Source organism: Camponotus floridanus, unplaced genomic scaffold, assembly GCF_003227725.1.
Source record: "Camponotus floridanus strain SB8 unplaced genomic scaffold, Cflo_v7.5 scaffold168, whole genome shotgun sequence".
Taxonomy (NCBI): domain Eukaryota; kingdom Metazoa; phylum Arthropoda; class Insecta; order Hymenoptera; family Formicidae; genus Camponotus; species Camponotus floridanus.
Genome location: NW_020229290.1, coordinates 215,758 through 359,936, shown reverse-complemented (window position 1 = coordinate 359,936; position 144,179 = coordinate 215,758). Strand labels below are relative to the sequence as shown.

The 144,179-nt window shown below is 36.5% G+C and overlaps 3 protein-coding genes and 1 long non-coding RNA gene across 4 annotated transcripts; 2 read left to right on the top strand and 2 right to left on the bottom strand.

Annotated features, from left to right (window-relative positions):
* Positions 1–16,984: 16,984 nt before the first annotated feature.
* On the top strand, positions 16,985–17,632 carry LOC112637452. Its single transcript, XM_025407217.1, has one exon. It carries the CDS (start codon positions 16,985–16,987, stop codon positions 17,630–17,632), a length of 648 nt encoding a protein of 215 aa, XP_025263002.1.
* Positions 17,633–46,627: 28,995 nt separating this feature from the next.
* LOC112637451 (histone-lysine N-methyltransferase SETMAR-like) lies at positions 46,628–56,093 on the top strand. The gene is made up of 3 exons (XM_025407216.1): positions 46,628–46,790; positions 50,257–51,078; positions 55,906–56,093. Exons 1-3 carry the CDS (start codon positions 46,628–46,630, stop codon positions 56,091–56,093), a joined length of 1,173 nt encoding a protein of 390 aa, XP_025263001.1.
* A 14,741-nt stretch (positions 56,094–70,834) lies between these two features.
* LOC112637445 lies at positions 70,835–72,150 on the bottom strand. Its single transcript, XR_003122551.1, has 3 exons — positions 71,878–72,150; positions 71,382–71,464; positions 70,835–70,988 (listed from the first exon to the last, which is right to left on the bottom strand). It is a non-coding gene; the product is annotated as an uncharacterized LOC112637445 (long non-coding RNA).
* A 41,088-nt stretch (positions 72,151–113,238) lies between these two features.
* LOC112637450 lies at positions 113,239–114,129 on the bottom strand. The gene has a single exon (XM_025407215.1). It carries the CDS (start codon positions 114,127–114,129, stop codon positions 113,239–113,241), a length of 891 nt encoding a protein of 296 aa, XP_025263000.1.
* Positions 114,130–144,179: the final 30,050 nt, after the last annotated feature.

The following is a 144,179-nucleotide window of genomic DNA, read 5'->3' as shown; positions in this document are numbered from 1 at the left end:
AGCTTTCTGAAAATTATGCTCGTTGGAATTTTACATTTGAATTCGGATGAAACGAATTTCTCTAGGAGATGTTGGAATATGTAATGATTGAATATGATGGATGGAATTTTTCGTAGAATAATTAGCACAATACTTTTTTTTACAGTGACTAATTTTGCGCTCTTCTACCAATTGTTATATTTTTGACCATTTTATTGAAATACCATTGAACTAATATGTAATGTACTTTCTATGATTAGATTAATAGTCAGTCGAAGGACAAATTTTTTTTTTAAAGGTTCGTTTAACGACGCGCGGCAATGAAATGTTTCGTGGCCTTTCACTTTGAAATCATTTCTTATCGAAATGATTTATTCATTAATGTATGCGGCTCTTGACAGTTGGTATGCTTTCGCTCGTTCGTATAAATTCGTTGTCTATTCGTTAATGTTGTTATTTTTGGTACTGGTAAGATTTCAAGGTTTATGTTTCACGTGTGCATTGTTCTTTTCTGAATATTGTCAGCAAATTTACAAATAATAAACATTTTTTTCACTTCAATCCATATCATCATAGATAAATATTCTCTACTGTTTATATTTTTACTCATAATTTTTGAACATACTTAGTTGAACAACAGTTAAATACCAGCAAAGGGCCATAATTCATTGAACATGTTTCGTATCAATGCTAAAACTAATTTATCCCTCATTTAAATTAATTTCCGTAGTCACCTGTGCAAAAAGTTCTTGTTTTATTGAGCCTTATTAATATCTTATGACAGTGCATTTACTATCAAACTCATTTTAATCTCTTATGTAATTTATTTAGTTTTTTATAAAATTGATTAATTATGTATTAATCTTTTAATATTGTTATCATTGGATAAGGATGGATTATATTATCAATAGGTAAAACCATGATTTACAATACTAATCAATAATATAAGCAGGAGCTGACACTTTGTCACGTGTGATTTCCGCGCGATTTGTGTCGATAGCGGGAACGGAAATCGGGATTCGGATAAGTTTTTTCAAAGAGCAGAGCGTGTGTAGGCTAATAAAGAAATGTGTTATCTGGTTGTAATCAATACCAGTGTAGTGTTGACGCGTTGAGGATGTGAGCGCTATTGTGAACGTGGTCATGATGTGCATATTCGGCGCGAGGGATTGCATAGTTAGATGTTCGAGCCAATATGCAGATTAATGCACGTCCGTTGCGCGCTGAGATATAACGATATTGGATTGCACTAAAGATCGTAAAATAGTTTTTCAGATTGTGTAACTTTGAATTAATTGCGCTTTCTGTATGTCATTGATATATTAAATCCTATTTCACAGGGCGTGTTTTGATTACGCCGCGTCAATGACGTTGACTGCAGTAATCAGTGTTTTTACTGTATTGCGTGTCTGAAGACGCTCTAGTCGGCTTTTTGCACTGGTTTACGGGAAACGCAGATTATATAGCTCCGCAGAAATGGTTCATATAGTGTTTTTACGAGAAACTCGCCCTGATATCCTGGCGAAATTATTCGCATCGTGTTGGAAGAAATTGATTCTCGGTAAGCAAAGGAGAGTTTTCCACGAGAAGCAGTGCTGACGTGAAATACTCGTCGCGGTAGCTCCTTTCCTCGGTGATATGCAATAGCTCTGCGGTCGATTATAGACGGTGTCGAGAATTTCGACGGAATCAATGACTCTGGATTCCTTGTCCAGGTCTGAAAGATACACAGCTGCTTCTTATTTGGAGCAATTATCTAATCAGCAGCTTGAATCTAACTTAATCATTATATTTTCCAATTTACGGAATACAGAACAATATTGGAGAATATCTAGAAGTAATTTGCACTGGTATGATATGTAATTATGGACCTGCTACTTGGTTTCTTACTCTCAGTGAGTGGTTATGGACAGATTTGATAGAATATCTTCGAGAGATGAATGAACCAACTGCCAATCAAAAATCTGCAAACGAACTTATTGCTTTCGATCTTGTATCAACTTCGAGATTCGTGAATAATAAATTTAAAGCTATGCTTGATTTTATTTGTTGACCTGATAATCCAATCGGAGAAGTCACTCATTATTTTTGGCGTCGTGAATATTAAGGTAGAGGTATGCAACATTTTCATTTATTAATTTAGATAAAAGATGCCCCAATAATTGGCACATCATCTAATAAGGATATTGCATCTTTTATCTTAAAATATGCCACTTGTAGAATGCCAAATAAAGAGTTATCACCTGAATTATATCGACGTGTAAATACACATCAACGACATAAACATAATAATTACTGCTTGCGTAGCAAAAAAACTAAAATAAGTTTTTCGAAAGTATGCAGATTTGGTTTTTCACGACCCATAACAGACACTTTGAAACTTAGAGATGTTGCTGTTTCAATAGCGGATAGAAGAAAGTTGAAAACAAAAAGCAGACTATACGATTTGCCACGATCTAAAAAGGAAATTAATATTAATGATTATAATCCAGCTATTCTTACTGCTTGGGAAGGAAACATGGATATTCAATTTGTAGGTGAAGAATCTACATTATTGACTTGGTATGCTACGAAATATGTTTCTAAAGCAGAGAAGAGCAATAATGCCGAAAATACATTTGAAAAGATAAATTCAACAAAATCATTAAGAAATTATCTTTGGAATATTGGAATGCGTATGAACAATTATAGGGAATGTGGAGCTCTTGAAGCTGCTGATTCTTTGTTAGGAATACCATTATATGGTACTGACAAGGAAACGACTATAAGATGGTTAGATGTAAATATGATTAGGAGTAGAAAACTTAAATCTTGCAAAGAGATTGAGATATTAGATTCTGAATCTGTGGATATTTTTTATCCTTCTTTAATTGATACATATTATCCAAGCAGACCTAAAGAATTAGAATCTACTAATTTATATGATTATGCAAAATGGTATGATATTGTGAAAACTAAACCAATCTCGACAGACATTAGAGTATTACGTGCTTGATGAATCTTTATATTTAAAAAAACGTAAACGTGGATATCTTATCAATCATTACAAATGCAAAGTGCACACTCAGCCAGAGCGTTACTATTTCTCATTATTGTTATTATTTCCTTAAAGAGATATTACTGAATTAAAAAATGAATGTGATAGTTATGCAGAAGCATTTTCTTTAATACAATTTAAATTGAAAGATGCTCTTCAGTATCACGAAAGAATAACTGACATTCAGCAAGGTATGGATAATATTCAAGAATTAATTGGGAAAAAAATATCAGAAATTACAAAAAATGAAGATAAAAACGACTGCCTTGATAATGGTGCATTAGAATGTGTTCCTATCGAAGTTGAAGGAGCTATGAAAGACTTTAAAGATATTGGCAATAAAGTTGATGAGGTTAACGTCGATGAAATGGTGACGCAATTAAATACTGATCAAAAACGAATCTTTGATAGAATTACTGCTGGCATATCTGATGAAAATAATGAAATTCTTAGACTTTATGTAAGCGGTGAGGATGGTACTGGAAAGAGTTTTTTGATAAAAACTATTAGATTCTGGATCAAAAAGTATATAGGAAAAGATACAGCAGTAACTGCACCAACTGGTATAGCAGCTTTTAATATTGATGGACTTACTATTCACAGATTATTTCAGTTACCAATAGAACATGGTCATACTGTACCAAATATAAACAACTTTCTGATATAGTGCTTAAAATTATACGAGACGAACTTAAGAATGTTGTTTTAATAATTATCGATGAAGTTTCAATGATTTCAAATATCACTTTAATGTATATACATCTTCGATTAACAGAAATATTTAATCGATTGTGATAATGGATAGTTCGGCAAAATACACATACTTCTTTCTGGAGATTTATTACAACTTCCACCTATGCATGAGGATTCACCTCTTATTGAATTATCTAAACTAAAAATTGAAAAGTATATTGGTGCAATGGGATCTGTAAATTTATGGACTTTATTTAGTTATGATGAATTACAAATTAACGTGCGACAACAAGATGAGAATTCTTATCGAGATATATTAACGAGAATTCGTGTTGGAACAGTAACAGATACAGATGTAACTATTTTAGAAAATAGGAAAATAAATTTTAAAGAAACTAATTGTGATGAACGATTACAAGAATTATGTGATTATTTGCAAAACTTACCAATAAATACAGTTTGTTTAATGCCAACTTGTGCATTATATGATGTTTTGAATACTGCAATGTTAAATCGTATTTCTTCGAATGAAATAGAACTTGAAATAGAACTGTTGCTCAAGATCTAGCAGAATGTGCATCATATTTAAAGAAAAAAGTTATGAAGATATTAAGTAAAGATGATGATGATACGAACAGCTGGATTAGCAAGAATTATAACTATAAAATTAGGTGCACGTATAATGGTTAGAAGAAATATCGATGTTAGTTTAGGTCTTGTAAATGGTACAATTGGTACAATTACATCAATTATGCGTAGTGCAATAGACAATGAAGTAGAAAAAATAAAAATAGTGTCATCAGAATAGAACATATTATAGAACGCATAAGCGTTAAGTTTGAAGTAATGGATATAGTGTTTGTTATAAGAAAACAATTTCCTATATGTTTAAGTTATGGTATGACTATTCATAAAAGTCAAGGCCTGAGTTTAAAACATGCTGTTGTAGAGGCCAGAAATTATGTATTTAATTGTGGACAAATATATTACAAAGGTAAAAAAAATACGCCAAGTACATAAAAAATATTCCACCTTGTATGCAACAAAACGTTTAATAAAAAAATACCCTTATAATAAATAATAATTTTCATATAATTATAATAAATAATAAATTTAATTTATAATAAATAATAATTTTTATAAAAATTTTCCCTCAAAAAATATATATTATTTTCCTAAAAAAAATCAAAATTAAATATGAAATCAATGATTAATTAGCCAAGTATATTGAAGCAATTGATAGGGATTTCTAATTTGAAATATTTGTCACAAATTCAATCTTGCATTTATATATTAGATTCTCGACAAAATAAAAATGAAATTCAAAATAAGTTCCAAGTAAATTTAGAACTAAAAAAATTAAAACCAAAACAACTTACAAAAACTTGGCGTGCTCGGGTCACATTATAATACATATAATTTTACAAAGTTTGCGAATTATATACCTGTAATTAATTTCAATTATAGAAATATGTGAATTATAATACGATCCGGAGCATGCCAAGTTTTTGTAAGTTGTTTTGGTCTTAATTTTTTTAGTTCCAAATTTACTTGGAACTTATTTTGAAATTTATTTTTTTGTCGAGAATCTAATATAGAAATGCAAGATTGAATTTGTGACAAATATTTCAAATTAAAAATCCTTATCAATTGCTTCAATGTACTTGGCTAATTAATCATTGATTTCATATTTAGTTTTGATTTTTTTTAGGAAAATTATACATATATATTTTTTGAGGGAAAATTTTTATAAATCATTTATTATAAGGGTATTTTTTTATTAAACGTTTTGTTGCATACAAGGTGGAATATTTTTTATGTACATGGCATATTTTTTTTTAACTTTGTAAGGTTTTTTTGGAAGGATTTCACATCTTTTTGTAAAATTTATTTATATTTTCTGCAAAAAATATATATGCATTTTTAGCACTTCTGGGCCAACTACACTTTTGTACTACTAAATCATTTATTAATTGCCATCCGGTATGTTACTAAATATTATACGTCAAAATTATTGATTTAATTAAGTTTTTATCATTACATATTTACTATTATAGATTTCATTATTATTGCATTATTATTTATTATAAAGTAAAATTTTGTTTTACGTATGAAGAATCAAAGAAAATTTTAGAAATTCAAATTTAATTAAAATAAAACATGCTTCAATTCTGTGATTGTATTAGATTTCTATCTTAAACAAAATGAAATTTAAAGTGAAATTTAGCCATTACTAGGTTTAAAGAGAAAAAAAAGAAGTTAAAAATTCGGAAACTTAAACAGATACATATATATATATATATATATATATATATATATAAAATATGTAATGAGTAAATAATAAAATATAATCATCATAAAAGTTTAATACAAGTTTGTTGCGTATCGTAATATATATTATTTTATAAGGCAGCATCAACATATATAGTACATCCTCCCACTTCAAATATATTTCCAATTTTACAAATATGATGTTACTCTTTTCCTACTTCCATGCAACATCTAAACCTTATTCTTCCAAGTAATCTATTCATACAAGTTATGATTACGCAGAAAACGATTACTTATGTACTGTGACCGTGAAATTTCTTATTTTTTTTCTGAACGGGGAAGTTATTAAGAGGACCGATGGTGTTGATCCATGGCACACCTTCGGCATGATCACCCTCCGTCGACTCGGCGGTCCCATCAAAAAAAAAAGAACAAGAATTTCTGGGCGACAGGCGCGAATATCCGCGCCGCGCGAAACGCTAATTAATTGCAAAGAAAATCGAAGGGCCGATCGTGACGGCCCGAAATCTCGGTAGCTCACGCAAACGGTGTCGGTAGAGGCGTGGAGTTCGCGGAGAGCGGGGGAGAGAAGGTCGAGAACGGTTGTAACACTGAGAGAAAACTAATAGTAATCATAAAAATTCGTAACATATATTTCGTCGAGAAAAGAAAATCGAATAAAATAAAAAATGTATTTAATCATATGGTTGCCATTTTGACATAATTTCACGCGCACAATTCGGTGAAATTTACAGCGTCTTATATTACGGCGGCGAGTCCCGTGAGCGAGACAAGGACAGCGCTATCGATGCACACGGCCGCGTTCAAGAGCGAGCGAGACAGAGCATGGATCACGCGGTCGATGCGTGTCTATTGTGAAAAGCCGGGAAAGACAAATAGATTATTAGCCGACGGGTTAATGAAGGTGCGACAATTAATCGCACCCGCGATACTATTCTCGCCCGCCCGAGATCTACCCGACAGCAATCGATACTTCACAAGCCCCGCGCGATGGAATGCGGCAGGGTGTACGGCGCAATACAACGACGTCACGTTAATACGACGAGTTTCGATCGAAACATAAAAATTTTCCGACAAACTACGACAGCCGAAACGCACAGATTATGCTAATAACGATGAAATAAGCTCACAACGACGATAGATCTCACGAAAACGCGGACAATTTACAATATACGACAACGCGAAATATGACACGGTGACTGGAGGCGTTTCCCGGGGAAGCAGCGGTCCTGCAACAAAAGCTCGGACAAATCGCTCGGCCCCTCTATTATTCGCGTGTTTCCCAAAATCGCGAAAAAACGGAGACGTTAATGGCGTATGGGCCACGTGCGACAAACGCAAATAATCGATATTATCTGATACGTAAAATCGAGGGCCCGACACAATTCACCCGAACGGCAGCGAAATTGTTGGCCTTACAGAAAGGTCGTTCGTCTCACCAGAATGGTCCTCGAAGATCGTCAACAGAAAAAGCTCTCGGTATTCTCAACGGGATCTGCATCCTTTTACGTCGCTAGTCCGCCGAACAGTGAGGTGCGTGAGGTCCGCGGGAGACACGTCGGCGATCGTTTCCCCTGATTTTCCTCGTCGAATCTAATTGGCGCAGGGCCGTGTCGCGCCCTTCACGGGCCGATTCTTATCATGGCCGTAATTCTGCTGTATGGGTCCCGGAAATTCTCGGCCGCAAAGAGAAATACTCTCGGCAGCAAACGCCCCTTGCCCCGCCTGACTTCCTCGGGGTTCGGGAAATCCTACGGTGATCTTCATAGGGTGACTCCCGTTATACTCTCGGCCCCGAGTGTAGGGCCGGTTCCGGTTGGGATCCCCGCTCCGAATTGAGGTCTCCCACGGGGATGTTGCCATGTGGAGTGCGCATCCTCTCTAAGTTTCTTTGAGCCTCCTCTTCCGAGCTGCGGTAATTAAAAGAAATAAATCGGGGGGGGCCGGCATGTGTTCGCAGCAGCGAACAAATTTGAATTAAGATGAATTAACAAAATTGATTCACCTGATGTGCTCCATTCTAGTCGGCGGAATCCCCGTCCTCAATGCATCTCCTCACATCCTGTCCGCTGTCCTCCTCCCGACGACCGGTTGAGACGAAACGATACCAAATCCGCTGAAAAGGTCAACACGAAATGCAAACGCAAAACGAGCGCGCAAAGGCGCGTACACAAAAAGAAAACGCATGAGAGAGAAATCGCAAAAGAGGACCGCTCCTCCGTCATAGCGGAAGGACGCAGGTCCCGAATAAGGCTCTCTCGGTCGGGCACTTTGCTCCTGTAACGAACAGGCGTCACGTCACAACTCCCCCTTCTCCGGGGAAGACCGAGGAGGTCTTGGCTGTGACGAACGTCGACAGCCATCAACTTCGCCTAAGTACTCTACCTTATACTCTGGGTCAGCCTTCCAGACGACAAGCGTATGCGGCATCCAGGGTTGCTCCTCTCTCGGGTCGGCCTTGGCCAGTCACTGCTCATGATACAACGACGAATAACGGAACGCAATTACGAGTACACTAAATGATAGTCGGCGCACGCTCGCAAATAACTCGCAGAGGAAAGGGGTGAGAGGGTCGGGTACACTAACTCCGAAGTAAATTACAAAAATAATTTATTTAAAAAAAAAAACCGACGCCTCTCGATCCAAGGTCCTCCGCGGCAGCAAGTGCGGGGTCCTCGACTCGACGGGTCTCCTGGTCGGGGCTCGTGGGCTGATCGGTAGCAGTCCGGGTTTCTCCTCACTCTGCGCGGTTAAATCGGCCGACGTGGTGGCTGCTCTCCGGCCTGTACGGACTCAGATCGCGCCAATCCTCCCCGCAGCGAGGGCAGACCCTCATAGTTACTCCGGACAGCCCGCACCCATAACAGAAGTGGCGGGAGTCCTTGGGATGGGGACATCCCGAGTAACGGTGGCCGACCGCCTGGCAATTCCAGCAGCGGTCGGCTCCGCGGGCGGTCCCGTGGTGCTCCTCTGTTTGGGAGGCCCGCTCCCTGGTTACCGGGATCGCCTCCATCGCAACTTCGCGGGAGGACACCGGGCTCGTCTGCGTCCCCCTATCCCGCCGGTAGCGGCTCCCTAACAATCGCCGGACCTCCTCCAGGTTGGTCCTGATCACTGCCTCCGCATCCATCAGGTCCATCGGTAGCTATCTATGAAGGATCAGGAGGGTGATAGAGCTTTAGATCTTTAACATGAACTTTTCCAACCGGGACTCCGGCCAAACTCTCAAGCTCGCATACTACGGGCGACAATCGCTTTTTAATCCTAAACGGGCCGTGGAATTTCGGTGTCAATTTTGCGGCTACGTTTTGCGCCGCAGACGACAATACGAAATCTCTTACGCGAAAAGTACGGTCGCGTCGTCGAAGGTTATATTGCAACGACTGCTTTTGGTACGCCTGCTCCAAATTCTCCGATACTCACGCTTGCAATAACAGTAAATTCTGCATTCGCTCCGACCATTCCGCGGGATCCCGTGTTTCGACCTCCGCGGTTTCCGTGTTCCGAACGCGCAACGAATTTGACGGCGACAACTCGCGGCCAAGATTTAACAAAACTGGTGACGCGCCTATGGATGAATGGTGTGCGATATTGTATGCGAAGCGGAAATCTTTAAGGTGTTGGTCCCATTCTCGATGATCCCGCTCTAGGAAGGCTACTATCATCGTTTTTAGTACTCGATTTACGCGCTCCACGGAGTTCGCTTGCGGGTGATACGGAGGGATGGTCGTGTGGGTAATTCCATGTTCGTCCGCGAACGCTTTCAAAGTCCGATTAATAAACTCCGTTCCATTGTCCGTCAGCAAAAACCTCAGCGCGCCCAAACGCGAGATGACGTCACTCAACAACATTTCGCAAATCTTTTGACCGTTCGCGGCCTGTATTGCGCTACACTCAATTCACTTAGTAAAAAGATCTTGAACCACGAGAACATACTGATGACCGGACTTACTACGCGGGAACGGACCCATGATATCGGCAGCGACTACCGTCCATGGTCCTTCGATTACGCGCTATCCCATAAGACCGGCGGGGCCAGCCTGTTCTACTTTAGTGCGTTGACAGACATCGCACCGTTTGACGTACCGCGCGACCTCCCGAAACATGTTCGGCCAAAAATACGCGACACCAAGTCGTTGGTACGTTTTCTCTACGCCCAAATGTCCGGCCTGAGGATCGTCGTGTGCCTCGCGCAAGACCTCCCCGCGCAGCTCCGACGGCAACACCAACTTCCATCGGTCGAGATCCTCTACTATCTCCGATACTACCGGTTTGGGCCTCATATAATACAGCTGTCCGTTCACGATCCGCCAATCCGTAAAATGCCTACGACCGTCCGAAACCTCTCCAAAACGCTTACGATACCACGCGTCTGCTGTATTCGCGATAGGATCTATTTGCGCGACCGCTATCGTCGTCACTTCGGTGTCACTCTCATACATACGCGATAGCGCGTCCGGTACATGATGCAGGGCGCCTTTTCGATGCACGATGATATAGTCGTACTCAAGGAGTTCTAACGCTCACCTCGCGAGTCTACCTGTCGGGTTCTTCAGATTATGGAGCCATCGCAAGCTGCTATGGTCTGTAATCACCGTGAATTGGTATCCCTCTAAGTATGGCCTGAACTTTTTAATGGCCCAAACTACGGCTAAACACTCCTGTTCCGTAACCGAGTATTTCTTCTCGGGATTCGACAGCGCACGGCTCGCGAACGCGATGATGTGCTCCGTGTTGTCAATATTTTGCGTCAAAACAGCACCAATTCCGACGGAACTCGCGTTGGTCTGCACGACGAACGGTATGTTAAAATCCGGACACGATAATGTAGGCGCGACAACTAACGAGACCTAATCTGCTCAAAGGCGCGACACTAGTCTTCCCCCTATTCCCAGCGCTTTCCTTTTTTCAAAAGACGCGTCAATGGTTCGGTAGCGAACTGCGGTATAAAGCGTCGGTATCACGATGACATGCCCAGGAAACGACGTAACTGTTTCAAGTTTGTTGGTGGTGGATATTCCATTATCGGCTGCGTTTTCTCCGGATCTACGGTTAAGCCGTCCCTTTACACGACAAACCCCAGATAACGAACCTGCGAGCGACAAAACTCGCACTTCTCCGGGTTTATTGTGAGACCGGCAGCCGAAATCCAGTCCAATACGCGTTTCAACCATACCAAATGTTTTTCGAAGGTTGGCGTTACAACTACGATGTCATCAAGATACGCGAACGCGTGTGGTTCCATTTCTGGTCCGATAAGTTTATCTAATAAGCGCTGGAAAGTCGCGGGCGCCCCCGTTAGTCCGTACGGCATCCGAGTGAAATGATACAACCCTTTTCCCGGAACGCTAAACGCAATGATCTCTCGGCTTTTCTTCGCCAAAGGTATTTGAAAATACGCCTGGCTTAAATCGATCGTCGAGATATAATGCGCGGATCTCAATTTATCTAAGATGCCGTTCATGTTCGGCAGCGGATATGCGTCCTTCTTGGAAAGACTGTTAACCTTTCTAAAATCGAGGCAGAAGCGATATTTACCGTTCGGCTTTTTTACCATCACTATCGGATTTGACCACTCGCTAAACGATGGCTCAATGATACTGGCCTCTAACATTTTGTCTACCTCGTCGCGAATTACTTCTTGGAATTTCGGCGAAACGAGATAATATCTCTGTCTGACGGGCGCGTGATGACCGACGTCGATTTTATGTTTGATGAGAGAAGTGACACCAGGACTAGCGGTGGTTTCTGGTACGTTTTTCGCGATAAATTCTTTAAGTCAGTCTTGCTCAGAGGACGTTAATTCGGGGAGCGCAGCACAGCACGTTTTCGCGAGTATTTCTCGCGACTCAAATGGATAGTTGATTTTAGGCTCGTCCTCGAAACACCACCTTGAGGACGCGAAACTTATGTTAACGCCTAATCGACACAGTAAGTCCAACCCCGCTATGCACGGAACAACCAAAGTTAGCAATAACCCTACGGTGATATCACACGTTCGATTCTCTAACATGAGCGATATTTCCGTCTCTTCGCGTATTTCGGCGATCTGGCAGTTAACGGTACGAATTCGCGACCCGTTATTCTGCCTAGTTGGTATCCTAAACTGTCGTATAATTTCGATTCCTTCCCGACCAAAGATCGTACGGTTCGAGCCGGGATCGACGAGGGCTTGAAGGGGTCGCCCGTGCACGAATACTTTAAAATACAATAACGGCGTTAACCGGGAGCAATCAAGAGCACCGTACTGCCGGTACAATCCGGTATCGGGATCCCTATTGCAATTTCAGAAGTCGCAGAGACCCGTCCTACTGACTCCCTTTTTCGTTTCCCGAGCATGAGGGGCACGTCTTGACGGTGAAATTCACTTTCCCGCAGCGGTAGCAATGCAAGCGCTGCGGTTCTTTACATTTGCGTGCAACGTGTCCCGTTTTCTCGCAATTCCAACATTTGATGTTAACGCGCGAACCTGCAGTCATCGCGACGGTGGCCGTCTCGGTTGCCGGATCGGCTGCAGGGGTTGCGGTCGCCGTGCTTTTACGCGATTCTCCGGATGCCTTCCCCTTCTGCGGTCCGCGCGCATCAACGCCGGCAGCAACTGCAACCGTTGCAGTTCGCTGCTCTTTTTTCGGTAGCCTGTATGCCAGTTCGGGGAAGATGGACTGTTCCGCGGTCGGAGGCGCGCGATGCGTTTTGACGGTCTCATAACTTCTTTCCACGCGCGTCACTCGACGCTTCAAAATCGCGAACTCATGAATGTCCTCACGATCTACCGCGGTCCTATAGCGCGGCAGCATATTGCGATACACGTACACAAGCTGTTCGTCCAGACTCCACGACGGGCTCATGCGATCAAAAAGAGCTAACATGTATGTGAGATACTCCGCGAAAGGCTCATGTTCTCCCTGAGTCCGCCGAGCAGCCTCATCCCGTAATGCGAACTGAAAATCCGGGTTTCTGAACCGGACGCGCCACGCGGCAACGAACTCCCGCCACGAGTGCAACTCCGCTCGTTTATGCCGGAACCAGTACAACGCGGTACCCGATAAGAAAAATGGCAAAGATTTCAATAAATCTTCGTCGCTAACCGGTAGCAACGCGCGTCCCTCCTCGATTCGCATAAGGAACGTTTCCGCGTCACTCCTGCGCGCCCCCGTGAAATTTAAATTCCATCGTTGCATGATGTTATATACGTCCATCACGGACGACGTACCCCGGTTAAACGGGCGGCTATTCTCCGATGGCGCGACCGCGCGGGCCTCCTCCGACAACGACGGATGGCGTAAATCGTGACTGAACGCGAGGAGGCGCGACGCTTGGATAACCTGGCCGTCGCGCGATCCGTTCCCCCGAGATGGAGATTTCCACGTAACCCGGCCCCCATGTCGAACCGCTCGCTGGGGCTATCCGATCTCATAGCCCCGGTCTCGAGAGGAGCCAAAAGTTCCAATTCGCTATACGTAGGCGAGTGCGTGGAGTCTAGGCCGAGAGTCTGGTACCGCTCATGACGCGCAAGACGTGCCCTCATGATAGTTTCGGTACCCTCCAATCGCAAAGCGCATTTCTCTAGTTCGGCCTTCAACTCGGCCGCCAACAGCTCGTCAATCCACTTTAATTCCGACATCGCGAGGGAAATTTCAAAGAGAGGGAGGAAGAAAAAAAAAATTCTGATTTGCGAGCCGACCGATCAAAAGGCTCGATATAAGAGCAAAAAATCGACAGCCAGTACGTACCGTGAGCTCCCCAAAATACTCTGATTAACTATTCGCATGCGAGTAGCAAGTTCGAGGAACGCGCACAAAAGGTTCAGCTAATCTTTAATAAAGATAAGAAAATTTTTCCGCCGCCTTTCGCGATCACGTCCGCTAGAAACCGTACCAGCAACGAAACGCAATCACGGACGCCAAATAACCGGAAGACAGCGCAAAAATCCTATAGCGTAATTCTGGAGCAAACGTAACCCAAGCAGTACGCGAAATTCGCTGAATATCATCAGCCAAAATGCGTCAATTATGCGATCACTTCATCAAAGTACCGAATGCCCGAAATTCCATGATCATGCGCACGCGGGATATACGAAAATACAATATAATTTCAACACAAGTAATACAATATAATTCAATACAAAATATGATTTAAATAAAAATACAAAAATGCCTATAAAGAGAAGTAAGGATTAGCACGACAAGCAATCAAAATATACAAAAGTTTCAAAATTTTCACATCAAAAGATATCAAATTTCAGAAAAGAAAATAATTCAATTTAATGTTGAGTCTACTCAAGTGACCTCCACAAATGTCCCATCGAAGAAACACGGATACAAGAACTAATTTAAATTTATTTATTCAATGTTCTCTGTAGGATAGAGCGAGTGCAAAAATGAAAATAAAGAGAAAATGTAAAAAAAAATGAGCAAAAATTAAGGTGTGATTGATTTTAATTAAATAATTGACGATACTGCCAGAAAGGAAAAGTAAGAGCAACGAACAGAAGTGAGGGTGCATCTAATAAATAATAAAGTTAGCAATATTTCAAAGGTGAAAAAGTCCGAAAAGAACTAAAATCTCTAATTTTGTACAAGCAATTCTTCAACGCAAAGAAGAGAAAAGGAAAATATATATTCCATGTGACAAAACAAGAAAAAAAAATGAATTGAAATCCGCGGCGTAATTCGGAAACGAATAATAAACGGTAATATTACATTCGATACAATTGGCGAGCATAATAAAATTTTGACTATTTCTCAATTACGCAATCTCAAAAGCCGAAAATTACAGCAAAAACAAAAGCGAAAAGAATATTAGAATCCCGTAATCAATGGATATTTAAATAACATAAAGAAGTAACCGTCGTGTAATCCACACGTTCCCGTACATTCACGCGAATAATAGCGAATGGAATATACAAAAAAAAATAACACGAAAGCGGAGACAGACGCGATATAACGAATTATCGACAGCACGAATCATTCAATAACAAGATCGATCATATTCGGTCGTATACATGTTCAATACGTTCGAAATCAACACGATGATATCGCGAAAGAAATGTCTTTCAATCGATGATCGATAATAACATTGATCTAATCCGAATAATATCGAATAATACAAATCTTAATATCATAAGGCACAGTTCAATATTAATACCATTCCACAAATAAATATTACAGAGCAAATAATATTCACAGTTTCATCCAATGATCTCATCAAAATAAATAATCTTCACATAAATTCAATAATAGGCAGACACAAAATAAATTCAAATATGTTCAAATATATTCGCAATTTTCTCAGAAATACCGCTCTCGATCCTCAAATTCCGCTCTCTCAACACGGAAATCTTTTCGAACATCCCGTATTAATTTTTAAGAGGCCCCACGTTGGGCGCCAATTTGTGACCGTGAAATTTCTTATTTTTTTTTCTGAACGGGGAAGTTATTACGGGGAAGAGAACCGATGGTGTTGGTCCACGGCACACCTTCGGCACGATCACCCTCCATCGAATCGGCGGTCGCACCAAAAAAAAAGAACAAGAATTTCTGAACGCCAGGCGCGAATATCTGCGTCGCGCGATATTCGCAAAGAAAATCGAAGAGCCGATCGTGACAGCCCGAAATCTCGGTAGCTCACGCAAACGAACATCTTTCAGTTTTCATCCGATTGACTTGAAATTTTAACTGTAGCTTCTTGATATGATTATCTAGTGAAGTACACACGATTTTAGCGATTGGTTTTTTTAAAAAAAAGTTGCAAACAATTAAAGTCATTTTTTTTGGTCAAAAATGCAACTTTTTGTTTAAACGGTCGCCATTTTGCGAAAAATTGATATTAAACTATTATCGTGTGTACTTCACTAGCAAAACGAATGTAGATTATGAAAAATTTGTTTTTATTGTTCCAGATGCTGATGGGGCTGCGTAATGTGTCCGGCCGCGGAACATCTTTTTAAAATACTACATAACTTATCATGTTCTAGAGCCGCCATTTTGTTTTAAATTTCAAATAAAAAAATTTTTTTGTACTCTTGAAGAGTTGCCCTATCGATTGGTATATTATTTGTAAAATCTTTTTCCCAAAATCCATTTTAAAAAAATCCTGAAAAAACCCTTGTTTTTTAGCCTTCACATAGGTATAACCCCTTAAGAGAATATTCGATTGTGATTGGTCAATTTCTTAAGTCTTACGCCTTAAATCTCCTTAAAATTTCATTATAGACGACGCTTAATGTAGTGTCTATAATAAGATTTTAAGGCGAATGTTCAAAATTGAACGAATCTGCCAAAAAAAATGGGCAGAACACTTCGCGATCGCAATTGTAATAACCGCGCGCATAGCGGCGACCAACGCGCGCGCGCAGCGCTTAAAAATCTCCACGAATCCGAGCGCGACACTTTGCTTAAAATTATTAACGCCTTTTCTATCAAACGGTCGCCCGAAGAGAGTGACAAATATCAATAACGATTTTGACTTTGGAAAGGATAAACAAATGAATCAGACCAGAAAATTCGAAGACTAGAATATTCAAGCAACTTCTCGCATTATGTTGCTATATAAACCTCTTCGCACGACCGTCCTCCCTCACTAGAGTTTTGCATTTCGAAGCAAAAGTACTCCTTGAAACGATTCTTCGAAAAAAGCCAGAAGTTCCCGCTGCCTTCTGGAGTCCGTCGCTCGCGGACCGGTCGTATTTCGTCGCTTTGCGAAATATAGTCGCGTTTTCTCCTCGCGTTATCACGATAGAAAGGTAACAGTTGTATATAATTTAGAAATAGTGAATTTTTTATTTTGTATCAAGACTAAGTATGAATAAACTCAAAGGATAAAACTTCTCTCACTTTCGCTCTGTTTCCTACCGCGATCTTGCACATTTTTTGCTCCTTCGAGCCGGATAACTCTTCCGTGCTTGTGCAGTGCGTGATCCGGTCTTCACGTGTGCTTTCTCTGTGCTTCGGAGTTTACCGCCTGAAAGGGAAGCAAGTGACTATGAGTGTCGAGATAGTAAAATTAGCGGACGCTCAAATAAATCTTTTCGGAAAGATCGCTCGCACTGGCGAGAATCTCCGTAAAATTGGGACTGCAAAAACCACTCAAGGGATCGTCGAAGCTTGCCTGCAGGGCCTGGAAAAAAAGTGGAGCAAGTTCGATCAACAGGACGATGAGCTCTTTCCTCACCGAGATGCGCTTCTAGACCATGAGTATTACAAGCAGGATTTACCTTTTCTGGCCGAGGAAGCCTACCTGCAACAAAAGGGCGCTCTCTTGGAACTCCTCCAGGGCTTTAACAAAAGGGAAGCGAAAGCGGCTGCGGGAGTTGATTCTCTGCCATCCCATCCCCCTCGCACTACGCTGCCGCGGATCCAACTGCCGCATTTCTCGGGGAAGTACGAAAACTGGCCAGCCTTCAGGGATCTCTTCAACTCCATAATTGAAAGGGATGTCTCTATAACGCAAATAGAAAAATTACATTATTTGAAAACCTGTTTGAAGGGCGAAGCTGAATTATTGATCCGCGATCTATCTACAACGTCCGAGAATTTCACTAGAGCCTGGGACACGCTAAGCGCGTACTATGAAAATAAGAGACTCCTAGTGCGTGTTTACTTCTACTTTTTTCGCACTCCCAAAGATTAAAAATGAATCGGCAGCGGAATTGTGCAAGGTATTTCACGTAGTAAAGTCGGTAGTCAGCTCCCTCGAAATCATAAATCGGCCGAGCTCTAGCTGCGAAGATTTATTCGTTTATCTCGCGGTCGAGTTGCTCGACACCCGCTCCCGTCGGGAGTGGGAAAACTCCATTAGTGATTCGGTAGAACCTCCTTCGTACAAGGTTCTCGAACAATTTCTCGAGCGACGATTGCACACTCTCGAGTCGATGTCGCCGGTTAATAAAGTTGATCGTACGTCCTCGAAGTCAGAACCAAAGACGACGCGGAGCCATCACGCGCGAAAGCAGGAGCCGAAGTCGGAAGCACCACGCGGACGGTGTTCTCTCTGTCAGAAAGACCATTTTGTAATGTTATGCGACTCCTACAAGAAGAAGACCGCATCGGATCGCAAGCAGCACATTGAGGACAATAACTTGTGCGTCAACTGCCTCGGGCGCCACAAGGTTGAAGATTGCAGCTCGAAAAAAAACTGCACCACGTGCGGAAATCGGCACCACACTTCCTTGCACGACGCGTTCCGGGAACTCGAGATCGCTACAAGCACGAACGTAGCCCTGCGAAAAGCCGAAAATCACTCCTCCGTTCTTCTGGCAACCGCGCGCGTTCGCGTAGCCGACCGCAACGGAAATTGGCATCCCCCTCGTGCCCTACTCGACCAAGGCTCCGAATCGTCTATTATTTCTCATCGTCTTGTGGGAAAGTTAAATCTACCGCGTTCCCCGGTACGGAGTCGGCGGCCAGAAGACAAGCACATCGCGGAGTCGAGTCACGCTCACCATGGCTCCTCGGAGTGAGGGTCCTCCAATTCAGCTAACCGCTCTGGTTCTTCCGCGCCAACTCACTGCCTACTCCGGCGCGAGCACGCTCGGCTCCAGGACTTGGCCGCACCTCCAAGGAGTACTACTCGCCGATCCTGACTACAGCGCTGAGGATCCAGTAGATCTCATCCTTGGCGCCGATGTTTATGGCGAAATCCTCTTGCCTGGCCTGCGGAAGGGCACTCGTCACAAACCTGTAATTCAAAACACAACTTTAGGATGGATACTCGCCGGCGCCGCCAAAAGCGGACCCTCCCCCACAACAATGCGCTCTCACCAATGCCAAGTGGATGACGACCTCTCCGCGATGATGCGACGCCTGTGGGCACAGGAGGAGCTTCCATCCGCTACACCTGCTCTCTCTAAGGGTGAGGTCGAGTGCGAGGAGCACTACGTCCGCACCCACTTCCGGAAGCCCGACGGCTGGTATGTTGTGCGGCTGCCTCTAGCCACATCCTTACCCGATCTCTCCGGAACTCGTCGCATAGCTCTTCGCGCTCTGAATGGAAATTCGCTTTGTTAAGGATCCCTCGTTCTACTCTCTTTATTGAGAATTTATGCAGCAGTACATGGAACTCGACCACATGCTGCCGGTGCAAGCTCCAGCTAACGGCACGACAGTCTGCTATTTACCTCATCATGGAGTCCTGCGGGAATCTAGCGTCACGACCAAACTCTGCGTGGTCTTTAATGGCTCAGCGATCGTGACAACTGGCTCTTCTCTAAATCAACATCTGCACTGCGGACCCAACCTACTGCCGACTCTAGCTAACGTGCTTCTTCGATGGTGTCGCCATCGCTACGTCCTCGCCTCGGACATTGAAAAGATGTACCGGCAGATCGAAGTCCATCATCAAGACAGAGATCTGCAAAGAATACTGTAGTGATCAAGCCCTGAGGAGAACATCCAGGAGTACCAACTGAAAACGGTAACTTACGGACTATCCTGCGCACCATTTCTGGCGATCCGCACGCTGCACCAGCTTGCCCTCGATGAGAAGTCAAGCTACCCTCGGAGCCACTGCCCTTCTCAAGGATATTTATATGGACGACGTCCTCACCGGCGCATCTACGATCGAAGAAGCCAAGGAATTTCTATGACAGCTGATCGGAATCTGCAGGGCGGGCGGTTTTCCGCTTAAAAAATGGTCCGCCAACGATACCGCTCTACTCAGCGACGTACCCGCCGAGGACCGGCTGCGACGTGAACCTCGGTGGTGGCTACCCGGAGAAAGTCAAGTCTCTTTCAAGAGACTTTGGGCTTGCTTTGGCATCCTCTCGAGGATTCCTTTTCCTTTTCCACCGCGTTTACCCAGCCGGACGTCCTCTTAAAACGCACAGTCCTCTCCTTGACAGCTAGGTTGTTTGACCCGCTGGGATGGTTCTCCCCCGTAACAGTACGGGCCAAAATCTGGATCCAAGCCGCCTGGTTGCGAGGCGTCGAGTGGGATGACCCCTTACCCGAGACGCCCATCAATGGAGAGGCTGGCAGTCGGAGCTCCCACATCTAGGAGACATCCGGATTCCTCGCTGGTTAAAGTCTGAGCCGACTGACAGTAATCCGGAAATTCATGGTTTCGCCGACGCTCGGAGAAGGCTTTCGCCACAGTAGTATACCTGCTCACACGGGACAATCAAGTCCAGGTATCTCTTCTCTCAGCCAAAACTAAAGTCGCGCCTCTTAAGCAGGTTACCTTACCTCAGTTGGAGTTGTGCGCCGCTACCCTGCTGACACGGTTCGTCGCGCACATCCGACTTGCTCTGGATGCCTTGACCACTCCGACGCATTTGTGGACCGACTCAACCGTCGTCTTAGGATGGATCCGAGGCCACCCAGCATCCTGGAAGACCTACGTGGCTAACAGGGTCAGCGAGATTCAGACCACGTTACCCGACGTCGCGTGGCACCACACTCCTGGAGGAGACAATCCAGCCGACTACGCTTCCCGAGGCCTGTCTCCCTCGGAACTGAAAGACCACCCACTCTGGTGGAGCGGCCCACTCTGGTTGCAAGGAGGTCCGGAACAATGGCTGCTCGATCCTGTCAGCACCCACGACGCCGACCTACCTGAGCGGCGTTTCGGCGTACACCAAACTACTGCGGCCAATGATTCGGTCGATGAACCGGAGCTTCTAACCCAATACTCCGAGCTACACCACCTATTGAGGATCATTGTCTGGTGCCGCCGTTGGTTACGCCTTAGGAAGACCAAGGGAATTGAGCAGGGAGGCGGTAGCAACCTCCCGGCGACCGTACTGCTACCTTCCGAATTAGATGAAGCGCTGACTAACTGGATTCGGATAGTCCAATCTATCAACTTTAAGAAGGAGTTAAAGTTCGTGCACAAAACCGCTCCATTTCCTAAAAAAAGCATGCTAGCCAAACTAGGCCTCTTTGTCGACAGCAAGGGTATTCTTCGCGTCGGCGGACGGCTGAGCAATGCTGCGATAACACGCGAGGCGAAGCACCCGACATTACTTCCCAGCGCCTCTCATCTAACACAGCTGCTGATCAAGGCCACCCACCTGCGGACACTGCATGGAGAAGTGCAACTTACCCTGGCCGCACTGCGCCAGGAGTACTGGGTGTTACGCGGAAGAGCTTTGGTGAAGAACTTTATTCATCGCTGCTTGCCGTGCGTGCGTTGGCGGGCGGCTACTCCTCAACCACCAATGGGTAACTTGCCCGCCCCGAGAGTCATTCCATCACGGCCGTTTCTTCACACTGGCGTCGACTACGCTGGACCTGTCTGGTTACGCACCTCCAAGGGCCGAGGTCATCGTGCTTATAAGTCATTTCTCGTAATTTTTGTCTGTCTTAACTGCCGCGCAGTCCTTAATGTCGCTTCCGACTATACCTCCGATGCCTTCTTGGCCGCTCTACGTCGGTTCATCAGTCGTCGCGGCCTATGTAAAGTTCTCTACAGTGACCGCGGAACTAACTTTGTAGACGCCGATAATGAGCTCCGAGCGCTTTTTTCCGCCAACAGCAAGGAAGGACATCAAATCCGCATTCACCTAGCAGATGAGAGAATCGAGTGGTGCTTTAATTCGCCAGCCGCTCCTCTTCGACCGCCACTTCGGCGGTCTCTGGGAAGCAGCCGTTAAATCGGTGAAGCATCACCTTCGCCATGTGATCGGAGACGCCAAATTAACTTACGAGGAGATGGCCACACTTCTAGCGCAGATTGAATCCTGCCTAAATTCTCGCCCACTTCAATCCATGTCGGACGACCCAGAAGACCTAGAAGCGCTGATCCTTGGCCATTTCCTCGTAGGCACTGCGCTCAACGCCATCCCGACTTCACTACTTACTGAAGAGCCTAAGTCGCTACTCACCAGGTGGAAGCTGCTTAGTCAAATGCGGGATAGCTTCTGGACCCGATGGTCGCGAGAATATCTCCACTCTCTAATACATCGACCGAAGTGGTTCAAGGCCGACGAGGAAGTCCGCATCGGCCGCCTTTGTCTGCTCCGTTGCGAAGTATCACCTCCCAACAAATGGCCCCTAGCCAGAATCGAAAGCGTACCCTGGGGGAGACGGACTCGAGTCGTCCGAGTTCGCACTTCCACCGTAAACTTTACGCGATCTGTAACCAAATTAGTGCTCCTCCCCGTCAGCTCCTGCGCCAGAGAAGACGGCAAGTCGTAAAAAAAATATTGTTTTTTTGATTAATCAGTTTTCTATCAAAACTAAGCTTAGTAGACCTACTTTTGTCTACCCAGTACTATTGGGAAACATTACCACGCATCACCCACTTACGCGCCACATGGTACCGTGCCTTCGTAGACAAAAATTAGAGGGTCTTCTTGGTCGTATCGGTTCCCATATGAGGCGGGCGGAATGTTCAAAATCGAACGAATCTGCCAAAAAAAATGGGCAGAGCACTTCGCGATGGCAATTGTAATAACCGCGCGCATAGCGGCGACCAACGCGCGCGCGCAGCGCTTAAAAATCTCCACGAATCCGAGCGCGACACTTTGCTTAAAATTATTAATGCCTTTTCTATCAAACGGTCGCCCGAAGAGAGTGACAAATATCAACAACGATTTTGACTTTGGAAAGGATAAACAAATAAACCAGACCAGAAAATTCGAAAACTAGAATATTCGAACAACTTCTCGCATTATGTTGCTATATAAATCTCTTCGCACAACTATCCTCCCTCACTAGAGTTTTGCATCTCGAAGCAAAAGTGCGCTACTCCTTGAAATGATTCTTAGAAAAAAGCCAGAAGTTCCCGCTGCCTTCTGGAGTCCGTCGCTCGCGGACCGGTCGTATTTCGTCGCTTTGCGAAATATAGTCGCGCTTTCTCCTCGCGTTATCACGATAGAAAGGTAACAGTTGTATATAATTTAGAAATAGTGAATTTTTTATTTTGTATCAAGACTAAGTATGAATAAACTCAAAGGATAAAACTTCTCTCACTTTCACTCTGCTTCCTATCGCGATCTTGCACAGCGAAAGTTTTAAGATATTTACCAATCACGGTCTAGTATTAGGAGAATATTCGATTGTGAATGGTCAATTTCTTAAGTCTTACGCCTTAAAATCTCATTGTACAAGACGCTTAGCACGTCATTTACAATGGCAGTAGGATTAACGGATTAAAGCAGTACCTTAAGAAATTGACCAATCACATTCACGCATTAAAAAAATACTCGAATGTGATTGGTCAATTTATTGAGTTACAACTTGAATTCATTAATTCTACTGCCATTGTAGACGATGCTTTAGGGTCGTCCACAGTGGCCGCAGATTAAGGTTATAAAGCGTAAGATTCAAGAAATTGACCAATCACAGTCAAATATTAAGAGAATACTCGACTGTGATTGGTCAATTTCTTGAGTTTTACGCTTTACAACCTTATGCTACGGCCATGCAGACGAACCTTTAATCCCGATTTATCACAGATAATTTAAGCCCTAAGCCTTAAGAAATTGCCCAATCACAGCCGAGCATTGTCTTCATAAGCCTCGTTGCGAAATTATTATCTGTATACTGCAAATTCTATAGTGCACGTTACGTATATTATATATTTTCAGTGTATTGACAGTAAACTGGCAGCAATTTCGGAACACGGCCATACTTGACTGTGATTTGTCAATTTCTTGAGTCTTACGCCTTTCAACCTTATGCTACGACCATTGTAGACGACTCTTGAAGCGTCATCTACACTGAGATTTTAAGGAGACTTAAGGCGTAAGACTTAAGAAGTTGACCAATCACAATCGAATATTCTCTTAATACTTGACAGTAATTGGCCAATTTCTTAAATCTTACGCCTTAATTCTACTTAAAATTTCATTGTAGACGACGCTTAATGTAGCGTCTATAATTAGTTTTTAAGGCGTAAGTCTTAAGAAATTGACACGGTCTAGTATTAAGAGAATATTCGATTGGGATTGGTCAATTTCTTAAGTCTTACGCCTTAAATCTCATTGTAAAAGACGCTTAAAGGCCATTCTACAGTGGCCGTAGCATAAAGATCTAGGGCGAAAGACTCAAGAAAATGACCAATCACAATCAAATATTAAGAGTATACTCGATTGTGATTAATCAATTTCTTGAGATTTACGCCTTAGAACCTTATGCTATGGTCATTGCAGACGAACCTTTAATCCCGATCTACAACAGATAATTTAAGCTCTAAGCCTTAAGAAATTGTCTAATCACAGCCGAGCAATCTCTTCATAAGCCGCGTTCCGAAATTATTACCAGTATACTGCAAATTCTATAGTGTGCGTTACGTATATTATATATTTTCAGTGCTGGCAGTAAACTGGCAGCAATTTCGGAACACGGCCATACTTGACTGTGATTTGTCAATTTCTTGAGTCTTACGCCTTACAACCTTATGCTACGGTCATTGTAGACGACTCTTGAAGCGTCGTCTACATTGAGATTTTAAGGATACTTAAGACGTAAGACTTAAGAAGTTGACCAATCATAATCGAATATTCTGTTAATACGTGACTGTAATTGGTCAATTTCTTAAATATTATGTCTTACGTCTCCTTAAAATTTCATTGTAGACGACGCTTAATGTAGCGTCTATAATAAGATTTTAAGGCGTAAGTCTTAAGAAATTGTCCAATCACAGTATAGTATTAAGGGAATATTCGATTGTATTTGGTGAATTTCTTAAGACAAACGCCTTAATATCTCATTGTAGATGACGCTTAAAGGCAATTCTACAGTGGCTGTAGCATAATGTTGTAAGTCGAAAAACTCAAGAAATTGACCAATCACAGTCAAATATTAAGAGAATACTCGACTGTGATTGGTCAATTTATTGAGCTTTACGCTTTACAACCTTATGCAACGGCCATTGCAGACGAATCTTTAATCCCGATCTACAACAGATAATTTAAGCCCTAAGCCTTAAGAAATTGTCCAATCACAGCCGAGCATTTTCTTCATTAGCCGTGTTCCGAAATTGTTACCAGTACTGCAAATTCTATAGTGCACGTTACGTATATTATATATTTTCAGTGTTGGCAATAAACTGGCAGCAATTTCGAAACAGGGCCATACTTGACTGTAATTGGTCAATTTCTCGAGTCTTCCGCCTTACAACCTTATGCTACGACCATTGTAGACGACTCTTGAAACGTCGTCTACACTGAGATTTTAAGGAGACTTAAGGCGTAGATCTTAAGAAATTGACCAATCACAATCGAATATTCTCTTTATACTTGACTGTAATTGGTCAATTTCTTAAATCTTACGCCTTAAGTATCCTTAAAATTTCATTGTAGACGACGCTTAATGTAGTGTCTATAATAACATTTTAAGGCGTAAGTTTTAAGATATTTACCAATCACTGCCTAGTATTAGGAGAATATTCGATTGTGAATGGTCAATTTCTTAAGACTTACGCCTTAAAATCTCATTGTAGAAGATGCTTAACACGTCATCTACAATGGCAGTAGGATTAACGGATTAAAGCAGTACCTTAAAGAATTGACTGATCACATTCAAGCATTAAAAGAATTCTCGACTATCATTGGTCAGTTTATTGAGTTACAACTTTAATTCATTAATTCTACTGCAATTGTAGACGATGGTTTAGGATCGTCCACAGTGGCCGTAGATTAAGGTTGTAAGGCGTAAGATTCAAGAAAGTGACTAATCATAGTCAAATATCAAGAGAATACTCGACTGTGATTGGTCAATTTCTTGAGTTTTACGCCTTACAACCTTATGCTACGGCCATGCAGACGAACCTTTAATCCCGATTTACAACAGATAATTTAAGCCCTAAGCTATTTTTATTAAAAGGTCCTAAACCTGGTAAATTCGGGGATCAATATACCGGACTTCACGAGGTTTTAGAAATTCTTAACAAAAATAATATAAAAATTAAGATAAAGAAAAATAGTCGAATAGTACAGTCTAATCGCTTACGAATTTCATACATCAAACCATCGAAAAACCAATAACTAAACAATAATTAAATACAATTTCAGATGGATCCCAGAGCCAGAAGACTAACTGCAATAATAAGATTTCTAATAATGCAGTTTCTTCGAAACTTCGGAATAATAGGATACGATTGTGGGTCATCATCAGCGAATCTAACGACCTTATCTTTATTAAATATAGAAGAATGCGACATCTCTCAAAAACAAGTTAATTCTAGTTCAATTTACGTGCAATTACTGCAAATTAATGATTTCACATCAACCCAAGTCATACAATGCAAAGTCGAGATTGACAGATTAATTAGAAAATGCGGAATGTTCTCCCACACTATGGATGTACATAATCGAAAATATTCATACATTGAACCAATAACCCGCCAAACTTGTAGACGTATGCATGACTACGGCAGCTATTAACTTGGAAACACATACATAACCGGCTTAAAATCAAATACAACCACCACACGCCCAGTAACGCTGGCCGGAACTGTGGATAATGACGGTAAATGTTTTGGAGGAGCATATTCCGTCTCTTACGGAACGTGGTCTGATGTCCTTGTAATAGGCTCAATAAAAATTACATTACACGATTATACTGCAGATGTACGAATCAATAGTAATCAATTACAACTCAGATCGGGCATGACTTGTGAATTCAGCTCCGTAGAATGTATAGACATAGAAGGAGGAGATACATACTGGGACCCAGTTCCTATCGGACCTTACAAATTTTCCGACTACGGTATAATATATGAAGGATACTCCGACAAAATAATTGACGAAGAACAACGCCAAACAGTCTATTCCCTCACCGCTCAGGACATAATATTTGCTTTAACCAGCGTAGGGAGACATGAAGTATGTGGATATTCATTAATACGAACAGAGCATTCTAAATTATTAATTTTCGAAACCGTACGCGGCACTGTAGTTTTTAGTAAACAAACTCGCACTTCTAACCTGGATATCTTCGCATATATGAACTCAAAATTTGTCTATGTGGAGAAATACATTCGTACTCAAATCAAGCAACTGTATCATAATATCTTGTTACAACAGTGCAATCTGGAACGAAAAATGATGCAAAACGCTTTAGCTATCGCTACACAATCTCCAGACATTTTTGCATATCACTTAATGAAAAGACCTGGATACATGGCTCTGCTGGCTGGTGAAGTAATTCATATAATAAAATGCGTACCCGTCGAAGTAGCACTCACTCGAACAGAGCAATGCTATAATCAATTACCAGTAACTAGAGAAAATCAAACCTATTATTTAACTCCTCAAACTCATATATTATTACGACAAGGTACTCAGACAACATGTAATTCTTTCGCGCCCGCTATGTATCTCTTAGGAAATGCATGATATAAATTAACATCCAAACCGGTAGACACCTTACCATCTACCATCATGAAACCATTAACAAGGCCCACATGGAAATATATCAGCCCAGGATCACTTGCCACCAGTGGAATATACACAGAAACCGACTTAAATGATCTCAGAGATCATATAATGTTCCCGGCAGAACAACCCGCATTCCTAAATACCGTAGCCCGAGGAATCATGGGAAAAACCATCTCTTTGGGGGAAGGTTCCATCTCCAACTTATTAGATAAAAATACGATCGAGAAAATAGCTTTATCTACATGGACAAAATTTTGGAGCAAATTCTTGATTTTCGAAAATATTAGCGCGGGATTACTCGGCATCTATTTGGCCATAAAAACTATTAAACTAATATTAGATACAATAGCACATGGATATGCCTTGCATACAATATACGGATGGTCGCTATATTTATTAGGGGCCATCTGAGACTCTCTAACCCTATTGTTCCACTTAAAATCGTATCTATTGTTACACTTAAAAACAAGACCACCATCACAAAAAAGCACCCACAGCACCAACCTCTGAGTCCCAACCCAGCAGGACGCTTGAGACGGCTCACTCCGAAAATTATACAATACCAATGCATGTTTACCCCTCTCTCTCTCCAAAGGAGCATATCTCTTATTCACTTGAAATCAAGGAATCAAAATCTTAAACAAATATAAACAATACTCTGAACCACACCCTAACACCTCAAAAAAAAGAAAAAAAAACGGAAATGTTAACAATTTCTCACTAAGTCGTCTTAAATTTCACACGCGCGCGGAACTGCGGATTAATAGCCGTTTTCAGGGAAAGGCAGAAAATAATTCAGAAACTTTATCAAAAAAAAGAATCGTTAGACGGTGTTTATAAATCTCTTGATGTACAGATAGCGACGACTGACGGCTCATTCGACCGCCGTATATACATATATACGGTGGTATTCGTCTACCGGATTTTTCGAATACGACCAATCGGGCGAAGGCACGCTCTGCCACGCTTTAACCCGACGAACGTCTTCAACAAATATATAAAAACAATACACAATATAAACATACTGTTGTTCGGTTACATACACGACCGTTATTCGCGCCTATTTTAAATAAATTGCTAACAGCTCGGTCATCCTGGCGTAAGGCTGTCCCGGTCTATGGTCCACATAAACGGAGTCAAAAATATATAAAAAAATTAAACGTCATATTCGCATACACAGTCAACATATAGCCGTAGCCGAAAACGAATAACTCATAATTTTAGGTAAGGCGCATCTGATCGGGCGCCACTACGCCGCTATAAGGTCGCTGGGTTAACTGAAACCCGTCCACATCCTCGACGACATATCGGTCGTGATCAAGCACCTTTTTCACTATGTATGGGCCCTTGAATTTTGGTATGAGTTTTTTATTTATTCCGGCCGTAGTTTCCACATTCCTAATCTCAACATAATCACCCGGCTTATATTCACGCGCTGCCTGTCGCCGCAAATTATATCGCGTGGCGCTCTGTTGTTGAGATTTCTGTATCCTGATTTCAGCGTTATGTCGAAGTCGATCGAAATCACGCTCCGGATCCATGTCAAGCCGAACAAGATCGCGCAATAAATCGCTCGATTTACCCTTCTGCTCGAGTCCGAACTGCAAACGAGCAGGAGTTTCGTTGGTTGTACGACACACCGTATTATTTAAAGAATATTCAACATCTTCTAGGACTTGGTCCCATTTAGCGGGTGTCTCACTTAGCTTCGCCAACATAGGCGTTATCACGCGATTATGTCTCTCAACCTGCTCGTTAGCTCTCGGAGTTCCGACCGCAAAACGTGGTCAATCGATGCGGAACCTAAAAATTCCTTAAACGTTTCTGACGTGAAGCACGTGCCTCGATCCGAAATCAAGCGCTTTGGTGGTTCGACTATATGAGCGGAAATAATCATTTAAATGCCGAATTACTTCCTCCGTCGTGGTCGATTTGCACGGATAAAGCTTAATAAATTTAGTAAAGGCGTCGATAATGACGAGTAGATGACGATAACCTCTCCCCGTTTTTTCTAACGGCCCCAAATGATCTACGTGGATAGCTGCGAAGGGTAAGCTTTCCTTCGGAATATTGTGTAAATATCCCTCCGCTTTGCCGCTCGTCGGCGAGAATTCAATACAGCGCAAATAGTTAGAAATATAATCTTTGACTTTTTCTCGAACGCGCGGGAACCAGTATACTTTAGTAATGTTGTCAACGACCTTGTCAATACCTACATGCCCCAACTCATCGTGGCAAGTCCGAATTACATTATTTTCCATAGGTCGTGGTACATAAAATAACAGTTTCTTATTTTTATCTTTTCGATATACTAGTCCGTCGCGCAGCTCGTAATATTTTACATCGCCTCGCTCCAACTCGTTGCGAATTTTTATTATTTCGTCGTCGCGGTCCTGACAAATCGCTAACGTGCGCTCGAAACTATCGCTCTCCAGTACAAGTATGCCATGGCAACAGCTAAGCGCATCCACATGGCTCATGCGCTTTCCCGAGCGGTGGACGACCTCGCAATCATAATTCTGCAGGAAGAGAGCCCAACGCGAGATTCGGGGGTTTACGTTTTTTTTATTTAATGTGAGCCGAAAACTGTCACAATCGGTCACGACTCTAAACCTTCGCCCCGCAAGATAAATGTGGAATTGTTTTATAGCGTATACGACCGCGAGGCACTCCAACTCGAAGCTGTGATACTTCGACTCGGCAGGCGTCGTTCTCTGGCTCCAAAATGAGATCGGCCGCCACGTTCCGTCGCTTTGCTTCTGAAGTAGAATCCCGCCGAAGCCGCTAATACTCGCGTCACAGTGCAACTCTGTCTCAGCCTGCGGGGAATATATGGCTAACACCGGGCCATTCGATAAACATCTCTTGAGCGTTTCAACCGCCGCGTTCTCCGGCGCTCCAAATTTAAAAACCGTGTTCTTTCTTATCTGGTCGTACAAAGGTTTGGCTATTATTGAGAATCCAGGGATGAATCGGCGAAAATAGCTTGCCAAGCCAACAAACCGCTGGACTTCCCTTGCGTTACGCGGAACCGGGAAATTCAGTACCGATTCAATATTTTCGTCGCTTGGGCGAATACCATATTGGTTGACACAATAGCCCAAGTATTTTATTTCTGTTTGTGCAAAATAACATTTATCGAGACGAAACTGTAAACGATACCGGCCTGACAATTCAAAAATTTCTCGCAAAATCTCGATATGTTCGCTCATGCCTTCCGTCGCGACTAGAATGTCATCTAGGTACAGTACTACTTTGTTCTCTCGAGTCAGTGGCATAAACATGGAATGGATAAAACGCTGGAATACGCGTGGGGCATTCGTCAACCCGAACGGCATGCGCAAGTATTCAAATTGCCCCAGCGGCGTCACGAATGATGTGTACTTCACCGACGACGCGTGCATCCTGACATGGTGAAATCCATCTTTTAAATCTAAAATCGAGAAATATTTTTTATTTCTTAAACGATCAATATTGTCGTCGATTAATTCCGTTGGAAAATTATCTCGCACCGTAATTTTATTTAACTCGCGATAATCAATGCATAACTGAAGACTTCCGTTTTTTTTCTTTGCGAGCCGTTTTTTCTTACGATCGGGCTTGCATATAGCGATTCACTAGGTCGTATAATTCCCTCGGCCAAGAGCCCATCCAGTATACCACGCAGAGCCTCCTTGTCCGCGAAGGACAGTCTATGCGGGCGCGAACTTATCGGTTGCTCATGTTTTAACTAGGGATGTGCCGGATATCCGGTAACTATCCGGTATCCGGTCTATCCGGCCTGGCCGGATATCGTAACCAAATTTTATATTTAAAATTGGCACCATTACCGATAATTTAGAGACGCAGAGTCCTCTATGAACAAAGCAAATCATTTGCTATCAAGTTATCCCTCTGCAGATTAGTGAAGGGCATTAGTGTTTTTCTATTGTTTCTAATCTAATCTAACCTACGAAAAGAAGAAGAAAATTTAATTTAATTATAAACAAAAAATGGCACAAAAATCCTTAGTATGGAAATTTTTTAAAATATATAGAGATGATGAAAAAAAGGCGGAATGTTTACTTTGTGAATCATCGCAACAAAAAATTGTGAGAGGAAAATCTCCCAAATTATTTTCCACAAAGCCTTTGTGGAATCATTTAAAAAGCAAACATCCATCAACAATTAAAAATATGGATGGAAATGGAAATACAAATGATGTCGAAACTGATGGACCAGCTTTAAACTTGAATTCTCCACCATCGACATCGATCTCACAATCAAAATTTTATCAGCCTACTCTGCAATATTTAATTAAGAAAAAAGAAATGTGGTCTTTGGATGATCCAAAAGCCTTGAACATAACCAAAAAGATCTGTGAGTATTTTTTAATTTTTATATATAAGTAAGTAACATTAACATCAATTAATGCTACATTTTAGGCGAAATGATGGCTCTTGATGCTGAACCATTCGCACTAGTTGAACGAAAAGGATTTCAAAGGTTGATGAATTACTTAGCACCGCAGTATCCATTACCTTGTAGAACATATTTTTCCGAAAAAATTATGCCATATCTCTATAAAAATTTAAAAGCATATATTAAAGAAAAATTAATTACTGCGAAGAACATATCATTCTCAACCGATATTTGGACTAGTCCAGCAAATAACGAATCATTCATAAGCCTGACAGCTCATTTCATTCGAAGTGACGATATGAATAGAGAAATATTTGTACTCAGCGCGAAACACTTTCCTGGCAGTCATACTGGTTCCAATATCGGCCAAATATTAAATGATGTGATGGAAGAATGGCAAATAAGTTCTAGTCAAATTCATCTCATTTTAAAGGATAATGCTTCTAACATGATTATAGGAACTGGTACGCATTTTTATTTTTAAGCAATTTTAATATATAGTATTCGTTTCGTAAAAATGGAGCTATGGAATACGGTTGACTAATTGATTTAAAATTATAGATATTGTGTATTTTATTTTACAGATATGTTAGGAGAGAGTGTAGGATGTTTTATTCACACTTTACAACTTGTAATTCACGATTGCATTTTTAAAAATCGAAATTTTGTTGAAATTTTGGGAAAATGTCGGAAAATTGTTGGACACTTTAGCCATTCTTCACTCGCCTGCTCAAAACTCAAAAACATACAAGAAAGTTTGAAATTGCCAGTTCATAAGTTAATTCAAGATGTTAGCACTCGATGGAACGCTACATTTTATATGTTGTCAAGGCTTCATGAACAACGGCAAGCGGTAACTGCATATGCTGCGGAGAAAGACATTCCAAGCCTTTCGGCTATACAATGGAATATGGTAGAAAACGTTATACGTGTTCTCCAACCATTTGAAGAAATGACTAAAATAGCCAGTTCAGATTTTGAGACAATTGGATATGTTATTCCGGCAATTGTTATTCTACACTCGTATCTTTCAAAACGACAAAGAGATACTGGAGTAGTGATGTTGAAAGAAGATTTCAAAAAAGCTATGGAAGAACGATTTCTAAATCCTATAGGTATTCCTATATTACATTTGTAGTGATATGGTTTGCTCGCGTTTTGTTTTCTTGGTAAATCCTAAACATTTCTTTTCAATTGCCTTAAATAGATTAATGCATTTAGATATAACTGAATTACTTTGTGGAACTAAGGCTTAAGTGCATATAAATCCATTGCAGATTAAATTCGAGTAAATCTTTTAATTACCTTAAGTAAATTGATATTGTTAATTGTAACTAGATTTTTTCGTAGAACTAAGGTTTAAATGTATAGTCTTAAGTTAGTTTGTAAAGAGAAATGAATTTTAATAAATCAATCTAGTTTTGTCTTTTGTCGAAAGAAGAAGTCTTTTCCTTTCTATTATAAAAACTTATTACACATTGTTTATTACTTTAATGAATTCCCATTATTATTTTTTCTTTGAAATAAATAATTGTATTTTCTATTGTTATATGTAGGACTCAATGTCAAGGATCAAAAATGTTTTGTGCTCGCTACCGTATTAGATCCAAGATTCAAAACAAAATTTTGTTCAGACGAAAATAAAGCCAAACAGTGGATTGTTGAAGAATTACTAGAAATGAATAAAGGAGTGACTAATGATACCGAAAATAGTACGCAGAGTCATAACGTCAGCCCTTCTCAAAGACGAGATGTCATAGGTGAAACACACGAAGATATTTGGAAGTGTTTGACGAAATAGTAAATAATTCAAAATCTGATACTGATAATAGTCTTGATGATTTGTCGTGCCCGGCGGGGCACGGGGTGTGGGGTAGCCGGGAGTATAAAATAGAACCGTATTATCCTTTAGCGTTTTTATTGTATTTTTAGTTTACAAATATATATTCGCTTAATATCTTCTATTCTTATCAGTTTCTTTCGAGCCTTCTCTTCGTTGTCCTTTCCTCGAATCGTTCGTAAATAGATTTAGAGCGTTTACAATTTCTTTGGGTGTCTTCGTTGCACAATTTTAACGGTTTAGCACTCGGCACTACTTTAGTGATTGATTTAATACTTGTGACTGTCCGCCGCGGATTTGCGGTGGACGGCTTTTATTCCCTCTGTTTTGAAGGGTTTTTTGGAGGGGATCGCCTGGCAACATGACCATATATGGTCATGGGGTTTTCTGTGGCGTTCATAATCAAAATGCAAGCGAAGGAAGTTCAAAGTCGAATTCCTTCGTTAGCGTCTTTCGCGTTTCCGGTGAGCGACGGTAGTTCGCTGAGTTAGCGGTTCTTGGCGCGGCTCGCGAATGTTCTTTACGATATTCGCGAATGTTTTATATAATTACTAAAATAAGTTATAGTCTCTCGGGCTATAACATCCCTCCCCCGTTAAAAAAGAAAAACGGAGGTTGTGAACGAAGTTTTTCTATCTCTTAAATGTACGTATACTTATCCATATTTTAATTACAATATATTTCCCGTGTACAATGTTTATTATAATCGTTTTTATTTCTAGTTTATTATCATACCCTTTTTATTTTTAAAATCGTGTGCTTTTATTTCTTTTTAATATTGGTTTGGGCATTCCGTATGATTTATCAATTTCATCTACTAATGTAATAGCAGCTGGTTGTTGAGGTTTCTTTTTTCTATGTTGGATAATTATCCATGCTATTAATCCTATAATGGTTAAAATAGTTACTCCGCTGGAGGTTGTTGTATAGATGAATTGTTTTTGTTTAAAAAAGTTACTGTCGTCATTATTTAAGTCATTATTAATTTCTTCTAATTTGTTTTTTAATCCTTTTAATTCTAGTGGATTATTAATTATCTTTTTGAATTCGTATTCGTGGTTCTGTGTGTCGTTAATTTCTGAGGTTGTTATATTAAACTCTGGTAAAAATGTTTCTATACTTGTATTATAAGTAATCGTTTCTGTTTCTATTGTCATGTCTGTAGTCGTTAGTTTACAGTTATCATGTAGTGTGATCCGGCCTGTGTGTTTGATTATTCTTTTATATTCAGGATGATTATTACATTTTATCGTAACATGTTGTTCGACCGGTGTCGAATATAGCCAGGAGTGCGGCTGTTGTAATGTGATCCATATTGCGCTGGTCGCTTTCTTATGACCTATGTTACATTGATTGCGATAGTTTTGTACATAAATTTTCGTTTCACACGGTGTATTTTCGTTTACATGGTATACTGGTTGAATTTTTTCGCATATAAATAAATCATTATTATTCGTACATTTGTTTAAATCTTGTTCCTTTAGAATTATATAGGTACGTGTTTCTTTGTTTACAGCAATCAACTTATTAACTACTTCTGTATATATAAAATTATTTTCGTAGTTAGGTATAGGTAATGGAATTACGTTTAAGACGTTAAATACTGGTTGTTTGATCAATGGAAATTTCAGAATTGTGTATATGTTTGTTTTTTCGCAATACGCGCTTACTTTCATGAATTTTTCGATTGTTTGCCATTCGTCGATTTTTATTTGGAAAGGAAAATATGTTCCTTGCGGTAACTGTAGTACTGCTTCTTCTAAATATAGAATAATTTCATTTATTGGAGTTAACAAAGGACGTATTGTTCCCTTACGTATATATGTAAGATATTCTAGAATATCTTTCGCATCCCTAATTAAATCGTTTATCATTGCTATGATTATGGTAAAATGTTCGTCTATTTCTTCGCGCGTGGTATATTCCCTAATGAAATGGTTCATTAGTTTACCGTTATAATCTAATATATTTTCTAATTTATTTAGATGAATTATTGTTGTGTTCAAAACTTTAATTTGATTTTTTGCTGCGTGTTCCAGCGTTTGTTGGTTATTTCGTAATAGCTGTATCTGTTCATTTATTAATTTTCTATCGTTCGCGTCCATAATTCCGAATAATGTTTTTGTTATCGAACCTATTCCATCGATAAGACCTCTACGTTTATTCGTTCGAGTCTTGTATAATGTATTTATTAACTTTATTATTTTGGCTAAAGTTTTGGAATCGTTATTAATTAATTTTTTAAGATTATCGCAAGTTCGTTGGGTGCTCGTATCGAATTTTATCTCGGTGCACATCTTACTTGTTTGTTCGATATATTGGTTTATCTGCCATGTTCTATCGTTTAGTTCTGTTATATCTAATTTAATTACTAGTTTCCACATCCGGTTTGTTTGATGCAGGTGTCCAATTTTTTCATAATATATTCCTGGCGTATTATCAAATTCCGCCACTTCAAATGGAAGATGTGTTTCCTTTTTCTGAGTGCGGACAGGGTTGGTTCCCAGCGTCAGTGTTCTGTAATTACATATTGTAGGTATTATATTTATATATATATATATATGTATAATTGTATGCACTCTATGGGTGTCATGTTGTTTCTTGCCTGCTAACTTTATCAGTGTGGGATTAGTTTTTAATCTTTTTCGATTTAGCTTTGCTATGCATTATGTCGTTTTGCGAGCTTCAGTCTCTCGCTGGTCGCTGGACTGTTTGTTATAAAAAATGTCGAGCTATCCATCATCGTCTGGTGAATTTATTTGTGGTGACGATGATCTTTGTGAGGCGGATGTTCCGCGAGTGCGGGACGTGTCATGTGGCCCGCCCTTGCCACCTGGCCGATTTGAGCAGGCCTGTGCAAGGGTTTATCTACGTGGACCTTTATCGCTGCGGGTTACCTATGACTTTGAATTGGAGGAGCGTATTATAGAGGAGGTAGTTCCTCTCTCTCTCAGTTTCCTCCACTGGGAGTGGGAGTTTTTAAACATTTTTCGGGCAGAGGAGGCTCGCCTCTTTGAAGAGATGCGGGCCCAACAGGGAGTTGGTCGTGCGGCGCGTCTTCGCCTCTTGTGCCGAGGTGGACCCGGCATTGAAAGGGCCCGTGGCCCGCTGCCTCCTGCCCACCTTCTGGAGGGATTGCCGCCCTTGGGACGCGGCCAGGGTCGAGGACCTGGTCGTAGACATGGTCGCCCGTATGGGTAAGTAGATTTTTATTATTTCTAATGTTCTACGAATAGTTTTAATTTGTTTGTGTGTATCCGTATTGTTTTTCTCCCCTTTTTTATTGTATAGTTTACGTCGGAGTTCTTTTCTAAAATCGTATATGGTCCTGTCCATAGTGACTCTAGCTTTTTCGATCTTCCGCGTCGTAACGTTTCATCGTATACTAACACTTTGTCTCCTACTTTGAATTGTGTATCCTTTGTATTTTTATCATACTGTCTTTTGGCTTTATATTTTTCTTCTTTTATATGTTCTTTTGCGATTTGGTTTGTTGCGCGTAATCTTTCTTTTAATTCTTGCGCGTAATCGTCATAATTATATGTTAGTTTCGGCGGTTTTGTTAATGCGGTCGGCATCTCGGCTTGATGTCCGTACATTAGTTCAAACGGTGTATATCCCGTGGCGGTATGTGGCGTCGTATTATACGTGAACATCGCGAACGGTATCCATTCGTCCCAGTCTGTTTGGTCCTCATTTATGTAATGTCTTAGATATTCGGCTAGTGTTCGATGCGATCGTTCTAACGCGCCGTTGCTTTCCGGGTGATACGCGGTCGTTTGTATTTTATTTATTTTTAGTAATTTGCACGTGTTTTTAAATATCTCGCTCATAAAATTAGTTCCTTGATCTGTTAAGATTTTTTCCGGTATTCCGTGTTCGAGTATTATTTTCGTAACGAATTCTTTACTAATAGTATTCGCTTCTTGGTTTGGAATCGGAATAGCTTTACTAAATTTTGTTAAATTATCCTGGAAAGTCAGTAAATATTTATTTCCATTATTGGTAATTGTTAACGGTCCGACTATATCTAACGCGCATTTTTCAAATGGTTTGTCGGGCGTGTCAGTAATTATTAAAGGAACTTTATTTTTTCTTGATAGTTTATTCTTTTGACAAGATTCACATTTCGCGATATATTGTTCAACGTCTTTAGTTAATCCTTTCCAGTTATGTTGTAATCGGATTCTTTTAATTGTTCGTTCTATTCCTTGATGCCCTCCTATAGGTGCATCATGATATTCTAATAATATCTGTTGCTTCTCTTCCTCTGTATATATTTTCATATTATCAGCGTCTGTTTCTTCCTCTTCTTTTTCTATCTTCAAAATTTCTTTATCTTTTTCTCTTGACGTTTCTGGTATCGCGTTGCGACTTAGTGCGTCAGCGTTCGCGTTCGCTCGTCCGGCTTTATGGATGATTTCATATTCATATTCTTCTAATTTTAATCTCCATCGGATCAGTCTTGATCCGGGGTCGTTTACATTAAATAGCCATATTAGTGGTTTATGATCGGTAACAATTTTGAATTTTGTTCCATATACGTATGGCCTAAAATGTTTAACAGCCCATACAATTGCTAATAATTCTTTTTCTGTAGTATTATAATTTTGCTCCGCCTTTGCCAGTATTCTGCTGGCGTAAGCAATCGGTCGGTCGTTGCCTACCTCTCCTTGTGATAACACTGCTCCGATCACATAGTCGGATGCGTCGGTGGTTACAATAAATTCTTCTGTAAAATCAGGATATTTTAGGACTGGTGCAGTCATTAATTTTTCTTTCAATAATTCAAACGCTGTTTGCTGCTCTGTTGTCCATAAAAATTTTTCTGATTTTTTGGTTAATTTTGTTAACGGTTTTGCAATTTTTGAAAAATCTTCAATGAATTTCCTGTAATATCCAGCTAGTCCTATGAAGGATTGGATATCTTTCACTTTCTTCGGCGTCGGAAATTCTTTTATTGCCGTTAGTTTTGACGGGTCTGGAGATATTCCGTTTTCGGAAATAATATGACCCAGGTATATTACCTCCTTGCGTAAAAATTCGCATTTATCTGGCTGCAATTTTAAATGAGTTTTTCGCAATTTTTGCATTACCTCCTTTAATCGCTTGTTGTGCTCCTTTAGGCTTGATCCGTATATGACGATGTCATCAAGGTAGACTAAGCATCTAAGACCTTGCATTCCCATTAATACTGAATTCATCAGCCTTTGGAAAGTCGCTGGTGCATTCTTTAATCCAAACGGCATTCGATTAAATTCGTAGTGTCCATAGGGAGTTGAAAAGGCAGTTTTATTTTTATCCTTTTCAGCCATTGGAATTTGATGATATCCTGACGCTAGATCTAGTGTGGTGAAATATTTTGCATTTCCCAGTTGATCTAGAATATCAGTAATATTAGGCAATGGAAATGAGTCGCCTATAGTTAATTCATTTAATTTCCGGAAGTCTATGACTACTCGGAGTTTCGGTTTTCCTGATGCATTTGTTTTCTTTGGCACAACTAATAATGGTGCGTTCCACTGACTCGTGCTTGTTCTGATAATTTCATCTTGCAGCATTTCTTGTACTTGCCGATTTACTTCCGCCTTATGTTTCTCAGGTAATCGGTATGGTTTCACGTTCACCGGCGCGGTGTCGGCACGCGTACTTATCTCATGCTCGACCGTCGCGGTGCATGTCAGTGGTTCTCCTTCCAAATGGAATATATCATCGTATTCTTCACAAATTTCTAAAAGTGTTCGTTCTTCTTCTTTATTTAGATGGTGTGTTCGCAATAAGTGTCAAATTCGCTGCTTGCGGGATATATTATTTTTTATTTTTCTTCCCGTTTCTATGAGGCTTATTTCCCTTGTTTCTTCCTCCGTGTCTTCTAGTGTGACTATTGGAGTAGGTATTTCGACTTCTTTATCTGTTGTATTTATCATACTTACAGGACATGCAAAATTTTTGGGTTCCACCAGGCAGCTTCCAATATATACTCCTGGCGCTGTCTCGCTTGCTCGGATTATTCCAACATTATTCTGATTCACGGCTGCCTTGATAATTGTCTCGCTGCGTGGTTTCAGGATTATTTTCTTGCACGGATGTAATTTGAATATACTATCCTTTATTTTTATTTGATTTCGTCTATAATCGCAGATTGCTGTTTGTTTTTTAAGGAAATGTATTCCTAAAATTCCATCATGTTCTATCGCTATGTCGTCCTTTATTATGTAAAAAGCATGTTTAATTTTATGATCGTTGATTTTAATTGTAGCGTACAACTTTCTTAATGTATATATTTTATGTCCGCTTATTCCAGTAAGTGCAGTTTTTTCTTCGTAAATCAATGCGTCATCTTTTAAATTTTTTAATTTGATCAGAGAAATAGTTGATCCGGAATCATACAGCATGTTGATTTTTCCGCCTTTTACTTCGCGAATTGGCAAGGTTAATTGCAATAATTCGTCTTTCTGCGGTGCATGCATATTCTTGACATGCGTTACACGATACTCTAGAGCAGGTCGCGGTTGTTTCTTTCTCGCTTCCTCTTGCTCTTCTTCCTCACTATTGCTTAAAGAGTCAGTGCTCTTTTTCCTCTGTCTATACGGGGTCTTTTGTTCACGCATGCTTCCTGTATGTTTTATTTTATTAACTGGCTTGGAGTTATGGTTATTTGTACCGTTTATTTTAGGATGTCCGTTCAAGTTCCAGCATTCCTCACGGGTATGTCCTGTCTTTTTACAATGTTTGCAAAATTTACTCATAGTATTTATTCGTGTAGACTTTTCCGGTTTTGGTAATGTGAATTTATTACTGCTTCGACAATCGCGTCCGTAGTGTCCAGATTTTCCGCATTTATAACATTGTATGTTAGTATCTCGAGTTGGTCGCGTTTTAACGTCGAATTTATTTTTATAGGAGAAGCCGGATGCTCGTGTTACAGACGGGCCGATAAGCTTCTCCTCCGCGCTCGCGCCGTTTATCGCTTCTTGGAGCGAAGTATACCGTTGCGATCGTACAAGAATTTTTAATTCATCGCGTAGTCCGATTTGAAAATTTATTAGCGCTTGTTTTTTAATGGTTTCTTGTATTGCTTGTTTAAATGAAGGAGGCCGTTCTTCTCCTTCCACCATGGACTCATATAGTTTCATGGCTAACGTATCGACACGTTGGCCGAATGCATGGGCGGTTTCGCTTGACTTTTGTTTTAAAGAATTAAATTCTATCTGTAAGTGCGTTGTACTTTGCTTCGCTTGATAGCAAGTTTCGAGTTGTGTTTTTAATTCTTCAAATGTCTGGATATCTCGCGTTTCGAAATCTTGCATGGCTTTACCTCTTAATTTAGTATACAAAATTGCTTGTATTAATGATTCTTCGTCTGCGGGATTAATATTTTGTACCGCGTACGTACAAGCGTTTAAAAATTCTTGTAATTTATGTCGCGTCGTCCCATCAAACTCGGGAATCATTGTTCGCGCTTCTTTTAATGATACATAGTGCGGGGCTGCGCTACGTCGGTTTCGTATATCGCGTTGAGTGCGTCCGTACGTTACGTCGAGTGGGACAGTGTTTGCATTTACTCGCGCTTCGTTTAAATTTGCTTGTGCGGTTTGTATTTCTCGCATTTGTTCGCGCATGTACTGCATTTCGGTTTGCATTTCGCGGAAACTGTGTACGAGTTCGGCGAGTAGTACGTTACTCGTTCCTTCGGCCGGCTGGCCTGCGTCCTCATAGGCCGCGGCTGCGTTTAGTTCGGCCTGTTGCGCTCGCATGCGTTCGATTTCTCTATCGACGGCTTCGTTTTCCATATTTACTTGCGCACGTGGCTCGAATAAACTAATATCAACTGATAACGGTGAATAATTTCTTCGTGCTGTAACGCGACTTGGTCCGTCTTGTACAGTGTTATCGTTATTACTCGGTTCGTGTTCCTCGGATGAATTAGAACTCGAATAGTGTTTTTCTAAATTTTTTCGCACGCTTCTACGAATATCGCGAGCAGCCTCTTCTGCTACTCGGATCGGAGTTACAATTCCGAATCTATTTGCCAATCGTGCTGGCACGCTCAGAAAACGCGGACTCTTAAATTTTACTTGTTTTGACGGTGCTGACATTTAAATAAAGTTCGACTTACAGTAGTAGCACGGTGATTCGCATGGTCGTAACTTATCAGGTCGCTTATCGTATCGCTCGACTGTTGATGCTGCTGGTGGGTCGTTGTCCCGTTGGTGCGCTATCCGTCGGTGATGCGTTGTCCGTCTGCGTTGCGTTGCCTTGGCCGTGGATCGACGTTGGTCCTTGAGCGCTGGTGTTTCCTTTCTGCTTTCAGCTGCTTGGCCGTGATTTCCTTATCACTGTCGTCCGTGTGCGTTGCTGGTTGAGACTACCTGCTTTAATGTAGCCGGTGCTCTCTCCAGTTTATTAATTTTGTATTTTCTTTTTGTTGCAGGCGTTAAGGATCCAGGATGGTCCTCGATCTCGGCTATCCCATCGCTGCCACCAATAATGTCGTGCCCGGCGGGGCACGGGGTGTGGGGTAGCCGGGAGTATAAAATAGAACCGTATTTATCCTTTAGCGTTTTTATTGTATTTTTAGTTTACAAATATATATTCGCTTAATATCTTCTATTCTTATCAGTTTCTTTCGAGCCTTCTCTTCGTTGTCCTTTCCTCGAATCGTTCGTAAATAGATTTAGAGCGTTTACAATTTCTTTGGGTGTCTTCGTTGCACAATTTTAACGGTTTAGCACTCGGCACTACTTTAGTGATTGATTTATTACTTGTGACTGTCCGCCGCGGATTTGCGGTGGACGGCTTTTATTCCCTCTGTTTTGAAGGGTTTTTTGGAGGGGATCGCCTGGCAACATGACCATATATGGTCATGGGGTTTTCTGTGGCGTTCATAATCAAAATGCAAGCGAAGGAAGTTCAAAGTCGAATTCCTTCGTTAGCGTCTTTCGCGTTTCCGGTGAGCGACGGTAGTTCGCTGAGTTAGCGGTTCTTGGCGCGGCTCGCGAATGTTCTTTACGATATTCGCGAATGTTTTATATAATTACTAAAATAAGTTATAGTCTCTCGGGCTATAACAGATTCATTAATCAAAACACCGCTTGTGAGACAACCAAGTGACAGAAGTAAAAAGAAAACAGCTGTCTACAATGCTGAGCTAGCGAAATACCTCATGATACCACTGTCGCCTAGAAATGAAGACCCTTTAATATGGTGGAAAACACATGCTCTGGAATATCTTAATCTAAAAAGTTTGGTTATAAAATACCTAAGTGCTCCTCCTTCTTCTGTCGATTCAGAAAGACTTTTTAGTGCGGGAAAGTTAGTTTATTCTGATAATCGAAACAGATTGTCACCGCAGAATGCTGAAATGTTATTGTTCATCATGAAAAATTTACTAATATTAAATTACAATTTTTGATAATTCTTATGCAAATAAAATATAAAATATCATAATTAAATTGGATACTTTTCTTGGTTTTTTTATTATTACCTTGTATCCGGCAAATATCCGGCAATCCGGCCGGATATTTAGTCTACCGGATATTCGGCGGGGTATCCGGTATCCGGTATTATATTATTTCCGGATATCCGATATCCGGTATCCGGCAAATTTACTATCCGGTACATCCCTAGTTTTAACGCGATAACCATCTCGAAATCAGGCGCACGGCTCTCTCCCTGCAAACCCGCGAGATAACACGAACGATACGCTTCGCAAATTTTTTCACTGTTCTCTTCGCCAACAGCCGCATTGATACTTAACTCGTCACGCGAACTAAAAGAAACGTCTCCGCTCTCGATCGCCATTATCTCACCGATAACGTCCTCTCCGTCGACTGCAATGATCTCAATGTTTTTCCCCAGCGTGACGCGAATTGACGGGCAGACCAGGAAATCTCTACCCAAAAGGACATTGAACGTCATGGTATCATCCGGGACGGTATAAAACTTTATTTTTACGCGAACATTTTTAATCGTTACATAACCATCAAAAGTACCGATTACACGCAGTCGCGAACCATTAATTCCGCAAAATTGATCAACGTTGTCTTCGAGAGGCGAGCACAACTCATCCAGAACAATATCATTTTTGACAAGACTAATCGGCGATCCCGAGTCAATCAACGCGTCATCAACGCGATCGTAATCCCTGCGCTCATCCGCAGCAGAAATACTCACGCTTACAATGTAAGGCCCAGGAAGCGAGGGCCGCGCTACGTCCGTCACCGCAATCTCCGTCGATCCGGCCGCCGCTCCTGCCGTCGCCGTCCGCGCTCTTTTGGGACATCCCGGGGCCAAATGCTCCGGCGATCCGCAGACATAACGTCTTCCCCGCTGGCGGCCGCCTGCACCTCACCGCAATATGCCCAGCTTCGCCGCATCGATAGCACCGTCTCGTCCCCGACGATGATCCCTCGGCCGTCGTCCGCTCGAGCCTCCGACCCTCCGTCGGCCTCGCTCCCGCAGGCGGCGCCTCCTTCCCGCCAACGACTGTTCTTGCGCCACTTCTCCACCTCGTATCCCCGGTCCTTCCAACTCCCGTCCTTCTGTCCTCTCGTTCGACCGTGACACTCTCAAAGGCCTCCAATAGCTCGGCCTTCGACTGGAATTTCATGAGGCGCGCCTGGTTTCTTAATTGTATACTTGATATGCCCTCGATTAGATAATCGAGGAGCTCGTCCTCTGCTACCGGAACACGGTTAGCAAGAATCACCTTCTCGTGATAATAGTCGCAAAACGGCTCGTCACCTTTCCAGAGGCGAGCCTCAAACTTCCTCCGAAGCGTCAATTTCCCGGGGCGCGAATCGAACATTTGCCCCATCTCCTTCAAAAGATCTTCAATATTCAAAGTCAAATATTCCGTCCGTGAATAAAACCAAGCCAGTGCACGCCCCTTTAACCGAGAACCGATTAAAATTCTTGTGGCGTTCTCGTCGAGGTGATAAGTGTTCCGCAAAAGCTCGAGCTGATTCTTCCATCTCCAAAAGATATTGTCTCCTGCGTCAAATTCTGGCAATAGCTCCCTAACGCCCCTGACACCGCCGCCAGACGCCTCCGTCGATGCAGCCGACGTGCTGCGGGCCAGTTCTCTCTCTCTCGCCCACAACTGTCTCTCTCTCTCCCACAGTTCTCTCTCTCTCCGCAGCAAAAACAATTCCGCACGCTCAAGATCTTCCGATCTACGGTCCTCTCGTCCCATGTCAATCCGCTCCATCTCGTCCTCCACCACACCAGCATCCTCCACGCGGTCTGTATCCCGCGCACTACTCGGTCGCGACGCCTCCCGCCGCTCGCACATCATCGTCCATGCATTTGGATCTTTCTCCATCAACCTCTGCATTAACTCGGCCTTCGATCCTCCGGTCGGCAATCCCTTCGACCGCAAGGCCTCCTTTAGCCCCATCACCGTAAATTCAGCACCTCGCTGAGCATTCATGCTGCTTCCTTCTTCTTTTTTTTCCGAACGATCGGCACACAGATTCTGATCCCACTTCTAATAAACTGTTAACAATTTCTCACTAAGTCGTCTTAAATTTCACACGCGCGCGGAACTGCGGATTAATAGCCGTTTTCAGGGAAAGGCAGAAAATAATTCAGAAACTTTATCAAAAAAAAGAATCGTTAGGCGGTGTTTATTAATCTCTTGATGTACAGATAGCGACGACTGACGGCTCATTCGACCGCCGTATATATATACGGTGGTATTCGTCTACCGGATTTTTCGAATACGACCAATCGGGCGAAGGCACGCTCTGCCACGCTTTAGCCCGACGAACGTGTCTTCAACAAATATATAAAAACAATACACAATATAAACATACTGTTGTTCGGTTACATACATGACTGTTATTCGCGCCTATTTTAAATAAATTGCTAACAGAAAAATCAACCAAACTCTACTATTACAAGCAATTTTAACCATTCTACAGAATAAAGAAAATGGAGATCAAAAGCATCGAAACAAATTTCCTAACACGAGGACGCTAACAATAGGTCATAACAATAGGTCAAGGTGGAGTCACCGTTCCTCTTCTTCATTCAACTGAGAAACGGCGAGAAAGACTTAAAAGAATTAGATGAAGAATTAGAATCCAGGATGGTCAGGAAAGCCACCTATCTACACATCTTGCCCGAAGATTTCAAAGAAAACATGGCCGTCGCAATAAAGGATTGCAAAACTTGGCGACGGGGCATTATAAAAAGAATTAATAGGACGAACTGGATGGTCAAAATCAGCCTAGGGGACTGGGGCCGATCAATCTGGCGGCGTATGTGCGATGTCTACCTCCTGGAGGAGGTAGACAGATTCAAGAAGTTGCCTTGGCAAACTATAATCTGTGGCTTAGCCTACACCGGTCCTGTCCAGAACGTCCGAACCTGGCCAAAGGAAACCAAGGATTTCTGCCGACTACTTCTTGAGGGACGAAAAGGGTGGATTCATATAGTCCGCCCCCTTAGTGAAGGGACAGCGCTAGTTAAGTTAAACGTAGAGGGAATACCCCCGACTACTTCATATTCTCTCCGCGATGCGCTTATTCTATTAGGCCACGCCCAACTTAGCACTACTGTAGCCGCAGATGTAGTTCCTACCGTATAAAAAACAATAGAACTTTAAAGGAATATATTCCATACATTATATTATTAAGCATTATTCTATATTATTAGTTATTATCCTACGTGTGTATACACTCTATAATCATTCTTATGTTAATCGAAAAAAAAATGTATATATATATATACATATGATAAAAATAACGAAAAATAATATAAAATTTTTATATTCACTCAAGTACAATATTCATATTCAAAAAGGGAAAAGAATGATTATATACAAATACATGAACACATGTTATACAAGAATTATAAACATTTTATAGGAGTTTTAGTTATAGAATTATCAATTCACAATATAAATTTTACATAAGACTGATATTCTTTTTTTTAGCACTCTAAGGAGCGCGAAAGTGGAATCGGTTTTTTTTCTCTCATTAATGAATATCGCTTGATCATCAGAAAAGCCAGTTATTACCCCCCCCCCCCTTTTTTTCGCGGGCCTCCCAAAATGCAATTACTTGACGGACAAAGAAGAACGAATCACAATGACTATCGCAACCTAGTTGAACTCCAGTGCGTCACTATAACAAGAGACGACGTTTTCAAGGCATCAGATTTGCAAGGAATGCTTTGTGGCAATACTATCGAACTACAGACAACAGTACATGTTAGTACCACTGCATAGTTTGGTCCATTAAAATTCCAGCCAAACATCAAACAACTTGCACGATCTGTAGCATAATCTTATGAGTCAGCCCCGCATACCTATACTGCCTGGAAGAATATCTACACGTCGATATGACGTACTTACAAGGGGAGGTCGCGGTTGACTCATCACCGATTTTGATCTCCTTTGGTATGGTGAATCTACGTCGAAAAAAAGTTGATCCGTGTTCGAGGTTTTCGTCCAATGCGCCTTGTAAACAAAATTTTTTTTTTCTCGAAGTGTAGAGAAATTGCCAGGTTCGTTATCAGGCCTAACCACACCTAACCTCCCCTTGTTAGTCAAAGAATGGGGACGCCCTGTGACCACCAGATGGATAAAAGAAAAAAAACAAACCCCTACATCAAACCCGACCCGAGCGTCTGGCATTGTCTCGCTACTGATGATCAGGTAGTTAAAGTTATAAGAAAAGAAAAGGGAAATTCTTTTCCTTTTTGCTAATGACAAAAGTATTAATAGTAATAACGAAATGAAGTTCCACTTTCGCATTATAAGAAATCGATAGTTCAACAATCTTAATAATAGAAAAAATGGCGTATTAATAACATCTATATAAATACACATGTATACAATAGTGATAGGCACGCCTCCGAAAGGCCACCCAAATACTAAGTTATAAAAATAAATGGCAAGAAAAGAATCGAGACAATTCCATCTGCAAATGTTGTGTCCTACATCCCCAACATTTGTCTAACGGCGGGGGTGTTACGTCCAGAGGAGCTCACGATTCTTTTCTTTCCCTTATCCGGTGCACATGTGCACGAAAATCGTTAATGATAGTTAAATTGAAGTAGGATTCTCAGTAAATACTCCAGAATAACAATCAGATATTCACGGACTGTATAAAAGTAGCATCTGGCTAAATAAGGCGGCAGTCAGTCAGACGAATTTGATATTTTCTGATCACTAAAAAAAAAACCTCACAAAATTCAAACAAGCTACAGAAAATAAAGAAAACTATTCACAAAACGCGAGTGACCGAACACGCACCCGTTTTATCTCAAGGGGATAGTAAAAGTCATCCCCTTATCTCCAACAGACGCATCTTACAAAGCATAAATTACCACCACCTACGATACTGAGAATCCTAAGTCCCCCGTTTTGGAAGATGCTCTCCTATTCGCAGACAAATGTAACAAAATTCTGATTTGTTGCATTTGTTTTAAAATGTTCATAAGTAGGGACAGGAAGGAGACCACGGAAATCTAACGAGGGTTTCTATTCGTCAACTTCCCTTATTTCTCACGCTGGGAGAGGATAATCCAAAACGATATATAAGCGCGAACTTTGGACAAATTGACACAGACATACATTCATTTTTCTTCGCTTACTAGTTCACCTCTTTACGTATTTGCTCAGTTACATACTTACATAGTTGTTCGGTTACATACTTACTTATCGAGTAAGTGCAAAAATCTTAACCAAGGGGGTCCGGAAGCAACCACCCTCTTCAACAACTATATCCAGAATCAATTCAGCGCTAATATCTCGCCATCCTCAAGAGGGCCTAGCAATAATTTGTATCGATTTGTCCATGCTTTTCAAATAGTAAGTCTTATCTTTTATTTATTAAGTTCCTCTCCCCCCCATCTTCCTTTATTGATAATAATCGCTTCCCTAGTGGAACCTTCGAGATCCGCTGGGGTTCACGCAAAGCGCCTCCGATACCGACGCAATCGTCGTACCCGCCGACTACTGGCTCGGGCTGTCGCCGACCCCTCTTTCACTCTAAATCTAAACGATATAAACACGAATCTTCTCATTACTCGAATTTTTTTGAACAATTTCCAAGGAAGTACGCGAGACTCCTCGTATCCGTCCCCTCAAACTTTTCCCCCTAATTACTCCCCGTACCTGTCTCCGGGAACTCTTTCTCCCAGCTATTCCCCAGTGTACGACACGCAACCTGATTTTCCGCAGTTATCACCTTCTCCTTCTCTACCCCACTCGCCAGTCCCAGATCCTCATCTTTTGTCTCCTCCTCCTCTTCCTCCCCCTGTTTACTCCGACATCGATCTTAGTGATCGGATCGTCTCCGAAATTCTCAGCTCGACTTATCCTCCGTACTCTTACCCCATCCTCCCGGGTCAATTCACCTTGGGCCCTGGTCCTATTCATATTCCAACTCTAAAGGCCTTTCTCCGCATCGCCCCTTCTAACATTCCCATCCCTTGCTTCACTCCCTTCACCAGATATCCCATTGCTATTCCCGTAGAATTCTTCCGGGAAAGATCCTCTATCCTCCAGATTCCGACCAACCTCACCCCGTCTCGCATACACCCACACATACACACACAATCACGCTTAATGCACCAACACACATATACACAATCACACTTAATATTGTACAAGAGCCGTAACCAAAATGTTTATGTAAGTTTTATCTTTTTTATAATGTACAATAAATTTAATTAATTTTATTTCTTTCGAATCTAACTTAATCAATTCCCCCTCATCACCCACGTTCCTGAATCGCACTTGATCCCGTCTCGGGTAAAAAGGATTAAGTTCCTTTACCAAAAAGGGGAGCATCGAGCGGGCATTCGGACCAAAAATAGAATAAAATCGACCCTTGTGGTCGTTGACCTATCTTTGGCTTTCCCGCAAGCTCGCTCGACCCGAGACACTTGCCCTTAAGGCACCTGTTCTCGGAATACAAGTGTTACGCCCATCCTTCCTCGGGCCTGGACGTAACATAATATTTTTCCAATATTTTCTGAAAAGTTTATAACGTTTAGAGTTAATAATTGAATATATAAATTAGGCAGTAAAAACCACACAGTATAGATGTCAAAATTATAACAATGTTTGAAATGATAGCGGTACAATATTAAATAATAATTCTCAAAAAACATAACTGAATCAGAAATTAAATGGTAGAGACGGTAATATAAAAGAGATTCACGAAAATTAAATTACAAATAATTGTCATAAGAAGAGTTAAATACAAGAGATTAATTTCGCAAGATTAAATTCGCAAACGTTTCGATCTAATCCAAATCCTTTTCAATGCGACAACAATATTAATATCGAAAGTGCAAGTAAATTAAAATGATAATATAGAAAAAAATAATAGTAAATAATAATGGTCGCTCGCAACGGATAGCAAACAGATTCAAACTGTGATACAAGGTGAAACGCTCAAATAAATATTCATGATCAATATCAATAATATTGGGTTGGGGAAAAAGTTTCTTCGTATTTTCCGGCAGATGGAATTAGAATCGCATAATCTTGATAATATTAATCGGATCTGTCAATACTTTGTGTGCGTTTGAAAGGTGACATATCATAAAGAAAAAGTAGCAAAAAAGTAGTGATATTTATCTATTCAGTTAAAAGTTATTGCATCTTGAAAATGAGTGAAGAAAAAGAAGAAATTCGATACATTTTTAAATTTTATTTTAAAAAAGGGAAGAATGCAACTCAGGCAGCTAAAAAACTTTGTGATGTTTATGGACATGATGCTGTATCAATACGTGTTGCACAAAGCTGGTTCAAGCGTTTTCAATCTGGAAATTTTAACGTCAAAGATACACCTCGCTCTGGTCGACCGATCACTGAAAAAGTCGATGAAATTATGGAAATAATTGAACAAGACCGGCATATTAGCAGTCACGAAATCGGTAAGCAACTGAACATCGACCACAAAACAGTTTTAAACCATTTGCAGAAAGCTGGATACAAAAAAAAGCTCGATGTTTGGATGCCACATGATTTAACAGTCAAAAATTTAATGGATCGATTTTCTATCTGCGAATCATTGTTAAAACGAAACGACATCGAACCATTTTTGAAACGGCTCATAACAGGCGATGAAAAATGGATCACGTATGACAATAATGTACGAAAAAGATCGTGGACAAAGCGAAATGAAGTTCCGCAAACTGTGGCAAAGCCAAAATTGACGCCAAGAAAAGTGATGCTGAGTGTGTGGTGGGATTACAAAGGAATCGTTCACTACGAGCTGCTGCCGTCCGGTCAAACAATTGATTCTAACCTTTACTATCAACAATTGGAAAGATTACGCCAGGCAATTGAGAAAACGCGACCAGAATTGATCAATAGGAAAGGCGTCGTCTTTCATCACGACAACGCGAGACCTCATGTATCTATAGCGACTCGTCAAAAATTAAGAGAACTTGGCTGGGAAGTTTTGATGCACCCACCTTATAGTCCTGACCTTGCACCATCAGACTACCATTTATTTCGATCTCTACAGAACTCTCTTAATGGTACGAAGTTGGCTTCAAGAGAGGCCTGTGAAAATCACTTGTCACAGTTTTTCGCCCAGAAATCACACAAGTTCTACAGTGACGGGATTATGGTTTTACCTCAAAGATGGCAAAAAGTGGTCGAACAAAACGGCACATATTTAATTTCATAAGCTTCATTTCAAATATGAATAAAATTTGTTTCATTTTTGCAATAAAATACGAAGAAACTTTTTCCCCAACCCAATACATACATATGAGATAAATACACGTATATTAGCTATGCATTGAATGTACAGTATCAAGACTTAATAAAATTTGCAAAACCTTTCTGGCGGATCATCCTGATTCGATTGTCACGAGAGCAGACAAGGGTAATGCCACTGTCGTTCTTGATAGAGACGTGTACATAGCTAAAATGAATGAATTGTTGAATGACTCGGACACTTAATATGATTGTGGAAAGAGACCCCGCTAAAAAAATGTGTAATGAACTGAACAACATATTGAAAAGATGGCAACAGTTGGATTACATTTCGGATTTTAAAAAACGATCTTTGTATTGTAGCGATGGCACATTACCTCGAGCTTACGGCCTGCCAAAAATCCACAAATCTAATTTCCCTCTAAGAATCATTGTTTCTTCCATTAATAGCCCACTCCACAAGTTTGCTACCTTTCTACATAACTGCCTTCATGACAACCTACCACATTGCAGCAGCCACATTGCTAATAGCTATGAGTTGGTTGATAAGATTAATAACCTTTATATAGACGACCATCTTAAACTCATTTCACTTGATGTAGTTTCTTTATTTACCAATGTTCCCACGGATCTTATCATTGGAAGCATCGGAAAACGATGGCATTTAATTAAAAACAAAATTAAAATTCCTTTCTCTGAATTTGTTATTGGACTCAGATTGGTTCTTAACTCTACTTTTTTCAGATTCAATGATAAAATCTATAAGCAAATTTTTGGAACACCTATGGGCTCCCCTCCCTCTCCTATTTGTGCGGACCTCGTTCTTCAAGACCTTCAAGAAAAAGCCATTTCACAGCTTCCTTTTCACCTTCCATTTTATTTTAGATACGTTGATGACATTGCCTTAATTACTCCCGCTTCTTTTTTGGATCTTATTAATTCTGTTTTTAATTCTTTTCATGATAGGTTGAAATTCACCATGGAGATTGCCAATGATAGTCGTCTCAATTTTTCAGATGTGACTATCATTATTAATAATAATCATATCGAGTTCGACTGGTATATGAAACCCACTTTTTCTGGAAGGTTTCTCAATTTCTTCTCTGAACACTCGTTGGCTCATAAAAAGGGAGTAATTATTGGACTCACAGACAAAATTTTCAAATTGTCACATCCAAGATATCATGAGAAGAATTTTAGTATAATCTCTGAGATCCTTTCCAGCAATGGTTATCCGGCGAATTTCATTTTTAATACCATCACAAGCAGAGTCAAGCTATTGATTCATAATCAGTCTGTTCCTCCCTCCACATCCTCCCCCCTTCCTTCTCCCTCTTTCACTCAAGCATTTTTCGTTATTCCGTACATCAAGGGAGTTTCAGAACATTTCAGAGACATTGCTTGCAAACTTAACAAATCTTTGGCCCATGTTGTCTTGAATAAATTGAACTGCTTTATTAAAACGCATAAAGATCCTCTTTCATTGGATTGTCACACAAATGTAGTATATAAAATCTCTTGTTCGGATTGCTCAGCATCGTATGTAGGACAGATGAGCAGAAAGATTTCGACTCGTATCCGCGAGCATCGATCCAACATTGATCGACCCACCGAACATCTATCTGTTTTATCTCAACATAGACTTATGGGACATGATTTTGCATGGAATGATGTCGAAATTTTGGATCAAGATGCTTCGTTTCTCAGAAGAACTACTCTGAAATGATCCATATTATACGACAGAGCAATGGTCTCAACGTTCAGAAAGATACGGAGAAATTTGATAAAGTTTATCTTCCTATTATCAAATCTTTACATTTTTAATTTCCATATTAATTTCCATTTTTATTTTCATCATCCGTTCCTGAATCCCTTTTCCCCCCTCCCTTTCCCTCTCCATCGGATTGGCATGCCTGGCTCTCCATTATCACGCGTCTCAGTACATTTCGTCGTCTCGTTGGATATACACGTCTCTTGTGTCTTTTAATAATTCTGTTCTACATTTTTCTCACTGCGATCTTTTCAACATTGCATAACTGCTTGTATGTAACTTTTCTTTAAAAATTTATTTTAGTGTATTAATTATTCTCTATCAATTTTTCTGTCTTTTCTTTACATCTAATTTTTTATTGCTGTTGTGGTGTTTTGCGAGAATGCGTGTTGCTCTGCTTGCTTTATTTTTCAGATTACAATTGTTCTGGCTTTGGCATGAATTTTTAACGCATAATAAGGAATCTTTTCAACGATATACAGAGTGTGGAACGTATGCGGTATCTCTGTCCTCTACGCGCATCCTCTACCATCTTTTTTCTCATCACTCTTTTTTCTACACAGCCATGATCTATGTGTTGCGCATTGGTGAGTAGCATGCAGGCTTGCGGACATTCACACGGCTATTTCTCTGAGAGCGTAATTCTTTTATTTCTTAATTATAAATTTCGGAAGCTAATATGCGTGTATTTATCTCATATGTATGTATTATTGATATTGACCATGAATATTTATTTGAGCGTTTCACCTTGTATCACAGTTTGAATCTGTTTGCTATCCGTTGCGAGCGACCATTATTATTTACTATTATTTTTTTCTATATTATCATTTTAATTTACTTGCACTTTCGATATTAATATTGTTGTCGCATTGAAAAATATCTGGATTAGATCGAAACGTTTGCGAATTTAATCTTGCGAAATTAATCTCTTGTATTTAACTCTTCTTATGACAATTATTTGTAACTTAATTTTTGTGAATCTCTTTTATGTTACCGTTTCTACCATTTAATTTCTGACTCAGTTATGTTTTTTGAGAATTATTATTCAATATTGTACCGCTATCGTTTCAAACATTGTTATAATTTTGACATCTATACTGTGTGGTTTTTTTCTGCCTAATTTATATACTCAATTATTAGATTTTTTCTTGTAACCACCACATTAACTTAATGTTTTAATTTGGTTTAGAGTTAATTAAGAAAATTAAGAAAAAGAATCATGGAAATAAGTAAATTATAATAACTGAATTATAATAACTGAAAAAAGTAAATTATAAGTAAATAATATTACATTAAAAAAATATATATATAGTGTATAATTTAATAAAGAGTAGAATAATGTGTGATTTAAAAATAAGAAAAATAAGAAAACTTATGAGAATATTACAAAAATTTACATATATATTTACTCTTTCGTACATTTAGCCTATACAATACATAAAAATAAATATCATTTATAAAATATACCCCCATAATTTTGGACATTTTAATTAATAAAATGTTTTAGACCTATGTTTATATTTTTTTCTTATTTTTAATACATACATAAAAAATACTAAAGTTTGATCATTAAATTTACGAACTATATTCTCTCACTTGAATTATAAAATGTTTATTAAAAATATTTTTTGTTATACTTACGTATAATTACGTATAGTAACTTAAGAAGTATAGCATGAAATTAAATGTCTCATTAAAAAAGATATGTTCATGTCGATATTATCTGAATCATATTTTTTCATTATTGAACCAATCAAAAATAAACCATATTTTGGATATTAATTTTATAAACTAACATCAATATATAAATTAATTAATATATCATATTAAATTCTCTTCTTAAATATTTTAACAATATTTTAATTATTGTCATTTCTCATTTCTTATTTTTTTTACCTGAATATAAAGACTTTTAGCATCATTTTACTTTTATTTTTAAGTAGCTTTAATTTGTTAATTTAGTATGAATTTCAACCATATTTATTGCGGCAACTATCCTATTTGGATCCAGTAATAATAATCTTTTACACCGAAGTTATTTCCATCGAACATTAACGAGATATCTATCAGAAACTATAATATATTTGGAAATTATATCTTATACATATTTCCTGTATTCGATATCAAAATAATGTTAAATATTAATTGATTTTCTATGGCATTAGTTAAAGATTCCTACAATTACATATCCTTATTAAAAAGAACTTATTTGATAAATACTACTACGAAAATACACCTATTCTGATAATAATAATTTTTAATAGTAATAACAATAATTAATAATAAATAACAATTATTTATTATTAATAATTAATAATCAATTATATTGTAATAATTTTTATATAGTTTATATGTATATATTTCCTAAATTTATACCTCTTACAAATTTTTTTTCATTTTTTTCTATGCATACAACTAATATTTAGTAATGATACCAATGACATTTGTTCCTTTAATTTCATATGATTCTTTTAAACTTTATATATATATATATATATATATATATATATATATTGTGACGTGACGCTTTTGAGCTCCGTCACAACGCCTCCGCCGAGGGAAAAAGCGTGCGCTGGGTCGTCCCTCGCGCCTGAGAGGGAACCAAGATTAATTATAATTCGATCATTTAGATTTATTTTAGCTTGAATGTAAAATCCGTGAATAGAGTGCGGCTACTGTGCGTGCGTGCGATACCGCCATTTATAAATGAAGACACAGCGAGATACCTAGAGGAGAGGGAGCCGTATAGGAAAATACCGAAGATACGAGTACCGCAGGAAAACGAAAGGTGATGTAATGAGATCCCTCGCCGTAGCTATTCTTAATTCTGCAAAACATTAAAACCGAATAATTTCAGATTAAAAGACGGCAGAAAATCCGGACGACGGAACTGAAAACAACCTCCTAGGCGGCCGACTGGGAAATGAAGAGGATTCCGAAAAAGACGAGGATACGGCCTGGCCAGCCGGTTCCGTCTACAAGGATCAGAACTACCGTCAGATACCGTCGCACATGGATCCTGGGCCCCTGCGCAAGGGCAATGCCGTCCTACAGCTGTGACTCTGAAGGGGGCGGAGAATCAACTCCCTGTTTCTTCGAAAATTGATGGAATGCGCGGAAGATCCGAGGGCCTTGCGGACGCAGTTAATATTCTTCACTATTCTTCTTCGGTGAGCCTCGAGCAAGTTCAGTTAGTCGCGAGCCCAGAGGAGACGACCCTCCGAGGAAGCCGTCACTTCGAAAATGTAAGCCGCCACCCAGATAATCGCTCGATTTTCTCCCGGGAACAGCTGGCGTCAATTCCGTGTACCGGTCTTCTCGCACTATCGTCGAAGAAAGCCTGGGTGCTTATCTCTCGTTAATTACCGGACGCCAGCTAACACCGGGGGTCGCGGATTTGTCTCTCTCAATGGGGTTCGTACCGACAGTCACGTGCAGTACAGTAAAATTCCGTACCGTTTCGTATCGTCAAATATTGTATCGTGCCGTTTTAATATCGTTTATGTTACCGTTACGTTCCGTGCCGAAATTTAAGTCCTATCGTGACGTGGCAATTTTGGCCGTTTCGTATCGCGTATCGAAAAACGGGATTTAAGCGGAAAATTTCTTCGCGAGCACGAGTTACCGTAAATGAGAAAAATGGCTCCGCAAGAATATTATTCAACGCGAAATCTCCGCCAAAACATATTACCGTTATCGCTCCTTTGAAGATTCTATTGTTTGAGCCGAGTATAAAAGGTCGCAATAAGACCGTTAAATAGGGTAAACAGTTTCCGCAAAAACACCCTTGAAGCTACCGTTAAGCGAAGCCTTTGTTTTCTGCCAAATATATATTGTGTAATATCATCGCCGATTACCGTAAAGGAGGTTCGATTCGACTTATACCGAAATGGTGCAAAATACGTATGCCGTCAAACCTATACTAAAATTATATTCATTTGTTGTCTATCAGTCGGCATCGACCGTTATTAATTATCTGCAGTAGAAGTTACCGTCAAATATTGTATAAAATCTAATTCGATTTATATCGAAATTTTTGGAGAGACGTGTGCAGTTGAATCTATACGAAAAGTATATTCAGTCATTATTTTCTGCTCGTTATCCGTTACTTTCGAATATCTGTATCATAAATTACCGTTAAATATTATATAAAGTTTCCCTCGATTAATATCGAGATTCGCCTGAGGCTCGTGCCTCTGAATGTGTTCCGAAATTGTACGCGTCTGCTGTACTCCGATCGCGAGTCTTATCTTGTAATTGATTACCGCTAATTACCGCTGTTTATTGTAGGAAACACAGTTCAATTTATATCGAAATCCTGTGGCGAGTCTCACGACTCCGAACGTGTTCTGAAATCTGACTTATTCTTGTATCTCGCGTATTAAAGATTACTTCACTGTTAATTATTATCTGAACTTTCTTATCACGATTTATGAGATACGTATTATAACCATTTTCGTATCGTTTTCACCGTTGCATTTCACCGTAGCCGCACATTATAAATAGATTATTTCCGTTATGATTATTTGTGACCTTCGCGTTATCCGTTATAAGTCTTAAGTCGCTTGTCTTTCACATTTGTATTATCAGCTGTTTATATTCCGAGATTTATCTGTTCTTTCTTATTTCATTTTTTTTTCTTATCTACAAAATTTTATATATTATATTATTCTTGTCTCTGTGACGTCGTTTACTCTGTGTCTTAACTGTTTAATATATTTTAGTAATTTATTTTAGTAATTTATTTAAGTAATTGTAAATAAGATTAACTCAGTGTCGATTATTTCTCTCTCTTCCACACATTATCTAGCGCAGTGCTGGGATTTACTTGCAACTTTCGGCCAGATTTCTTAGCTTACGCCTACTGTTCCCCTCTTATTGCTCGCTCCTTAGCAACCGCGCCACCGAACTCTCGTAACTAAGGAGCGCTCAGGAACGTGCGCGTCACAAATGTTATGTGGCAATCTATCTAAGTTCTCTTTATTGTTTATTAATAATAAAAATAAGTATTCTATTATTAATTACGCATATGTTCTGTAAAATATTTAAAATATTTGTGTTTTGAAATGTAATTACAATAAGAGAATGTAGATAGATAGATTGCCACATTACATTTGTGACGCACACGTTCCTGAGCGCTTCTTAGTTACGAGCGGCGCGAGCGGTAAGAGGGAAACAGTAGGCGTAAGCTAAGAAATTCGGCCGAAAGTTGCAAGTAAATCCCAGCACTGATCTAGCGCTCTCTCTATATATATAATTCACAAAGAACCCTGCCCCTCTGCCACATACCGAGTCCTGGGTTACCGAATATTACCTTTACCGTATCGTTATCGTGGCGCGGAGATACCGTGCCTGGCGCCCAATTTTACTCTCCTTTCCGGGGAGCTACCAGATACCGTACGCTACCGTAATTTGGAGATACCGTTTAAACCTTATACCGTTAAATACCGTATCGGCCAAAGCTTGCACGCTACCTTCTCGGGATCGGTGTTCTCGAGGTGGACAACGACGTCGCAATATATATATATATATATATATATATATATATATATATATTGCGACGTTTATTTCAATTAGATTCAAAATGAATCGCGACACTCCTCGAGATGTTATATGGGAGCGTGCGCGGGGGAGCGAAAACGCCGTCAAAAACAATAACGAAATTATTATACTCGCGTTCTGAGGAACAGGGATGGAGGACGTTCTCGCGCGGCGGAGCGGAGACCGTATCGATATATCGAAAAGCTGGGCGCCAGATGCGATCTTTCACGCATCAGTTTTTGCGAAAAGCCGAAAGACGTTAAAAGAAAACGATAGCCTGCTTCGCCACGGGCCGACTAGCTCGCCTAACGTAGAGGGGAGAGGTTATTAGAGAAAATTAATTGATTATGCGAGCCTTCGCGGAATTAACGGACGACAGACAAAACGACAATCGACAACCAAGCGAGACGAACAGTTAAATAAATTACGCGATTTGAACAAAAAAAAAGATAACAAGTTTATTACTAGAAAAATAAAGTGACACTACGAGTGAATAATTAACAAATCAATAATAAGAATTGGATTGGTTTTGAACAATGACTCAGCAAACAATAATAAGCGATAATTGAACTGAGATTAACAATTCCTTACAAAGATATTAGTTCGCTATTAATTCCCCGAAACGCGAGAACGAATCATACAAATCAAGAAACGACGGTCCACAATAAATTCGAACGAAATACGAAAGCGAAAAAGACAATATAATTAATCCTGGCACGAAAATTGCGACGGTATTCTGAGCAAATATCTGCTCGAATCGACAACGAAAATGAGAGCGCTAATACTATCCGGTTAGTTATCCGAGCCCGTTTTTATGGCCGGAGTTCGCAGGACTGAGCGAGACTTTACGAAATACTAAGGATTTTCGGTACAAAAATATTCGCGGATATTAATCAAACGATAGCATAATTTCGGTAGCCAGATCGACGACTTATTGCAACGGACTTTTCCCCGCAATTTCCTAGTTCGCGAAACAAATCGACAGCTTACTAATTCGACAACATAAGTAACCTCAAATACTGAATACTTTTGCGAAGACGGATCATGTATGCGATAGGCGAACTATATTCTCAAATTTTGATAGTCGACGGCAGACGGAGAATTTTCTCCGCCGATGTCTCGCCTCTTTCTTCCGCGCAAACCGCTCAAATTTACTCTCAATATTCTGGCGATTATCTCGCACCACGATAAATTCGGCAGACGCTACATACCATTTGTTCCGCTTTATTCGACGACGTAATAAGCGTGATAAAGACGACAATATTCGGTTACCCTTCCTTTCGGCGGCGTAATAAGCGCAACAACGACGCAAATATTTTCACGCTCACTCTACCATAAAGTATCAAAAACGCTCACACGCATTCTTACAATTAACGACGACATACACTCAATCCGACATCAAAAATCGCCCTGAGATACGTCCCGGAATATTCCACGCGGCGACGACAGCGGTACGACAACACGGGCGGTATTCGCTTTCGCGATCCTTCGCGCACGCGAATTCGATATTCGCCGGTCGATAGCTTCGTGTAAAGAACACCCGAAACCCGGAGAGAGACGAACGTTGCTTTATCAATTTAACGCCGACGTTACGAAGATCCTTCCTTGGTCGCTTGCCTCCGGTCGCCCGCAATTGCACAAAAATATCACCGTCTCGGCAACGGCTCGAGCGGTCGCGAAACACGAAAAAGATGGCGACGGCGGCAGAACGGCCGGCACGCGGACGAAATCGCGTACGTGGCTTATACGAAAAGATGGGCAACCTCACCGATAACGTTTCCTCCTCCGGGGATGGTCCTCGGCCTCGTCCTCGATTCGGTCTCCCGGCAGCGGCGACAAACACAGAAAATTCGACACAAGATAATAAAGAAACGGGGCGACTTAGTCTCGCGAGCGTCCGCACCAGAATGATCCTGGGATTTCGCGGCCCGGGGTCGATAGCGGCGTCAATGACCGCTTAGTGGGGTGCGCAGCCCCGCGGCCAATCAAGATACGGCACGCGAGAGGTCCTAGCGCCTCGCGAGATCCGCGGCGCTTTTAGCGCTTCGCGCGCAATTAATTCGATTTGAATTATTTAGTGGCTGTCGCGGGCCCCGGTACAAGGGCCCATTGGAGGCTCCGCTGTCGTTTGTCCTCCTCGGCGGGTAGCGTTGATCGGACTTCCGTCCTCCTTCCTGGGCCGCGGGTGAATTCCCCTGGTATCGTCCTTTCAAGCACTATTATCTCCTCCGTTCGCTGTCGTTAAGTGTCTTGCTGCAATCTTCCTTGATGTGCTTCCGGTCCTCCGGATCTTCTCCGGCGAGGTGCCCGTTGTCGTTTTTGACAAACAAACAAAAATTCGATACAATTAATAAAAATCTTAATAAACTATCGGATAGCGCTCGTCTCTCCGGGGATTTTTGGATAACGCTCTCTCGAGATTGATTCTGGCGCGGCCGCTCGGCCCGCGCCCCGTAAAATCTCGGGGCGGATAGACGCTTTAAAAGGACGGCAACGTCACAATATATATATATATATATATATATATATATATATATATATGCACATATAAAGAAATATGAAATATGTTATATGTTAAAATGAACAGATAAGTTGTGTTATTTTTCTCTCTATAACAGTTTCCATATGTTAAATCGACATATCTCTTCTGTTATTTATCATAAAAATGTAAGAATAACATCCTTTTAATTAAATTTAACATTATAAATATGTTAATTTAACATAAACTTTATTTCCGGATCAAATTTAAGTGTTACACTTTTGTGTTAATTTTTAAACATGTTACTTGTGTTATTACTTGTGTTATTTATTTACATACTTGCCTTCTGTTAAATTAACATTAAAATTAGAGTGGATAAATTGGGACATGAGAAATATGTTAAATTTAACACAAAATTTTTTACTGTGTAATTAAATTTTCTTTCAAATTATTATTAAAGAAATAATTTAAAAAATTTACAAACGTTTATAAAATTTATAATAAATAAACAAAAAACAGAAGTACAGAATATAATAATTTACAATATATATGGAAAAGTTAATTTCTTTCACACAAAATTATAAAATACAATATTTACAGTATAAAATATGTAGAATTATTAATAAAAACGAAATATATAAAAGCAATAATGTAAAAGATATAAGAATTTATATTTTAAATTTTAATTGAAAGAAATGATATAAAATTCAAGTACTTATACGGTTGAATCATTAATTCGAATATTATCTAACGTTTCATTAGAAAACAGAACTTCCATTCCATCTATTAATTGTTCAAATTCAGATAATTTATCTACTTCTTCATACATTCTTTCAAATTCCTTTTGATCCGACATATCGCTTCTATTAAGATGATTTTCTTCTTCTAAAGTGTACTTCTTATAAAATTTCAAAAACATAAACATTTAAAAAAATTTTTCTCGCCTACATCTCTTCAGGGAGGTAAAGAAGGATTTTATAGTATTCTTGAAAATGAAAATTTATATCTTGGTAAATGCACCAAGTAAAATATATGGATATTGTCACGTTTCAATTTTTGCGAGAAATTGTAAAAGAAGAAAAAATTACGCACTACCAACCGTAGTGACTCTTAATCGTTCTTTTTTAGTGTATCGTATTGTTAAATATATAAAGAGCCTAATTCTTTATCAATTTATTAATTTAAAAAAATTATTCCTTAAAAAAAGAAAAAAGTTACGAAAAATAATTACGAAAAAAATTAATATAATTTGATGAAAAATAAATAATACGTGATTTAAATAAAAATTATAATAAAGAAATGTACAATATCATAAAAATTCACGCACAACAAATGTAATTATTTGTTATATTCACAGATACTACATATAATTTTATGTTAATTATATAATTCTTCAATAAATAAAGTTTTTTCATAAAATATTGTTCGTGTGACAATGTAAATAATATAATAAAATGATATAATATGTTAAAAGAATATAAATATATGTGAGAGAAACACAGTAAATAAAACGTAAGTAATTCTTGTAAACCAACTGTCAAAAGAAGAAAATTTTATCTTTTATGTAAAGTTTTTTTAGCTTGAAAACTTTCCCAACTTTTCTCTTGCGCATCTCTCGCGAACTTCAAACAAGAATCGTTAACAATTCGATAATGTAAAAAATATAAGAATTTATATTTTAAATTTTATTTAAAAAAATGATATAAAATTCAAGTACTTACACGGTCGAATCATTAATTCGAATATTATCTAACTTTTCATTAGAAAACAGAACTTCCATTCCATCTAATTGTTCAAATTCAGATAATTTATCTACTTCTTCATACATTCTTTCAAATTCCTTTTGATCTGACATATCGTTTCTACTAACAAGGAGAGGTCGCGACCTTGAGGTCATCGAATTAAATAAAATTTTAACTGCGTGTAGTACTCGACCAAAGAAGTTTTTGAGGAAAGTGAGAGGACGCAACGCTCAAAAAAAAAAACCAAGTGAAAAATAGGCCATATCTTGTATACCGGTAAGTTTAGACTGATCGTCAAGTAAGCGGCGTAGCTCGGGCGGTAAAACCCGATACTATTATGCTGCTGGTCACAGGTTCGATCCCGACCTGTGGTAGTTTCTTTTTTTTTCATTTTTTTTTTACGCGAAACGTACAATATTTTTTTAATGAAAAAAATTAAATAAATAATTTAATTTTTTTGTTTTTATTTTATTTTTCTTTTAGGAAAGGCAATTATTTACGATATGTTAATTTATATTAAATTTTATAATTAATTAATAAGTGGCATAATAATTTTATATATTTTTTTTGTTAGTATCGAGTAGAATATATAGAATTGTGACGTTTTATAAAATTTAATATAAATTAACATATCGTAAATAATTGCCTTTCCTAAAATAAAAATAAAATAAAAACAAAAAAATTAAATTATTTATTTAATTTTTTTCATTAAAAAAATATTGTACGTTTCGCGTAAAAAAAAATGAAAAAAAAAGAAACTATCACAGGTCGGGATCGAACCTGTGATCAGCAGCAAAATAGTATCGGGCTTTACCGCTCGAGCTAGCCGCTTACCGCTACGCCGCTTACTTGACGATCAGTCTAAACTTACCGGTATACAAGATACGGCCTATTTTTCACTTGATTTTTTTTTAAACGGCTGAGCGTTGCGTCCTCTCACTTTCCTCAAAAACTTCTTTGGTCCAGTACTACACGCAGTTAAAATTTTATATAATTCGGTGAACCCAAGGTCGCGACCTCTCCTTGTACGATAATTTCTTCTTCTAAAGTGTACTTCTTATAAAATTTCAAAAACATTTAAAAAAATTATACCTTATATTAATGAAAAAAAGAAAAAATTACGAATAATAATTACGAAAAAAATTAATATAATTTGATGAAAAATAAATAATACATGATTTAAATAAAAATTATAATGAAGAAATTTACAATATCATAAAAATTCACACACAACAAATGTAATTATTTGTTATATTCACAGATACTACATATAATTTTACGGTACCCAGACAGCACATGGATATCTTCTGGATATCCTAAGGACGTCCTTTTTTCTTTACGGGATGTGCAGAGGATATCCTGTTATATTCCTCATTTCAGGATGTCCTGAGGAATAGCAAATGAGCGCCTCATGCTATGCCTAAAAATATCCTCAGGACATCCTATTTCAAAGTCCTACGAATGTCCATAAAATATTCATAAGACGTTGTAATTTTTTAAACGTCCATAATACATCCTGAATATGTTATTGAGGTACTTTATAGGATAATTTAAGGATAAATTTAGACTTACACATACATAAAGTCTGTTTAACTAATTTTAATTTTATTTTCGCACATATACGTATATATAAGAACATATTTTCCGTATGCACATATATAATTTGTTAAAACATATAAAAACAATTTTTTTTTAATGAAATAAACATTCTGCAATTTAATGAATAATTAAAATTAAATCTTTTTGATACACTATAAATATAATTTATATAAGATATGTTATATATATTATAACATATTAATATGTATAGAATATATAATGAATGTTAAATATAACAAAATATAATATTTCAAAATAAAATCATTTTAAGTAATTAACAAACATTTGCACTGATAATGAAGCATTATGTAAAACTTATAAATTTGTTCGCATTAGATATTATTTTAATTTGAGAAAGTATTGAAAAACTGAACTTATATCAATTAAATAAAATAAAAATACTTGCATCTTAAAGTAATAGGAAATCTCATTTTACATTAGTTTTTTATATTCTTATAAAATATAAAAGAATAAAAATGAATTTACATTTTGGCAGAAACGCAAAAAGCAGACAAGCAGAACTTGCGTTGGTTAATAAATTTACTACCACCAAGGCTGCACTCCAGGTCCAAAATGCACTCACAGCGCTGTAAGCATCATTTTTTATCTTTATTTCAAAATAAATCGAATATCAAACGAAGACAGAGCGATGCTTTCAGCACTGTGAGCGCATTTCGGATCGCAGTCCAAGTTTACTGCCTAGTAAGGTTACTATTAGCGCGAGTTTAGCTACTGCCTTTTGCTTTTTTGTCAAGATAATCGTCACCATCGATGGACGAAATGTTGGACGTAACCTCGGTTATCAAGCGTGTATTAAGGGCCTGTTCCAAAATTCACTGCCAGCGCTGAAAATCTATAGTTCACGTTACGTATATTATATATTTTCAGCGCTGGCAGTGAATTTTGGAACATAGGCTAAATATCATGTATTAAATATCAAATTTTTTCAAAGCCAGCAATCGTTTCTTCAACGACTCAAATATCTGGACCATAGACGTTATTCTTAGATATTTGGACCAGTTAATTCATTTAAAGTCATCTCTTCTGCTTGGTTTTCATCTTCTTGTATAGAAACTGTATCTGCTCTCTTATCCATGCTAGAATTTTTAAGCAAAATTTTTTAGCAAATTTAAAACTTTAAATAATATATAATATTATTTTATTATTCAATAAAATTTATAAAAAATATGCATACTTTTTTTTCTTCATGCTACGCTCACTTGCATGCCTTAACCAGGATTTAATTGGTTCTGATATCTTCTGTTCGGTAGTCTCAGGAAAATAGATTCGTACAGCACCTATAATATATGTTAAAAGGTAATAGTATTAAAAAAAATATTTAATAAAATATTTAAAAATAGATATTAAAAAATAAAAATACAATATATTCTCTGAACTGAAGAAACTAAGTAAGATTATAAGAATGAGTAAAAAACATGATAAAACATTAATAAATACAGTAATACATAAATATGTAATACATAAATAATAAGTAATACATAAATATATAAATAAATATTTAATAATTTAAAAAAATCCAATTTGATGTAATTAAATAATCTTTAAAAAATAATTGAATTTGCTAACAATATTTTTTATGTGCAGAAAAATATCTCAAGTACTTATTTGAGTAGTTTAAATATTATAAATAATAAATAGAAATTGTATTTACCAAATATAATTTTTCGTAAATATAAATCGAAAAATGAACGTTTTTTCTTTCCGCCAATGTAGCTATATAAACTTCCAACTGAATCACTCAGAAGTCTACGTAAGATGTTAAATGTAAGTGATTTAACATCCGTTCCACCTATTCGTGCCACTTGTGTAATCTAAAAATTAAATAAATAATAAATTAAAAAAAAAAAATTAAAATAATTATAATTATAAATGAAATTAAAAATATAAATAAGTTTAATTTTTTCGATTCAATTATTTTTAAAGATTATTTTTCAAAATACGCATACCAATGCTTTACGATTTATTTTATTCTCAACTAATTGTTGTTCAAATTTTTCTAGCTCTTCTAATGTTTGTAACGGAAAGAATTCCATGTAATCTACTTCAACATCTTTCTTTTTCACTCCATCATCTAATACAAAAGTTTGGATTTGATTTTGTATACTATCTAATTTAGTGTTTATATTTTTCTGTTCCTCATGTACTGTTGATGAAGTCTATATCCAATAATTTTCGTACAACATATCATTGAAAATCTGTTGTTGCTCTAAATAGTAATATATATTATAAAATAATAAAAAATACGTTTTAAAACATAAAATATATATAATACATACAAATGTGATAGAATACATGGAAATTTACATTACAAAATAATACAAATTAATACTTACAAATTGTAGAACTAGTTTCATAAGTTACAGAGCTGAACTCTTTTTCTTTGATATTATTCTGATTAAAATCACGTCCTATATAAGAATAAAAAAACAATGTTAAATATTACAATGAAATTAGTTTATAACTATTTTAATAATACTAAAATATAATAATTTATTGAATATACTAAAAATATAAAAATACTGAAAGCGCGATACTAAAAATAAAATTATTATAAAAATTATTATTGTAAAAATTATTATACATATTTTTATCGATTACCTGTATTTTGATTTATTGAACAAGAAAATGTTTTTACATTTGTTTTGTTTAGGTTAATATTTGAATTGTTATTTTCATACTCGGTCAGTTTTGATACATTTTTATCTATATAAATGATAAGTAAAATTATTATTGCAATGTATATATTATAAATCTTTTTACTATATTAATATACGCTATACATCTTTTTACTAACTTTTCAATGGCATTTTAATTGTTGAATTTTCATACGACTGTTTATCAAGATTTTTTTTGTGTGGAACCTTTGGATACGATGGTATACGAACACGTTTTTCCTCTTCACTCAAACTTTCTTCACTACTTATAACAGTCTTGGCTCTATATTTTCTACTCCTTTTTAAAGTATCATTATCTTCACTTTCAGAATTTAAATCTGATATAAATTCTGCTTTTTTTAATTTGTTTATTCCTTTTTCATATGTACCTTAAAAAAATAAAATTATATATAACAAATAGTAAATATAAAAATAAAAATTTTTATATTTTTAAATATAAAAACTGCTTATTAATTATATATTTTACTTTAACAATTATACTCTAAAGTGTAAGTATTATAAATTTGTAAAAATATTTTTGGAAAAATTGTCTATAAGTTATGCTACAAACATATACTATATTTAATACTATTTTAATATTGAAGAATATTGAATAAGCAACAAAATAAGAATACAATTATCTATATTAACGTATTATTTATGTATATTAATGTAATTATTTATTTTACTTTTTGTATGTACTTACTTGCAGTTGCTAAAATCCTTTTTATTTCATGTTGCGGCCAATCGTCCATCTTTGAAATACATTTTTGCACAGCTTTTCTAAATCTTTCGTTTGATATAAAAGTAGGCCAATATGCATATTTATTATTTTCGGTTATCCAAGAAGAGGGTATCATTTGCAATCCATCGATGAACTCTACTATGGTATACTGTTCCATAGCTCCAAACTAGCAGTAATAGATATTAAATATATTTTAAAAATATATTTAATATACAATATACAGTTTAAACATACAAAATATATATAAGTGTTAAATTAGTATATTAAAATATTAAATATACATTATCTAATTACAATAACTAAAATCTATATATATGTATATATATATATATATATATATATATATTTTTTTTAATTTCAATTTATTAATGTAACAATGGAAGTACTACATATTTATTTTCTAATAATGGTAATTTAACATATTTTGTATCAATATTTTTTATTGGCCACATTTGTAATTGACCTAAACTATGTACACTAAATATTTGTAATAACGATGAGGAACATGGAATGTTGTAAAAATCTTCCTTGTATAAAAATTTTCGACCTATAATTACATCTACATTTAGATCTTTATTATGTGCTATGTTTTCTATTAACACAATAGTTCCATCAGTTAATACGCAACAACTGTCAGTTGTACATCTATACGTAAAGTCATATTTTCTTTTCTTATTATTTTATATTGTGGATTGCAACAGCCATGTATTAATGGACCAGATGTATGAATAGATTTCAAATCTACTGTAAAATGATTAGTTTCTTTTGTTATAAGTTTTTCTGCTACTTTATTTTTTTCATGTTCAATATATCTTCTTACAATTTGTTGTAAAGGTTTATCATATTTTTTTAATAGTTTCTTTAACGTTTGTAAATAATTTTCATATTTAAACGCACTAAAATTATCTAGTGGACCAAATTTTTTTACATCTTTTACAAGATGAATAAGACCATGTACATTGTAAGAAACGTTATGTGTACCATAAATTAATGCAAATGCTGTAACGAAATGTTCTAATAATTCTTGACAATAATTAAATAAATCCTGTAATTTATTGGAACATAATACTCTAATAGCTACATGTAAAGTTACAAAATGATCATATATATCTCTACGAAGAAAATTTTTAAAAACTACAGGTCCTGTATATAAAAGCAGTTCTCGATATTCTGTTGCTTTCCACAATTTCACATAAGTTAGTGATCGAGGCTTTCTTACAAACTCACATGGTACATTATTTTTGAAAATATTTTCTAAATTTAATGATATACTTTGACACTTTCTATTTTCTAAACGAAATCTGTTATCACCAAATAGCCATAAATATAATAAACGTCGCGTAACCCCTAGACAAACTAAATGCATGTAATCTAATGGTATATTATTTATAAGATCAAAATTTGGAATGTCTTCAACAATTGTGGTTCCAATATGAAAATTTTCATCAGTCTTTAATCTAAAATCTAGATCTGTCCTCAATGAAGCATTTATTTCTGGAAAACAAACTTTATTACAACGGAAATCACCTTCAGTTATACATTTAGTGCAACTCGAATAACCAGTATGTCCTTTAATTTGTAATATAAATGATTTGGCTGGAGTATCACATATTATTGAATCTATACTACATTTAATGTGTTTATTATTGATAAAAATTCCATCATTACATAATAATTTTGCTTCTTCTATGAATTCTTTTAAAAACTCTTGTAAATTTGAAGGTTTTTGTCTACCGTAATATGCACCAATAATAAAAACTTGTTTTGATTGTACTACGGAACCCAAAATTGGCCATAATTGTTGTTGCGAAGACTTTGCTAATGGTAGTCCATCAATATTTATACTTATTTTTATATTACTTAAATTTGTTGAAAAAGATGAACAACTATTTTCTATTGCCTTTAATAAACCAAAATGATAATATTCTCCGCTACCACAATTTCTAATATTTGTACTTCTTGGTGTGCGCAAAAGTGTTCTAGGATCAGATGGTATGTCATGATGACATTTAACACATGTATATTGTTTTATTCCTTTTAAAAGACTACGTAATGATGCCTGTGCAATGTTTTCTTTAACTGCCCAACTGGCAAGAAATCCTTTAAAATCACTTTTTTCAGTATCTGTATTATCATCATTATTATTCAAAAATTCTTGCTCTAATAAAGGTAAAAACTCATTGTTTTCATTTTCGCTGCTTGAAGCAGGATTTATTTCCTCAAGATCACTATCGTTTGATAAATTTGCATCCATTGATATATCCAAAACATTCTCAATAATTTCAGATGTAGGTTCATTAGATAATACCCAGACAGCACATGGATGTCCTCTGGAAATCCAAAGGACATCCAGTATGGACAAAATGGATATCCTGTGGACATCCTATTTCAATCCCAGGATATCTTCCGGATGTCTTGAGGAAGGGCAAATGATCGCTCATTTTTAGTCCCTGAATCATCCCAAGGATATTATGTAGGACATCCCAAGGATATTGTATAGGACATTACAAGGACTTTTATAGGACATAAAAATAATGTTTTTAAATTGTTATTTCTCAGAAAAATAATGTTTTATTACGTTCATATTTATAATTAGATTTATATTAAATCACAGAAGCTTTATTTTTATTATAATTATATCACAAAAGTTATAACTAGTTATAAACTTTTAAATAAAAATTATATTTATATAGATATATATGTTAATTTGAACATTCAGAACGTCAAAGTAATTACTAAAATAATACTAAAATAGTAATAATTTTAAAAAATGCTACATGAAAGATAAACTTAATAAAAGAAAGTAATAACATTAAATTATTAATGTAATGAGACTACAAAATAATAACATAAAATACATTGCAATTTATAGTTTGTACGTGAAACATTGCACTCGTTAATTTTCGCAAAACAAAACTATTAAAAATAAAATAATTATAAATAAGTATATACATTTCATGTTCCAGCTCTATATATGTAGCAATTAAATAAAAGCTTTGGAAAAATTAAAAACTAAAAAAATTAAAAATTAAAAAAGTATGTACAGTTGTTTCATTCATTAATAATTAAAAAAAAATCATAAATCTGGCTTAAGAAATTATAGGTACTTCTTATAGTATAAAGAATAAATTTTATTCTTTATTTTCCACTCCAGGGTTAGTTCTAGTTTCTTTGCTGCAAATAAAAATAAATTTATTACATCATATATATATATATATATATATATATATATATATATATATATATGCGTATATATAAAATATATATGTAAATATATATATGTATATATATTCGCGTTTCGAAATATTTTAAAACTTACTCGATTTTCTTTACATGACGTTCGTTTGCATGTCGCAACCATGATTTTATTGGTTCAGCAATATAATGATCTGTTGTTTCTCATCGTATCAAGTCTCATCGAATAAATACTTCATACGATGAGAAATACTTTTTAACCTTTTTTATCTTAATACAAAAGAATATATATATATATATATATATATATATATACATATATCTAATAAAGATTACATTATTTACATAAAAATATATTTATATATAACTTACGTGTATCATCGAAATCAGCTTATGTCCAAAAACCTTCAAACTGATGTTTCGCAAGAATAAAAAACTGGTGTTAACGTATCCACCTAAAACAATGTAGAAAGAATTGCATTAAGTAATTATGATTATTTCTTAACAAACACAAAGTAAGAACAACATATATGACAATAATTTATTATAATTTTCCATTCAAACTATAACATAAAATATGCCTTGTAACAATTACATTGAATAAGAAATGTTATGTTATTCTTTGTGTTTGCTTAATTAGAAGTTTGGATAGTTCTAAAAATATTTATTAATTAAAATTTATTCATTAATAATTGCTAAACGCTGATTTTTAACAACAGCAAGCAATGAATATAACCTAATCTAACCTAATGTTTCTACAATTATTCTGTAAAAAAATATCATGTATTATATGTTTGTATATTGTTCATCTCAAAGAATAATTTGAAAAACAAATAATTAATTAATTTGCTAAAAAAATTACACTTACCTATATTCTTCCACTTATTGTAAAAAGATTTCAAGCTCCTGAAATAACCGGCAATACTGATCACAGTAATCACTATGGCACGCTTATGGAGGATAGATCGGGAAACATTCCACCGATACTATCCCACGTGACGATCTTAGCAGACATGTGATACGCTATTGAGGCCTGTTGCGCTGGCTTGCGCTACTGCACATGTGCAAGCTCACAATCTTTTCTCACGATTTTTGATTTTTGCTCTGCTACATTAGTGATGTACACTGCGCGTCAACGATTCGCAGGGTTGTGCAATGGCCCTAACTTATTGGCTATGTATTAATACATTAGGTTGATAAGTTAGGACTACTGCATGACCCTGCGAATCATTGACGCGCAGTGTACTATATCCAGATGAGACTCGGAGTCGGAGTCTCATCTGTTGTGAGAAAAAAGATTATATATAGTACAATTTTTTAATTACATATATATATTTATTTTATCAATTAATCGCCAAACGTAGGATATCCTCCAGACATCCAAAGGACATCCAATATAATATACAAGGACAGATATCCTACAGATATCCAGTGGTTATCCAATGAACATTTATGAAACATTTATACTTTAAATTATATTAAATATTTTGTATAACTGACAGTATCATGCATGCATATTAAGTTTTCATAAAATATATTTATAATGATATCTTAAAATGTCCTGTAAATGTCCTGAGCCGTCCTGGATATATTCAGGATGATCCTGAGGATGTCTGGTGCTGTCTGGGTAATATTGGTTTATTAGATGATATATTAGAATTTAAAGTTTCATTAATTATATTACCTTCTAATTTTCTTATTTTTCGCTGGGTTGGAGAATTAATTGTATAAAACGTTTTTTTATAGTTAGCATATGGCATCTTAACCTTAAATATTAAATTATATATTATTTCTTCTTTTCTAAAAAACTGTAAATGTTATAATCTTACCTTTTAATTCTTCCTTGAGGATTCACAAAAATTATTATGTTTGAAAATAAACTTATACACTGAACAGGCACAATTAATAAAAAATGTCGATCAAAGCACTGGCACTGCTAAGCACAATCATCAGGCACACAATGATATAAAAAAGCGGGAAATGACGTTCATTTCGTTACTTTCGTTGCTAAGATACTGCGCATGCGCAATATCTTTGTTACTTGCAAATCCAACAGTTGAAACATTTCTTACACGTTTTACTGATTTAAAAAAATATACCATCAATCTTTCAATTAAATAAAAGCAAGTTACAATTAAAAAACAAAATATTCTTTTACATATATGAACAACATATATAATATATATGATAAATATATATATATATGTATATATATATATATATATATATATATATATATATATATATATATACAGGGTGATTCAAAATAACCCCTGTGTCCGCGAAATGACACATTGTTGAGTCAATTCTAAGACGATTTTTCCTTTTGCAAAATTTCGTCCGAAGCTTAGTTTTCGAATTATTAAAGAAAGTAGTTAACGCATGACGGGTCGGATACAAGAGGCAGGCAAGGGTGACGCGAGGCCCGTCAGACGCGGGCGCTTACGCGGGGCGCCTGCTGCGATCAGCTGGTCGCTATACACATACAGACACACATGCAAACACATACATTCTTTCTCTGTCTGCTGTCTGTCTGTCTGTCTGCCTCTCTCTCTCTCTCTTTCATTCGCTCACTCACCTGTATTTTTTTTTTTTTTTTTACGAGAGAGGGGAAAATGCATTTTATGCATACCTACCGGTCAATCCAGTGAGTTATGTGGGACTCGAGTACCAAGTCGAATTACCAACTCGGTATTCCCTACTCACTAAAAACCCCTCCCTTTTCACGAATTTTCTTTGATACACTGTCCCTCTATCCTTCTCGAGATCCGTTTTCGCATAATGTCAAAAAATAGTTATTATTACCTTATTCAATGACTTCTGATGTATTGCTGTAATTGCTTGAAGAAGAAATGAATTTTCCGATAGATCGTACGTTCTCAGATTTAACGTAGATATCACGTTGCACAAGAAATCCACACTAAATTATTAACTGAAAGTTTTTCTTCTTTCATGAACTGCATTCTTTTATAAACTTTAACATAATCACATTTATTTACTCACTCGACGAGACGAGAAATTTAATAATGACTCTATCACTAATCATTATTAATCACTGTCGAATAATAACTGTTGACGATTAAAAATCACTCGATAAAAGAAACACTTCTTCAATCGAACACATGATCGCGTTCGATAGCGCCAGTAGTACCCACACAGCACATGATATCGTACGAATATTCTATACTCATTCTGTGAATGTACGTACTGTACGTAATATACTCAGAACATTTTTATAATATCTTGTGTAGTATATTATTTTTCGTATATTCTCAGGATATTATCAGAACATTTTGTGTAGTATATTATTTTTCGTATATTCTCGTATATTCTCAGAATTTACTTTTAATATCTTTTATAGTATATTATTTTTCGTATATTCTCATAATATACTATTGAATTACGTGCATTTTTACTTTTGAGCGGATATGTATGCCATTTTGGATACGTAATTTCCGCTATTGCCGTCATTTGTCTTTTCCTTCTAGTTGCCACAGGACAATAACCGACACGTGCAGATGTGTTTCGTCTAAAATAAATTTTTCTTTCTCCCGCGCGTTCCGTTGTATATACGGACTATTAAGAACTTACACTCATTTCAACCTCTTAAAGAAGATAATCTGGCAGCCTAATCAGCACTCAGTAAAACTGCTGATTTTTGCTAAAAAGGAAGAAGAAGAAGTCTTTTCCTTCTTCTTCACTGACGACGTACGTGTAACGTGTAACGTGTAATTCTTTGCTACGTCTGTGATACGATTGTGATTATAATCGCAGGTAATACTTCTTATTCTCAAATAAATTAAATATAAAAGGTATTTTATAAAAGCTAAATTTTATTTATTATATTTTTTATTAATACTTAATAATTACGATATTAACCTCAAAAATGCAAATTAACCTCACAATATAGTTCATTTTCTCATAAGTTTATTAAATAAGGTTAAAAATACTTATTATTCTTATCTGTGTTGCAGTATTGCCATGTAAAAAGCCATGTAAAATAATATAAATTTATTTTTGCAAACAATCTACATAGGAAAGACACACATACACAACTGGAATATTGCGTATAGCAAGGTGTGTATAAATAATTTGTAATAAAAAACTAACATTTTGATATTTCTTTTACATTTTGTCTTGTTTTTTTATTTCTTATGTACACAGCTCATCAATATAATTCATTCCGTTTATATCATACTGAAGCAACAGGGAATGCTACGTATCTTATATGATTTTTTATTATCATATACATATATTTATATCTTTCATAATTATATCTTTACGTTCATAGTTATATCTTTACATGTGATTTAAAATATACATAGGATGTCCCAAAAGATATACAGTTAAGTTTAAAGATTTGTTAATGTTTTTGTGAGTCAAAAATGTCAATATAAACTTATCTTTGATTAGCAGAACTATTATATGGAGTTATTACAATACGATGAATCATGGAATTCCTAGCATTAATAAAACTGTTTTGAATGTCAGTAACATTGATAATCAAATATAAGTTTATTGACATTTTTTACTTAAAAACATGATTAACGAGCTCTTAAATTTATGACTTTTGGAACACTTTGTATGTATACAGAATGTTCTGTAGATACAGAACATAAAATTATTTATGACAATTATAAACTTTAAAAATTTAATTTTTTAATTACATTACATGTAAAGTTTATAATCACATCTTTGCATTGATTTAAATAACAAATATATATAAAAATATATATTAATGTTTTCAAATCAGTTAAAAATATAAATGTAAATATTTAAGTTTATATTATGTGTAATTTTAGACCTCAATGTTAATAATATATAATTTTGTATGTATATGGCACATTCTATATTTATATGCTGCTAATTTATCAAAAATATGTATTTTTATGTGAAATTATTATTATATGTTACAGCGTTCGCACAAAAAGAACATTATTATCAACTTCATGATCTAATAGTTTCTGTGAAGTAAGAAAATTGTATACATATATATATATACAGGGTCTACCAAAAGTGTGGAAACCCCTAAATATCTCGGAAAATATACGTTTTACAGAAAAGTGTTTCCAACAAAAGTTGTAGGGTTTAAGAAGATCTATATACTGATTCTATCAGTTTGACCTTGGATGGCGTCGTCAAGGTCAGGTCAAGGTCACATTGACTTTTTTAAATGACACCCCCTACATTTGATTGCATATTCTTATAGCTTAATTCAAGAGCTTTCCAAAACACTATAATAATGTTCATTTTTATTAAGTACTTTGCGAGTTATGAGGGTTGAATGATAGAGTAGCGCCGGTATTAACATTATCCAAGGTGTACTACATGGAGGTTACTCGCTCGGATTTGCATCTGTTGTGTGTGTGATCCAGCTAACTAAGGCAAGATCGGTCGTGGATCCAGTCAGCAAAAGCAAAGACCCAACCAAATTACAATCGAGCATTTAAAGACCTGGAAAGCAATCGACATAGTAAACAGTAAATAAATTTGTGGATGCTCATTTATCATAATAATTGTTCGAAATGTGTGCGTGTGCGTGCGTGCGGTGCGTGTATACAGAGATCAGGTTAGGTTGCACCAAACGATTGCAAATGTGTTTCAATGTGTTAAAGTAAATGCTGAAAGTGGCTGCCATTTACTTCCTGACAATATGCTAATCTTTGGTAGAATGTAGAAATGACTTTACGATTCGTTTCAAAAGGTATCAAAGCCATTTCATCCCTTATTCGCTGTATCAATTCGTGAATGGTTTTAGGTTTTGTTCTGTAAACCTTACTCTTCAGATATCCCCATAGATAATAATCAAGAGGAGTTAGATCTGGTGACCGAGGTGGCCAATCCTCTCCTCCCTCATTTCCGTTCCTTCTTCCTATCCACCATAGCGGAAAAGTCTCATTTAAAATACGACGTGGTCCTGCACCAAAATGAGCAGGAGCTCCATCATGCTGAAACCATATTTCTTGGAAATTATTTGGAAAAGTATTCTGTATGGCTGGAATTATTTGATCAACAAGTAATCTCTCATACCTTTGAGCGTTCAAATATTCTTCAAAAAAAAACGGCCCTATTAAATAGCCATCTATTATTCCGCACCATACATTTATTTTTTGTGGATGTTGTGTGTGAGTTTCCCGCACCCAATTCGGATTCTCATCTGACCAGAAACGAAAATTTTGATTATTAACTTCTCCCGTTAAGGTAAAAGTTGCCTCGTCTGTGAAAACAATTTGATAAGGGAAGATGGGCCGGACATCTATTAGTGCCATCATTCTTTCACAGAAATGTATACGACGCTCCTCATCTCCGTTTTGCAATTCTTGAACGTATTGCAATTTATATGGATGGAACTTGTTCTTCTTTAAAATTCTCCAAACCGACATGGGAGCAATATCGTGAGTTTGAGCGACTCTCTGAACACTAGAATTGGGATCTTCAATAAATGTCTGCAGAACATCAAGTTTTTTTTCTTCGTTGGTTGCAGACAATGGTCTTCCTGACTTAGAGCGATTTCTTACGCTACCAGTTTGTCTAAAACGTTCTATTGTTTTTAACACAGTGGACTTATTAATTCGACGGTTCGGATACGTGTCATTAAATAATCGAACGACATCAGAGAACGATCTTTCGTCATCACCCCATCCACGCATCATGAGGATAGTGATTCTTTCACGTTCCGACAAGTCGCCAGCCATTTTTAAAACGTTTAATTTTAATTAATCGTACGTTGTATTTGGACGATAACAATTAATTTCTGCTTGCTCAAAGCTGAAGTTAGAAGGTGCTCGTTCTTTGATAGCTTTATACATTCTTAGTTGAATTTTAAATGCGAGTTAGACTGCATGTAGTGCGTCACATAGCGGTAAATGAAGGAACTAACGAGACGTTTCATACACGTTTTATGGAGCAATTTTTTGGCAATTTGACTTCAGCGAAATATGAGGATATGTTGAGGAATCGATCTTGCCTTAGTTAGCTGGATCACACACACAACAGATGCAAATCCGAGCGAGTAACCTCCATGTAGTACACCTTGGATAATGTTAATACCGGCGCTACTCTATCATTCAACCCTCATAACTCGCAAAGTACTTAATAAAAATGAACATTATTATAGTGTTTTGGAAAGCTCTTGAATTAAGCTATAAGAATATGCAATCAAATGTAGGGGGTGTCATTTAAAAAAGTCAATGTGACCTTGACCTGACCTTGACGACGCCATCCAAGGTCAAACTGATAGAATCAGTATATAGATCTTCTTAAACCCTACAACTTTTGTTGGAAACACTTTTCTGTAAAACGTATATTTTCCGAGATATTTAGGGGTTTCCACACTTTTGGTAGACCCTGTATATATACATATATAGATGGGATATATGCAATATATGTATATTTAAAACGAGGAAATATAAAAACAAGGTGATATAAACTGCGGACTCAACAAATCACAACAAAAAGTAAGTTTTAATGATATTTTTTAGTGTAAGCAAACTAGCTGTTATTGCAATTATTTGTAAAAACGATTTAAAATTACTATAAGTCTTATTTAAATTCACTTTACGACACTAAATTATTTTATATTTTACAAAAATGTTTACGTATCAAATATATATATAATTATGTATATAATTTAACTGAAAAGTACTAATTATATAATACTAATGTTAGAAGCAAAATAAATTTGAAACTAAAATTTCAAAAATTCAATTTTTATTTTTAATAAGATTTTCAAAAATAATGAGAAATAGTTTTCTGAAAATTTTAAACTGTACATAATTGATTATTTTCTTATTTTTATTGTACTATTTATTATTTTATTTATGTATTATTTTATTATGTGTATGTGTATTTATATTTAAGTATGAAATATATTTATATAAGTATAAAATAAATAATAAAATAAATTTAATGAAATAAATAATAAAACAAATGATAAATAAATAAATAAAACATAAAATACTGTTGCAGTATTTTATGTTTTATTTATTTATTTATCATTTAAACTGTACAGAATTGATTATTTTCTTATTTTTATTGTACTATTTATTATTTTATTTATGTATTATTTTATTATGTGTATGTGTATTTATATTTAAGTATGAAATATATTTATATAAGTATAAAATAAATAATAAAATAAATTTAATGAAATAAATAATAAAACAAATGATAAATAAATAAATAAAACATAAAATACTGTTGCAGTATGAGTTGTTCTTAAGCATTTAAGAAATTTGAATAAAAAGATTTTATATGTGAACAAAATGTCAATATTTTACACCTATAATCCATTTATATATATAGTATATAAATATAAATGGATTATATATATGTACTGTAAACATTCAAAATCTGTTTTTCTGTATACTTATTATTAGTAGTCAAAATTTGCATATTTTTACTAGTAAGTATGAAAAAACGGATATGGGGTGTTTACGGTAACATATATCATTTATATTTATATATAAAATATAAGTTAATCTATAGAATATCTTGAGTATATTATTAGTACATTATAAGTACATATTATGTATATACCAATGTCATACTCAAGACATTCTATAGATATACTTATTATATACTAAAAGATATTTTCAGTATGTACTGAGAAGTAGGAAAAATCGGACATAGTAGCATTCTTAGTACATACTCAGTATATCGCAGTATGTATTTCGAATGTTCCTAGAACATACGCAATATACTTTTGTGATATTCTCAGAACATTCTCGGAATTTACATGTGCTGTGTGGGTACCTTAACCTACCGCAACCTACTATGACAAAAAACTGCTTGCAGTCGCCGAGTAATTATCGTCGCATTGTCGCGTCGTCGCGTCGTGTAGTAACGTGTCCGTGCGTGTTTCTTTTATCGAGTAATTTTTAATCGCCAACAGTTATTATTCGACAGTGATTAATAGTGATTAGTGATAGAGTCATTAGTAAATTTCTCGTCTCGTCGAGTGAGTAAATAAATGTGATTATGTTAAAGTTTATAAAAGAATGCAGTTCATGAAAGAAGAAATACTTTCAGTTAATAATTTAGTGTGGATTTCTTGTGCAACGTGATATCTACGTTAAATCTGAGAACGTACGATCTATCGGAAAATTCATTTCTTCTTCAAGCAATTACAGCAATACATCAGAAGTCATTGAATAAGGTAATAATAACTATTTTTTGACATTATGCGAAAACGGATCTCGAGAAGGATAGAGGGACAGTGTGTCAAAGAAAATTCGTGAAAAGAGAGGAGTTTTTAGTGAGTAGGGAATACCGAGTTGGTAATTCGACTTGGTACTCGAGTCCCACATAACTCACTGGATTGACCGGTGGGTATGCATAAAATGCATTTTCCCCTCTCTCGTAAAAAAAAAAAAAAGAAATACAGGTGAGTGAGCGAAAGAGAGAGAGAGAGAGAGACAGACAGACAGACAGACAGACAGCAGACAGAGAGAGAATGTATGTGTTGGCATGTATGTTTATGTGTATAGCGACCAGCTGATCGCAGCAGGCGTCCCGCGTAAGCGCCCGCGTCTGACGGGCCTCGCGTCACCCTTGCCTGCCTCTTGTATCCGACTCGTCATGCGTTAACTACTTTCTTTAATAATTCGAAAACTAAGCTTCGGACAAAATTTTGCAAAAGGAAAAATCGTCTTAGAATTGACTCAACAATGTGTCATTTCACGGACATAGGGGTTATTTTGAATCACCCTGTATATAATTAATATATATTTGTTATATGTTGCTCATATACGTATAAGAATATTTTTTTTATTATTTTTCTTGCTTTTATTAAATTAAAAGATTGAATCCTTATTAAGGGGCATACATGTTCGAAAGACGTTTAGAGGACATCTAGAAGATATTTTTTTGATGTCCTCTGGATGTTCTCTGGATGTCTTCTGAATGGTCTCTAAATGTCCTCTGAATATCCTTTAAATGTCCTCTGAACGTTTTTCGAAGATCTATGCTGAAATAATATACAGGGTTGGGCAAAAGTCCGGAAACGGTCAAATATCTCGAAAAGGATCAACTATAGCGAAAAATTGTAAATAGCAAAGTTGTAGGGCTTAAAAAAATGTACCTAATGATGACTAAAAATTTTACTTTGAGTGGAGGACGAAGATCATATAAAAGTCAAATTGAATTTTTTAAATGGAACTGCCTACTTTTTATTGCATATTCTTATAGCTTATCTCGACACCTTTCCAAAACACTACAGACAAATGTTTTTTCATTAAGTACTTTTTGAGTTATAAGGCTTCAAAGTTTGCAGTACTTCGATATAAAATGCAAAATATCTCGTAAAATATTTAGTTTTCGGTAGTCTTACCCTAATACTTTTATGCACAGGATAATGAGACAAAACTATTGGTGCAAAGAAAACGCATGATTGTTTATAACAAAAAGTGCATTGCAAATTACACATTTTTTATCATAAATAATCATACGTTTTCTTTGCACCAATAGTTTTGTCTCATTATCCTGTGCATAAAAGTATTAGGGTAAGACTACCGAAAACTAAATATTTTACGAGATATTTTGCATTTTATATCGAAGTACTGCAAACTTTGAAGCCTTATAACTCAAAAAGTACTTAATGAAAAAACATTTGTCTGTAGTGTTTTGGAAAGGTGTCGAGATAAGCTATAAGAATATGCAATAAAAAGTAGGCAGTTCCATTTAAAAAATTCAATTTGACTTTTATTTGATCTTCGTCCTCCACTCAAAGTAAAATTTTTAGTCATCATTAGGTACATTTTTTTAAGCCCTACAACTTTGCTATTTACAATTTTTCGCTATAGTTGATCCTTTTCGAGATATTTGACCGTTTCCGGACTTTTGCCCAACCCTGTATATCCAGTGAGTAACCAGTAAGCATCCAGTGCATTTCTAATGGATGTCCTATGGATATTTATGGGACATAATAAAATTATATTTATATATGCAAATATTCTATAAATATTCTATATTAAAGCAAACTGCAAATAATTTTGCAGATTCTTATTAAATTATATTATGATACAAGTATTTTTAACTAGACTTTACAAAGTATTTAAGGAAAAAATATAGATCTTTATGGCATATATATATATATATATATATATATATATATATATATATATATATATATATATAGAGGGTGACCCATTTTAACTTAGGCAGCCAAATAACTCGAAAAATAAGCACACTACGAAAAAATGGTTAGAATCAAAATTTCGTCATTTCGAGGGGGACGTACAATGACGTTAAAATCAGCCCCCCCACCCCTCCCCCTGGGCGGTGAGGGGGGGCAAGTTTGAAATCTTAAATGGAACCCCCTATTTTTCATTGCATATTCTTGTAGCTTATCTCGAGAGCTTTCCAAAACACTATAATTAAGTACCTTTTTATTAAGTACTTTTTGAGTTATAAGGCTTAAAATAATTTCTTAATTTTACATAAACCATAAAATATCTAATAAACCATTCATTTTTCGATTATCTTACCTTCATACTTTTATGTACAAAATAATGAGAGGAATCAATTGGTGTAAAGAAAACATACAGTTGTTTTTAAGAAAAAATATGGAATTGTTAATTGCAAATTACATATTTTTTCTTAGAAACAACTATGTGTTTTCTTTACACCAATTGATGCCTCTCATTATTTTGTACATAAAAGTATGAAGGTAAGATAATCGAAAAATGAATGGTTTACTAGATATTTTATGGTTTATGTAAAATTAAGAAATTATTTCAAGCCTTATAACTCAAAAAGTACTTAATAAAAAGGTACTTAATTATAGTGTTTTGGAAAGCTCTCGAGATAAGCTACAAGAATATGCAATGAAAAATAGGGGGTTCCATTTAAGATTTCAAACTTGCCCCCCCTCACCGCCCAAGGGGAGAGGGGGCTGATTTTAACGTCATTGTACGTCCCCCTCGAAATGACGAAATTTTGATTCTAACCATTTTTTCGTAGTGTGCTTATTTTTCGAGTTATTTGGCTGCCTAAGTTAAAATGGGTCACCCTGTATATATATATATATATATATATATATATATATATATATATTTTGACGTTTAAAATTAAATTAAATATTTTATATAACTAAAAGTAATCATATATGCACATTAAATCTTTATATAAATATTTGTACAAAAATTTAAAATGTCCTATAAATCTCCCAGGATGTTTTGAATATATTCAGCAAAATTTAAAATGTCCTATAAATCTCCCAGGATGTTCTGGACATATTCAGGATGATCCTGAGGACGTTTTGTGCTGTCTGGGTAATTATATAATTCTTCAATAAATAGTTTTTTCATAAAATATTGTTCGTGTGACAATGCAAATAATATAATAAAATGATATAATATGTTAAAAGAATATAAATATATGTGAGAGAAACACAGTAAATAAAACGTAAACAATTCTTGTAAACCAACTGTCAAAAAAGAAAATTTTATTTTTTATGTAAAGTTTTTTTAGCTTGAAAACTTTCCCAACTTTTCTCTTGCGCGTCTCTTGCGAACTTCTAACAAGAATCATTAACAATTTGATAATGTAAAAGTTATAAGAATTTATATTTTAAATTTTAATTTAAAAAAATGATATATATTATAATTTAAGTACTTACACGGTCGAATCATTAATTCGAATATTATCTAACGTTTCATTAGAAAACACAACTTCCATTTCCATCTAATAATTGTTCAAATTCAGATAATTTATCCACTTCTTCATACATTCTTTTAAATTCCTTTTGATCCGACATATCGCTTCTACTAAGATAATTTCTTCTTCTAAAGTGTATTTCTTATAAAATCTACTTTTTCTGTTTTTTCACATAACAACTTATTAATCGCACAACAATAGCATAGCATAATTATACAATAATAAAAATATTTTTCTAACACACTATTAACCTATTAATATAAACGATTACCCACGATGATAACAAATTTATACTGTGAATATATATTCATAATGAGAGAGAATCGCGAGACAACCAATTAGCATCGCGGAAAAGCGGTAACAATACATGCGAGAATCATTTTAACATGCCTTTTTTAATAGTGGACTAGCACGCAGCGCGCGCTAATGCGTGCGCCTTTTTTCTGCGCATTCAATTTTAATTATTTTTATTTTAAAATATTCATCCCATTCTCTCATTTCCATATTTCTCCCTTAACTAATTTCTTTTCCTCTTCTCATTATTCATCATTTTCATATTTAACCCCGCTCGAAGTATCACTGTCAAATATCGAACTAAACTTTTATAACTTACCGTACCCAAAATCTGTCATCAAATTGGTCAATATTCATTCTTATTCAATTCGACCACTAATCATGTACATGGAAAAGAGACAACAATACGTGCGATATATATCGACTTAAATTTAATTATTAAACAATTACTTATGTCAAAATAAATTTGTTTAATTTTTAAGTTAAAATTTAATAGTTAATATTAATTAACTTTATTTAAAGCAAAAATATAGAAATATTAATATTATTTGTTAATGGAAAGTGCGTGGGATCATTTGGAGACAATTTTTTCTTCAAAAATATCGAGAAAAGTTATAATTTTTTGTATGTTTCTAGTTTTTGCTCCATTTTGATACAATATCTTTGCAACTAACAATAAGCTTTAAATTAAAATTTTATTAAAGTAAACTCTACTTGAAATTAATAAAAGAATGTGATTTTGTTAATAATTTATTTCCATAAGATTTAGATTATGAAAAAACCTTTATTTTTACTCAATTATAACTCGAAAATTATTCGTATCTTGAAGTTTTTACTGAAAAAAATCGATGATATATGTAACTTAGTTTAGTACAATTAATGTATTTCTAATGTATGTTAATAATTAAAATAAAATTCTTTATTTATCATTAAAATTCTTTAATATATATTATATGTGTACTTTTTATAATAATTTGAAAATTTAATAGAATGATACATAAATGTTATTAGGATGATTACATAAATGTTATTCTTTAATTTAAAAAATTAAAATTGAAATTCGTTATTTAATTTTAATTAATTAATTATTTTTATCATTTTTTATTATTATTATAACATAATCATATGTCATATATTAATTTGTTTTGTTTCATTAATCAAGTATTTCTTTATAAACATAATTTTTTATTTTTTTATTCGCATTATTATCTTTTAAATAAACTTTCAACGAATCCCAAGAACGAACTCGTGAAAATGCGATATACAGTTGTCCATGACTGAAAATATCTTTTCGAAGATCAATTGCAATTTTATCGAAAGTCTGTCCTTGTGATTTATTTATGGTCATAGCAAATGCCAATTTTACTGGAAATTGTTTTCTTCTGAATGTAAATGGATATATATTTTCGCAATACAAAGTGATACGATTAAGAAAAACAATTTCTCCAATTTTATTACCTGTTAAAATTTCACAACGCAGTAAATTATTATCTAAATCTAAAATTAATAATCTTGTACCATTACATAAACCTTCATTGATACTAAGATTTCTAATAAGCATGACAATAGTGTATTTTCTTGAATGTAATTTATATGGTGGAAGACATGTTGGATTTAAAGAGTTGAGATATTCTATCGGAATTGCTTCATATATGTCTTGATTATCTCCAGTTGTTTCAAGAGTATCTATACTTGTATAAACTCTTTCTGTCGTTTCATCCAATAAATTTACTACTTTTTCGTTTATTTCTTCAACATCGACATTTCTTGCAGATAATATAACGTAATTAGTCATAATTTGATATTGTTTACGTTTTATAATATCTTCATACATGTCTAACTATGTTCGAATTTGCATTTGCTATACATTTTTTTGGAATACAAATATTTTCTGAATGATCATTTAAAGAACCATTACCTAAATTTAGTAAAAATTGTGCAAATTCTTTTTCCTGTGGTAAAGTTCTCATATTTTGTGTCAATGAAAATATCTTAAATTGCTTCCAAAGAATACTAAATTTTATCGATAAATTTATAATTTCATAACGCGTTGCTTTTTCTTTAACGGGTAATAATTGTCTGAAATCCCCACAACAAGAACAATTTTACCACCAAAATATAAATCATTTTGCATTATATCACGTAATGTTCGATCCATTATTTCTAATACATAGCGTGGTGCCATAGGGGGTTCTATAATGAAAACATCTACAAGTTTTAAATTTTTAGCTTCTTTAGATTGAACTTTAATGTTCGATGTAGAATCGCTGAAAAGAGGTACAGATAACCCAAAAACTTTGTGTATTGTTTTTCCATTTGGAAGTAATGTTGAGTACCGGTAAATGCCATCGTAGTAACTATTTTACCTCTACTTTTAAGTAGATAATACAAGGTTGTATAAATGAACGTTTTACCAGACCCACCTGGACCATCAATATAAAAACATTTCTCACTATTATTATTTGTTGTTGTTATTAAAATAGTATCAACAATTTCTTTTTGTTCTGTATGTAATTGTTCATATCGTCGCATACTTATTGATGTATCTTCTTCAATCTGTTCTTCATTATTTATTTCTTGTTCCTCTATTTCTTGTTCCATTTCAGGAAAATTAGCAATATTTGATCCTTCTTTTTGAAGTAAATTAATAATATGATTATAAACTTTTTTCATTCCTATTATAGATCCAAATCGTCTTATATAATCTTCTGACATATCTTTTTTAAACTCATCCCATAACTTTTTCGGATGAACTGATTGACAATGAATTAAAATTCGTACGAATAAATTTCGAAGTCGTCTTGGCATCATCCAAACTTTTGCTTCATTCATTACACGATACCATTCATCATCATCTTCTATAAGTCCTAATGCTAAACACGCGGCAGTGAAAGTTTGATGTATTTCGTTATTAACTGTTTTTAATTCTTGAAAACTTGTAGTTCCTTTAACATATAGTAAAAGCAGTAGTGCGTTTACCTATGGGCTTTTGGGGCTGGAGCCCTAGGGCGCTAAAGCGCCATAGGTTTAAAAAATGAAAAATTAAAAATGTACGTTTCGATCCTTCTTTCGGATCATCCTCAGCAAATTGTGAATCGGATCAAGTAATGATGTATATTTTTGTATGTAGTTTTTGTAATTTGCTTTGAGGATGATATGAAGAAAGCATCGAAACGTACATTTCTTAGAATAAAGAAATTTAAAGAAAAACGAACAAAGTTTTTTGCGCCTTATTTTCACGCCTGGCTCTTATTCTTTTTCCTGAATCTTTAGTTCGACTCGCGGCTTTTGTTTACTAACGTTTTACTAGCGAAAGAGATTCGAGCGGGAAAACAATGAACGAGTGGAACATTCAATTGTTTCTGTGTCGCAGACTACCACGATAAACCGCAGCTAGCGCAGCTTTTAGGCAAACGTGTTGCGTCTTGATCACGATTACTTTAAATTTTTTATATTCTTCTGTTGCGTTTAACTAATACGAAATGTTTAACAAAAAGTTGAGTGGTAGTGCAAGAAGAAAATTAAATGCTGAAAAGTCTAAAAAGGAACAAGAAGTGCTTGATAAAGTTCCAAAATTGAAGAATTTTTTTGTGCCGACACAAAAACATGTGTCTGAAACCGAAAATTCAAATAATAATGTTGAAAAGTGAGTTACTCTTTAATTTTTATCGTGCAATACTCGTATTTTTAAATTCTTGAGTAATCAGACACTCGCATTTAGTGAATGTATTGTCTGGCCGTTCTTTTGGATTTATTCATTTTTTATAGCGTGAGCGTGGAGGAATTGACAGAACAAAACGAGATTGAAAACGAATCTAAAGTTTTGAATATTGATATCACGACATATGATACATTAAAGATAACTAAAGAAATTAAAATCAATGATAATGAAATTGACATTGAAGATCCGGAAACGTGGAAGGAAGGCCACGCATTCATTACTTATATATTAAAAAATCAGCCAAATCAAGACATAGATGCATTAGATTTTTCAACCTCGCTTATCGTTGGAGCTACTCAAAATAGATATGCAAGAAAAAGTTTGTTTTTTCGAAAATTAAAAAATATGGAAGTTCGAAAACGAGATTGGATGATATATTCTCGAACAAGCGGGAAAATATTTTGTATATATTGTAAGCTTTTTGGTGATAAAGAAAATAGCTTCTGCGCAGGATTTAAAGATTGGAAACATGAAGAAAGAATTGCTCAACACGAGATATCTTCCTCTCATCAAAAATCGGCTGGATTGTTCTTGACAAGATCTAAAATTGAAGGGCGTATAGATACAGCTCTCCAAATACAATTGGTCAAAGAAAAAAATTATTGGTGCATGGTGCTAGAAAGAATTTTATCTGTGATAAGATTTTTAGCTTCACGTAGATTGGCTTTTCGTGGTAGTAATGAGCAATTTTTTAATTCTCGCAATGGAAATTTCCTTGGAACTTTGGAGCTGTTGGCGGAATACGACGATTTTTTAAAGGTTCATATTGCACAGGATGGAAACAAAAAGAAAGGACACGTTTCATATCTATCGAATACAATCTGCGATGAATTTATCGAGATATTAGGAGAACACGTTAGAAAATCTATTGTCCACGAATTAAAAAATGCAAAATACTTTTCTATAATTGTCGACTCAACACCAGATATCGAAAATGTTGACCAATTAACTATTGTTATTCGATATGTTTCTGCCAATAGTTGTCCTGTAGAGCGTTTTTTATTATTTTTACCAAATGTTGGACACAAAGGAGAGCAAATGGGTATCGCAGTTTTGAAAACTTTGGAAGATTTAAATATTGATTTTCAAAACTGCAGAGGTCAATCATACGACAACGCTGCAAATATGTCTGGGTGTTATAATGGATTGCAGGCATGGTTTGCAAAGGAAAACAAATTGGCTTTTTATTTTCCTTGCGCGGCGCATTCTTTAAATCTAGTTGGAAACTGCGGAGCTGATTGTTGTCTAGAAGCCACCAGGTTTTTTTTATTTGTGCAAAATATATATGTATTTTTTTCTGGATCACCAGCTAGATGGGAGATTATGAGAAAACACTTATTGACATCGGACTCTAATCTAGTACCAAAAAGACTAAGTGAGACTCGTTGGTCAGCCAGAGCGGACGCTATAAAAGCTTTGTCTTTAGGATATAGTTGTTTTCGAAATGCTTTAGAAGAGCTTAAAATTGACTGCAGTCAAAAGCAAACAACTAGAATAGAAGCACAATGTTTTATTAACTCATTGAATAACCTTGAAATTGCGATTATCTGTGAAATTTGGAATGATATTTTACAAAAATTTAACGCTACAAATAAAAGTTTGCAAAATATTAATATTGATTTGGAAACTGTGATAAAATTGTATAATTCTTTAAAGGATTATCTCTTAAATCTTAGAACAATGGAATACTTTCTGGATTTTGAAAAAAGAGGCAGAGAAAAATCTGGCTGTGAGGAGTACGATTCTAAACGTAATCGTAAAAGAAAGCGCCACTTTGATAAAGGTGCAGAAGCTGAGACTGTTTTCAATGCCAGAGATGCAATGAAAATCAAAGTTTATTTTCCAATTTTGGACAACCTTATCAATGCCCTAGAAAAAAGAGTGGCAAGCTATAAATATTATTCGGAAACATTTGGATTTCTAAGTAAGCTACAACTTCATTCTGAATTTGGAAATGATCAACTAAGAGTTTGCGCGAAAAATTTAGTAAAAATGTATAATTGCGATCTAGAGGACAAGTTTATTGAAGAAATCATTCAATTTAGATACTTTATCCAGAATGAAGAATTTCCTTTCGATATTCCACTTCCAGTATCCTATTTAAAATTAATACAGGAAAATAAAATTCAAGCCACTTTTCCAAATATCGAAGTGGCAATAAGAATATATCTTTGCCTAGCCTTAACAAACAGTAGCGGTGAACGATCATTTTCGGCGTTGAAGAAAGTAAAAAATGCTTTCAGGTCAACATTAAGTCAAGAAAAGCTAAACAACCTTTCTATTTTAAATATTGAATCGGAGTTTTCAGCTAAAATAAACTTCGATAATATAATACAAATATTTGCAGAAAAAAAAAGTCGAAAAGTACATTTATAACAAATGTTCCATTTTTTAATTATTTATCTGTTCTTAAATGTTTTAAAAGTTTAATAAATATTAAAAATTATTTAATAATATGCTGTTTATTCATTTGGAGAAGGAGGGAGCTAGATCGGGGCGCTCGAAGATCACAAGCCCCTGGGCGCAATTTTTATAAACGCGGCCCTGAGTAAAAGTATACGTAAATGAAACAATTCTATCTGAGACGGGCTGATGGTATACATACGACCAATACAATTAAAGTATCTTTGACTCCCAGCGATTAATAATTCTGCTATTAATTTTAATTTTTTTAAATACATAATGAGATAGAATATCACTGTATAAATATTGTTTTGCTTCTTCATCTCGAGCATTTAATTCAAAATAATTTAATAACATTGTTACTCGTTCTACAGCAGATCTTATCGTATCATTATTAATATTATCATCGATTATTACATTATGTTCATTTGGTAAATGAATTAGTAAACGAAATATTGCGTGACTTTTTTCTTGCAAAGGTTTACTTAAAATACGCCAAGATGCTTCCATGGGTCCAACACACCGAGCTTCAATAAAATCTTGAATTTCATCATGATTTATAGTTTTATCTACATTTTCTCCAATAACTACGGATGCAGAATCATGACCTTTATAAATATATTTATATAAATATTTTACAGATCGTATACTCGAAACTATTTCAACATTAATATGACTATTGAATAAAAGAGCGTTGGATTAAATGGAACAACATATCGATTATCAACAACATATCGTCCAGGTCTTTCGTATAGCAATCTATTATTTCTTCGATGATATTGCGGATAACCATCTTCATCCATAATTGTTCCAGATTGAAATGGTTTTGGAAAATGTTTCGAGCATTTATTATTTATCAAACACCAATCTCCACATGGTCCATGAATCATATGTTTCATTACAATATTGTAGGGTTTATTTTTTTTTAATAAATGTTCACCGGCAATTTTTGCACTAACTTCACATTTATTTGAACGACTACTCTTTAACACAGTACAAATAATACTCGATTCATTCTACCTTCGCGAACGTTCTCTGGCATTCCTTCGCCAAAACGTATGCGCAGTCCTCGACAATACTTTTCTAACTGAACTGCTCCAATTTTCAAAATCAAGTCTTTTCGCTTATCGCAACAGATGGTGCTGAGCTATCATAGGGATAGCGTAAGGCACACATCCCTTAAACTATATATATATATATATATATATATATATATATATATATATATATATATTATACTTTTAGGCGCTTACAGATTCGGCCATTCTGACCCTTTAGTTCGTCCTCGAACTATTACGATTATATACTAAATAAACAATAAAAAAAATATCTTATTCTGTGGAGACCTCACGTATTATCACACATTACATTACATTACATATATATATTTTTCTTATAGTATTTCAATTTATTTATTCAAAAACTAAATTTTATCTTTATTAGTGGAATAATTTTCGTTTATTTTAATCCAAGGTTTAATTTTATCGGATGAAAGAATAGTGTTAAATGGTTTTTGAGTTAGATTATATCCTGGAATGTCTGTCACTACGAATCTATTTTTCTTAAGTACAGCTTTGATTTGATATGGTCCTTTATATTTCGGCAATAATTTTTGATTGGTACCGGTTTTGGGCTGTAAAATTTTGACAAGTACCAGATCTCCTTCTTTATACCGTGTAGGTTTCTTATGCTTTTTATCGTATTTTATTTTATTATATTCTTGAACGGCGCGATTCACGATTTGAGCTGAATCACGTAATTCTGTTCTTTCTTGCTCGATATCTAAATCGATTTGCGACAGATGATCAATTAGTTTTCTTAATTCGTTATCGGAATTTTGACGCTGATCATATCCTAACAATATTTTACTCGGCGTGGTATTAATCGACTTATGCAAAGTATTGTTAATTACAAATTGAACATTGCCTAGTACATTTTTCCAATCTGCAATATTATCGCTTATTTTCGATAAGGTCGACTTTAAGAAACGATTTACTCTTTCAACTTGACCATTAGCCCAAGGTGAAGCGACTGCAGTCATTACATGCTTTATTTTTCTTTCCTTTAAAAATTGAGCAAAATTTCTTGAAGAAAAAGCTGTTCCACGATCACTAATTATTCGTTCAGGAAGTCCAAATAAATCAAAAAGAATATTTAAACATTTTATGACTTCATCAGTTGTAGTAGATTTAGTAGAAAAAAGCCAAGTAAATTTTGTAAAAGCATCCACGATAACTAAAATATATTTATAGCCGTCTGTTGTAATTTCTAATGGTCCAAAATGGTCAATATGTAGCGTGTGAAGGGGTAAAGCTATCTTTTCAAAAATTTCTAATTCGCCTTCGGGTTTTCCCCCAATTAAAGAAAAACTTAAGCATTTTACACAGTTTTCTATATATTGTTTTACGCGTAATTTAAGACATGGGAACCAGTAGTGACTCAAAAGACCGTGTACCGTTTTATCTATGCCAACATGTCCCGTTTCATCGTGATAAATCCGTATTATACTATTAATCATATTCTCAGGAACAACAAATAAGTTTTTATCCGCGTATTTACGAAAGACGAGGCCTTCTATAAGTACAAAGTATTTATGATCTCTGGTTTCCAAGTCTTCTGCTAATTCTTTAATTTTTGGATCAGCTAATTGCTTATACATTAATTCATCTTCTACTGTAATTAAATTTACATTCATAACGCAACGACTAAGACAATCTACGTGAGCCATTTTACCTGATGCTCTGTGTATTAACTGAAATTTATAATTTTGGAGAATTAAACTCCATCGCGCTATTCTTGGATTAATATTAATTTTTTTCATTGCTAATACCAATGAATTACAATCCGTGATAATTTTAAAGTTTATACCTTGTAAATAAACGTGAAAACGTTCGACTGCTTTAACAATAGCTAACGTTTCTAATTCGTAACTATGGTAATTTTTTTCGGCGTTACTAGTCGCGCGGCTAAAATAAGCTATGGGCGCCATACAATTATTTGACTGTTTTTGTAACAATATTGCGCCAAAACCGTGACTACTCGCATCCGTGTGTAATTCTGTTTCGGCTGATGGATTATATATACATAACACTGGTGGTGTAGTCAATTCGGCTTTCAAATGTTCAAATGTTTGTACGCAATGATCATCAAATGTAAATTTAGTATTCTTTTTAACTAAAGCTTGTAGACAACTAATTTTAAAAGCGTAATCTTTAATGAATCTTCGAAAATAATTTGTTAAGCCTAGAAAACTTTGTAATTCTCTTACATTTCGTGGTTGTGGAAAGTCGATGATAGCTTGTATATGGCGTTTACACATTGTAATGCCGTTTGCCGTAATTAGATAACCTAGATATTCAATTTCCTTTTTTAAAAATGTACACTTTGATAAATTCAGTTCTAAGCCATATTTCTTTAAACAGATTAACACTTCTTTTAAGATTTTTAAATTTTCGTCAATAGTAACCGTAGGTATTAATATATCGTCTATATATATCAAGATTTTATTTGCGCGCAATAGCGGATCAAAAACTTGCAAGATTCTCTTTTGAAATTCGGCCGGAGCCTCAGAATAACCGAATGGCATTTTAAGAAATTCATATTGCCCAGAAGGAGTTGCAAAAGCAAAATATTTAGTATGTTCCGGATGAATTGCAATTTGATGGAAACCATCTTTTAAATCTAATTTAGTAAAAATCCGTGTATCTCTTAATTTATTTAAATGATCTTCTATTATAGGAAAAGGATATTTTTGTGTAAATCCTTTGATTAAGCGGTCTCAAATCTACACACATTCTTTTTTTTCCGTTTCTGCGCGTTACCAAAATAACTCGAGCACAATACGGTGAAATACTAGGTCGAATAATATTTCGATCCAATAAATCGTCTGTAATTTTTTGAAGCTCATTTTTCTCTGCAATAGACATTCGCCTCGGAGCATATCTGAACAAAGACTTATCTTTTAAATATACTTGGACGCAATAATTATCATTTACTTTTTCAATCTCTAAATTTTCTACCTCAGCAAATGTATTTAATAAGTCACACCGATTCTGAAAGTTTAAATCTTTATCTAAACTTTCAATTATTGGATCATATATCTCTTTTGTTTCGACTACATTTATAGTTAAAAGATCATGAGCTATTTCTTCACAATCAACAACTTTTTCAAAAGTATATTTATCTTGAAAAAATATAAATCTCAACTTTGCATTATTAATAAATTCACGACCGATAATAATATCATAACGCATTGTTTTATCATCCACAACCAGGAAAGTAATATCGAACCATGAATCATTTAAATTTTCTAAAATAATTTGATCATATATCTTTCCATACACTAATAACGGAGATTCATTAATTCCTTTGTAACTATTTCCTTTTCTAACGTTAAATAAGTCTCTATTATCAAAGAATTTTTCATGTATCGACTTTTTAATTAAATTGACTGGACTACCAGTATCTACCAAGGCAGGGATTTCTACATTTTTATTATGTAATCTACGAATCATAGTACATAGCCTTGTTTCGCTGTTTGCACCGATCTGCAATACGCTGTCCGATAGAGATGTGATTTCCGTGGACGATGTTGACGGCGGCGACGCATCCTTCTCCACATGATTCAAAGACGTGCTGCGATTGGCTTCCTTCTTAGGACAGGTGTTGCTTAGATGACCCGTTTGACCGCACTTAAAACACGTTGCTTTTGCGATTCGGCAGTCCTTGGATAAGTGTCCGGGTTTCTTGCACGTAAAACAAGTCTTCTCGGTTGATGATGTAGTCTCTCCCGTTTTTTTCATTGGGTGTTTAGATTCTCCCTTTCGTACAATTATGCTATCTTCTGTAATTTTGCGCACGTGTTCAATAAAGTCAGGCACGTTGTCAAACCAAGTATTCAGCACCATTCTTCGAAGATTAAAATCTTTCACTCCGTCCGCTAAAAGTTCTATTTTTTCCTTTTCAGAGAGCTTTAGGGACTGCATTAAATTTAATTTTGCTTCCGCGTAATCAATAAATTTTTCTGTGTGTGATTTCCAAAAGCGAGTGCTAATTCGTGCCAAAGTTGCGGTGTAAGATTCTTTCCTTTCAAAATATCGTCTCACCTGGAATTTAAATTCCTCCCAAGTAGATACAGATTCGAGTGGTTGACGATTATACCAATTTAGAGCACGCTCTTTTAGTTGACTTATAGCAGCCAAAAGCAAAACATCACTACCGAAACGATATGTCTGTGCGATATTTGCAATTCTTTCAAGCCATCGAATAACATTTTCATCTTCTTTTCCCGAAAAAGTAGGGATCAGTTTTTCAGCACACTTTACACGCTGCCAAATGTTGGACGAATTTCCATTTGCTTCACGCGTATCACACGTATTTTGATGAGGCACATTAGCAGATGAAGAGGAAGAGGCTTGTTGCAACGCTTGTACAACCGACTCCACAATAAATTGAATATCAGGTAAAGAGCTGATATTTGTCGGATTTTGTGTTCTCACACCTGATGACGAACCCGCTGTATGTAACATACAGGGTGGCTGGAGTATTGACATCTCCGGCTTTTCTCCGTGTGGTTCACTGCCCGATGATATAGTAGATGGATCACTGTTAGGTTCATGAGTGCTTTCTGTAGATGACTGTCCATGCGATTGTTCCGACCATCCTTCTCGTTCATAATAATTTATGAGAGATTCAAAAATATTAGAACGTGTTCCTTTTGTATCGATTTTTAAACGTGCTGCAAGAGCTCTCAAATCGTTTATCGATAATGATTCCAATTTTTCTCGATTCATGTTGAACGTTCACAGATGGCACCAATAAATAAGTTTTCGCGAGTGAAAGTATCGATAATTATAGTAATCCCTTGTTATCTTCAGAACTTGACAAGACGTCAATACCCGAAAAGGATAGTGATATGGAATCAATATCACTCTCGAAATAGAGATGGCTCTCCAAAATTTTCGCCTACCGGTAAGATGGCTGAGTCAGCAATTTCGGAGCAAGATCTAGAATGTTCTATAAGACGCACTTCCGGTTCGAGAACTTTCTCTGATGACACGTGCTTACTTTTCTTTTCGATTTTCTCGATATGACCAATTAATATGTATCGTAAAGGCAATTTGACGCGTTTATTACACGCAAACTATTCACAAAAAAAAACCTTAGTCTGGAGTTACTTCTTAGCACCGTTTAACATAGGTGAATCCCGCTTCTGAGAGAAAAAGAGTCTTAACTGTAGGGTTTATTTTTTTTTAATAAATGTTCACCGGCAATTTTTGCACTAACTTCACATTTATTTGAACGACTACTCTTTAACACAGTACAAATAATACTCGATTCATTCTACCTTCGCGAACGTTCTCTGGTATTCCTTCGCCAAAACGTATGCGCAGTCCTCGACAATACTTTTCTAACTGAACTGCTCCAATTTTCAAAATCAAGTCTTTTCGCTTATCGCAACAGATGGTGCTGAGCTATCATAGGGATAGCGTAAGGCACACATCCCTTAAACTATATATATATATATACAGGGTCTACCAAAAGTGTGGAAACCCCTAAATATCTCGGAAAATATACGTTTTACAGAAAAGTGTTTCCAACAAAAGTTGTAGGGTTTAAGAAGATCTATATACTGATTCTATCAGTTTGGCCTTGGATGGCGTCGTCAAGGTCAGGTCAAGGTCACATTGACTTTTTTAAATGACACCCCCTACATTTGATTGCATATTCTTATAGCTTAATTCAAGAGCTTTCCAAAACACTATAATAATGTTCATTTTTATTAAGTACTTTGCGAGTTATGAGGGTTGAATGATAGAGTAGCGCCGGTATTAACATTATCCAAGGTGTACTACATGGAGGTTACTCGCTCGGATTTGCATCTGTTGTGTGTGTGATCCAGCTAACTAAGGCAAGATCGGTCGTGGATCCAGTCAGCAAAAGCAAAGACCCAACCAAATTACAATCGAGCATTTAAAGACCTGGAAAGCAATCGACATAGTAAACAGTAAATAAATTTGTGGATGCTCATTTATCATAATAATTGTTCGAAATGTGTGCGTGTGCGTGCGTGCGGTGCGTGTATACAGAGATCAGGTTAGGTTGCACCAAACGATTGCAAATGTGTTTCAATGTGTTAAAGTAAATGCTGAAAGTGGCTGCCATTTACTTCCTGACAATATGCTAATCTTTGGTAGAATGTAGAAATGACTTTACGATTCGTTTCAAAAGGTATCAAAGCCATTTCATCCCTTATTCGCTGTATCAATTCGTGAATGGTTTTAGGTTTTGTTCTGTAAACCTTACTCTTCAGATATCCCCATAGATAATAATCAAGAGGAGTTAGATCTGGTGACCGAGGTGGCCAATCCTCTCCTCCCTCATTTCCGTTCCTTCTTCCTATCCACCGTAGCGGAAAAGTCTCATTTAAAATACGACGTGGTCCTGCACCAAAATGAGCAGGAGCTCCATCATGCTGAAACCATATTTCTTGGAAATTATTTGGAAAAGTATTCTGTATGGCTGGAATTATTTGATCAACAAGTAATCTCTCATACCTTTGAGCGTTCAAATATTCTTCAAAAAAAAACGGCCCTATTAAATAGCCATCTATTATTCCGCACCATACATTTATTTTTTGTGGATGTTGTGTGTGAGTTTCCCGCACCCAATTCGGATTCTCATCTGACCAGAAATGAAAATTTTGATTATTAACTTCTCCCGTTAAGGTAAAAGTTGCCTCGTCTGTGAAAACAATTTGATAAGGGAAGATGGGCCGGACATCTATTAGTGCCATCATTCTTTCACAGAAATGTATACGACGCTCCTCATCTCCGTTTTGCAATTCTTGAACGTATTGCAATTTATATGGATGGAACTTGTTCTTCTTTAAAATTCTCCAAACCGACATGGGAGCAATATCGTGAGTTTGAGCGACTCTCTGAACACTAGAATTGGGATCTTCAATAAATGTCTGCAGAACATCAAGTTGTTTTTCTTCGTTGGTTGCAGACAATGGTCTTCCTGACTTAGAGCGATTTCTTACGCTACCAGTTTGTCTAAAACGTTCTATTGTTTTTAACACAGTGGACTTATTAATTCGACGGTTCGGATACGTGTCATTAAATAATCGAACGACATCAGAGAACGATCTTTCGTTATCATCCCATCCACGCATCATGAGGATAGTGATTCTTTCACGTTCCGACAAGTCGCCAGCCATTTTTAAAACGTTTAATTTTAATTAATCGTACGTTGTATTTGGACGATAACAATTAATTTCTGCTTGCTCAAAGCTGAAGTTAGAAGGTGCTCGTTCTTTGATAGCTTTATACATTCTTAGTTGAATTTTAAATGCGAGTTAGACTGCATGTAGTGCGTCACATAGCGGTAAATGAAGGAACTAACGAGACGTTTCATACACGTTTTATGGAGCAATTTTTTGGCAATTTGACTTCAGCGAAATATGAGGATATGTTGAGGAATCGATCTTGCCTTAGTTAGCTGGATCACACACACAACAGATGCAAATCCGAGCGAGTAACCTCCATGTAGTACACCTTGGATAATGTTAATACCGGCGCTACTCTATCATTCAACCCTCATAACTCGCAAAGTACTTAATAAAAATGAACATTATTATAGTGTTTTGGAAAGCTCTTGAATTAAGCTATAAGAATATGCAATCAAATGTAGGGGGTGTCATTTAAAAAAGTCAATGTGACCTTGACCTGACCTTGACGACGCCATCCAAGGTCAAACTGATAGAATCAGTATATAGATCTTCTTAAACCCTACAACTTTTGTTCGAAACACTTTTCTGTAAAACGTATATTTTCCGAGATATTTAGGGGTTTCCACACTTTTGGTAGACCCTGTATATATATATATATATATATATATATATATATCTCAGATTAGTATTTTATTATAGATGACATATAAGTGTGTCTCGCTTAATTTCATGTTAGTTTGTGCTTGTAGCTTATTGGATGGAGGATAGTGAGAAAGGAAAAAATTTCTCCTAGATCTAAGGATCTAGGGATCTATGGATCCCCAGACGTGACAATATATATATATTTATGTAGAAGTATTATGTAGATGTAGAAATGTAATCTATATATATATATATATATATATATATATTGTGACGTTGCCGTCCTGTAGCGTGTCCATCCGCCCCGAGATTTTTACGGGGCGCGGGCCGAGCGGCCGCGCCAGAATCAACCTCGAGAGAGCGTTATCGAAAATCCCCGGAGAGACGAGCGCTATCGTTATTTTGTGAGTCTTATTATTAATTATGTTGATATTTTTTGTTTGTCATAAACGACAACGGGCACCTCGCTGGAGAAGATCCGGAGGACCGGAAGCACATCAAAGAAGATTGCGTCAAGACGCTCGTCGACAGCGAACGGAAGAAATAGTAGCGCTTGGGAACACGATTAGCAAAGGACGATACCGGGGGAATTCGTCCGCGTCCCGGAAAGGGGGACGGAAGTCCGATCAACGCTACCCTTCGAGGAGGACAAACGACAGCGGAGTCTCCAACGGGTCCTTGCAAATGGGCCCGCGACAGCTAACAATTTAAATCAAATTAATTGCGTGCGAAGCGCTAAAGCGCCGCGAATCTCGCGAGGCACTAGGACCTGTTGCGTGCCGTGCCCTGATTGGCCGCGGGGCTGCACACCCCACTAAACGGTCATTGACGCCGCTATCGACCCCGGGCCGCGAGATCCCAGGATCATTCTGGTGCGGGAGCTCGAGCTCAATAGTCGCTCTAATTAATTGGTTGTCGTTTTCGTGTGTGAGATCTTTGTCTGTCGCTAATTTCGAGACCGAGCAGAGGACGAGGCCGAGGACCATCCCCCAACAGGAGGAAACATAGTCGGTGAGGTTGCCCATCTTTCCTTTGTGAGCCACGTACGCGATTTAGTCCGCGGGCCGGTCGTTCTGCCGCCGTCGCCATTTTTCGTGTTTCGCGACCGCTCAGGCTCAGTGCCGAGACGGTGATATTTCGTGAATTTTCGGGCGACCGGAGGCAAGCGACCGAGGAAGGACCATCGTAACGTCGGCATTAGATTGATAAGGCAACGTTCGTCTCTCTCCGGGTTTCGGGTGTTCTGTACGCGTAGCTATCGACCGCGTGCGCGAAGGAACGCGAAAGCGAATACCGCTCGTGTTGTCGTACCGCTGTCGTTGCCGCGTAGAATATTCCGTGACGTATCTCAGGACGATTTTTGATGTCTGATTGCGTGTATGTCGTCGTCAATTGTTAAAGGTGCGTATGAGCGTTTATGATATTTTATTGTATTGTGTGCGTGAGCGTAATTGCCTCTTTATCGCGCTTATTACGCCGCCGAATAGAGCGTAATAAAGGCTCAGAGAATATTTGCGTCTTCGTCACGTTTATTACGCCGTCGAATAGCGCGTAATAAACGATAATTTGTATCTGCCGAATTGGTCGCGGTGCGAGATAATCGCCAAATATTGAGAGTGAAATTTGAGCGGCTTGCGCGGAAGAAAGATGCGAAACGTCGGCGGAGAAAAGTCTCCGTCTGCCGTCGGCTATCGAAATTTGAGAATACCGTTCGCCTGTCGCATACGTGATCCGTCTTCGCAAAAGTATTAAGTATTCTCGATCTATGGTTACTTCTGCTGTCGAATTATTAGGCTGTCGTTTTGCTTTGCGAGCTAGGAAATTGCAAGGAAAAGTCCGTAGCGATAAGTTGTCGATCTGGCTGCCGAAATTACGATATCGTTTGAGTATTATCCGCGAATATTTCCGAAAACCCTTGGTATTCCGTAAAGTCTCGCTCAGTCCTGCGAACTCCGGCCATAAAAACGGGCTCGGATAAACAACCAGATTGTCTTAGCGCTCTCGTTTTAGTTGTCGATTTCGAGCAGATATTTGCTCAGAATACCGTCGTATTATTCGTGCCAGAATTAATTGTCTTGTATATTTCGCTTTCGTATTTCGTTCGAATTTATTGTAAACCGTCGTTTCAACTTGATTTGTATGATTTGTTCTCGTTTCTAGTGGAATTAATAGCGAACCAACGTCTCTGTAAGGAATTATTAATCTCGGTTGAATTATCGCTTCTTATTGATTGCTGATTTATTGTTCAAAATTGATCCATTTCTTATTATTGATTTATTATTGATCACTCGTATTGTTACTTTATTTTTCTAGTAATAAATTTGTTATCTTTCTTTGTTCAAATCGCGTAATTTATTTAAGTGTTCGTCTCGCTTGGTTGTCGATTGTCGTTTCGTCTGTCGTCTGTTGGTTCCATGAAGACTCGCATAATCAATTAACTTTCTCTAACAACCCCTCCCCTCTACCGTTAGGCGAACTAGTCGGCCCGTGGCAAAACAGGCTTTCGTTTCTAGCGTCTTTCGGCTTTTCGCGAAAACTGATGCGTGAAAGACCGCATCTGGCGCCCAACTTATCGATATATCGAGACGGCCTTCGCTCCGCCGCGGCTCGCGCGCGAACGCCCTCCATCCCTGTTCCGCCGAGCGCGAGTATATTCATTTCGTTATTTTTTTGACGGCGTTTTCGCTCCCCCGCGCACGCTCCCATCCAACATCTCGAGGAGTGTCGCGATTCATTTGAATTCAATTAAATAAACGTCGCAATATATATATATATATATATATTGTGACGTTGCCGTCCTTTAGAGCGTCCATCCGCCCCGAGATTTTACGGGGCGCAGGCCGAGCGGCCGCACCAGAATCAACCTCGAGAGAGCGTTATCTAAAAATCCCCGTGAGATCCCCCGGAGAGACGAGCGCTATCGATAGTTTATTAAGATTTTTTATTAATTGTATCGACTTTTGTTTGTTTGTCAAAAACGACAACGGGCACCTCGCCGGAGAAGATCCGGAGGACCGGAAGCACATCAAAGAAGATTGCAGCAAGACATTTAACGACAGCGAACGGAGGAGATAATAGCGCTTGAAAGGACGATACCAGGGGAATTCACCCGCGTCCCAGGAAGGAGGACGGAAGTCCGAGCAACGCTATCCTCCGAGGAGGACAAACGACAGCGGAGCCTCCAACGAGCCCTTGTACCGGGGCCCGTGACAACAATTATATAATTCAAATCGAATTAATTGTGCGCGAAGCGCTAAAAGCGCCGCGGATCTCGCGAGGCGCTAGGACCTCTCGCGTGCCGTATCCTGATTGGCCGCGGGGCTGCGCACCCCACTAAGCGGTCATTGACGCCGCTATCGACCCCGGGCCGCGAGATCCCAGGATCATTCTGGTGCGGACGCTCGCGCGAATAAGTCGCTTGTATATTATCCGTGTCGTTTTCCTTCGTCTGCCGCTGCTGTTGAGATATCCGAGAGGACGAGGCCGAGGACCATCCCCTGGAGGAGAAAGCGTTATCAGTGAGGTTGCCCATCCTTTGTATAAGCCACGTACGCGATTTCGTCCGCGTGCCGGCCGTTCTGCCGCCGTCGCCATCTTTTTCGTGTTTCGCGACCGCTCGAGCCGTTTGCCGAGACGGTGATATTTCGTGAATTTGTCGGGCGACCGGAGGCAAGCGACCGAGGAAGGACCATTGTAACGTCGACGATAAATTGATAAGGCAACGTTCGTCTCTCTCCGGGTTCGGGTATTCTTTACGCGAAGCTATCGACCAGCGAATATCGACCGCGTGCGCGAAGGATCGTGAAAGCGAATACCGCCCGGGTTGTCGTACCGCTGTTGTCGCCGCGTAGAATAACCCGTGGCGTATCTCAGGGCGATTTTTGGATGTCTGATAGCGTGTATGTCGTCGTTAATTGTAAGAGTGCGTGTGAGCGTTTTTGGATATTTCTTTGTCGAGTGAGCGTGAAAGTAATTGCGTCATCGTCGCGCTTATTACGCCGCCGAAAAGAGCGTAACAAAGGGTATCGGAATAGTGTCGTCTTTGTCGCGCTTGTTACGCTGTCAAATGGCGCGTAATAAATAATAGGTAGCGTCTGCCGAATTTGTCGTGGTGCGAGATAATCGCCAGAGAGAAAAATTGAGCGATTCGGGCGGAAGAAAGAGGCGAGATATCGGCGGAGAAAATTCTCCGTCTGCCGTCGGCTATAACAGTTTGAGAATAGCGTTCGCCTATCGCATACATTATCCGCCTTCACAAAATTATTCCGTATTTTCGGTTACTTAGGTTGTCGAATTAGTAAGCTGCCGATTTGTCTCGCGAATTAAGAAATTGCGGGGAAAATTCCGTTGCGATAAGTGGTGGATCTGACTATAGAAATTATGCTCTCGTTTGAATGATATCCGCGAATATTTTTGTACCGAAAATTCTTATTATTCCGTAAAGCCTCGCTCTGTCCTGCGAACTCCGGCCATAAAAACGGGCTCGGATAAATAACCGGAGTATTAGCGCTCTCATTTTCGTTGTCGATTCGAGCAGATACTCGCTCGGAATACCGTCGTAATTTTCGTGCCAGGATTAATTATATTGTCTGTTTCGCTTTCGTATTTCGTTCGAATTTATTGTGGACCGTCGTTTCTTGATTTGTATAATTCGTTCCCATTTTTCGGGGAATTAATAGCGAACTAATATCTTTGTAAGGAATTGTTAATCTCAGTTCAATTATCGCTTATTATTGTTTGCTGAGGCATTGTCCAAAACCGATCCAATTCATATTATTGATTTGTTAATTATTCACTCGTAGTGTTACTTTATTTTTCTAGTAATAAACTTGTTATCCTTTTTTGTTCAAATCGCGTAATTTATTTAAGTGTTCGTCTCGCTTGGTTGTCGATTGTCGTTTTGTCTGTCGTCCGTTAATTCCGCGAAGACTCGCATAATCAATTAACTTTCTCTAATAACCCCTCCCCTCTACCGTTAGGCGGGCTAGTCGGCCCGTGGCGATGCAGGCTATCGTTTTCTTTTAACGTCTTTCGGCTTTTCGCGAAAACTGATGCGTGAAAGACCGCATCTGGCGCCCAGCTTTTCGATATATCGATACGGTCTCCGCTCCGCCGCGGCTCGCGCGAGAACGTCCTCCATCCCTGTTCTTCAGAACGCGAGTATAATAATTTCGTTATTGTTTTTGACGGCGTTTTCGCTCCCCCGCGCACGCTCCCATCCAACATCTCGAGGAGTGTCGCGATTCCTTTTGAATTTTAATTGAAAAAACGTCGCAATATATATAGATTACATTTTCTTTTATTTTCAAGAAGACATAATACATGTAATCACATTTGTATAGTATCAATATATTATTATTATGCTTTTAACTTTTTCAAGAATGATATCTATATGTATTATTTTTTTTTTCAGTGTAGGCGGTGAGGCGTGCAATGAACAGGCAAAAAAAACGGGGGCATAATTGCTCCTATATGCCTCCTCCGCACTCAGGATATGTGCTCATATCTGCGGCACAGGCAGGATACGTGCTCACGCCTCCTCCGCACTCAGGATATGTGCCCAATCCTCCGGTACACGCAGGATATGTATCCAATCCTCCGGCACACGCAGGATTTGTGTCCACGACTCCGGCACACGCAGGATATGTGCCCACGACTCCGGCGGACGCAGGATATGTTTCTATGGCTCCGGCACACGCAGGATATGTTTCTCCGACACACGTTGCATATGTCTCCGCGCCTCCGACACACACAACATACATCTCCGCGCCTCCGACACAATCATCATACGCCTCCGCGCCTCTGACACATACAACATACATTTCTGCGCCTCCGACACACGCAACATATGCCTCCGCGCCTCCGACACACGCAACACGCCTCTTCGCCTCCAACACACGCACCATACGTCTCTGCGCCTCCGACACACACAACATACATACCTATATAAAAAAATGTAACATTTAACGTCTCTGCGCCTCCGATACACACAACATACATACCTATATAAAAAATGTAACATAACGTTTCTGCGCCTCCGACACACACAACATACATACCTATATAAAAAAATGTAACATTTAAAATACAAACACACTGATATGTATGTACACATGTACACATGTACACATTCACACTTATGATTCATACTTCTACATTTATAATAATTATTATTAAGAATAGTATACAAAGTTTGTTTTAGGTATTGCGTGTGAAGGCAATGGGCGATGAGCGATATCCAATGAGAATTTTATTTTTCGTCGAAAGAACTCTCATTAGACATCGCTCATCGTCCATTGCCTTCACACGGTGCAACACGTAAAACAAACACACATACTTATATATAAATGCATATTTATGTATACATTTTATAAAAAAAAAATTAATATGAATAAATACAAAGTTAATTTTATATTGTTTTTATATCTCATTTAATTTTTTTTCACTCCCATTTAGTTTTACATTCTTTTTATTCTCTTCATAAATGTATATTCTTTTATAATATTTTATTCAAATTGCAATTGCACTCTTGTATTTCTGTTCTCTCGATCGTATGCTCATTCTTTTTCATTCCTTTACTACATAGCGCCTTTTAGCTTCATATTTTAAAACTTTCATGTTCATTCGCACTTCTCTCTCTCTGTCTCTCTGCTTATTTGCTCGGTAGTATATTCTTACATTCGCTCATGTAATCTTTACTGTTTTTTGGTTCTCATTTCTCTATATCGAAAAAAGCTTTGTACATGTATGCATTTTTATTTTATAATATTTAATATAAAATATTTAATTTGTCTCTCTTTCTCTCTGTTTTATTATAATGAATACACCTATGTAATACAATTTATATATATTGTTTACATTTGCAGTAAGAATAATATTTATGATAATTGATAACAATTCACAACTATTTAGCAAAAATAAAGTTTAGTAGAATAAATTTACATCACAAATATGTATATTAATAAAATCACTACTACGAATTATCAATATATGATATATAATAATAATGAAATTTACAAGTTTTACTTTAAAAAAATTTTTTTTTGATAAATATAGACTATAGTTCTTATAAATTATAAATATATATTTATCTGCTATAAAAATTATAACTATCATCATTGTATTGTATAAAATAAATAATTGAAGTAAAATTGTATACTATACAGGTTTAATAATTTACATTGATAAAGTCCATCAAATTTTATTTTTTGTAAATTGATTCTATATATATTCAACTTTATTGAACTTTATCTTGATTTGTAAATAGCTGCAAATTATGATCAATTGTCCTACACATTTTTCTTTCTGCAAATGTAAAAAATATATATAAATTGGATGACATAAGTATATTTATTATAACAAAACAGAGAGAAAGAGAGATAAATGTAATATTTTATATTTCGTTAAACTATATAATAAAAATGCGGTAAATCTTCGGAAAACCCACCTATATGAAATAGTGGGTAAGAATATTCAGTTTCTACGTATTTTTACCTGCTGAACATGAATATGAAATTAAAAAATGGCGCTCGGAACAAGAAACATGAAAATAATAGAAAAAACGCAGAAAAACACAAAAAAGCCAGTAAAAATTAGCATTAACTAAATATTGATGTTACACTGTATACTCAGAGTGTGTGAAATGCATGTGTGTGTGTGTGTGTGTGTGTGCGCGCGCGCGCGCGCGCGCGGAGAGCTCAAGATCCACAGTTCGTCACTATTAGAGTATTTTTAAACTTCAATTGTTCTCTTCACGTGTATAGATGTCTTTATGAGTATGTTTGCCATCTGTGCTGTGTGTGTGATAAATGTATTCATTTTCAGGCATCTTGTGGAATATCAACATGTCTTGTGACGTGACGCTTTGTGAGCTCCGTCACCATTGCCCTGTCGAGGGGTAACCGAGCGCGCGGGGTCGTTCCTCGCGCCTGAGAGGGAATTTAAATATAAATTTATTCATATTTTTAAGATTTATTTTAGCTTTAATGTAAGATCCGCGAATAAAGTGCGGCGGCTGTGCGAGCGTGCGTTATCTCCTTTGTACATGAAGATACAGCAAGATACCGGAAGGAGAGGGAGCCGTATAGGAAGATACCGGATATACCGCAGAAGATACCGAAGATACCGCAAGAAAACAAAAGGTCATGTAATAAGATCCCGTACCGTAGCTATGCTTAATTCTGCAGGAGATTAAATCTGCATTATTTCAGATTAAAAGACGGCAGAACACCCGGACGACGGGGCGGAAGACAACGTCCCAGGCGGCCGACTGGGGAATAAAGAAGATTCCGAAAAAGACGAGGATACGGCCTGGCCAGCCGGTCCCGTCTCCAAGAATTAGAGATACCGTCGCCCGTGGGTTCTGGGCCCCTGCATAAGGGCAACGCCGTTCAACAGCTATGACTCGGGAGGGGGCGGAGAATCAACCCCCGTTCATCCGAAATTGACGAAATGCGCGGAAGATCGGCGCGGGATCCGAGGACCTCACGGAAGCACTTGAAATTCGTCACTGTGCGGTGAGTCGCGAGCCGACGAGGACGATCCCACGACTAAAGGGCGAACATTGACTGGACGATCGACGTGGAAGCCGCCACCGAAAACTGTAAGCCGCCGCACGGGCAGTCTTTTGATTTTCTCTCCCGGAAACAGCTGGCGTCAATTCCGTATACCGTCGCAGGGCGACGGCCTTCTCGCACTATCGTCGAAGAAAGCCTGTGTGCTTATCTCGCGTTAGTTACCGGACGCCAGCTGACACCGGGGGACGCGGATTTGTCCCTCTCGGGGTGTCCGTACCGCCAGTCACGTGTCGTACCGTAAAATTCTGTTCCGTCCCGTATCGTCAAATTTTGTATCGTGCCGTTTTAATATCGTTTAGGGTACCGTTGCGATCCGTGCCGAGCTTAAGTCCTAGCGTGACGTGGCAATTTTGGGCAGTTTCGTATCGTGTACCGAAAAGCGGGATTTACGCGAAAAATTTCTTCGCGAGCGTGTGTTACCGTAAATGAACAATTTGCTCTGCAAGAATATTTGTTACCGCGAAATCTCCGCTGAATCATCTTCTTGTTATCGATTATTCGAGAATTCTATTGTTCGACTTAGAGTCTTTGTTGCCGAGTACACAAGGTCGCGATAAAACCGTTAAATAAAATAAACAGTTCCACCTAAACATCCTTACCGCTACCGTTTTCCGAAGCCTTGATTTTTCTGCCAAAAATCTACCGTTAAATATTATTGCCGATTACCGTATCGAAAAATCGATTCGAGATATATCGAAGTTTTGGAGAGACGTATGCCGTGGAAGCGATACTACCAGAATACTCGATTATTGTACTTATCCGTTATATTTGAAGAGTTGTATCGCAAATTACCGTTAAAAAGTAGATTTAGTTTCGTTCGATTAATAGCGAGATTCGCGCGAGGCTCGTGCCTCGACCTGTGTTCCGAAGTCGTACGTGTTGATTGTACGCCGACCGCGAGGCTTATCCTGTAGTAGATTACCGCTAATTACCGTGAATTATTGTAAACAATACCGTTCAATTTTTCATCGAAATCTTGCAGCGGGTCTCACGACTCCGGCCGTGTTCGGAAATTTGATTGAGTATTGGGTCTCGCGTATTAAAGAGTACCCCGCTGTAAATTATCATTTGAGCTTCCGCATCGCGATTTGTGAGATATTATACATCACTTTATTATCGCTTTCATCGTTGTATTATAGTCACACATTTTGAATAGACCGTTTTCGTTATCACTGACCTTCGCGTCAGCCGTTACAAGTCAAGTCCTTTGTCTGTCAAACTCGGATCTTCGATTGTTTATATTCCGAGATTTATCTGTTCGTTCTTAGTTTGTTTTTTTTGATACCGAAAGTTATACATTATATTGATCTTATCTTTGTTATACCGTTTACTATCTGTACCATTATTGTTTAATATATTTAGATAATTATAAGTAAAATAACCGACTGTCGATTATTTCTCTCTCCTCAATACTGTCTAGCGCTCTCTCTCTCGACATCTAATTCACAAAGAACTCTGCCCCTCTGCCAAATACTGAGCCCGGGATTACCGGATCTTGCCGTTACCGTATCGTTATCGTGGCGCGGAAGTACCGCGCCTGGCGCCCAATTACATAAGTTACCGTATTATAAGTTACCGCATTTTCAGTTACCGCACGATACCGTTTCTCAGATACCCTACTGCATTTTCATAATCTAATTTTTATACCGGCCAAGACCTTGCATGCTACCTCCTCGAGATCGGCGTTCTCGAGGCGGGCAACGGCGTCGCAGTCTATCAAAAATTTTGTCCTGAAGTAGCACCTCTTGAAATTCAGCAATGAGATTGAAGAACACATTAATACGCTCAGGGCGGGAATGCACTCGCTTGAATAAATATTCCGCGAGATAAGACACTAAGTGTTGCTCCTTAGTGCCATACTTAGAAATATTTGCTCTTACTTCACGCCATGTGCGCTCAATTCCTTGCGTATGGGCACCTGTGTTCGGGTCTACAAAATTAGTTTGATGATTAACGGAGAGATGTTTGAAATCCTCAGCAGACAAACATTCGTATGCTTTCCATTTATCAGACATTATTGTAGTCCCGGGAAGTATCCATTCTTGAATATGTGGGTGATCGAATAATTGACAACGCTCTTGCTAATTAAATAATAAATTTATTACAACGATCACAATGTACGGTAGAGCAACGTAAATCCGTACAAGAGATAATAGCGAGACTAGTATAAGGCGCGAGCACTCGATGTGACTCCTGTGAAGGCGTGGTAGTCAGTGTGTGTCTCGAAGTCAGAATTCAGCATGCATGATCCGAGGGAAGATTTTTATGGTAGGAGAAATTCTATAAAAAACCATGTGTTTGCCACGTGTTGTTTGGCGATCTATAGGCTCGGTGGAAGGCTACGAAACATGCAAGGGTTGTAAATTCTGCCAAAGTGAAAGTGGATGTCGGATGCATGCAGGGATTAGAAAGCTGACAGCATATGTGAAGATGAAGGAAAATTTAGTATAATATATGAGGGAGAATATATGTACACGTGAGATACAGACGGAGTAGGAGACAATTGTCCCTACAGTACCCCCCTGCTAGTGTTTAACGATAGGAATTCATGCAAATCCTCCTTGTAGCCGGTCCGGGAAGCGGACACGTCTACCTGACTTGGTTACGTGTTTGGTCGAGTTTTCTAGTGTTGATTTTAGATGTGTGTGTTTCTGTGTATCGGGTAGGTCTGTAATTACTGTGCCCTTTTCGGAAGGGCCTGAAACGTCCTCCTCGTTGTTGCCATCCTGAGAGACGACTGGATCATTGGCCATGATGCTGGTTTAAGGCGGTCGATGGAAACCGTAACGTCCCGGCCGTTCATACGAACCACGAACGTCTTTTCTGCCCTTTTGACGACTTTGTACGGGCCGTCATACGGCTGTTGCAGAGGCTGTTTGAGACCATCATGGCGTACAAAGACTTCCTCCGAGGTAGCAAGGTCCTTGAAAATGAATGTCTTCCCCGTACCGTGGCGAGATATCTTCGTCGGTCTCAATTCCCTCAGATGTTGGCGTAGCTCCTTGATGAAATCTGACACGTTGTCCGCTGCGTTTTCGCGGTAGAGAGATCCTAAGAACTCGCCCGGGAGGCGTAGCGACTGTCCGTAGACCATGTCGGCTGCCGTGGCTTGCAGATCCTCTTTCCAAGCTGAGCGGATGCCCAGCAAGACGGTGGGAAGGCTCTGTGTCCATCGGCATTGTTGTTGGCACATGATTGCTGCTTTTAGTTGACGGTGCAGTCGTTCAACCATGCCGTTGGCTGAAGGGTGGTATGCGGTTGTTCTCAGGTGAGTCGTACCTAACAAGTGATTTAATTGCTTGAAAAGATACGACTCGAATTGTCTGCCTTGATCCGTGGTTATTCTCAACGGTGTGCCGAACCGAGATATCCATCCGTCGTAGAGAACACGTGCGACAGTTGCAGCTTCTTGATCCTGCAGGGGAACAGCTTCTGGCCAGCGAGAGTATCGGTCTACCATAGTTAGGCAGTATCGGTATCCCTCAGACGGTGGCATGATTACGATATCAATATGTATATGCTCGAACCTGGCAGAAGGTGGTGCGAATGTACCGACAGGTGATGAGACATGGCGAGAGATCTTGGCGCGTTGGCATTGGATGCAGCTGCGGGCCCATTGTCTGCAATCAGCTTTGATCGACGGCCATACGTAGCGCTGGGTTACGAGCTTGACCGTCGCGTTGATTCCCGGGTGGGACAGCTGGTGCAGCGAATCGAATGCGACTTTCCTGAACTCCTGAGGAACGAAGGGCCGCGCTGTCTGTGTTGAGACGTCGCAAAATACTGCAACGTCGGTGCCGGGGATGCGTACCTTCTTTATTAAGAGGGTGGAGTCTTCCTCTAGATATCGCTGGAGCTCTTCGTCTTGTTGTTGGGCTGCTGCCAAGGCTTCGTAATCGAGCGTATGCTCAACTTCCTCTACGCGCGACAGAGCGTCTGCTACTACGTTGTCCTCCCCGGAAACATGGCGGATATCGGTGGTGAATTGCCCGATGAAGTCCAGGTGTCTGAATTGTCGAGGTGAACATTGGGCCGTCTTCTTGCGGAACGCATAGACGAGAGGTTTGTGGTCCGTGTAAACTGTGAATGATCGTCCTTCCACGGTGTGCCTGAAGTGCTTGATTGCTAGGTAAACAGCAAGTAACTCCCGATCGTAGGCTCCGTACTTTGCTTCCGCAGGACTTAGCTTCTTGGAAAAGAATTCCAGGGGTTGCCAGGCGTCTCCGATCCGTTGTTGTAGGGCTGCTCCGACTGCGTAGTCTGACGCGTCGCTGAAGATTGCGAGCGATGCGTCGGGCTCGGGATGAGCTAGCAAGGTTGCTTGGGCTAAGCATTCCTTGCTTGCTTCAAATGCCTCTATAGTTGTTGACGTCCAGTTGACTGGCGACTTCCCTTTAACATTGCCTGACAGCAGGTTGTTAAGCGGTGCTTGCGTCTCTGCAGCCTTGGGCAAGAATCTTCGATAAAAATTCAACATGCCCAAGAATTGACGTAATTTCTTCACCGTGTCGGGTCGTGGATAGGTCCGTATGGCGTCGACCTTCTCCGGTAACGGGCGCGTCCCTGCGCCGGAAACAAGGTAGCCGAGAAATTTGACTTCGGGCTGTCCGAATACGCATTTAGCTGGGTTGATGACGACTCCATACTTCTTCAGCCGCTCGAACAGAATCCTCAGGTGTTTTAGATGTTCTGCTTCTGATGTTGATGCGATGAGGATGTCGTCAATGTATGCGTAGCAGAACTCCAGACCTTGCAGCACCTCGTCAATGAAGCGCTGGAAAGTCTGTGCGGCATTACGCAACCCGAAGGTCATGTACTCAAATTCGAAGAGACCGAAAGGCGTCGTGATGGCTGTCTTAGAAATGTCCTCCTCCGCGACAGGAATCTGATTGAAGGCTCGTACCAGATCGACGGTGGAAAAGACGTTTTTCCCATGAAGTGACTGGGAGAAGTCCTGGATGTGTCTCACGGGATATCGGTCCGGGCAGGTTCTCGCATTAAGGGCGCGATAATCTCCGCAAGGACGCCAGTCATCGCCTTTTTTCGGCACCATGTGTAAGGGCGATGCCCAGGAGCTCTGTGACGGGCGAGCGATGCCCAGGTGCAGCATGGCCTCGAATTCCTTCTTCGCCGCCTTCAACTTCTCTGTTGAAAGTCGACGTGGCTTCTGTGCGACAGGCGGCCCTGGTGTGGTGGTGATGTAATGTCTCGTCGAGTGACTTACGGCCTTGGGGGTTCCGTCCGGTCGTGTCACCTCCGGGAATTGGTGGAGGAGTTCGTGATACCGCGACGAGCCTGAAATGGTCTTAACACTCGGAATGTCACACTCAATCACCCTTCCATGAGAGGTGAGTTGAGTGGTCGCGTCCAACAGCCGCTGGTTCCTCATGTCCACCAAGAGTCCGTAGTGCACGAGGAAGTCTGCACCGATGATTGGCTTGGAGACCGCGGCGACGACAAACCTCCAGGTGAATTGCCGTCGCAGTCCAAAGTCCAGAGCTAGCGCTACTGTTCCGTATGTAGCGATTGTTGTGTCGTTAGCCGCGGAGAGCTCGTAACTTGATTTCGTACGAGGTCCCGGTAGGCGCGAGCGTGGAAATACGCACACGTCGGCTCCCGTATCAATTAAGAATAGTAATTTGGTGGATCGATCGCTGACAAAGAGGCGGCGCGATATCGCGGGGCTGATGTCGTCGGCCGCCATTAGCGACTGCCCTGTTCGTTTCCCGGAGATCTATCACTGTACTTGCACGGCTTTTCGCACTTTCTTGCCTTGTCGCCGTATTGCCAATGGTACCAGCATATCTCGCCAGCTGCATCAGGACGCTGGCTCCGTGATCGCGAGCGCGACCGGAAACGCGAGCGCGACGGAGAGCGTGAGCGCGATCTTCCGCAGGCTTCGCAGGATCCGCTAGTTGGCTGACGCGCTCCTTGGGTATTAACCTCGATCGCCTCGAGCCTCCGTACCATCTCCGCCATTACACGAATCAGATCGTCACTGTGTGCTCGGGCAGGCTGAGGTGCGGGGGTTGACGTCTCGGCGATGAGACCTGCCGGGCCGTACAAGTCCGCGATGGAATCCGCGATATCGGCTCGCTTATCGAGCGTGAGGTCCCGATGCGCCGCGAGGAGGGCCTGGACGTGCCTAGGCAGACGGCCCAGCCAGAGCGTCTGCAAGACGTCCTCCGGGAACTCCTTGCCGGCAAGACCGCGAAGATGCCTGAGGAACTGCGACGGTTTACGATCTCCGAGAGGCTCGTTCTCCAACAGGCGACGCGTGTTCTGCTCGCGTGAAGAGCCAAGGCGCTTGATCAGCTCGGTTTTTAAGAGTTCGTACGATTGTTCTTCCCTCATAAGTATGTCGCGGACCTCCAGAGCGTACCGTTGATCGAGGGCTGTGATTACGTAGCCATATTTGGTGCTGCTCTGCGTTATTCCTGCAGCTGCGAAACCGCCCTCCAGCATCCTGAACCACAACTCCGGGTCCGCGGGTATGAATGATGGCACTTTCACTGATACCCGATCGATCGACGACGAATGTGACGGGTTCGCCGTTTCGCGGTTCGCGACACCACTAGCGTTGTTGTGCGCCATACTGATAAACTCGGAGCGTCCAGCACTACGATGCACGGCACAGATCACTCACGATTCGCAAGAACTACAAATTTCAGATCACGTCGGGGTCACCAATTTGTGGGTGATCTGGCGAATAATTGACAACGCTCTTGCTAATTAAATAATAAATTTATTACAACGATCACAATGTACGGTAGAGCAACGTAAATCCGTACAAGAGATAATAGCGAGACTAGTATAAGGCGCGAGCACTCGATGTGACTCCTGTGAAGGCGTGGTAGTCAGTGTGTGTCTCGAAGTCAGAATTCAGCATGCATGATCCGAGGGAAGATTTTTATGGTAGGAGAAATTCTATAAAAAACCATGTGTTTGCCACGTGTTGTTTGGCGATCTATAGGCTCGGTGGAAGGCTACGAAACATGCAAGGGTTGTAAATTCTGCCAAAGTGAAAGTGGATGTCGGATGCATGCAGGGATTAGAAAGCTGACAGCATATGTGAAGATGAAGGAAAATTTAGTATAATATATGAGGGAGAATATATGTACACGTGAGATACAGACGGAGTAGGAGACAATTGTCCCTACAAATACATCTAATTAGTGTTGCAGAAGTACGATCAGGAATAGGTAGTACGAAAATCTTCTTAGTGCCACGTTCGTAACCGCCGAAAATCCACTTTCCATTAATTAAGCGTCCACAATTATATTTTCTCTTGCCAAATTTTGCTTCGTCAATTTCAACAACAGTACCAGGTCCACCTAATTTTTGTGAGTATTTCTCTGCCCAGTATACGCATAATTCACGACAGTAACTACTCCAGTTTACAATAGTTTCCGAAGACAGATCAAGATCATCAGAAATGTAACCCCATCGAGGTATAGGTATCCATAGAAAATGTGCTATAAATTTACATGCTGTAGACAAAGACAAATGCACGTGATCAAACCACGTATTTACTTTTACGCTTCGCCAAAAATTGCATTGCACCATTTTCTTCTTCTTCTTAGACTGTGCAGCATTATAGGATTTGCGACAGCGAAAAAGAAGTATCTCCAGATTTAGCGTCAGTTCATTGCCACACTTAGGACATTCCATCTTGTCGCGAAAAACGTGATGTTGAACAAGGAATAGGACGCACCACTTTTCGTCGGAAACATCACGAATAAATGTACTGTGTTTTACGTGTTCTGCCATATTGGTAAAATTAATGATTTATGATAAAGTACTGAGCAAGCAACACATACGACAAATTTTAACTATCATATATTATTAGCCACAATATTTCAGAGAAATGTAATACGATATGAACTACTTCACAAAGCTTACGTACATTACATACTTCGACATGTTACTAAAGTGAACAGAATTCGAGCAGGCTATTCAAAGATAAATATTTATCTGAAGATTTTTTGCGTTTTTCTTCGACTTTCGAGTCCGAGCGCCATTTTTAAATTTCATATTCATGTTTAGAGAACGAAAATACATACGAATTATATACTTTTACCCATTATTTCATATAGGTGGGTTTTCCGAAGATTTACCAAAAATGCATACATATAAAAAGTTTTTTTTTATATAGAGTAATAAGATCCAAAAAACAGTAAAAGTAACATGAGCGAATGTAAGAATATAATACTCAGCAAAAAAAAGAGAGAGAGAGAGTGAGTGAGTGAGAGAGAGGGGAGGGAGGGGGAGGGAGAGAGAGAGAGAGAGACGCAACATGTAATGTGAAGCATGAAGTTGAGCGATATGTAGTGAGTGAAAGATTAAAAAGAGACAGAATGAGTATATGATCGAGAAAATGAAATAAAAAATACGAGGGAGTGCAATCATAAGTATACGTATAAACTATGATCACGAGCATGAAAGAGAGAAAGAGAAAATACGATTTTATCTGTCCTTGTCGATAAAAGTTTTGATGACAGTGCCATCTATCATGCTATTCGTCAACTAATTTTGTTTGATTTTACTCTTTTGATATCGATACTGTACATGCACTTACGTACACTAAACAGTTCGATCATTAATCTTTTTATATAAGCTTCTAATATTGTTACGACGTGATGCAAGAAGTCGGTAATACTAATGTAATTAACACAGTTTTAAGTACCTTTTCTTGGTTTTTTGCATTAAGTTATAGCTTCCGCTTCGTTATTCTTAGAACTTTAATTGTGGAAAAGGATTTATGGATTTGTGTAACCAATAAAAAGATTTATGATCGAAATGATTCTTCGCATTTTGTCGGTAAAAAAGTCGACTTTAGGATCCCCTTAAGTCTAGAATTTGTACGCCTAAAAATGACTTAAAAAAGACGACGAAAAGACGTCATGTTTTAGTTGTCTTTTTCGACATGTCGAAAAGACATCTATAAGACGTCTTTTTGCCATGTCCAAAAGTCAATTTAAAAAAGTCATCTTTTCATCGTCTTTTAGTATTTGTGCCCTGTGGGTAATGCATTGCGAAACATGAAGTTGGATTGAGGTAAGTATAGTAATTATGTCTAAAATATATAGATAGAAGTAGAATAAATGATAATTTCTAGCAAATAATATATTTATTTCCACGGATTTTCCACAGCAAGCAATCGTTCAAGTGTATTTACTATACAGTTCTGAAATGAAAAACAAATTCTTTCTGCGCGAGAAAAAGCGTCAAGAAAAGAAAAGTTTTCATTGATTTATCTGTGACGTTACGCATTTGGACGCATTCATTGGGATCGCAGCCTTAACATTTAATGAATACGTAAGGCCGGGTCTACAATAGATAATTTAAGTCCTAAGCTTTAAGAAATTGACCAATCACAATCGAGTATTCTCTTCATACTTGACTGTGATTGGTCAATCTCTTAAGGCTTACGGCTTAAATTACCTATTGTAGACCCGGTCTAACGCTTTAAGCGGCGAAAGATACTATAGAAAACAATTGAACTTCTCTCTTCAATTGTTATCTTCTTCTTCCCGAATTGTTGCCTCTCCTTCTTTCCGATAAAGATATCGTGGGCAAGATATCGTGGGCAACATTCTTTTCGTTTTCATCCAAGGTAATCGTCCTATTTTTTTGATATTTAATATTTATAATATTTTATTTCAAAAGTCAAAAAATTTTTTATGTTTATTTATATATTTTTAGCATATATTATCTCACTCATCATAAAATTATATAATTCTGAAATCTCAGGTTATATTCAAAACCAGACATTACGTACGTATTAATTATTGCTATAGATGAAAATGCTTTTATAAATAATACATAGTTTTATCTTATATTTATACAAAAATATTCAGTTCTCTCGAAATCGTCAAACTAGTGGTTGTTGGTGACGATGATATTCTTATTCGAATAATTTCGGATTACTCGAAGCAATTTTCACATACTATGATATATATATTATTCAAAACACTTAAAACTTTATTAATAAATATGTATATTAGAGTATATTTATATTTGTGATAATATTATCGATATGTTTGGCTATAAAGTATTATTTCTTTTTTTACAGATGTTCATACTTATGCGTTGGGTTCTCGATATTGATAATTATTCCTCAAGGAATTGTGACTTGATTGTATATTTTGGTTTCTCATTGTTTCTTGTATATTGATGCAGCGACGCAGTAATTATAAAATAATTCTTTATTCTCCTTTTTTCTTGTTATATAATTTTATACCTTTCAAGACAGAACTATTTGTATGACGATAATGTTTTGCATGTATATACTTTGGATTGCAAGTATTACAACTTCAGTTCAATTCTTCTAAAAGCTGGTTTACTACGATTGACCTTGCAAAAGTATATAGTGTTTAAAGCGTTAAACCTAGTTACAGTAATTTATGGAACTGGATTTACAAGTTTTCCAGGAACGTATCTTGTTTATATATACAGGGTGGGCCATTTTAAGTGATCCACTCCAATAACTTTTTTATATTTGAATGTACAACAAAATGTTTCAAATAAAAGTTGCTTGACTTCGAGGGGGACAGAAGATGGGTGGCAAAAATTTGACCTTGGATAATCATTTGAGGATCACATAAAGGATACCTTCAATTTCTTAAATGGAACCCCCTATTTTTCATTGCATATTCTTGTAGCTTATCTCGAGAGCTTTCCAAAACACTATAATTAAGTACCTTTTCATTAAGTACTTTTTGAGTTATAAGGCTTGAAATAATTTCTTAATTTTACATAAACCATAAAATATCTAGTAATCCATTCATTTTTCGATTATCTTACCTTGATACTTTTATGTACAAAATAATGAGAGGAATCAATTGGTGTAAAGAAAACATACAGTTGTTTTTAAGAAAAAATATGGAATTGTTAATTGCAAATTACATATTTTTTCTTAGAAACAACTATGTGTTTTCTTTACACCAATTGATTCCTCTCATTATTTTGTACATAAAAGTATGAAGGTAAGATAATCGAAAAATGAATGGTTTACTAGATATTTTATGGTTTATGTAAAATTAAGAAATTATTTCAAGCCTTATAACTCAAAAAGTACTTAATAAAAAGGTACTTAATTATAGTGTTTTGGAAAGCTCTCAAGATAAGCTACAAGAATATGCAATGAAAAATAGGGAGTTCCATTTAAGAAATTGAAGGTAATCTTTATGTGACTTTCAAATGACTATCCAAGGTCAAATCTAAGGTCACCGTCGGATTGCCCGGGAAAAATCCTACAACTTTTGTCTAGGTCATTTTTCTCTGTGATGCGTATTTTTCAAATTATCCAGCCGTCCCAGAACTTTTTCCCATCACTGTATATGTATATATATATGAAGGGGGAGCCGATAAAGAATTAATCAGCGCTCGTGAGCTGGTAGAGCGCAGCAAACTGAACAGAAAAGTTCTGTACCAGTTTGCAATTTTCACATTAGTTATTGAAATACTAATTAAGAAATATTTCATATAATTCTGCATGGACTATTAAATATCTCGTCAAATATTCATTTTTCGATTATCTTGCTTTAGTATTTTTATGCACAGAATAATGAAAAGAATCGATTGGTGTAAAAAATTACATCGTTGTGCAAATAAAAAAAAATATGTTGATCATTGCAGATTTATATTTTTTTGTTTACAAACAACAATGTTTTCTTTATACCAATCGATTCTTCTCATTATTATGTGTCTAAAAGTATTAAGGTAAGATAATCGAAAAATAAATATTTGATGAGATATTTCATAGTTTATGCAGAATTATGTGAAATCTTTCTTAATTAATATTTCAAAAACTATTGTGAAAATTGCAAAATGGTATAGGACTTTTCTGTTCAGTTTGCTGCGTTCTATCAGCTCACAAGCGCTGATTAATTCTTTACCGAACTCCCTGTATATTAGAAGTTAAAATGTTAACGCAGTCATTAATAAAATATTTAATATTATAATTAAAAAATATACATATATATTAAAGCTATCTTTAAAATATTTAATATTATAGTTAAAATACACACACACACACACACACACACACACACACACACACACACGGAGTGTTTATAAAGTCAGTTTTCATCTTAATTATCGAGAAAAGTAAGCCAACAATGTTTAAGATAAAAGTTGAAGATTCTAAAGAGGATATAAAATTGTAGCATTGGTTTAATCTTGAATAATACTTTATTTTTAATTGCACATTCTTATAATTTATCTAGAAAGCTTCCAAAACACTAATAAAATTTTTTTGTTTCAGAACTTTTTTAATTATGAGACTTGAAGAGTTCAGCATGTTGATATAAAATGCCACTTATCTGCAAATACATTTTCGATCATTGTACTTCAATACTTTTATGCGCAGAATAATGACAGAGCAACAAATGTAAAAAAATATACATAACTCCATATTGCAAATAAATTATTTTCTTTCAACAACTGTTTTCTTTACATTAGTTTATTAATTTCATTATTCTGCATATAAAAGTGCTAAGAAAAGTTATCGAACATCTAGTAGCAGGATTTGATATTTCGCAGAATTTGACATTTTGTCTCGAAATGATAAAACTAAGTTTTATAACTTTTTATATTAAAAATAAAAAAATATTTAAAATAGCGTTTTGGAAAGCTGTAGAGAAAAACTACAAGAATGTGTAATTAAAAATATGACATTTTATTTTAGGAATTAAGGATGACCTTTACGTAATCTTTAAATTACTATTTCCAATCAAGCCAATTTATATTCCCTTGATGCCATTTTATGTTCCCTTTAAAACCCTACAACGCTTATTTAAAATATTTTTGTTTTTCGTACTTTTCGAAATAATGAAAGTGATAATTAACTTTATAAATACCCTGTATATACATATATATATATATATATATATATATATATATATATATACATATTCTGCCAACTTCTGACTCGTGCATTAGAAGTTGACATATGTCATGTTGTCATTTAATCATGATACTCAGTCAGAAGTTGGCTATATCGCAGGGCCGAAAATGAAATGGTGGACGTCGCCCGCGATATTTCAAACCGGAAAATCTCGTATAATATGTAAAATATTTACATAAAATCATACATCGTTATATTCGTTTCAAACAGCGCTACAACTTTTATTATATCAAAATATCTACATTATTATAAAAAAATTATACATATCTCTCCGTTCATTAATACATATAAATTTTGTAATCAATCACTATACTCACAATAAAGTTCAGTTAAAGCCATTTAATTTCATATATATTTGTTATGGTCTATCTCTTTTAGTTTAAAAGATAAAAGGGAGTGGCCACTTCTAGATGGGACACCTGTATATACAGGGTGAGGCATCTAAAACAGGCCACCTGAATAACTCCGTTGGTAAGCCGAATACAAAAAAATTGTTCAGACAAAAGTTGTATGGTTTCAAGGGGGACATATGATGGTGTCATTAGTTTAATCTTGAAGAGTCACCTGAAGGTCACGTGAAGGTCAGCTCCAACTTTTTAAATGGGACACCCTATATGCTTTCGCATATTCTTGTAGCTCATCTGAAGAGCTTTCCAAAACACTATAATTAAGTTAGTTTTCATTAAATACTTTCTAAGTTATGAGGCTTGAAATCATTCTTTAATTTTACATAAACCGTAAAATATCTTGTAAAATATTCATTTTTCGATTATTTTACCTTAATACTTTTATGTACAAAATAATGAGAAGAATCAATTGGTGTAAAGAAAACACATAATTGCTTCGAACAAAAAAATGTAATTGTTAATTGCAAATTACATTTTTTTGTTCGAAGCAATTATGTGTTTTCTTTACACCAATTGATTCTTCTCATTATTTTGTACATAAAAGTATTAAGGTAAAATAATCGAAAAATGAATATTTTACAAGATATTTTACGGTTTATGTAAAATTAAAGAATGATTTTAAGCCTCATAACTTAGAAAGTATTTAATGAAAACTAACTTAATTATAGTGTTTTGGAAAGCTCTTCAGATGAGCTACAAGAATATGCGAAAGCATATAGGGTGTCCCATTTAAAAAGTTGGAGCTGACCTTCACGTGACCTTCAGGTGACTCTTCAAGATTAAACTAATGACACCATCATATGTCTCCCTTGAAACCATACAACTTTTGTCTGAACAATTTTTTTATATTCGGCTTACCAACGGAGTTATTCAGGTGGCCTGTTTTAGATGCCTCACCCTGTATGTATGCAAAAAAGTATTAGTAATTAGTATTAGATATTAGTAATTATATCAATTAAATGTAATTAAGGAAGATTACTAAAAGTATGCAAATTTGATTTGTGTAATGCAGGCAGGCTGAACGGCCATCAGAAAATGCGACAAGTAAAAAGATTCCGTAATTTATCTCGGCGACAGAAAAATCGTCACTTAAAGCAACTACAGATGTCGCAAAATATCGTTATCATTGAAAGTAAAAATAGTTTCAATCAAAAAGTGAAACTAATTGCGAATAATTCTTTACTTGATAAAGAAAACTTTGAGGACGTTTCCCATTTTGAGAATAATAATAATTCAAATAACGTAAGAAATATAGATACCAATGCTGTAATCGAGCAGTCAAATGTAATATCTGTTTCTACATTTTCTATTTCTCCCCAAAGAGAGCATCTTTTACATAGTAAAAAGCAAATCTCACTTCGTGAAAAATTAATTCTTTGGACTGACAGATATAAAATTGGGCACAAAAGTTTAACATCTTTACTTCACATACTAAAATGTGAAGGTCACGATAATCTTCCTAACGATAGTAGATCATTAATGAAAACTCCACGTTCCACAATTATTTACAATAGGTCGGGAGGATATTATTACCATTATGGTCTACAAAATGGAATAATCGATCAATTAAAACAATTTAGTGTTTTCATTAACAATAATATTATTTACATCAATGTTAACATTGATGGTCTTCCCATATCAAAAAGTTCTAAAAGCCAATTGTGGCCTATCCTAGTTCAAGTCGTGTTTGAAAATTCTGCACCTTTTCTTGTCGGCGCGTTTCATGGATACAATAAACCAAGTACATCTAATAATTTTTTACGACACTTTGTGAAAGAGTACAAACAATTAAGTACCTCTGGGTTTACATATGAAAATAATGTGTATTATGTTAAAATTAGAGCAATTATATGTGATAGTCCAGCAAGATCATTTGTAACTTGCACAAAAGGACATAACGGTTATTTTGGGTGTAGCAAATGTATTGTTGAAGGTGATTATGAAAACCACCGAATGCTTTTTCTTGATAAAGATTGTTCTTTGCGAACGGATGAATCGTTTCATACCCGAAAAAACCCAGAATATCATACTGGAATATCTCCTTTCGAAAAAATTCTGTTACCAATGGTCACTACTTTTCCGCTCGATTACATGCATTTGGTATGTCTTGGTCAAATGAAAAAATTGCTAATGTTATGGTTACGAGGATCTGGTTGTTTAGAATGTCGGTTTTCTGGCAAAAAAATAAAAAATTTAAATTCTGATATGTTTGCTTTAAAAAAATACGTTTGCTCCGAATTTGCCAGAGTACCAATTACTGTTGAAGAACTAGATAGGTGGAAAGCGACCGAATATCGGATTTTTCTCTTATCTTTAAGTCCTGTTTTATTGTATAAATACTTACCAAACGACTATTTTAAACATTTTCTTGCATTTCATTGTGCAATTGGGATATTATGTCATCCTACAGATTATTTACAAAATAATTAGTTCGCAAAAAATCTTTTGCTTTATTTTTTTCAATATTATGAAATATTATATGGAAAAGAAAATGTAATTTATACAGTTCATAGTTTGATACACCTAAGTGACGACGCAAATCAGTTGGGACCATTGGATAGCTTTAGTACTTTTCCTTTCGAAAACTATTTACATAGTTTAAAAAAAATGTTAAGAAAATGTGAAAAACCTTTGTCTCAAATACATCGTAGAATCGTAGAACAAAATACAGCAAATGAATACAAGCAGTGTAAAAATGTAGTGAAATATCCAATATTAGTTGCACAAAAGAAAAAAGATATCTCTCCTTTGGTTGTTCTGAATTTTTCGAATCATTGGAATTCCGAATTTTAAATTATCCAGTTCATAAGCAAATAGTGCTTGTTTTTTGAAAAATAATAAAGTTTTTATGATACAGCATATTGGATTGCAAAATGGGAATCCTGTCATAATTGGTCAAGAATTTAAAAATTATTATTCTTTCGAATTTTATCCATGTGATTCGCGATGTATGGATGTTTTTGTTGTAAATAAGAACGATTTAACTGAATTAAAATGTGTTTCTATTAACGAAATTTTAAGGAAAGCTGTGGTGCTTTTGTATAGAAAAGATAAATTATGTGTTTTTCCACTTCTTCATTCAGATGTAACAGGTATATAATTTAATTTTTTGTAATTGTAATTGTACATTGTTTTATTTCTACAGATGTTTTCTATAGCAATTGGAGATAAATGGTGTTCAGTTGTGCCACAATCGTGGCTTAATATTAAAGATAAATTATGTGTGTGGCCTCCACAAGGCACAAATGTTTCAAAACTTATAAAAAAATGTATACCTCCAGAAACATCATGGGACACCATTTCGTATAAATATTTGATGGGACCATTTGGTAAGAATAACATACAGGGTGTCCGTCGATTTTCGACCAAAATGAAATAAATAAGTAGATTGGCTCGAATTAAGAAGGAATGACCTGTATTGTTTTGGGATTGTCGCAATAATTAACGAAATATTAAATAAAAAAGATCGGCCAATCTGCGTGAAAGCGCGCGGCGACGAAAGTCGTCCCACCGTAATCCGATACTACGAGCGCGGCGAAGCGGTGAGCGGGTCGCTCTCCGAGACATGATGGTGGTTTGCGATATATCGCAATACCGCGCCGAAAAATGACCCGTCCCCCCTTTTCGTGGCGAGAAAATGATGCGCTATCATTTCCACACCACCTTGCGGTAGATAGCATGGTGCGCTTTTTTTATAGTGGTTTCCCCCAGAGGCCTATTCCACTCTCAATTTAAAAATTATTCAAAATTTCATTTACTATACGCTGAATATATCGTAAATGTAAAAAATTAATAGACAGTACCTTTACAAAAATTGATCCGTGGTTGAAAATCCCTCGATAAAATGTATTGCACACGTTGATAATGTGATACGATGATAAAATTCTTCAAGAATCCTTTCTTCATCTCGTACACGAAGACGCACTGCTGGACCGGTTATCCCGATATTATGCACGACACTCAGTTTCACATAATTATTGCACAACACGTAAAATTGTACGGCCACTTGGTTTTCGTGCACGCCCGAGAAATGATTCCATGTAAATACGGGCTAGTGGGAGAAAATACTCATCGCGGCCGCGCGATGAATATTTTTTCCCACTAGCCCGTATGCCACAATCATGTCCGTATATTCCTGCGGAATATACTTCATTTTCACTGGTAATTAACTGCGCGAACATAAGATTTTTACTAAGCGTTTTAGCTCTCGCACGCTGTTACCAGACTGCGTACGCCAGCAGCACGCAACTACAGCTGACAGCTGAGCGAACATGTGAGTGTAAGCGTACGTGTGAGTTCGACGCCTGCGCACTATGATTACACTCACATGTCCGCTCAGCTGTAGTGCGTGCTGCTGGCGTACGCAGTCTGGTAACAGCGTGCGAGAGCTAAGACGTTTAGTAAAAATCTTATGTTCGCGCAGTTAATTACCAGTGAAAATGAAGTATACTCCGCAGGAATATACGGACATGATTGTGGCATACGGGTTAGCGGGAGAAAATACTCATCGCGCGGCCGCAATTTACATGGAATCATTTCTCGGGCGTGCACGAAAACCAAGTGGCCGTACAATTTTACGTGTTGTGCAATAATTATGTGAAACTGAGTGTCGTGCATAATATCGGGATAACCGGTCCAGCAATGCGTCTTCGTGTACGAGATGAAGAAAGGATTCTTGAAGAATTTTATCATCGTATCACATTATCAACGTATGCAATTTATCGAGGGATTTTCAACCACGAATCAATTTTTGTAAAGGTACTGTCCATTAATTTTTTACATTTACGATATATTCAGCGTATAGTAAATGGCATTTTGAATAATTTTTAAATTGACAGTGGAATAGGCCTATGGGGGAAACCACTATAAAAAAAGCGCACCATGCTATCTACCGCAAGGTGGTGTGGAAATGATAGCGCATCATTTTCTCGCCACGAAAAGGGGGGACGGGTCATTTTTCGGCGCGGTATTGCGATATATCGCAAACCACCATTATGTCTCGGAGAGCGACCCGCCCACCGCTTCACCGCGCTCGTAGTATCGGATTACGGTGGGACGACTCTCGTCGCCGCGCGCTTTTACTCACGCAGATTGACCGATCTTTTTTATTTAATATTTCGTTAATTATTGCGACAATCCCAAAACAATACAGGTCATTCCTTCTTAATTCGAGCCAATCTACTTATTTATTTCATTTTGGTCGAAAATCGACGGACACCCTGTATATAAAAGAATTGTTAATAATTTTCTTTATTTATAATTTTACAACTATTTCTTTAAATTCATTCGAAACAGTGAAAAGTAAAGAAAAGGAGGCGGAATTCGTTTCCTCGGACGATGTTAAAATCTCTGCACTGCAAAATAATGGATCTTCCCCTTAAGAGAAATAGGAACAAACCGAAAAAATATGATAGTTTCGAGATTAACTCAACGGAAGAAGAATCGAGTGAAACGCTTTCTGGTATGTTTATTGTAATTAATATTAATAAATTGTACCCATATTTTTTTACAAAGTTTATACTATATACTTAAATATTTTTTTTATAACTATACATATTTAAAAATTTTTTTTGTTAATTTAATGATTTTATAATACTAATAATTATATTTTTTTCAGAAGAAGAAACGATTTGTAATACGCGAGAAAAGAAGCACGTAACAGTTACAAAACAAAGTTAGTATATTGTTAATTAGTAAAGCTTATGTGTACAGCTTTTAATACATTTATGAAATCTATATTTTTATATTTACAGAGAAAACCATACCACATCCTCCATCAAGTTATAAAATTAAAAAACTCAAGAAATCCGATTTTAACAAAAAGCAAGATGAAGATAGAGAACTTAGCCAAGAGAAAAGTAAGTTCTTTTAATATAATTTTAAGTACATGTTATATACACAATTAATATGTAACACTACATGCAGCATAATAGCATAATAACATACTTTATATAAATTTTTTATTCTTAAATTGTATATTATATTATGACAAACGATTAATAATGTTAAGATATATTTTAAAGCTTTTGTAATACGATTTTTGTTTAGATACACAGTTGTCACCAGAGTCCGACATACCGGAATCGCAGTCTCTAGATTATGGAGATAGCATATTTCTTACGGATGACTATGTACAAGGTAAAAAAGATTATTGACTATATAAATATATTTTTATATTTTTTAAATTAATCACAATTCATATATTGTTTTTATAGATAAAGATGAAGATCCATTGCAACTTTGCAAGGAACCTGTTGTAAAGCATAGTATGTATAATGATATTATTTATATAATGTTTTATCTATTTGTTTTTAATAATTTTTCTTTTTTATAGTTCATTATAATCCTGCAAATATTTCTCGCATAAAAGTTTACAAAAGCGGAATAGCAGTTATAAACGAGTCTGATAAAGAGGATAAGAGTAATCCAGTGATGGAAGACGCTGTGTCTAACGAAACAAATATTTTGGAAACAACTAATGGTAAGTATTTTTTACTGTTTTATAATACATATGTTTTTTTAATTATCTCGTGTAACTTTTAGTTTGTATTTTTTAAGATGACCATTGTTCTACTGAATCAAGATTTTTGCAGCAAGAAAAGTATTTGCAAATGATCAACGGCAAATTGGATAATGTCATGAGAAAGTTGGATACTATCTTAGCTTTCCATGATGAGGAAATGCCGTTAGCGTATTCTTCTCCGGATTTGTTACCTCTGTTTCCATTAAAATCTAAGGCAGATTTTAAAACATTTTGTGACAATTTGGAAAAAGATGAGGATTTACAAAAACAATTTGTAAGTACAATATAAATAATTTATATAATTGTATTTGTATAATTGTATTTGTATTATTTTTCTATTAAAAAATGCATATTTTAATATTTTTGAAATTTCATTTATTGTAGCAAAAAAGAATTCGCAGTATGGGTGGCAAATCGGCAGAAAATCACCTTCGCAACTGTTTAGTTACAACTCTAAGTAATGAGCTAGCGAAACAGTTAAGGGGGAAGGCCAGCGTCAGACGGTGGGAATAAAAAGCACTGTCTTTGCGAATATTATCATAGGTATGTGCGTATATTTTGTGATTTTCTTGAAAAAGTTGTTTTTGTCCTATATGTGTGTTTCATCATGATATTAATTTTTCAGGCCCTATTCTAAACATGTACAGTAAAAGTGACATGTACAGTTTAAAGGCGAAATTCTGCGAATGGTTAAGAAGAGGAAGCGATAGACATCGTTATGAATTAAAGAAGTTGCTATAATACAACACTATTTCTTGCTTAGAGTTTTAAGATATGCGCGCAAGATTTATGAAAAAAAATTAACATTTTTGTACGTATCGTGAGAATGTGATTTTGATAAAATTTGTATTTTTATAGATGGAAAGCTGCAGCCCTAATATAGCAATGAACGAGAGAAAAACGCAGAATTATAATGAATATGAAAAAAAGGGACTTTTTCATCAGGAACATTGACGAAAAAGGAGGCATATTGATGTAATATGTATATATGTATACATATACAAAGAAGCACACAGTCACACGTACAATAGGCCGATTTTTTGCTAGTTTTTCGAAAGGAAAACGCCTTTTCAATTCCTTTCGAATCATAATTGTTTTGTTTACGAAATTTGTGCAATGTTTTTTTTATTGTGAAATATTTTTCTTTATAACATTAATTAGAAATTACGGGGCACAATAGATAAATGAGTAAATTCTTTTATTTTTTTTTATTTACTATATTTAAAGTTTTTAGACATATGAAGCCAGACTTAATATTGTGCAATTTATTTTAGTATCTACACATTGTTTTTGTAAATCTTTGAATTCAGAACTTCACAAAATATTTTAGACTATGCCATATAGTTTAATGGTAAATAACAAATGAGATAACAAATCCGAAGTGATACGTTAACAATATTTGTTTATGTTTATTTCAAGAAAGCTTAATTTCTAATTTCTTTGTAATAATTTATTTATGTTAAAAAATTCTATACAAAATATGTTTATTTTTGCGTTACACTGATTTTAATATATCTGGTTTTTATGTCTAATTACACTATGTCTTATTATAGATATAATTAAATAATATTAAAATATTTCTTCATATTTTATTCCATGTATAAATAAATACGTGTATATAATACACATATTTCTTTATACATGGAATAAAATATGAAGAAATAAATGTTAGGTTGCGGCGCCCGCAATTGCGTATTCGATTACTTTTTAGATTGGAGGATGTATGTACACACGCACATATTTAATTGCAATGCCCGCAGTTGTAAACAGAGAAAAGATACATATAAAGTATATACATCTATCTTCTCTTTGGTTATAGATTTTATAATATGTACACATACATACAAATGTTATGTATCAAGGACGAGCGGCAATACATGTCCACAAACATACACATATTAGAAATGAGCGATACAGAATATAATAACATTATAAATATCGATATTTTCATAATAAAATCGACAGCAATAATGTTTTCTAAAACAAGCCGATGGGTGCTGGGACTGTCATCCTTGGGCGTAAATAATTTAGTTATTTTAGAGAATATTTTTCTAAAATATATATATATATATCGTAATTTGACTTACGTCTGTCACGTCGTCTTTATGTTTATAATATCTTTAAGTGATGAAAATATAAAGCAAGAAATTAAAGAACCAAACAATTGTTTTCGCTGAATTAACTAAAATCTACATCGCTTACTTATAAAATAAATCAGAGTTGAAAATACATTTAGCGCTAGTTACACATAAAAAAAAAACATTCCATTATTGTTACATATTGTCTTAACTGTTATTTTTTTTATGTATATAATATTATAAATATGAATAAGCATCACGCTCAAATGCCAACTGTCGGAGATTTATCTATATTATTAATGCTTATTTCTTCGCAGGTCCTTTAGTTACAACAATTGTTAAACTGCTGTTTTTTTTTGTTTTGTAAAGAAAAGCATTTTTTATATAGTTACAGAATTATTAATTCTGCTATATGAATGTTTCTGAAATAAGAAAAATAATTTTATTACCATTTATTATTAAATAAAATATAAGTATAAAGTTATGTAAACTATGCAGGATATTTTTCTATCTTAAATATCCCGGAAACTTTAATAAGAATGTTTTTAATAAGAATGTTTTAGACAAAAGATTAGATTTCATAGAAGATATTAGATAGTGCTATTACTGATTTGATCTTGGATAATTTTTTGAAAATATCAAGCTAAGGTCAACTAGAATATTTTAAATAAGAATTTCTACTTTTTATTACATAAATTGTTTCCACTTATTATTCCGCGTATAAAAGTGTCGACATGCGATTATCGAAAGTAAATACTTTCCGAGGTATTTCACAATTTCTAATACTTCAGATGTTTTAGAATGTTGGATTATTATAATTGTAAATTGCAGTGAAATTTTTATATTTCTTTAGATTTTCAAAGTACATATTTTTATAATATCCATTATACTTCTTTCTCGAAATCTAAAATGTTTTGCCAGAAATTTTTTTTTCTTTTGAAGTTTAATTTTCTACTGTAGCATTTAAGAGATATTCTACTGTAGCATTTAAAGTGGAATACTTTGTATACAAGATATCTCTAGAAATACCATAAATACCATTTGAAATTAATTATTGGTAAATCAAATTGCTTAATTAAATAGAATTGGAATTTATTTAGATAATCTAATTAACGATGTCTGTGTTTTAAACTATGCTCATATAAGCCTCATTTGTTTTTTACTTACTTTTTTTTTAAGATGAAATTGTTTTTATACAGTTATCATAAAGTAAATTGCACAATGACATCTTTTATGTATTAAATTTTTACTGCAACTCTCACACGCACAATAATTGTCCGCATGGTACAAATACATATAATGCTTTTTCACTTAAGCATATAACGCAGATACCTGCTGATCGTGGCTATTTATTGTCATTAATAATTTGTTGTATATCATGTATTTTATGAAATGTTATTTCAGGTGACGTAAGACTCTCATCTAGAAAAGAATAATCATCATCTGGTATTCTATAAATTTCTTCATCATCTGTAACAAAATATCAAAACATTTATAAAAAAAATAAACATAATGAAATTTATATGCAAGTGAATATTATTTATACAAAATATATTATAATGCAATGAAATATTTATAGGTAATTTATATAAATTTATGTAAATAAATTGTATTATAATTCTATATTATACAAAATATTTTATAAAGTATTATGATGTATGAAGTATTACAATTAGTAGAAAATATAAAGATATAAAAAAAGTCAGACAAAATTTTTCTGTAGCAACATTGTTATGGCTGCATTGGAATGGCTTTTCTCTCTTCAACTAAATTTCAAACATATATCTATGTCATTTTTAATGTAGAAGTTATAACCTAGCAAATAGATACCTGCATAAATATTAATATTAATTATATTAAGTGAACAAAACTTAAAGATAAAGAAGAAAACTCCAAGGAGTAACATGTTATAGAACAGCATTGTATATCATATATCGTAAAATAGATTTTACATTTAATATAACATTTTAATTTTATACATTTACATTTTATTTTTGTACTTTTATCATTTTGACATAAAAGAATATGATATAATATCTATCCTTTTATTTGTTAAGAAATATTTATTATTAAATAATAAATTTTATTATTAAAATATTACCATTTATTTTATTTTCAATCGTGCGTTCATTATTATTTTGTCTTGCAGAATTTTGATTAACATTCAAATGTTGCTCCTTTGTTGGAACATTTATAATAAAATAATTTATATAATTCAGGTATTTTGCTGCATAACAAAGTAAAACAATTTAAGAATAAGTTCATAAATATATATTTTGATGTAAAAAAAGAAATAGACTGCAATATAAATTAACCAAGATATCTGTATGTATGTTTTCATGTATGTGTGTGTAATTAATGATAATAAAAATATTAGAGTATTTATTTCTCTTGTGTCTATGTATGTGAATAAATATTACTTTTGTATGTATAGTAATCACAGTAATTTAATATTTGTGGCAAAGAAGCAAAACAATTTAATTATATATACATATATAAATATAAAAAGTAGTCAAATAAACATAGAATTAATTCAATATTGCCTTATCTTTTAAAAATTAAAAAAAGAAAAATATATAAGTAAAAAATTATATTTATTAAATATTGCATACACATGCAAATTAATTATACAGAAATTATACAGAATATATTTTGAGTGATACAGCAAAATATCTTCTCTGTAATACATTGTAGAAAAAAATGTTTCAGACAAAAATTGTAAGCAAAGAAATGTATATCTAGCGATGTTAACAGTTTTAGCTTGGATTGTATTACTAAGATCAGATAAAGATCAACTTTGATTTTTTGAATGAAACCCTTAATTTTTATTATACATTTATTATAAATTATTCCACTTTCCATATAAAAGCAAATACCTTGGAATATTTCGTATTTAACTGTGATACTTTTTGGCATAAAATATAAAATATCTCACAAAGTATTTACTTTTCGATGATCTTATCTCAATACTTTTAAATAGTTAGTACTAGGCGGGTTCTAACTCAGGTCCTCTCAGGGGAGGTGAGGTGCGAGGGGATCTCAGCGGAGCGGGGGTATGACGTCACGCGGGGGTTGCGGGGTGGGGGATGCACGTGTTGGAGGTTTTATGACATGCATAAACAAGAAAAAAGGTATTCTTTTGAAGATGATTTTGGGCCTAACCCAAAAAATCATTTTTTATCATCTTATTTTATTTTATTTTTATTTTTTAAGGAAAAATTTTAACAGCGCCAATGTTCGGCTGCTTTGTCTCCCCTCGCTCCCCCCGTTTACATATCAGCGCCGATGTTCGGCTGCTTTGTATTCTCGAGGTACATCCCTAATATAGATAATTCCAGATTTTTTTTCCCCGTTTGACGTATAAACAATAGAGATTAAGCGGACAAGCTTTCAGAGATTATCGGGGACAAAAATTTTTTTTTGCAAATGGGGTATTGTAAAAAATCTTTTATACCCTTATATATATTTTTATAACTTTATTTCATAAACTTATATTTTTGAGATATTTCGGTCCGGCCTTTGTCCCCCATTTACATATCAGCACCGATGTTCGACTGCTTTGTGCCCTTGTCGCGTGTGTGAGAGAGAACGATGAGAGTGTGAAAAGAACGCATACGAGAGAATGATACTTATAATAATAAGACTTATAATTAATGCGAGAGCGCACGAAGGATTGGAGCGTAAGGAAAGACATGTAAATAATTGCATTTTTTTGTTATAATTAAAGATATATAGTATAATTTATTTGTAATTTATTTATAATTTATTTATAATTTATTTATGTGTGAGTTTAATAAAAAAGTATACAATATAAAAGAATTAATAAAGAAATTAAATTTTTGTACATAAATTTTCGTGCGTAAATTTTCAAACATAAATTGTTCGCGAAAAAATTTGTTTAAGACATGTACAAGGCATTTATACATATATATTTTACTTCCTCCTCCTCCTTATATATATATTTCATTCAATCCTTTCTCATCTTTTGAATGTGGGAAGGTACAACGCAGAAAGAGCATGAACATCCAAATAAAAATATCCAATATGATGGTCGCAGGGGACTGCTCCTGAAACAAAAGAAAACATATACATTTCATTAGTTTAAATTATTTAATAATTTATTTTAAGATACTTTTGATATAATAAATTAAAAGATACTTACAATGTTATCCATGACTCATCTATTTTAATGTTTGCAAAGAGGGCACATGTCGCATGGCATTACTTGATGTAAAGATTTCCTGCACTCTCTGCATGATATATCCTCTATATTGCAATAAGTTGTGGTTCTATGTTCCCGAACAGATTTAGCCTCTACAAATAAAAACGTTCGTTGGATAAAGCATTCGGTGCAATATTTCGAATTTTCTTCATTTTCTTCATAATACCACGATATGCAATATATTTTTAGCGTTTCATTCAATGTCAATATTTCAGGTAGTTCTAGGTGTCGTTGTTTTTTTTTGCCATAATTCGTCATCATCCTCACTATCATCACTATTATAATCACTATCCGTCAAGGGTTCTATTATATTAAGTAATATTTCATTATCAGACCCATCCTCGTCTGATAATTCGTGGTCACCAATATCCATCTCTCTCTCCTCTCTCTCTATCTCCATCCTCTTAGCCACAATCAGATCCATATCGTAATCATCATCATCGATAATAATTACTTCAGCCATTGCACAAGATTACACAGAAGAGCAACGAAAGAAAAAATGATATTCTAGTGCAGCTCCTTTTCGTTTTATATATTTTTAACATAAAACAATATACAGATGTATTCCTTGGAAGAGGATTGCATCTTAGGGCACAACCTTTTTTCTTTTCTTTTCTTTTTCTTTTTTCTATCGATGTTCATGCTCTTTCTGCGTTGTACCTTCCCACATTCAAAAGATGAGAAAGGATTGGATGAAATTTATATATAAGGAGGAGGAGGAGGATTGAAACATGTCAAATCATAGTACGGAGGCGCGGGGGATGCTTGGGGACGTGTTGGATGTCTTATGACTAGCATAAACAAATAAGAGCGGTATTTAAAGAGGATTGGATGTTAGGGCCAAAATTATTTTCCATATTTTTCTCTTGGAAGAATTCCAACGTATCAGCGCCGATGTTTGGCTGCTTTGTGCTCTTGCCACGCGTGTGAGAGAAAACGAATTTTTTTCTGAGATGTAAATAAAAAATGATTATTACGATACACCTTACTTATTTATTTTACACAAAGATAAAAAGGTTTAGACGAAATACAGGGATGATTGAAGCGCATCAAGTCACTGTGATTTGAACGCATCGATACGTCGGCAGCAAAAGTATAGTGCTTAGAAAGATTTTGCGCGATTTCACGTTCAAGCGAACGGTATTGTTTATCGTGTGCAAAAATTCACGTGCAAATGCTCCGTAGAAAAGTGTGACGTAGTGTAAAAAAGATAAGAAGAAATGGAAAACATCGAGCGGACTGAACGTGATCTGATGGAGCGATCTCACCAAATTGCCACCTTGGGCGAGTATTTTGCATGGCTGCAGCGTTGCGAGGAAATAATCAAAGAGCTCGAAGAACGCAGTCGTGTCAAGCGTCCGCGACTCTTGATCAGATGTAGACAATCCCTGGTAGCCAAAATCGCGCAACTAGAAAGTGCAAAAATTCGATTGCAGAGACGATTTATTCCTAGTGGTGGCGATTACAGCGATGACAATAACGCGGAAAGACTCGTTTGGCGAGAGATCGATACCGCGTTTGATAGCCGAATTTTGACCGGTGCTGTAATTAATACAAACCATATCGAACCTCGTCAATTTCTCGAGGATGCCGAAGACATTGTGATAGAACATGTGCAGGACGCTCTAAAAAAACACAACACTGTAAAAGTGAACACTGTGTTTAATGGTAAATTTGTGGCCGGAGATAAACGCGCCAATAAAAGTGTGAATACGAGAAACTGTGAACTCTTTCGCACATCGGATTTACGCGAGTGGTACGAACGGCGCGTTATCGAGTCCATCCTAACATCTCTGGAAGAGTTTCAGGAACGCGACAGCGGGTGGGCTTTGTCGCGAATACAGAATTTAAATGTAAATATAAACAAGTATAATCCTTTGTGTGCGGGATGTCACATCAAGTTACCGCGAGAGATTGCGACGAAGAGAGCGGTGATAAACGTGCAATCGAAAGACAATGCGTGTTTCGCGTGGGCAGTGGTCGCCACCCTATACCCCGCCGAAAGGAACGCGGAACGGGAATCATCGTACCCGCATTACGCGACAGGGCTGAATCTCCGGGACATTGAGTTTCCAGCGACTGTGAATCAGATTAAGAAATTTGAACATGCAAATGACATTTCAATCAACGTGTACGGCATCGAAGACAAGAACATTGTCCCGATACGTCTTTCGGATCAGAAGCGGGACAAGCATGTTAACTTGCTGTACATTGAAGATGACAATAGCGTGGGACACTTTACTTGGATAAAAAATTTATCCAGGCTCATGAGCTCACAACTGAGCAAACACAAGAATCACAAATATATCTGCGACCGGTAAGTTTATTTTATATTATTTGAATAATTATAATTTATATAATTACAATATGGATTGTTTAAATCTTAATTAAAATTTTTCTTTCTTTTACAGATGCTTGCATTATTTTGGTTCGGACGCCAAGTTGCAGTCGCATACGGTTGACTGCGGGGAGATGAACGACTGCGCTATCCGATTGCCGAGCGACAAAGACAAGTGGCTCGAGTTCCACAACTACAACAGGAAAGAGCGGCTTCCATTTGTGGTCTATGCCGACTTAAAATGCGTTTTGACCAAGATGGAGGAAGAGAAAGAAAAGAACGCGTACCAGCATCATCGGGTATTTAGTATAGCGTATTATATGCATTGTTCGTACGACGAATCTTTATCGGCGTATCATTCGCAGCGCCGATTGTATAGCATGGTTCGTCGAAGATCTTAAAAATTTAGCGATTCGCGTTAAGAATATTTTAACGACTAATGTCCCTATGGTAAATTTAACATCGGAAGAGTGGGAAAAATTTCACAGCGCAACGTATTGTCATATATGCGAAAAACCGTTTATGCAAGAAGACGATACACGCGTACGCGATCATTGCCATCTGACCGGTCGGTATAGAGGTCCAGCACACTCAAATTGCAATCTACGAGGGTAGTTCGAAAAGTTCTCAGCCTAATATAGAGATGTTGCTAAGAATATCAAATGGCTATGATTTTTCTCAAGTTTAATCCCTCAGAGGGCGTACCGCACAGTTTCAGACAGATTCGTTCGCTAGTTTGTTTACTGTGCTCGAGTAAAACAGACAAGATTTGATACTTCTCCAAAAATGGATAAAATTGAATATCGCGCAGTCATAAAATATTTCGTTTTAAAAGGATTAACGGCAACAGAAATAAAAAACGAGCTGGATTCCACTTTGGGAGACTCTTCTCCATCATTTTCAACAGTGAAGAAATGGGCTGCTGAATTTAAACGTGGCCGTTCATCCATCTTTGACGATGAACGTTCGGGTCGCCCGAAAACCGCCACGAATGAGGAAATCATTCAAAAAATCCACGATAGCTTGTTAAATGATCGACGAGTAAAAGTGCGTGAGCTTTCTAACATTGCAAACATCTCAATAGATCGTGTTCACAATATCTTACATGAACATTTGCATATGAAAAAGCTCTCAGCGCGATGGGTGCCGCGTTTGTTAACGGTCGATCAGAAACGCGGCACCCATCGTCGATCGCGGAAACGATCGTATTATACTGAGGGTATAAAAAAATTAGAACATCGTTGGTCTAAATGTATTGAGTTGAAAGGGGACTATGTTGAAAAATAAAAAAGATTTTTGCTGGAAATCATGTGTTTTCTTTGCCAGGCCGAGAACTTTTCGAACTACCCTCGTAAATTACAAAGAATCATTATATATTCCGATAGTATTTCATAATTTATCAGGTTACGATGCACATTTTATTATCGAAGATATTGCTACGGCGTTCGAAGGGAAAATCGAATTACTTCCGATAACCAAGGAAAAATATATTTCGTTTACAAAAACTGTTAAAGTCGCACAGGACAATTGGAAAAATTATATAAAATTAAGTTTTATCGATTCGTATAAATTTCTTACGGCAAGTCTCGACAAATTGGTATTTTATCTAGAGAAAGATAAACTCAAAATTTTACATTCACAATTTCAAAATTTATCTGCAGAACATTTCAATTTGTTAACGCGAAAAGGTGTATTTCCGTACGAATACATCGATTCCGTCGACAGGTTGCAAGATACGTGCTTACCACCGCGCGAATCATTTTACAGTTCTTTGACCGACGAAACTGTATCCGAGAGTGATTACGCGCACGAGAACGTCTGATTCTCCATTCGGACGCTAGGCGAATATAGCGATTTTTATCTGAAAATCGACGTCTTGTTATTAGCCGATATTTTCGAAAACTTTCGAGATAAATGTATCGAAAGTTACGAACTCGACCCCGCTTATTACTATACTCTCCCCGGATACACATAGGACGCCATGTTGAAGCATACGAAAATCACGTTCGAGCTGCTTACAGACATCGACATGGTTATGTTCATCGAACGCGGTATACGCGGTGGTCTGAGCCAATGTTCCAACAGATACGCGCGCGCTAATAACAAGTACATGAAAGAATCGTACGATCCAACGAAACCATCGTCATACTTGATGTATTTTGACGTTAATAATTTATACGGATGGGCAATGTGTCAACCGTTGCCCTATGCCGATTTTCGATGGGTCGACGACGTGTCGAATTTTGACGCGTCATCTATCGCGCTAGATTCCCCTACAGGCTATATCCTCGAAGTCGATCTCGAATACCCGCGACATCTTCACGATACGTACATTGACCTACCGTTTTGTCCGACGCGCGACAAACCGTCCGGTAAGCGGGAATTCAAACTGCTTGCAACGTTATACGATAAGAAGCGTTACGTGATACACTACCGTAATCTACAGCAGTGTACGCGTCACGGCTTCCGTGTAACAAAAATACATCTCGTATTACAATTTACGCAATCTCCATGGCTTCGCAGTTATATCGAATTAAATATACATTTTAGAACACTCGCGAAAAACGATTTCGAGAAAAATTTATATAAATTAATGAATAATGCTGTGTTTGGCAAAACGATGGAAAATGTGCGGAATCATGTCGATGTAAAATTATTAACAAAATGGGACGATCGATATGGCGCGGAAGCGATGATTGCGAAACCGAATTTCCATAGCAGAAGCGTTTTTTCGGAAAATCTGATTGCGGTAGAATTGCGCAAACTCGAGGTGAAATTCTACAAACCGATTTATGTGGATATGTGCATACTCGACATATCCAAGATATGTTTGTATGAATTTCATCACGAGTACATGTCTCCTCAGTATCGCGATAAATGTAAGATTATGTATACCGACACAGATAGTTTGATATATCACATTGAGTGCGTTGATGTGTATGAGAACATGAAGCGCGATATCGCCAGATTTGACACGAGCGATTATGCGGTGGACAATGCGTACGGTATACCGCTTGAAAATAAAAAAGTACCGGGCCTGATGAAGGACGAAAATAACGGTGCCATAATGACCGAATTCGGGCTCAGAGCAAAGATGTACGCATTACGAGTCGACGGGAAAAAGGATACAAAAAAAGTTAAAGGCGTCAAGAGCAACATTGTCGCAAGAACGATAACGTTTGACGATTACACGCGGTGTTTGAAAGAAGAAATTGAAATGACGCGCCAGCAGTCGTGTATACGATCTAAACTGCACCAAGTATACACGATCCGCGAGACGAAAATTGCTTTGAGTCCCTACGACGATAAGCGGTATATCGTACCCGAAACCACAGATACATTACCGTGGGGACATTATAGAATACCATTGTAATATGTAATGTAAAATATATAAAATGTAAAATGTGTGCGATAAATTATCTATTAAAAGAATTATTAATAAAAATTTTTATATTGCATATATTTTTATGTAATGTAATGTAATGTATATTTCATACATCTTATTATCTTATTAAAAAAAAAAAAAATACATGTACTATCGAAAGGAATATTAATAAGGATTTTTTGTATTTTTTTTATATTTCATATATTTTTATGTGTATCTCATACATCTTATTATAACTTATTAAAAATACATGTACTATAGAAAGGAATATTGATAAGGATTTTTTATGTATATTTTTATGTATATTTTTCAAATATTATAATGTTATACATATATATTTTTTCCAGAAAATTAAAAATAAACACTGTATGATTAAATAAATCACATTGTCTTTATGTATCCAAGAATTGTGTGAATTGTCAAATCCCAGCCATTTCACGTAAACCTCATCACCCCTCCTGCGCAGTACTTTCTCCATGAGATACACGTCCGGATAATTCGTGCGATGCAACTCGTGTTCGTAGAACGCTCCAGCGATAGATTTTTTGCGATAATCCTCAAGTAGATAGCTTACGGGATTAGCACAGTATATACAGTAGCGCAACTCCCTGTCGGCACCTTTGAAGTTTGTGTAGCATAAAATGAAATGCGCATGCGTGAAGTCAGCGAGTATACCAGTACTGCCATCTGTACTTTCCTCTCATTCTCTCCTTTGGTTTTCGTTCTCTTTCTAACACATTATAATATGTAATATAAATTAAATTCAATAAAACTTGAATATATGTACATAAAAAAATTGTGAAAAATATAATACAAAATATATAATGCAAATATATATAAAAAATAGTATATATGATATAATATGAATATTAATTAACCATTTTATATGTCATATATAAAATCTGATAGCAGAAAAGATATATACTCATAATACTCATATATAATTTAAAATATATTAACATATTAATACTTATATATATAATTTTTAATATATTTATATATTAATTGTACATACATATTCTATATACAGGGTGTTGAAAAATTAAGTGCCATAAATTTGTGTGATGAAAGAAGGAATCAATATAAGCATTTTAAGTATAGGAACCGTGGGTCGGCGACGCTTAGTTACGGCGTGACAAGGCTTTCGGCAACAGATGGATCGGGCGGGATGGACCTGTGGCGTGGCCTGCAAGGTCACCAGATTTGACGCCTCTCGATTTCTACTTCTGGGGTGCAATGAAAAATATGATTTATTCCGAACCGGTTGAATCCGAGGAGGATCTGGTCGCTCGTATCGTTGAGGCGTCTGAAACTATCCGACAAACTCCTGGAATATTCCAAAGAACGCGGGAATCATTGCTCCGTCGTTCTGATTTTTGTCGGAACGTTGGCGGTCGTAATTTCGAACATTTATTATAAACATCTAAAATTAACCGAATAAAATCATTGTATTGCAGACATTGTGACAATTTAATTAAACCCTTGTCACGCCGTAAAGCGTCGCCGACCCACGGTTCCTATACTTAAAATGCTTATATTGATTCCTTCTTTCATCACACAAATTTATGGCACTTAATTTTTCAACACCCTGTATATATACAGGGTGACCCATTTCAACTTAGGCAGCCAAATAACTCGAAAAATAAGCACACTACGAAAAAATGGTTACAATCAAAATTTCGTCATTTCGAGAGGGACGTATAATGATGTTAAAATCAGCCCCCCCACCCCTCCCCCTGGGCGGAGAGGGGGGGCAAGTTTGAAATCTTAAATGGAACCCCCTATTTTTCATTGCATATTCTTGTAGCTTATCTCGAGAGCTTTCCAAAACACTATAATTAAGTACCTTTTTATTAAGTACTTTTTGAGTTATAAGGCTTAAAATAATTTCTTAATTTTACATAAACCATAAAATATCTAGTAATCCATTCATTTTTCGATTATCTTACCTTCATACTTTTATGTACAAAATAATGAGAGGAATCAATTGGTGTAAAGAAAACATACAGTTGTTTTTAAGAAAAAATATGGAATTGTTAATTGCAAATTACATATTTTTTCTTAGAAACAACTATGTGTTTTCTTTACACCAATTGATTCCTCTCATTATTTTGTACATAAAAGTATGAAGGTAAGATAATCGAAAAATGAATGATTTACTAGATATTTTATGGTTTATGTAATATTAAGAAATTATTTTAAGCTTTATAACTCAAAAAGTACTTAATAAAAAGGTACTTAATTATAGTGTTTTGGAAAGCTCTCGAGATAAGCTACAAGAATATGCAATGAAAAATAGGGGGTTCCATTTAAGATTTCAAACTTGCCCCCCCTCACCGCCCAGGGGGAGGGGTGGGGGGGGCTGATTTTAACGTCATTGTACGTCCCCCTCGAAATGACGAAATTTTGATTCTAACCATTTTTTCGTAGTGTGCTTATTTTTCGAGTTATTTGGCTGCCTAAGTTAAAATGGGTCACCCTGTATATTCAAAAATTAAAAAAAAAACCATTTAGATTAAGACTACAATCACTTAAATTTTATATATAAAATATATATATTTATGAGCAAAATAAATAAAAAAAACAAGAAATATATATTTGTTAATAATATATATTTATTTATAAACAGTTGTATTTCGTTAAAAATATTTATTTCACAAACAGAAATAATCTTGAAACTAAACTTTTTCTCTCTCAAATCAATCATCTGACCATACCTCAGCTACTCGATCCACCTCAGCATGAATCAGAAAGAGAGAATGAGAGAATAGAAGAATAGAAACAAGAAAGTTTTACATTCAATTAAAATGCTAATGTGAAATACGTTATAACATACATATCATATAAACATCAACCTTAATGATATTAATAATACAAATTTAAATTAATTTTGCCTTCTTCTATTTTCGACCCGCATGTGTATAAATGTCTTGATGTCAATCTAATACATTCAACCTAAATAAAAAATTTAACATTATAAGTATGTAAATAATTTAATATTATTATAAAATAATATAAAATTATATATATATATATATATATATATATGTAATATAATATAAAATATATAAAATAAACAAACTTATTTAATTATAAAACATTTTTTATATAACATAACACATATAAACAAATCAAATATAATGCAAACATACACAAAAATATAAAACACACTCATGCAAATAGCATATTGATATAAAAAATAAATGAAATAAATAACATGCAATAAAATCACGCTCATGCAAATAATAGAATACATAAAATATATAATATATAGAATATATATTACATATATAATATATAATATATAATATATAATATATAATATATAATATATATAATAATAGAACATAAGAGAGTTAATGTAATAGAAGATAGAATGACAGAAAAAATCACGGCATGAAGTTATAAAAATGTAAGTACATAAATATATATGAAACTGGACATGTAATATGTAAAATTCTGAAATGCAACATTAATGCAATGTTAAAAAAAGCTGAAAGTTAAAATCACACACAATGAATGTTAATGAACAAACTTAACATTATAATAAAACGCAATTAAAAAGCAAAATAAACATTAATAAAAATATTAAATGTATAAAACGCAAGCAACATAAATTTTAACCATAAAAATAAGACTGTATATATTATAATATAGTTAAATATAACAAATTTATAAATGTGAAACATTTAAAAGTTTCCTATTCTTTCTACTAATACTTGCATGCTTTATTATGTTGAGATAATGTAAAATAAATACGCATGCGTAAAAATAACTTTATCAAAAAAATTGTAGGAAAATCTGAGCATGGCGGTTCAAAAACTATATTCTGTGCTAACTGAAAAAGATAATTGCCAATATTTCTCTTAAAACAATTATTTTCAAAATTTTTTACAAATAATTCTTCTAATTGATGTATGTAAAAACAGAAATTATTGCTTGGCATGTGTAAATTTCCGTATAAATTATTTTCATCGCTAGAATAAGCTCGAAAAGAACAATATAGAGAAGTATCGTCTAAGACAGTCTTATTTTCATTTACATATACCATACATGCATTACATGAATGAATTTCTGTACATCTTTTAATTAAAAATCCACATACATATGTAAATGCATTTTTTTCTGGCAGATCCATGGAGTAATAATCATGACTTGGGATATCTAAAATTTTACACGGCAAAGGTGTAGTAAAATTTGGAGTATGATTAGCACAACTTGCTTTATTAATGAAAGTTAACATTTGGTCATTATCTTGAGCACAATTTTGATTTTCTGAGTGCTGTAAAAATTTCATACTAAGTAATTTTTTAAAGGCACGTACAAATTGAATTGGAGTTGGATTCAAAGAATTACCATCTTGTTGTCTAATAGTACCAAAGAAATTTTCGACACAATCTTGATTAATTCTTCGTGTTTGAAGATAAGGAAAATTTAAATATTTTAATGTATTCCATAATTTAATTATACTTGAAATTGTAATCTGCCAGCATTCAAAACATTTAATTTTTACAGTTGCATGTGAACCGTTAGTATTAATAATATTTATATGCTTAAACAAATTTAACATTTCTTTTAGGAATCTAATTTGTTTTTCGCTACCCGTGAAAACTTTTCCATATTCTTTTGGATTATTTAATGCAGATGAATTTAATATATTAAATAATTTATCTAATTTTTCAATAAAATCTATTGTGCTAAGTGCTTCATTTGAAAGAAAACCATAAGACATTAGCGTGCACATTCCTGCAGCTACCCGATTACTAAATACTTGAACAGCA

Bases quoted from the DNA above. Each gene is read 5' to 3' on its own strand.
- LOC112637452 (XM_025407217.1), top strand. From the start codon at position 16,985: ATGAGTGTCGAGATAGTAAAATTAGCGGACGCTCAAATAAATCTTTTC.
- LOC112637450 (XM_025407215.1), bottom strand. From the start codon at position 114,129: ATGGCGCACAACAACGCTAGTGGTGTCGCGAACCGCGAAACGGCGAAC.
- LOC112637451 (XM_025407216.1), top strand. From the start codon at position 46,628: ATGCAATTACTTGACGGACAAAGAAGAACGAATCACAATGACTATCGC. The intron at 46,791-50,256 runs GTACCACTGCAT...ATTTTAAAAAAG, and splicing joins ACAGACAACAGTACATGTTA to GGAAGAATGCAACTCAGGCA. The intron at 51,079-55,905 runs GTACGAAGTTGG...AAAAGACGGCAG, and splicing joins TCTACAGAACTCTCTTAATG to AAAATCCGGACGACGGAACT.